General features: G+C 31.2%; 11 protein-coding genes and 3 long non-coding RNA genes across 21 annotated transcripts in view; 6 read left to right on the forward strand and 8 right to left on the reverse strand.

Annotated features, from left to right (window-relative positions):
• The window catches only part of LOC124828244 (zinc finger CCCH domain-containing protein 15), a 3,251-nt gene extending 2,015 nt beyond the window's left edge, over window positions 1–1,236 (forward strand). The window contains exon 3 of one of the 2 annotated variants that reach the window (XM_047301497.2): window positions 494–1,236. In XM_047301497.2, coding sequence (XP_047157453.1) covers window positions 494–823 — 330 coding nt within the window. In that variant the 3' untranslated portion in view covers window positions 824–1,236. The remainder of the gene's footprint in view (window positions 1–493) is intronic. The other variant, XM_047301498.2, reaches the window with a different exon arrangement.
• An 887-nt stretch (window positions 1,237–2,123) lies between these two features.
• Window positions 2,124–6,961, forward strand: LOC148197409 (uncharacterized). The gene is made up of 2 exons (XR_015780492.1): window positions 2,124–2,391; window positions 4,186–6,961. It is a non-coding gene; the product is annotated as an uncharacterized LOC148197409 (long non-coding RNA).
• A 909-nt stretch (window positions 6,962–7,870) lies between these two features.
• Window positions 7,871–8,906, forward strand: LOC148197410 (uncharacterized). The gene is made up of 2 exons (XR_015780515.1): window positions 7,871–8,058; window positions 8,169–8,906. It is a non-coding gene; the product is annotated as an uncharacterized LOC148197410 (long non-coding RNA).
• Window positions 8,907–27,220: 18,314 nt separating this feature from the next.
• LOC148197411 (E3 ubiquitin-protein ligase RHA2A-like) lies at window positions 27,221–28,194 on the reverse strand. The gene has a single exon (XM_088092596.1). It carries the CDS (start codon window positions 28,050–28,052, stop codon window positions 27,567–27,569), a length of 486 nt encoding a protein of 161 aa, XP_087948722.1. The 5' UTR covers window positions 28,053–28,194; the 3' UTR covers window positions 27,221–27,566.
• Window positions 28,195–43,171: 14,977 nt separating this feature from the next.
• On the reverse strand, window positions 43,172–44,382 carry LOC148197412 (uncharacterized). Of its 2 annotated transcripts, XR_015780419.1 has the most exons (5): window positions 44,223–44,382; window positions 44,015–44,051; window positions 43,732–43,910; window positions 43,531–43,654; window positions 43,172–43,422 (listed from the first exon to the last, which is right to left on the reverse strand). It is a non-coding gene; the product is annotated as an uncharacterized LOC148197412 (long non-coding RNA). The 2 variants fall into 2 exon arrangements; XR_015780418.1 differs by lacking the exon at window positions 44,223–44,382 and having other exon boundaries at window positions 44,015–44,173.
• Window positions 44,383–45,946: 1,564 nt separating this feature from the next.
• On the reverse strand, window positions 45,947–55,524 carry LOC124828820 (2-oxoglutarate and iron-dependent oxygenase domain-containing protein CP2-like). The gene is made up of 9 exons (XM_088092281.1): window positions 55,215–55,524; window positions 54,359–54,406; window positions 53,916–54,092; window positions 53,683–53,833; window positions 53,484–53,570; window positions 46,993–47,117; window positions 46,569–46,687; window positions 46,283–46,394; window positions 45,947–46,177 (listed from the first exon to the last, which is right to left on the reverse strand). Exons 1-9 carry the CDS (start codon window positions 55,494–55,496, stop codon window positions 46,154–46,156), a joined length of 1,125 nt encoding a protein of 374 aa, XP_087948407.1. The 5' UTR covers window positions 55,497–55,524; the 3' UTR covers window positions 45,947–46,153.
• Window positions 55,525–57,547: 2,023 nt separating this feature from the next.
• LOC148197413 (2-oxoglutarate and iron-dependent oxygenase domain-containing protein CP2-like) lies at window positions 57,548–62,148 on the reverse strand. Its single transcript, XM_088092285.1, has 9 exons — window positions 61,650–62,148; window positions 60,810–60,857; window positions 60,255–60,431; window positions 60,014–60,164; window positions 59,816–59,902; window positions 58,815–58,939; window positions 58,280–58,398; window positions 57,997–58,108; window positions 57,548–57,901 (listed from the first exon to the last, which is right to left on the reverse strand). The coding sequence occupies exons 1-9, from the start codon at window positions 61,932–61,934 to the stop codon at window positions 57,866–57,868; spliced, it is 1,140 nt and encodes a 379-aa protein (XP_087948411.1). The 5' UTR covers window positions 61,935–62,148; the 3' UTR covers window positions 57,548–57,865.
• A 2,975-nt stretch (window positions 62,149–65,123) lies between these two features.
• On the forward strand, window positions 65,124–68,130 carry LOC148197414 (fructose-bisphosphate aldolase 3, chloroplastic). The gene is made up of 6 exons (XM_088092762.1): window positions 65,124–65,419; window positions 66,207–66,476; window positions 66,570–66,679; window positions 66,759–66,849; window positions 67,183–67,452; window positions 67,570–68,130. The coding sequence occupies exons 1-6, from the start codon at window positions 65,273–65,275 to the stop codon at window positions 67,846–67,848; spliced, it is 1,167 nt and encodes a 388-aa protein (XP_087948888.1). The 5' UTR covers window positions 65,124–65,272; the 3' UTR covers window positions 67,849–68,130.
• Window positions 68,131–69,323: 1,193 nt separating this feature from the next.
• On the reverse strand, window positions 69,324–82,331 carry LOC148197415 (DExH-box ATP-dependent RNA helicase DExH5, mitochondrial-like). Of its 2 annotated transcripts, XM_088092772.1 has the most exons (20): window positions 81,839–82,331; window positions 81,544–81,725; window positions 81,357–81,444; window positions 80,939–81,184; window positions 79,236–79,331; window positions 78,011–78,199; window positions 77,717–77,876; window positions 77,504–77,634; window positions 77,098–77,265; window positions 76,743–77,015; window positions 76,357–76,551; window positions 74,662–74,865; window positions 74,442–74,511; window positions 74,203–74,351; window positions 71,801–72,106; window positions 71,349–71,408; window positions 71,064–71,216; window positions 70,822–70,932; window positions 70,597–70,681; window positions 70,277–70,514 (listed from the first exon to the last, which is right to left on the reverse strand). In XM_088092772.1, exons 1-20 carry the CDS (start codon window positions 82,172–82,174, stop codon window positions 70,414–70,416), a joined length of 3,303 nt encoding a protein of 1,100 aa, XP_087948898.1. In that variant the 5' UTR covers window positions 82,175–82,331; the 3' UTR covers window positions 70,277–70,413. The 2 variants fall into 2 exon arrangements, with proteins under 2 accessions (XP_087948897.1, XP_087948898.1); XM_088092771.1 differs by having other exon boundaries at window positions 69,324–70,681; window positions 81,839–82,324.
• A 25,258-nt stretch (window positions 82,332–107,589) lies between these two features.
• Window positions 107,590–113,393, forward strand: LOC124823035 (CDP-diacylglycerol--serine O-phosphatidyltransferase 1-like). 4 transcript variants are annotated; one of them, XM_088093215.1, is made up of 14 exons: window positions 107,626–107,722; window positions 108,164–108,197; window positions 109,140–109,329; window positions 109,459–109,524; window positions 109,626–109,685; window positions 110,440–110,530; window positions 110,788–110,842; window positions 111,003–111,082; window positions 111,194–111,310; window positions 111,454–111,538; window positions 111,992–112,083; window positions 112,327–112,580; window positions 112,693–112,781; window positions 112,892–113,393. In XM_088093215.1, the coding sequence occupies exons 3-14, from the start codon at window positions 109,172–109,174 to the stop codon at window positions 113,020–113,022; spliced, it is 1,278 nt and encodes a 425-aa protein (XP_087949341.1). In that variant the 5' UTR covers window positions 107,626–107,722; window positions 108,164–108,197; window positions 109,140–109,171; the 3' UTR covers window positions 113,023–113,393. The 4 variants fall into 4 exon arrangements, with proteins under 4 accessions (XP_087949339.1, XP_087949341.1, XP_087949340.1 ...); XM_088093216.1 differs by lacking the exon at window positions 107,626–107,722 and adding an exon at window positions 107,788–107,950; XM_088093213.1 differs by lacking the exon at window positions 108,164–108,197 and having other exon boundaries at window positions 107,590–107,722.
• A 723-nt stretch (window positions 113,394–114,116) lies between these two features.
• On the reverse strand, window positions 114,117–116,629 carry LOC124823036 (palmitoyl-acyl carrier protein thioesterase, chloroplastic-like). The gene is made up of 6 exons (XM_047295161.2): window positions 116,032–116,629; window positions 115,793–115,926; window positions 115,325–115,438; window positions 115,053–115,221; window positions 114,693–114,761; window positions 114,117–114,583 (listed from the first exon to the last, which is right to left on the reverse strand). The coding sequence occupies exons 1-6, from the start codon at window positions 116,410–116,412 to the stop codon at window positions 114,248–114,250; spliced, it is 1,203 nt and encodes a 400-aa protein (XP_047151117.1). The 5' UTR covers window positions 116,413–116,629; the 3' UTR covers window positions 114,117–114,247.
• An 11,444-nt stretch (window positions 116,630–128,073) lies between these two features.
• LOC148197416 (origin of replication complex subunit 4-like) lies at window positions 128,074–132,947 on the reverse strand. Its single transcript, XM_088093166.1, has 16 exons — window positions 132,818–132,947; window positions 132,636–132,726; window positions 132,498–132,554; window positions 132,136–132,183; window positions 130,788–130,838; window positions 130,652–130,695; window positions 130,513–130,576; window positions 130,237–130,323; window positions 129,887–129,978; window positions 129,729–129,810; window positions 129,356–129,441; window positions 129,162–129,271; window positions 128,914–129,006; window positions 128,783–128,847; window positions 128,511–128,654; window positions 128,074–128,263 (listed from the first exon to the last, which is right to left on the reverse strand). Exons 1-16 carry the CDS (start codon window positions 132,919–132,921, stop codon window positions 128,228–128,230), a joined length of 1,254 nt encoding a protein of 417 aa, XP_087949292.1. The 5' UTR covers window positions 132,922–132,947; the 3' UTR covers window positions 128,074–128,227.
• Window positions 132,948–135,523: 2,576 nt separating this feature from the next.
• On the forward strand, window positions 135,524–139,708 carry LOC124824359 (sec-independent protein translocase protein TATC, chloroplastic). Of its 2 annotated transcripts, none has more exons than XM_088093274.1 (4): window positions 135,524–135,873; window positions 136,537–136,844; window positions 138,713–139,003; window positions 139,383–139,708. In XM_088093274.1, exons 1-4 carry the CDS (start codon window positions 135,630–135,632, stop codon window positions 139,590–139,592), a joined length of 1,053 nt encoding a protein of 350 aa, XP_087949400.1. In that variant the 5' UTR covers window positions 135,524–135,629; the 3' UTR covers window positions 139,593–139,708. The 2 variants fall into 2 exon arrangements, with proteins under 2 accessions (XP_087949400.1, XP_047152744.2); XM_047296788.2 differs by having other exon boundaries at window positions 135,528–135,873; window positions 136,528–136,844.
• Window positions 139,709–140,092: 384 nt separating this feature from the next.
• Window positions 140,093–142,779, reverse strand: LOC124824358 (uncharacterized). Its single transcript, XM_047296786.2, has 4 exons — window positions 142,539–142,779; window positions 142,360–142,453; window positions 141,816–142,025; window positions 140,093–140,989 (listed from the first exon to the last, which is right to left on the reverse strand). Exons 1-4 carry the CDS (start codon window positions 142,620–142,622, stop codon window positions 140,271–140,273), a joined length of 1,107 nt encoding a protein of 368 aa, XP_047152742.1. The 5' UTR covers window positions 142,623–142,779; the 3' UTR covers window positions 140,093–140,270.
• Window positions 142,780–144,179: the final 1,400 nt, after the last annotated feature.

Raw genomic sequence — 144,179 nt, forward strand, 5'->3', positions numbered from 1 at the left:
CAAATATATTTTATTTATTATATGGAAATTTTTACTGTCAGCAAAAAACATAAAGAAGTCATTTTAGTAATTAAAGTATTCAGTGTGTGGAAAATATATATCTAGTTTGTGCACCGTGTACATAAATGAATAATTGGACATATGATATACATAACCATATCTAACAAACATTAAATAATTTTTGTATGAATCCACGTTATATCCTTTCCTCTCTTATACACTTATGCTCGTTTAGACGATGACATCTAAATTAAGAGAGAGTATAGTTCATCTTACTTAGAGGATGACACATAAGTTAAAAAGTCAGCTTAATTGGTTGAGCACAGTATGTATGAATTGTTATAAAAGCTTAAATATATTCAATGTTTATGGATGAAAAAATAACGAATCTAACATAAAAAATAGGAAGGAGTTTATTTTTTTATTATTATTGTAATTTATGCTACTTGATTGTTGTTGAAATTTTTGCATATGTTGCCATGGAATGGTACAGCAGAAGGTGTATGTGCGGGGAGGGCAGAAAGAGGAAGAGCCTCTGGAAATGGTAGTGTATAACCAAGGGATGTTCAAAACTGAGCTGTGTAATAAGTGGCAGGAAACTGGTACATGCCCATACGGAGACCACTGCCAATTTGCTCACGGTATTGGGGAGCTTCGCCCAGTCATCCGCCACCCACGCTACAAAACCGAGGTCTGCAGGATGGTCCTTGCGGGGGTTGTGTGCCCATATGGCCATAGATGCCATTTCCGCCATGCACTCACTGAACAAGAGAAAGCTGTCGTATCACAGCCTAAGCCCAGAACAATGAAGCTGGAAAGATAAGAGTCCGTATGCTGGAGTAAACGTAAATGGTACATAATATTCTTCATTGTGTAATTACAAACATGGACAACTACCACCTAAAAAATAATATTGCTTTTCTAATGAATTGGAAAAGTAAGGGTAAAATACAAATACAAAATAGGAGGTTTGCCAATATCTAGAGCAGGATTGTTGGGGAGAATGTGGTTAGTAGTCGTCGTACCTTTCATATTTTTTTTTCTCCCGTCACATTTTGATTTTTGAGAGTTACATTCATAATACGTCAGATGATCCGATCCAACCAACCATTAGAAAGTATTCTTTGTAATGATACTACTTTTCTTTTCTTTTCTTTTTTTGCTTTTTTGGGTACTCTTGCAATGATACCATTTGATACTTTGCAAAGAAAGCAATTTCTCATCGCGGTTGTAATATATTTCTAGTGTAGTCTATTTCTTAGCTGCCTGTACTTTTTTTTTTCTTTTAGTACGAGCATATAATATATTTCACTTCGCTTTCCTCATCAAGTAAATCCCTCTTTCCTTAGGTTACAAAAATCAGGTCTTAAAATAAATTTGGTAGTAATCCGTGTCTTGGCCAAGATTGTCATTTAATTGTTTTAGCCCAAGATTCGTTAGGCCTTGGCCCAAGTGTAGTAATATGCCCACATTCACTCCAGCCTTCTCCCGTGAACAAAATGTGTCTAATTAAGCTAGGACATACTACCACGTTTCTTCGGCCTACCAGTGATCTCACATACCTGGACATTGGTAGCTTAGTTCCTTCAAAAATCCATAAACTATTCAAGGAAATTCATGTCATTCACTTTTCATTAGAGATAAAACTTCAAACATTTTATTTTGCCAACCACTGGTCGGCGTGCGCAGTTTTATATATATACTCTTGTAAGATAAATTCTTTTAAAATGATCCAACTTTGTCCAGAAATCTCTTATTTATTATATATGCCTAATTATAAAAAAAAATTAAGTATCAATTTGATATCATTGGCTTTTAAAACGAAAAATAAACACTCTTAGTGTTCTTTTATTTTGTTACATTAATTTATGTTCTTAAAGCATGGATTGACGGAGCACGTGGTGGTCTGCAGTCGAGTACACGATATGTGGCCGTGCATTCATGATCAAACGGTTAAAATATTTGATTGAGTTTTGATGAGTGGCGTAGAGATAATCCAAAGTTGAACGGGAGAAAAGATTCGTGTAGGTGGTGATAAGATAAAGACAGCGTAGTGTGTGGTGGGGTTGGTGTGAGTAATAATAAAACCCATCTCCCTCTGTTAAGCATCAACGTTCCAAAACTCTTATTCCTATCATCTTCTCCCTACAGACATCAATATATATATTTACACGTGGTTAACCTAACCTAACCCAACAACCTGCGTTTCATATTGCAGAGAGAGAGAAAGGGAAAGGGAGAAGAGGTTGAGGAAGTGATCGGAGATGGGTGGGTTGGTAAAGCATAAGAGAATCAATATTTCTCACTGTTTTTGCCGATTCCACCCATTCCTATTATTTCCTCTGCTTTCTCTCTTTCCACTCTCCTCTTACCTTCTCTTACATATCTATGGTAAGCTCTTTTTTTCCTTTCAGATCTCCTCTTTATACCATAGATCTGTGCTTTTAAGAACCTTGATTTCTCCATCTTCGTACTTTTTCCTTAATCTGCTAGAATTACTATCACAGATTTACCTTCCTTATTTTTTTGTTCTTCATGTTTAAGGTTTAACAGATTATATGAGCTATTTCTAGCATATGCATCTGTTCTTTATGATACATGAGCGATGTACGTTTTTAGATAGAAGCTAATTAATTGGATCTAGTTGAATCTTGGCTTATTTGTAAATCTATTTGTATATTTGAACTGATTTTATCTTAATTGTATTTAAAACGAAATGAATAAAAAAAATTAACAGACACTAACAGCTATAGTTCTTTTGATGTCTGCAAATTTATCGTAAGAATTGAAGAAATAACTGTATGGCCAGTTCTGCTGAGTTTACAAAACAATATATTTATTTTAAAAACTATTTAAAAAAATTGTTAAAGTTCACAAAATAAGCGATTACTTTTCAAAAAAATAAGATTAATTACTTTTCCAAATAATAAGATTAAGTATACCTTAATGATATTTTTTGTTTAATCGATTCCGATATTATAAAATATAAAAACATGTTTAAAATTGACGGAAGGTTAAAAAACGTAAACTTTTGCATAGTTAGAAATGATAATTTCTTGTTAATTAATATTTAAATCATAAATGAGGTGTGAAGATGCTTATTCGGAGTGGCCAAGTAAAACGGTCTTTGAATTCATTTCTTAATTTTTGAATTTATATATACATTTTTAATATAATATTAGAGTTTGTATTGAAGAAAATGCTCTGAACCTGACAAAGGAGTTCAGTAAAAAAAAATTGGAAGATTTAATAAATACGAGGCAAATAAAAAAATGTTCAGAAGATTGACTTGTAAACTTGAAAATACGAAGAATGTAGATATAAGGAAAAAAAAAATACATTTGAATTTTTATAATATGATTGTGGATTGAGGATTATAATGCAAGACAGTTACAGATATACAAGACGTTACGCGGGATGCGGATATTCAATAAGGTTGAATGTCTAAAAATAACATTGAAATATTTTCTATACATAACTTTGAAACAATAAATGCGTAAAGCAGTAACATTATTTTAGATATTAACTTTTCCAAATGTTTCTTCAAATTGTGGACAGTTTTGCTTTCTATGAACAAGTATGCTGTAAAGTTGAAATAACACGAAGTCGATGAACGATATACATCATCATCCATATGTTTTCCACTTTTTTTCAACTAATGTGATATTATGAAACCTTTAAACAACGGGATTCGATTGATACCACCAAGAAATTTGTTGACATGTTCCTCTCCACTACAAATTGTCTGTGATAATTATTACAGTTGCTTCTTAATTATAAAATTCATTAGGTATAAAAAATGGTATAGATAGTAAACATGAGAAATTCTTTTATAATAATTGAATTCAAAATTGGTATAAAAAATTATGTAATATATACATATAATAAATTGCAAAGTTTTTTCATATCGATTTTCATGAAATCGATACAGAAAATGACGTAGTAACATAATTATAATAAAATATAAATATTTTTTATATTGGTTATACTTAAAACTAGTATGAAAAGTTATATTTCAATACTAGTTAAATTTAAAACTAATATAAAAAGTGGAACGGTAGTAAAAATATAATATTTGAAAACACTTTCTATATCGATTAGTTATTATAACCATTTTAGAATGTTTAATATTTATTTTTGTCTTTTTTACACTTCTTCTCATTTATTTCTTCCTCTCACTGCTAGTTCACTGAACTCACTTGTCTCATTCGTCTCTGGTTGTTGTTCTTCGTTGTCATGGACATGTTCCTGTGGTCGGTGGTAGTTCGTTATCAATGAGGCGGGTGAAGCTGTCGTGCATTCTCTCCTTCATCTGTCATTACTAGTGTTGTAGTGCGTCACTAGTGCTTAGGGTTGGAAAGGTGTGTGGTGTGGTGGGTGACGCTCCTTCTGCGCGTTGAAGCTTTCGTTATGTGGTGGGTTGCGCTCCTTCATTTGCTCAAGCTATCTTATTGCTTGTGGTGTTTTGGGTTTTGTTGTCGTGACAAGTAAGTTCCGATCAATACTTGTTTTACTATTGAGACATACATGCAGAAAATCATATCTACTATTGACTCATGAAATTTGGTAATTTCAACATTTTATAACAAACATTTGAGTATTATTAATATAAGTTAACTCAAATTGTTCATAGATTTTCTAACTCGACTCTAATGAAACAAAATGTTTTAAACCAAGTTCGAGAATTGGTATGAAAAGTATACATTCTATATTGATTGAAGCTTTAATCGACATGGAAAACGTCTTTTTTATATCGATAAAACCTTAACCGGTAAAAAATGCAATTTTCTTAATGTTTCAATCAATATAAAATGTCATACATTTGATATCGATTAATTAAAAAATTAATATAAAAATTTGGTTCATATATAAATTATTCTTCATGTAATAAATTTTTTGGACTAGTTTCAAAATCGTATAAAAGTGAATTTTTATACCAATTTTAGATCAGCTATAAAAAAGAGAAATATTTTCTATACCTTCTATTTTTATATTAATTAAAAAATTAGTATACTTTTTTTTACTAACCGATATAAAAATCTTTTATAACACATTATATAAATAATTCAATACTTAATTTATGGATAAAAGTAACATAAGCTTAAATCAAGGTACTTTAATATTATCCACAAAAGCGTAAACACTCTAAATTAGTCGAAACAACAATATTAACAAGTTGAGTTGGAGTATGCGTAATTCAATATAACACAATTTTTATAGAAAAAATATTAATCGACATGATGAGTGGTATTACGTACTTGACAGAGTTTGATTAAAACAAATCAGAAAGATATAGTTTTCAAAATAAAAAATCTCCAAGTATAAAATATTACACATTCCTGGTCTGGTATCTGATTATATGTAATATATATATATGAAACAATTATCATAAGAAGATGTATCAATTCATTAACCATCTTAAATATAGGGTAATATATTGCAGAGCATTTTACATGTTGAATGCACAATATTATTATTTTTAATTTGAAGACCTTGTCAAGAGAATTTACTGGCTGCAAAGACAAAATTATTTATAATATTAGGATAACATATATTTACATCTACTTAATATATTATAAAAATACAAAATCTTAAAAAAAAATAATTTGTATATTTTTAAAAGAAAAAATAATAATAATAAATAATATTAAATAAATACAGTATACGTGTGAAAATATCATTTCCGTTAAAATTAATAAAGTAAAAGGGAGTCATAAAACCTAATTGAAGCATCATGACAGATACAGCTAAAACGTGATACTTTTATTTTATATATATCTATATATATATAAAGAAAGAAAGAAAAAGTTGCGTTGAAGATGGTATCAGATGAGTGAACACGGCAAGGCAAGCATGGCATCGAGATTGATGCGTGTTCTGTCGTATTACCGCGAATTGGGTGAAGTCAAGCTAAAGTGGGCATTTTGCAGACTCTGCCATTCAGTGAGTCACGTGACATTACATCAACGCGTTTTACTTTAATAATATAATGATATTTAAAATTAAGAATATAGTTATAATAAAATTTTACCAGTGGTAAAAAATATCATCCCAAATTAAATAAAAACAGTCCTTTCAGTTTCAAAATAATGGCAGTTGAACGGTTGATTAAGGCGCGGTGAGCGTGGCGAGGGTGGTAAGGGCTTGGTATATATTATTAGGGTGGGAGTGTGTTGAGTGAGTGCAAGAGGTTTCCTCTGGAAAAGATGAGGCAGAAAGGAAAGAGAGCTATGAGCGAGGAAGGGTTCGGTAATGGGTGGTTAGGTAAGAGAAATCAGATTATTCTCTCTGTCTTCTTTTCCTCTTGCCTGAGCCTCCCATTCCTAATACTTCCTAGTTCCTCTCCTTCCTCTTTTATTTGCCTCCCATTTCAATTCACACCAGGTATGTATTCATCAATTTCTCCATCTGTAATTTCATTTTTCACTCTGACCTAATCTTCATCGTTTCTAAAGATCGTCTCCTTCAGGTTCGTGATTTCTATGTTTATGCTCTTTTATTTCTGCAATTCGTATAATATCAAAACCAATTTTGGAAAGAATCACACGAGTTCATGTGCAGCGTCAACTCACCAGTGTGAAGAACAACCGATTCACACGAGTTTCTTACATTTCGTCACAGGATCAGTGACCAAGACTCATTTCCGTAACCACATCACGAGTTTCCGAGTTGTAATCTCAAGTTTTTTTAAATAAAATTCTAGAATATTTTCTATATTGAGATTTATAATGTGATTCGATTTCACCGGTTGTGAGATGTAGTAAGGAGATATTATCATACGAAAAATGTAGAGCAAAATTTCTCCTATGTCTGATCTTCGCACCAGAGTACTCTCTTACCTGAGAAAGAGATACTATCATTAACCATTTGTTTGTTAAAACATTCATTCCTGATCTCAGGTCCATCCGAACTTGGGAAGAAGGGGAGGTGAATAAATCAATGAAATATTTCCATTATAAAATATTCTAGGTATAATTTTTTTTCTATTTTCAATTGTGTATTTAGTTAACATTAATGAAGGTTAAAACTATAACTCAGCAAAAGAAAATGTTCAAATGAAAGTTTATCGTTACATGTACGTATTCTGTATTAAAAAGTTAAAAAGGATTGAAGGACTAAAAATGGATTCTATTTAAAGGTGGAAGTATATGAGAAAATCTTATTAATATTTACTGTTAATATGAGAAAGTCATACAAATCTTCATCATGAGCATTCTTGGAAAACATTTCTTTGAACTTTTTTTTTTAAATCTTCTTCACAGTTAATAGTTTTACAAATGCATATTATTATGAGATGATTAAATAATCTTTTAAATACAATATATATATACACACACTTGTTTGTTTACGCTCATAATTAGTTTAGAAAATAAATTATAAAAGGACTAAATATTGCCTCTATTTACAGTAAAAAAAAAGTTGCAAATGTGGGAAATTCTTGGTGGTAAACATGAACGTAATGATGCTCAAAATGCTTCTATTTACATTAAAAAAAACTATTTTCCGCATGCCTTAAATGCTCACACAAATGATAACAATGCTATATTGATTAACTTATATCACTTATCACTAAATCTTATTTAAAATATAATTTTAATTTATTTATTTTATTCATTCCATAATTTTACTTTTTATTTGAAAATAGACATTTTTTAATTAATTTAAAAATCTAGAATTCTGTTCACATTTATTTCTCATTTTATTAATTAAATTATTTTCCATGACTCAACTGTTTCAAAACAAAAAATAAGTAAATTGAAATTATATATTCTAAATATAACATTTCAGTGTCGAAATAAAATATTTAAATTTTATATTGAAAAAAAGACCAATTTTTTTTAAGAGGATAAAAGAAAAACTATTACAAGATTTATTAGTGGCCACGTTGAAAAAACTATAAATGATAATAAAAAGAAATGGAGGCCCGAGAGGGTCCAATCCATTACGTAAAAATATTCTATTCAATATGGTCTGCCGACAACTTTTGTCCATATTCTATGTCACGAGTTTCATCATGCTCACAGTTTTGATTCCTCTTTTCTTTTTGCGCCTTCATCGGTATGATTAAAAAAGCTGTTTCTGTGTGCCATTCTTCTTATTATGATTATCACTGTAAAGTCTCTTGTAACCTTACACAATATTTCTTTCTTGCATCATTGTTGAAGAAGGTTTGAGAGAGAAAGAGAGGAAAAGGGAGACAAGATTGGAGGAAGCCATGGGTATGGGGGGATTGGGAAGTAAAGCTTATGCTATGCTATTGTTAAATCCATCTCTAACCATAGCAAAGCAAAATATGGTGTTTCTTCCCTACACCTCCCATACCGCTGTTTTCCTCTGTTTCTTCCCCTTCCTCCTCTTTCTGCTGCTTATTCATCTCAGATCTCTCAACTTTTCCCATCTGGTAATCTTATCCCTCTTTTCTCTCCTCTATTTTCTCATCAATTTTTTATCTGCTAATTTTGATCTACTTTCCGATATTAAATGATTCATTAGTTGCAAATTTCGTCAGAACTGAAAAGTTCTTTCCGACTTAAAATTTTTTAGATCTAGACAAGTTTGGTTCAAGTTCTTGTTTAACAAATTATACGAACGCATAAAACAGCCACTTGTCTGGATCTGAGTTCATTAAACAAATTTCACTGAAGCAAGAACCATCTTCATACGACAGCAGTTGGACCCAAGAAAGCAAAATCAAGAACTCTCATCAAAGCCCTTACCTTTAACGCACCTTTCTCCTTTTCCATGAATCTTTCTCTCCCTACGATCACCACCACCCAAAACAAAAAACTTTAAATACTCATGCGGTTAATTCTCGTTTAGCTAATTTGTTGCTATTTTTTCTTAAAAGTTAGATATATTTGTTTGTGTAATTTCATTCTTCCTAAATTTGAAATGTTATTTTTCTACTTTTGCTGTTTCAAAATATATAATTTCCTGCAAAGTAACACAGATGTTCTTTTCAAAGCCAGGGTACATCACGTTATTTATTTTTTACCGAATAGTATAAATTCGTTAATACATGGGCAAATGAAAAAAAAAAGTGAGTAAATCGTATTTAGAAAATCTCGTATTTCAAACTAGTCAATATTCAAAAAGCTGAAATGGTGATTGAAAATATGTTTCGAATTTTTTGGTTACAATCCTGCTTGGAAGCATGAATTCAAATTTTTTACATGTATGAAAACACATTTTATTCATATTTTTCTGTCTGACATTGTGCTTATTTCCATTTCTTTTTTATCTTATTTTTTAAAGTCACGCATGAAAAATTATATATATATATATATATATATATATAATTGGTTTTTGGCTTTTTTTACTGAAATATTGAACGTTTTAGACAAGGTTTCACTGAATTTTTAGTTGGTAAAACTATGTTTTGCTTTTATAAATAAGTTATTGGTTTTTAATTTTCTTTTAAAAAAATTATTCATTGTTATTTTAAAAAAATTTAATTTTACTTATGATTTTTTAATTATAAATAAACTGTTGCGTTTATTTTACTTTACATGTAATTAAATCATAATATTAATTTAATGTTACTTGAAAATATAGCATGATAAGGTGTAATTGAAAACAAATGATAATATTGAAAAATTATGTTAAAAATAAATTAAATGAATTTTTTGTTTTAAAAGTATCTAAAGGATTGATAAACTAACATTTAGATAATATCAACTAGTGAATATAACTGTGAAAACGGGTAATTTGGCTCGATCCGGTTTAGCTCAACATGGATTGGTCACTTAGTGAGTCAATCCAACACGTTTCATTTATCAACGAGTTGAAAAAATTTGAATCTGATATAACCCACCACAGGTTGGTGGGTTAAACGGATTGACTTACTGTTTCACTTAATTATAAATTTATTTAAAATAAAAAAAAATAATTTAAATATAAATAAATTTCTAAAAAAATAAAAAAAAATATATCATATAATCCAAACTTAATCTAAAAACAAACACAAAAGGCGAAAAATAATTTTTTAATATTGATAATTTTTGTATCATTTGTCTATTTATAATATTAAAGTCTTGAATAGATAAATCTATATTATTTTTCTCTCTTTGAAACATTTTTTTAATCTCCATCTACAATATAATAAAAAAATGCTAATTAATAATATTTGAAACACAAAATAATAAATAATCAAATTAAAATAGATAAGTTGGTGAGTCAACCCGGCTCACCACGGGTTCAACTCGGATGAGTCAGGTTCTAAGTGAGCCAAGTTGAAAACTAACCCGCATAAAAAGATTATATTTTTTTCAAACCCAACCCAATTTAAATCCGTGGGAGCCAGATTAGCTCGCGGATTGCAATCCATTTTGACAATACTACTAGTCTATTAATTTGTCAAGAAAACAAGAATAATGAGGATGGTAATGCTAAACCACAAATTTGTATTCAAGTTCAATCTTAGAAAACAAATTATAAAACCAATTGTGGGATGAGTTCTCTCAAAGCAATACTTATTGGTTGCCTTTCCTTAAGTGTTATTTTCCAAAAAAAAAAAATCTTTTTAAAACTTTTTTAATATGGATCTTCAATATGTGAGAATTAACTCTCTCTCTCTCTCTCTCTATATATATATATATATATATATATATATATATTAAAAGTAATAAAAAATTACACTATTTAATAATAATATAATTAAAGTATTGTATAGAAAAATATTATAGTATAATTTTAGGATGTTATATGATTAAAAATATTCAAGGCATGATCACAATTTATGGTATACAGCATAAAATTGGCAAGCTCACCAATTTGAACTTACCAGGTTAATTTATCAAATAAAGTTGGAATTTTTCTTTTCCTTAACTCTATGTATGCATATTTTTATTTATTTATCTATTTCATATTATCTTAAAATTTCAGTATAAAAAAAAGCTAGAATCAAAATTCCAATAACAAACTTTAGTCTAAATTTACATTTTTAAAATACAATATTCTCAAAATTCACATTTTTAAAATACAATATTCTCAAAATTCACATCTTACAAAAATCTCAGCCTACCCCGTTGAATACTTTACTTGCGGAATTTCCACCAAAATCACTAAACTCGATTCATCCACATACAAAGTCTCCACCTAAATTCAAATCAAAATTCAATTCGGAACTTAAGATTTGAAATTTAAATGTTAACTTTCTTTACTGTAATTTCCTCAACTTCTAAGAAAAAATTGGATCTAAAACTCCAATTAAAAACTGCAAGATTCTCTAAAACCCAAATCACTTTCATCTTTCCATTTATTATTATTGAGCAATGGTACCAAACTTGTCGGAAGAACCACTCACATATTATGACTAAAAACAGTATCTGAAATGGAAAAGAAATCCCTTTCACATTTAAAATATGTTAAATTTATATATGAAAATAAAATTTATATTCAAAACTTTAATGCACTCTTATCTTAAATTTTAAAAATAAATATTTTTTTAATCTAATTATGTTAACTTTTTTTAACATATTAAAGAGTTTCATGTTTATAAAGTATTTACACCATTTGATATATTTAATCAAATGTTAATCTATAACATCATTTAGTACATAAAAAAAGATTATATTTTTATTATTTGAAAGATCAAAATTTAAAATACAAAACAAATTTCAATTTCACATATAAATATAAAAACTAAAAACATATTCAACAAAGCACAAAATTAAATCTATAGATTTAAAATTTTATTATTCAATTAAGTCTGGACGTGAGATGCTACTCGAGTATACTTATATTTAAAACTAAATTTGTATTTAAAATATTAATTTAACAAAGTAAATTCAAATTTAGAAAATAATATTTTCGTCATTAAATTCAAAGTAATCTGTTACGTGGATTAATTTGTATATATAAATTCATTTTTTTCTATGATACTGAGTCTTAAAATAAGTGTTTGTGGAATAATTATTTATTTAAAAAGTAAACAAGATTCATTTAAGTTAAAATAAACAGACCAGACAAACATATGAAAAACAGAAATAAATCTACTTACTGATTTTAAAGAAATATAGAAACAAGTTGTTTTTGTGGAAAAAAGAAAAAAAGAGAGGAGATTTTGTAGAAGATTTAGCATTGACTTAGGTTGCAAAATGAGAGATAAAAAGGAACAGAAAATAACGTTGAAAGTGTAACGAAAGCGGAAGTGGTGGTTGAGTTGAGAAAAGAAGAGCTGAATTATGGATTAACGTGAATGCATATGCACGGTCACATGATAATTAATTACTAATAAAACCATTAAGCATTAATTAGAAAAGTAAAAAAAAAATAAAGAATAAAATGGTGTGGTTTTGCGCATGCGGGATCCAATGCGTAAAAAACATTGAAAGGAATGAAAAGGGACCCACCAGTGTTGGGTGAGACACACTCTCGAGGCCTCACGCGCCGCTCTTTGTACACAATTATTCGGACACACCATAAACACGCATCCCTTACTATCTTCCTGCAACTATTTTCACTTTTTTATCTTTTCTTACCCAAATACCACTGTCTGCTTTGTCAAAATCATTCAATAATTTTTCTGACCAGTAATCATTTTTAATATAACATGTTATTCTAAATCAATTTTTACCTAAATATATCTTTTCTTATTAATTTATGTTCATGCTTTGCTCTATTAACATAGTAAATTACTATAATTGTAATTTTTAAAAATTAAATCCATACTTAAACTAAATTAGACTAAAATTTCAAAAAATTTAATTTCAATTTTACTAAAAATTAAAAACATATTTAATCTTAAATTTTATTTTAAGTATTTTTTACTTTGTTAAGATGTTTTCTAAAAGAAAAAAAAGTTCTAAACTACGCTTTAAAAGAAATATCAGATAAATTAGTAGCATAGTAATTCTGTCATTAAAGAGCTTTTAATATTTATACCAATAATTTTTATTGATTAAACAAAAGTCATTTCAACAAAAATATACTCATATGGTAATTAAAATATTAATATGTAATATTTTTATGCAAATAATGTTTCAATTTTCAACACTTTTTAATTTTTATTTTCTTGGTCAGTGCTTTAATAATGTGTTTTTAGTAAATTCAAAATTATTTTTATTTTTAACTATGTATTAAGATATTAGAAAGTCAAATACAGCCATACACAAATAAACATATAAACATGTAAAATAATTTATTTATTTTTCATTGAGAGAGTAACAAACCTCTTTACTTAACTTACAAAAGAAGCTATTCTTATTATAACATTAATTAAGTTATAAGTACATTATAAATGTGTATATTTTTTGAGTAAACTTCTATTTAAAATTATTGATTAGATTAAATATTTAAAATATTTACAATTTTTAATTATTTTATTATTATTTGATTTATTGTCAATTTAGATAATACAGTTGTTATTTTGGATCATTGTCACTTACACGTTTTTATACGAGAAAGTGAAAATAACATAATTAAATTTCAAGTTACTTATATGTTTGAATATTTTTTAATTGAGTTTATATTAAAAATATATCTTATTGAGTATTTAAAATTTTTATATCCTCAATTTAATTTAATTTATTTTAGTGCAAGTAATACGGTTGTTTGATTTTGCCATCTCAATTCTAACAATATGAACTTGATACTGAAAAATAATTTCTAAAATCTTATCATTTAATTTTAAGATTAAATGTTAAAATAAAATAAAGATGAGAAAGTAGAACAGATGAAATACCTAATGCCTAATTTTGAGTAGAGTGATGTCAATCCCTTATATGGTTAGACTCAGATGTCATTAGTGTTTGTATCTCTCCTGTGAACATCCTCCTCGATAGACCCAACAAGACGATCTCACGATAGACCTTAATTATTCTTATAGAGTCGAACAGATTCTAAAAACATTTTAACACTTCAATCCTTTTCAACCTTAAAAGTACTAGCATATTCAAATTAGATGAGAGTTGTATAGATACTTTGACAAATTAACATACATCGTAAAATGTATTATCTATTATCCATGAATCTCGAATGAGTTTGAACCACATAACCTAATTACATTTTAATATCAAATTATCGTAATTAATTGAAAATAATAGAGTTAGCACAGTAATATTTTGATCAAACAAGTAGAAACCCAATACATATCAGTTTAGTAATCCAATATATATTCAGTTAAAAACAATTTTTATCGAATTCGAGAACAATTTATTCATATACATAATAGTAAAATTAAATGGTTATCTATGATAAGATAAAATCAAACGATGAAATTAACTAAAACATGTAGAAACAATTAGATTATTTTTTTTAATAAAAAAGTAATAAAAGTAGTGAAGTTTATTATGAGAATTTTAAAATTTGATTAATTTTTTTATACTGTAACATAATTATATTGGTGTGACATCGTTTATACTGAATTTTATAAGGAAAAAAATCGTATATAAACAGGTGGAGCACACTGAGTTATTAACCGGCAACTAGCGAGTAATGTCAACAATTTAAATTTGATTTGGATTCATGCATAAGTGTGATTAAAAGTGAAGGGCAGACATAGGAATTGAAAGGTAAAAGTGAGACACGAAATCTAGGTAGTGTTGTTGTGTATAAGGTGGTCTGCTATCAAATCCTTTGCTGCACTGCACTACTACGCCTCGTTAAGAGGATCATAAACCAAACCTTAGATAAATCTATATCAAGATTCCTTCTCCAACTTTCTTACATTCAATACAAATATATGCTTCACCCCGACCCAATTTTCATTTATCAGAATCTCTATGAGGTATTTAATATGATCATACGCTTGATATATTCGTTTATTTCATGTAATTTTTTCGAGTGAATACTTTCAAATAAGTTATGAACTGAATTGTAAAAGATACAAAGAGGGTGACAGTCGTAAAAAAGATTTAATGAATTAAGTAGGTTTAAGGTGATTCCTAATAATCAGTTATCCTCTAATGACATACTAATGACGTAAGGCTGAAATAGAAATTGACAAAAATGGCCCTGTCACAGGGAGACTATTAGGTGGGATGGGACGAAACCCATGTGCCCGGTGGGTCCCATTCTATTGATTGAGTCAACTCTGTAGCCATCTGATTGAAGAAACAGCCTTCTTATCCTAATCAAAGACAGATCCACGTGTAACATCCGTTGGATGAAGATCAAAAGGCGGTGGTGCGTGCGTCTATTTCTCAGCCTAATGTACCACAGCACAATACCTTTTGGTTTGGACGTGACATGATCTATTAAGAACCCACGCAAACGGATCAATGGGTTTCTCTGTATAATGATAGAATTATTGGGTTTTAATGAATGTTGAAGGAAAAAAATGAAGAATATTTAGGAAAAAAGAAGAAGGAATCTACACCGCTGACTTGTTATTGTGCTTTTTTCTATTCTGATGGCAAAATCTATAGTAAAGTGATTCAGCTGCACATTTTGTTAGTACAGGTGCGTTCTTTCTCTATCATCTTCAAAAGTATGTTTCCCAGTGTCTCACATTTACTCTTTATCATACCACCAATATGCTAGACAACGACTTTCCTGCCCATTATATTTCTTATAACCCATTTTCTCACCAGCTACGTGACAAACATCATTCCACCTTTTTCAATCCTACCATCGATCATTACACAATAATTGCATAAATCTCTTCACAATATATGCTACTTCTAACAGGGTTTTTTTTTTGGGTGTTTGAAATCGATTGAAATACTGAACTGGGATAAAATTGGAAGATTTGTAACGCAACGTGATGAAGTTCAAAGAGATGATTTATGAGCAGGGAATAAATCGAAATCTTTGACTAAGACAAAGGGTTGCTAATAAAGCAGAGAAAGATTGCATGAGGTAGAATTTTTGAAGCGTCTTTTTCTCCTTGTCTTCCTATTTACTGCAGCGACTCCTAAATTTCAATGCGCATGCAACTGCGATTGTCCGGTTCAAAATGTTGACGTTCCCTGTGCGTGGAGTCCACACTATGCACCACGTTGCCTCGACTTGGAAAATTCCTTCACAACGTTCTCAAATAAGCAAGGAGATGAGCAGACAGGGAAAGGACGCGGAAGAAAGATAAGAACACCACATTTGATACATGAAAATGATGATGATTAATAACTCAAGAGGGGAGTAAACAGTAAATATAAAATGTTATGAAGAGGAAGTGTTTGAGAAAATGTCACAGAGGAAGTAATTGAGAAAATGTGACAGAATTAATAGCATACGTGTTGTTTTGGGGATTTTTGTTTGTATGTGTTGTTTGGGTTGGATGGTGGTGTTGATTACTCAATGATAAATGGGTGTGAAATTGGTGGGGTTAGCTGCACCTTGGGCCAATCATCCGCCTCCATATCCATTCACTCCAATCTAGGTTAATGCCCCACTACTACACACTATACGAACCATCTCTCCCAGTCCAACCCTCAATAATAGGGTAATAAATCCAAAAAGTTGCCCATAAAAGCTTGTGTGTTGAGCTTAGTGAGAAAATAGTTAATCACCAAGCCACGTTCACATACTCAGACAAACAAACCCCATCAAACCCCTACAATTTTTTCTTTCCCTCTTCCTCTTTAACCCACCATAAATCAATATGAAAATTCCAAGAGCTTTGGAAACCGAGTTAGTGGACATTTTGCCATTCCCCACAAACATGCCCTTAACTATATTAGACCAACAATTTCAACTTCCCTTTTCTTTTTTTTTTCTTTCACATGCATATTATAAATCAGAATAATAATAATAATGCAGAACCAAAAGCTAAAATCTCGCCTTTATATACGACCCATCATGTCACCCCTTGTTTGTCCCTATGCTTACACACTCTCACTCTCTATTCCAACTCTCATTTTCTAAGCCTTAGCTTAGCTGTAGTTCCCCCATTTCCATTTTCTTCTGCTCTTCACAGCTTTGTCACTCATCCATTATCGCTCACAACTTTTTTTCTTGACACCCCACCAAAATGGCATCTGGGACTACCATCGTGTCTTCGAGACTTCGAGGTGTGACGGTGAGAGATATTGGCGCCGTCGTGGACGACGGTGGTGTAGGGCAGAAGGGCATGTCCGTAAATATGCATAAAAGTTGATGATGAAGGAAACAACGCAACACAAAAGCTTTGCAATTGCACTCTCCCGAGTTTCTGGCTCATCACAATGTGAAGAATTGGGAGAGTGTCATCGTTGCATCGCGGGGAATTGAGGGGTGCGGTCCGAATTACCTTTAACTTTAGGTTCTTAAATTTTGTATTTTACTTCTTCTTTCTCACGTATTTGCCGCTGATTTTTCTTTATGTTAATGTTATGATGGAAGAATCATGGGATGTAAGAGATGCATACGAGGTTGCTTGTTTGGTTGTGGTGGTTTTGGTCTAATGGGAGTTTTGTCTTGAGTTTGGGTGGTTTTTAGTTTAGGAACTTATGCTTCTGGCATGCATCACTTACACCCATCAATGTATTTTTTTTTTTCCTTTGTTGTGAGTTTTATATAAAGGGAATGAATGACTTTGGGTTTCTTAATTTAATTTCCATTCTATTGCTCTTGAGCTTTTGATTTTTCCTTCCAAAGATAGGAGATGCAAAGCAGACAATGATATGATACCAAACGTCGAAAAGAAAATAAAAAAGAATGAGAGAGACAAAAGCAATGGAAAAAAGCAGTGTGTGCCTTTGGTGAAAGAAAGTTTATGACTTTGGACTTTAATGTCTGTTTGATCGCTCACTCAGAATGAAACCAATTAATGAAAAATGAATATTCCAGCATTGACTGAATACCAAGAAATGAATCAATTTGGATACACGTTACGTCTTTATCATACTACAACCTATTTGTCTTTTAACTAATAATGTACTCCTGCATCACACACACACATATTTAACGAAAATGATTAACCATGGTTCCATCGACTATTATGTATAAAATTAAAATTGTTATTACAATTTTAGTATTTTGACATTTATATTTTGAGAAATTATTTGTTTAGGTGTACAAAACCAGCCTTCCATGTAGCTAACAGAGGTAAAGTGGGTAAATTTGATTTTGCCTGCCCCAAAGCTAAAGAAGAAAAGTGTCTTTGACATTAGCTATGATTAGTATTATTAAGCAAAAGAACTTTTTTTAGTATTAATTAATCATCCTAATCACATGCCCATTGTACTGTACACAGTGCTGCTTTTTAAGAAGAGATGGATAACAGGAAGAATCAGTAGTTATTCTTAACTTTATTATGGCTTATATGTTATAATAAAATGCGAAAGAAAAACATTATAGTTTCAGCATTCATGTTAGTAGTAGTTATGATTATACAAATACAAAGCTGAAAAGTTTTTTTTTTTACTTAATTCTTGATTTGGTTCTCTAATTTTATTCAAATTTTAAAGAAAAATCCTTAATTATTAGTTTTTTTTAATTTAATTCTTTAATTTTTTAAAAACATTAAATTTGATTGTTCGCTGGTTTCTTACTTGACTATAAATTGTGGTTTAAGAATAAATCTAAAATCGTCGTGGATGGAAAAGAGAAATAATTTATGGTTGATTGAAAATTAAAGAACCAACAAATAGTTAAAAAATCAAATTGAATGTTTTAAAAAAAATTAAATGATTAAATTTGATGTTCTTAAAAAAAATTAAAGGATTAAATTGAGAAAATCAATAACTATGTTTTATTTTTAATTCGGATGAATCAAACTTGACTTTAATTTATTTAGCTAATAGATGTTCTTTTTAAGGCTTCAATCAGGGTTATTTAAAACTGTAGTTTGTTTCATTGAAAACCCTATAAATTATCTAATAAATTTCACTAGGTCAACTAGTCTATAAGACCTCATGAGTCTCTTATATCATATAAATTACTTTTTGTTATTTTATATTAATATTCAACACTTTTTTTTATAAAATCAATAACTATATTATTTAGAAACGAATAAACACCATAGGTCCTCGTCTTATTATGCGGTCAAAAAACGATTTTTTTTTTACAAACAAAAACAATTAAACAATAAAAAAAAGGCATAAAAAATAAAAGGCTTAACTATCTTTTAGTTCTTCTGAAACGAGTGATTTTTAATTTAGGACCTTCTATTTTTTTTCCTTTCTTTTTTCATCCTTATGAATTTTGTAATAACTCTTTTTAATTCTTATGAAAACGGTGGATTTTGATTTTATCTTGAGTAAAATATTTTGCTTTGATTTTCATCTTTTAAAGTTTACATTACTCTTCTTATCCGTAACGTGTAGTAGAAAAATCACATTTATTTTACGAATGAATGAGAGTTTGAAGGAATACGTGTGATCTTATACTTTAATATAAATGTGTCATAAAGTTAAAACTCAATCGTTTTAAAGAGTGAAAACATATTAAAGTTAAAGGAACAAATTCAATCGAATCATCATACTCTTATATCCCACACAATCTCAAAATTAACAATTTAATCTTAAAATATTTTAAGTATTCAGTAAAACATTATAATAAATAAATTCATTTAAATAAATTAAATCTGAAAGTGTCTCGTATAATATTAAATTTGAGTTTTATATTTCTTAAAAATTGATTAGAAGCGCTTAACTAATGTAAAATAATAAAATACCTTTTTTGGTTATAAACTATTATATATAATGAATATATTAACTTTTATAATGGCTGTCTTTAAAATACTACTTCTAATAATAGCCATTTATTTAATTAAATAACAAGAAAATTTTAAAAATCATGTTACTTTGACATTTAATTTTTTTTTACACCACCTTATATTTATTGTTTTCCTCTTTATAAATATAAAATTTATTTTTTTAGAAAATTATTTTACTTCAAAAATGGGTTGCCAGGTGACTCGTGTATGTCAAAATAATCACTTTCCAAAATGTAAACCTTTTAATAAACGCAAAGCTTAAGCAAAATTCAACTACCATAAATAGTTTTTACAAATGTTTAAGAGAGACTCATCGTACCCAGCAATAAACCCATAAGGAAAAAAAGAAAAGAAAAAGCATTGAAATTTGAAATCTGTAAAAGCCATCACATTTAATGATGAAGAACTAAAACGTAAATTTGAGACTTCTTGTGGGAAACTTTCATTCAAATTCTTGACTTAAGAAACACAGTCATTATATTTGGGAGAGAAAATGACATCGAAACAAAAAGGTTAAAAAAGAAGATTACACTTACCCTTCTGTTCATTTGATAAGTTAGCATCAATTCTGATTATTTTGCTTGTTAACAAATTGACTTCACATACTTTTTCCCAACACCAAACCCAGAAAGTTTTGGATTTTTACAGTTCACGTGAAGGGAGTATAATACAGTAAAATATTTAATATATCTATCATAAAAAAAATGTTCAACATAACTTAGAATTCATAAAATTTCAAATATCAGAAGGGTTTTCCGATCCTTCTATATCAGAATCTTTATCAATATCAGTAACATCTGTCTTATATCACCCTATCCCAATATTACTCTATCTAGTCAAAGTATACATATGCCATGATGTTGAAGTAAAGTGTTTGAAGAATTTTAGGTTATTTTCTCTTATGATCTAAAATGGTAGCATGAGCCCTACCCTATGGCTGTCACGAAGAAAGTGCATCATATCAGGACCACCGCAATTAATGGTTGGCGGCTTAGACGAAAAGGGTAACTGCTATTTCTATATTCTCTGCATTTTGCAGTACAATCTCTTAAACATGAGATTCAAATATTAAGTCAGAACAACAATGAAGTTACAAGGAAAAGGATGATTTAAGGTTCCATCATTCATAATTTGGAAACTTTGAACTTGGATCAGCTTGCAAGAGAACGAAACATAGTTGTCATCTCATTATTAAATATGACAGGTCCAAAGACAGTAATCTGTGTGTATATTCATTCTCCAATACTAAGGACATTCCTTCAATGTAGTAAGTACTATTGTTAGATAAGGTTTTGGTCCAAGTTAACGTACTAAGATATGATGTTACTGTGTTAAGATGTCTGGGCCACAATATCCAAAATGTTAGAGATGTGATTTTAAATTTAACTTAATTTTATAAAATTAATTTATAAAATAAAATTTGTATTTAGTTATATATTATAAAATCGTTCTATTTTTAGTTAATATGAGATTTATAATACAGAAAATAAATTTTATAATTGACATTGTGTTTATAAAATTGGCATACCTTTTGCCTCCTCTGCAGAAAAAGGATATACCTCAAAATTTAAAATTGAAACGAGAAGATACATTAATTAAACATCCTTAGCTAAAGATTAATTAATTAAACGGATGAAAAAAATTAAGAAAATGGAATTTTGGTAATTTTAATTGAAAAATTATGTTTTAGGTTGGAGTCTCTGTTGGTAGTGGAAGAAGCTGCCGGGTCTATTTGCAGCCCGTATTGATACCATACAGACCAAAAGCAACACATTTTATATGGTGAAATATCTAAGTGGGTGGCGCATAACTCAATTTTTTACACTTTTAGTTCAAGAAAATAAAGATAATTTAATATTCTGTTATTTCTCACGTTAAAAATTTAGTTTATTATATTTAAAAATGTATTAGTTTAGTTTCATTGAGGTTTGCTAACTTACGTAACATCTACTCAATTTTAGTTGACAAAAAAAATCCTTATTACATACTTGGGTAATTTAATAATTTTTACTTTTAATTTTAAAAAATAAATAAATAAACCAGAAATTATTCAAATATCTTTAATCTTAAATATTAGAATTCATAATATATTAGGGTATTTTTGTCAACTAAAATTTAGTACAAATGTTATATAAGTTAGCAAACCCCTTTATTATTTTAATCAAATTTTGTTAGTTTTATTTAATGTTTTAAACGTATTTTTAGTTATCATAAAATAACTCAAATATTTTCATAAAAAATATTTAAAATATTAAATAAATTTAATATTTAAAAAAATAAATTTATACATTTTTAAAATTGATTAACTAAATTTGACCAAAATTTTAAAAGGAGATTAGTTTTAATTTTAACTGTAAATTAAGGAAAAAAACATATTTTATCAAATAATTTGGCAAATTAGAGATACTTAGCTTTAATTCTATCCACATATAGTATGTTCTCCCCCTTCTGTGTCAAAAATGATTAGGTAATTTGGGATTATATCATGACCATGTTTCCAATTTTAAATTAATAACACTTAATTAATTATAATAAAACGGAATCGTCATTATCTCAAACATCAAATAACAGTTTTGTAGGCATGAATGTTGCATCCATTAAGAACCAATCCATGAATATTGGCCTTTACACTATTTGATTCCATAGAAGATAGTATTTTAGTTGGCCTTGTCCAGCCTAATCTTGTACTTTTATTTTATCGATTATTTTCTATCGTTAGCTTAAAAAATAATGAGAAGAAAATTTACGAATAATCATTTTTTATATATTTTTCAAAATACTTACTTATCATGTTGACATTCCCCTGTTTTGTTTTATTTTATATTTTTATAAACTTTATTATAAAATATATTTTCAAAATAATATTACCAAAAGTGAAAGGTCATTGCCTTGCAGCCATTAAAAAAGTTTTTAAAATATTTTCCTGTGTCGCTTCCTTCAATATATGTAGCATAACATTGCTTTACTGAAATTAAGAAATTGCAATATGAGGATAAATACATACAAATGGAATAAGATAAATACATCTAAAGATGAAATATTAAAGATATGATTAAGAAAGAGATTACTAGATAGGGAAGCAAAGAGAAGATAAAAATAAAAATAAAATGGAGGTAAAACTTATTAGAAAGTGAGTTTTAAGGTTAATTCAATCCTACAAAATCGGCTTATAAGGTGAAGTTTGCATCTCACTTATATTATAAATTAACATTTTCTCTAGTCGATGTGATACTTCTAACATGGATCTGATACTATGTTAAGAAAGTTATTTTTAAGCCTAATTCAATCCCACAAAACCGACTTGTAAGATAAGGTTTGCATCCACTTATATATTTTAAATTGGTCTTATGTCTATTCGACGTGAAACTTCCAACAAAACCAATATAAAAATAAAAATTGACGAATGATCCATAACTTAATAATTATATCGAGAAAGTCATTTATTAGATAAGATAAGAAATTAATTACTTATTTTATTTTAGTTTAGTTTAATTGTGATCAAAATGAAAAAGAAGGGAGGAAGGTTTTAAATATAATGTTTATGTAAAAAAAATTGGAAACAAATTATATTTACAAGTAAAACACTCTAAAAATGCCACGAACAGAATAATGGCAAATTCAATAACAATTACTTGAATAACTGTTTTCATAAATTTCATTGATTTGTCTTAGTAATTTAATTTCCTGAAATTTATTTTCATACATTTACCTTCATGGTCTTTAGAACAATTTTCCTTTAATTCATTTTCATTTGTTTTCGTGACATCTAATTAACATTCAATCTTTATATAAAAAAAATAAAAAATGTGAGTGTTGAAAATAAATATATTTATTAATTATTTAGAATTAAATGTTTTTTTTTGTAAAGTTGATCTACATATAAACAAATTGCACATTATAACTCTGTGTTAGTTATCAAATCTAAATTAAAAAATTTAGTTTAAATTGAAAAACATTTACTTGTTAATCTAATTAACAAATAATTTATGTGGAGTTGATCTGGTTAAACTAACAACGAATTAAACAAGTATTCTTGAGAAAAAAATATTTTTTAAAATACAAATACATTTTTTTCTACTTAACAATGACAAATCTTTGTGTTCCGAATTAAAACATTGGAGCACTTCTCTAAAGCTTCAGTAATGTTGAGTATCATGAATATTTTTTTGTGTATAAATATCTTTTACCAGATAATTAATTGTTTGTAATTAATGGAGAAAACTGTAGTTATAAATAATAGGTTTAATGTCTCAATAGGTCCCTATTTTTTGTGTTCAGAATTTGAAATAGGTCCCTTTATTTTTTGGCTTCTCAAGTGTGTCCTTATTTTTGTTAATTTGATGCAAATAAATCCTTTCCGTCAATTTAATCAAACGGCGTTAATGAATGTGTGACGTGGCCTTACACGTGTCAATACTGTCCTCAGGCCACGTCACACATTCATTAACGCCGTTTGATGAAATTGACGGAAAGGATTTATTTGCATCAAATTAACAAAAATAAGGACCCACGTCAAAAAATAAAGAGACCTATTTCAAATTTTGAACAAAAATAGGGAGCTATTAAGACATTAAACTAAATAATATTATTCCACAGAGAAAAAAAATCCAAGCCTTTCACATCTTTTGTTTTTTTCTTTTTAACCTTTTTTTTTATTAGAATTGGAGGTGTTTGTTGTAGTCTGAAATAATGCACGTGACATTATTAATCATTGATGCTATAATCAGAATCTTATCAAAATCCAAACATCTATCTAACCTTCTTCCCACCAAGTTTTTATCTTCATCACTAAAAAAATTCTTATATCATATTACATTTCTTATCTTCCTCCTTTTTTAACCGAAACTATCTTCTATATCTTAGATAATTCTTTTCACGAACGATTATAAAAATGAAAATGTAAAATTAATTTAAATTTATGTAAAAAATAACTCATTGTTTTTATATATATTTGAAAAAAAAAATTATGAAAGAAAAAAATAATTTTCCAAGTGGCACCGTCGAAGCATCTGGGTCCATTCAAAATGTGGCATCGGTTATCTTGTTAGCGAATCAAAATTAATAGGTCACTTTTGATAGCAAGTTGGCTTTATTCATATATTTTTCAAACACTTACTAGCACTTTCCACTTTCTATCTTTAGATATTTTAGTGAAGAAAAGAGGAATGCTTATATCTGATGTGGAAAGCGAAAACTTACTCAGCTAAATGATTTTTTTTTAATAAAAAATATCACAAAAATAATATTCAATTTTCTCACTAACATTTATTGACTACCAAATCATATTATTCAATTAACCAACAGAATTCCCTACCAATGTATAAAAATGTCCTCTTACATAAAAAAGTGGTAAATTCAAATGCATATATATTAAAAATAACCATTTTAAAATTGATAGAAGTAATTACATTTTTTAAAACAAGACTACTTTCTTTTTTGAAGTTTAACCTAATTATTAAAACCAGTGTACTGTGAAATCATACCCAAAGACAATACAAAAAATTTAATAGAGAATCTAAACTTTTGCTAATATTATGAACTATATTTGATTAAGATATATAAACTATTATTTACCTGAAGTGTTATATATTTAAAAGTTTGAAAAACTATGTGATGATTATTTTTTTAGTTACTTTTTTTTTTCCATGGTTCCATTGAAATGTTTATTCCCAAAAGATTTCACTAACTTTAAGGAGTTGAATGAATAATTGTCAAAAAAACATTTTAAACAGTTTAAGGTATGAAATAATCATTTTACAAAGTGAAGAAAATTATTAGAATGATTAAGTGTTCCTATCTGACGATGATGAGGGTAATGATTGATATATAATTGAAGGATGCGAAGAAAGAATTATCTAATAAGAGTTTTTTTATTTTTTATTTTTTTAAATTAGTGAATCGAATAAAGTTTTAAAAGTTATCCGTATAGGCGAGTCTTTCTTTAAAGCATGATTTTTGTTTGAAAGTATCACTATGTACAACTTTGTTTGTTTTTCTCTTTAAATTATATTGAAGTTGTAATTGGTAACACAACTTTAATTGGTTTACTGTGTTTCTTTTCCTAAAATTATGTCTGCAAACATGACTTCAAAGTTTTTAATAAATCAAAATTGCATGCATAATTTTAGTTTTTTTTTGTCATTCCAGTAATAATAGTTCCACATTATCAAAATAAAAGTTAAAAAATAATTTAAATATATATTTTTCATTCAATATTTTAACATTTTGATGTGCTTTTTAAATATAAACAATGAAGGAGTTACAATTATAAGATTAAAAATGTTTTGAATATAATATTTGACTCTGATAATGCATCTTAATGGATTTGAGGTAAGAACATTTACAACACATATATTGTTTTTAATTGATACTGTAAATGAAATAAAGTCAAATAATTATTTTTTTAATAAATTTGCGAGATGTTGAGGGTTAACCATTTTGGTGGCTTCTGTTTGGCATTGAAGATTGAACTCCTTGGCTTGAAAAAAAGAAAAAAAAAATGCATAGAGAGGTGAGCAATGTGAGTTTATGAAGAGCAATAATGATAGAAATTGTTGTACGAAAGCTGTGTAAAGGTTGGATTGGGTCCATTCTAAAACTATTCAAACAACAAAAAATGTGAAAGTGATGCAGCTCATAGGGGTTTTCTGTTCGGACCATAACTATTCATATGTCTCAATCATCTCAATTATTTTCAGACCTTCTCTTTAACCTAAATAAATTCCTAAATACTAGTATTCTCGGAATTCGTATTAATTTTTATGAAAATACTCGGTTTCATCGTATACAGTAAGGAGTAAGAAATAATATAAGAGTTTTCAAAATTAAGTATAAACATGAGTATAGACACATGTGTTTTTTTTTTTTTAAGAATGATGATCATATATGTTTTTGTGTACAAAATAAAAATTTATATCTATAGTGATTTTTTATATTTGGAAGGATATGAAAATCATGCCTCGTCACATGTTATGGTAACGATATATTCTCACTCACATGAATTCAATAAAAAAAAATACACTTTGTTCTTTTCAATGCCAAGAAAAAAAAAGTAATTATAGAGAAGACTTTAGTGTTTAGTGATTTAAAATGAACACAGAACTTATACGTGTATTCTCATCTTCGTCCTTTTACTTGGTTGTAAAATGTTAGATTGGTGATAATAGTGGCATTGACGTGTAACTGTAAAATGAGGGTCAATCATGTTAAATTTAGTAGGGTTTTGAAGTAAAGTTTTGAAATATAAATGAATTAAGAAAATTAGATGTTAATATAAAATAGACAGAGATATATGATTTAGTGATTGAGGTAAAGTTGTTGAAAGAATTAATGTAGGAAAGAAAAAGAAAAGAAAGAGGGAGAAATGGTATTTACAGCGACCCCTCAACAACTGAGTTTTAATGAGAGACCTATAATCTAACACGGCTCCACTTTCACTCACCACTCACTTCTCCACCTCATACACACACAACTCTACCTTCTTCTGTTTCCAACCCAATTTCCAATATCATCATCCTCTCAACACATTTAATTTCCACAATAAATATTCCTTTTCCACATATTTTTTATTTAATTTCCATTCGCTGAATTAGACGATGCATCCAACGTTTACGGGAAGAGAGGGTAAGACAGTGTGCTGTGTTATGGAAATTTGTGCATAAACTTTCTAATATCTCCGATTATTGGAATAGACACACAGGAGTGCAAAATTTACAGCAGATAAAAAAGGATTCTCAGACGCTAGAAAACCCTTCAAAAAATACCTTCACCAGAACTACTGTTAATAAGATAAAAAGAAACAAAAAATCTAGCCTAATAATAGTAATATTAAAACCCTACAAAAAAAATAAAAAGACCAATATTAAAAAAAAAAAGAGGAGGGAAAGTAAAAAACGAAAAAAAGAAAAGAAACCGCGTCCAGGTCTGTAAAAAGTGATCGCGAAAGAGGGGCAAAAGTGGGAGATTGGAAAACGGAAACGGCGCCGCATCAGTGAAGGGAGAACCAAGAGATGAGTTGTCGGCCGAGGCGGCGTTCGGTGAGGGCCACGCGCTCGTCGGAAAGGAGCGGGGAGCGGCAGAGAGGACAGTTGAACTTGTAGTGGTGGAGCCAGCCGTCGAAGCAGGGGCGGTGGAAGACGTGGCGGCAGGGGAGCATGCGGAGCTGGTCGCCGTCCTGGAAGGTGGCCTGGCACACCACGCAGGTGTGGTCGTGGGCGGCTCCTTTGAAGAAGAATAATTGGTTGTTGAGGGCGAGCTGATCGGAGAGCATGATGAGGCCGGCGAGGCCGGATCCGACGGCGGCGAGGAAGCGGTCGTCGACGATCTGGTGCGTGTGGAATCGGGCGAGACCTAGGGATTGCAACAGCGCGAAGAGCATCGAGCGGAGGTAGTTGACGCACATGGCTATCTGCGCCAACACCAGCAGCGGAATCGAACCCGACGACACGTCGTTTAGTTCGCTTTGCAAACCCATGATTCCAATTTCCAATCAACTCCGAATGAATCAATGAATACAGAGAAAGAAGATTTTAAGAGGTCGCGGTGTATCGTATCGTGTCGTGTCGTCTTTGTGTGGATTGCGAGAACACAACACCTTCCACCTCTGTTATAAAAAGCCTCTCTGATGTGATGTCAGGGACTTCTTCACTATTCTAATTTCATTTTATTCCCATTTTTACAAATTCATTTACATAAATTACTCAGCTTAAATCTATCATCTCGGAACGTAATAAATAAGGTTTCTGAAATTAAAACACTCAGACAAACTCCCAAAACGTGATTAAAAAATTGTAATGTGAGGTTTTCCCAAAATTAAAAAATTGTCCCCTTTTTAGGATTGGGTGCCCCAAAGTAATTATGTGGATTGGTTTTTGCAACGTATGTAATTTGTGTAGTTTTGATATGGATCTGGAAGATTAGAGTCAATGCAAGGTGATGATTTATTTAAAAGGAAGTAAATTAAGAGCAAATGGGCATGTGATCTTTATCTCATACATTGAACTAGTTTCGCTTTTCAAACATGAAAAGCTGGACAGGATCTTTCACAAATATGCAATACCTTCTTCTTCCTCTTTTTTCCACATTTCTTAACTCTCTTCTCTCTTTAAGTTCAATTAATCACACCTCCAACACTAACGTACCAAAATAATAAATCTTCTAAAACCTATTACCCAAAGCAACACGTTTCTCAATACTCTCATCCGTCTTCTTTCGGTTATTCTTATGTGAATTTCGGTCAAAGAAGTAAATCAGGCTGAATAGAATCTTTGTTTTCCATTTTATCCCTAAAAAAATAGTTTCTTCTTTTACTCGATTACTTTAAGATTCTCTGTCCCGATTCTTTTACACTCTGCCCCTTCTTATTTCTGAACTTTTCTGTCTCTTACTCTAACGTTAACTCACTCAACACATCATTTTTATTCTTTTGTTGTTTGCCCTAATGGATAAACAAGAGAAGTATTGATAATCATTATTATTATTATTTTGTATGATGTAGAAAAAAGTATTATTTTTTATACAAAAAAAATCTAGACTCACAACTTTACCCTACACTCTCATAAATGGAATTCTGTGTTCTTTATGTTTCCTATCTAATTGTTACCATTTTGTTTTTGTATTCTTCTCTTAAAGAAAGTAAAACGGTGCTGCCTCTTGGTATTCGAAAGGAGTTCCACCGCTAAAGTGAATATTTTAATATTCAATTGATTACAATGCAACAATTAATTTATATACGTATATGAAGAGTGTAGGAACTGGGAAGATTCTGTCTACAACAGTTTTGATATTGTTTTTGTTAAAAGATTGTAGCTACCTACGATTTGATAGTTAGGTTGTCAACTTTAATCCTTTGTATTATTATAAGTGTTTCGATTACAGATAATAATATTTCGGTTATGCGTCAAGGTTATTTTCGGTAAGTCTAGGATGTTTCAATCTTTGTTATTATTCGTCATTCAATTCTGTTTAATCGAATCCGAAAATTATCTGTAATAAGTATTTGAATGATAAAGTTAGTAAAATATTCATCATTTTAGTAATTAATGTATGATAAATATCATTATTTATTTCTTTATTTCAAATTTGTATTTAATTGTAACTCCATTAGTATTAATTGTGTTTTGTTGTAAATTAATCAAAATTATATATAATTGTCTTAAAGAATGACTATACTACTTATAAATTATAACTGTCTAATCTCGAGATAGTTACTAAGATTATGTTTACATGATAATATGACCATTCAATCTTATGTTGACTAGATAATCACAAGGAAATTAGAAGCCATTAAAACCCAAAATGTGAGATGATTAACTAGTAAGTAGAGTTTATTCTGCTTTGATGGCTGGTAAATGAAGTCTGCAATGTGTAACATAAAATAGAGAGATGAGGAGATGCTAGGAATCTTCCCTTCCTCCTTGGACTCCTTTTTGGTAGATATTCTCATATTCTGATATTCACAGCATTATCTAATTAATTTTGTAGGGTGCTCATCGTACGAATGAATCCAATATAAAGAAATTTTTAATTGTTAAGATTGAAAAAAAAAATACAAACTTAATTAATTTGATTCAGATTTTGAATTTTAGTTTTAATGATTAAACAATATTTATCCTTTACAAGTTAACCCGTAATACATTTATCTAATTTTTTACTTTTCACTTACCATTAATTATTGTGCTTTTATTATTAAGTGTTTATATTAGCTTTATGTTTGTGATACTAAATTTAATATATAAATGTGTGTAAATAAGTTGATTTTATAGATTAAGTTAAGTTGAAACTTTATTTTTAAGATAATACAAAAGTGCTTTAAAAGTCTATTATAGTAAAAGAATAAAATATTTGTTAGATATATTTTGTCATTTATTATTTATCCGTTATCAGATTATTTATAAATATACATGGATTGACTTAAAAGACATCTTGTAAATTTATAATTAAAGATAAAGTAAAATTATAATATAAATATAAACTTTATTTTATAGATTTTATAATATTAAGTTAAATTTAAAGTGTATTTTATAAGAGTTATAATTAATCATAATTGATTTGAGTATGGTAAGTTTATATTATTCTTTGCATTTGAGTTGGAAAATATAATAGACTACGCGACTTTAAACTTATTTTATTTTATTTAATAACAAATCTAATCACCTAATTTGAATATAGTCATATTAGCTTAAAATATATCTCTTATCATCTTCTCAGTTAAATTAATATTTGTTGAAAGTATCATATATATATATATATATATATATATATATATATAAAATAGAAATTGTATATAAATGTATTTGGTATATAAATGTTTAAAATATTTTTTAAATGTTATTATATTTGAATTCGCCTCCGTAAAAAACTTCAATTTCAACCCATCTTGTAAGATAGTTCGGGGAAATTTCTATTTACAAAAAAAAACTAAAAAGAAAATCATGTGAATATATTTTAATGTCCTATAATTATTATAACAATTAATTATTCTAAAAATTACTTCAATACAATATTGCAAATTAATTATTCTAAAAATTCAAATATAATGTTAAAACATAATTATTCTAAATCACCAATAATAGGACAAAATTTTATGAATAGTTTATATATTAGGAAATACTAAGGTGAGATATTTAACTTATTAGAGAATAAGGATACGGAAAACCTAGTAATGTTCTTGTGAAAAATAAATATATTTTCATACAAACCATCAATTTATATTTTTTTGTTGACTTCTATGATGTTTACTCTTGCAATGCTGGTCGTAGCTGTTGTCAATTTTTCCTTAACATAATAGGCCAAGTAGAAACAATTCCTAATTACTAATGATAGCCTTTAATCTAATAGTTATCGCCTAATCTAACCATTGCTACCAAATTCAAGATAACGAATTTGATTCTCAATTAAAACAATAATTGAAGGGAAGTTGTACTTATGTTAGGTGCATTGTATAACGAAGTATACTCAATTCCATTTAAATTGGATTTAGACAAATTTATCACTCAACCCAATAAAAAAACTTTGGAAAATATATCTATTAGATTGTATATGAAGGGCAAATAAATTATATATATTATTTATGAGTATATATATATATATATATATATATATATATATATATATATATATATATATATAAATTTCACATATATAAATGATGTAAGATCACTCTCTTTTGTACCATAGTTTATCAATTGTGATATTGAAATTATTAAATAATGCAAGATTAGAGTATAGCTGCAAAACAAATCAATATTTAAAAAATTAAATAGGATGATGGTTGGATAAACAATTTTAGTTGAAATCGGGGTAAGAATTTAATGAATTTGGTGTTCACATCTATAATAGTAGTTCTAATTCGTTGTTATTTTTCTTTGAGATATAACCACGATTATGTTCATAACTACATTAGAAGTCACTTGTGATTAATCGATATTTTTTTATTTTAGCTTCATCTGCAATAATAACGATTTTTTAGTGTTATTAAAGAGAAATTTTAATAATTGTTAAACCCATTCTACAATAGGTCTACAAAATAAAGTCTAAAGTATATGATTTTCCAGTGATTATATTATCAAACCAAACTATCGCAATTGGGAAGTGATTTAAGTGAAATTATGAGATCAATCCAAGTATTGAATACCGAGAAAATCATTACTAAAATAATTAATCTATTGTATATATTTTTATGCACCAAAAAAAACATTAAGTTTTCTATATGGAGAAAGGCATTGCGAAAAAACTATTAATCTCATCTTATTGTAGATATTTTCACAATCCACCCAATGAAAGAAAAGCATTACTATAAATATATATATAATATCAGTTTTTTTAGAAAAATGTAAAATATGAGGGGATTAGACATTGTAGTTAATTAAGAATATGAAAATGATTTAACCATTACTTATTTAAAATAATATCACGTCTCTTGTAATTTGACTAAAAAAAATTCAATTTATTTTTTATACAAATGATGGGAGATATATAGTAACATTTAGAAGAAGAAAAAAATCCAGTGCTAGTTTTGGAAAATAAATGAAGATACTGTCGACCAAGTTGTGATATGTTGTCTGCAAAGACCTATTAACGTTATTAAAAACCAAGTTGAGAGACATGCTGCACTGTGGGTGGTAACGAATATGAATGTAAGGAGAACCATATGCGCGGGTTATGCTGTGCTATTTCAAGTTGTGTAGTAACAAATTAACACCAAAGAATTAGATCATGCTATTTACGAGAAAACCTCTGATTAATTATGACTTGTCAGGGACTAATTAATAGCGTTTGTCTATTAATTGTGTGCAATTTGCAATGGTATGAGGACGTGTTGGGGTGGTTGTGATAGAAAAATGAAAAGAATCTCTTTGCCAACTTTAAGCTTGTGGCGTGAATTAATGTATCTAAGTCCATTAATGAAGCGGATTATTAAAAAAATGTGTATTAATTAAGGTAAAGCAAGGAATTGATAGATAAAGAAGAGAGGGCCAAAGGAAGATGTCACCAAGATTTGCAACACAGAGATTGTGCGTAATCTGCGGTGGGTCGGTGACTTGTGTTCAGACTATAAACACAATCATAGTTGTGTTAAAAAAGGGTTAACTCATTAAGGTTTTTGGAGCTTATAATAAACTGACAAAACAATGTAATTAAAAATTCTAGCCAAACACCATCTTAAAAGTACTAATTAAGTAATGTGGTGATAGCTGGTAAAAATGAATTCGGCATGGATTTGGAGATTATACCTCCTAAAATTAGATGCCCCTCATTTTTCAATAATTAATCAAATCTTTATTAAAAATTTAATGAAATAATGAACCTAGACTCCATACAAAACTTGTTACATACGACTACTCAGCGTAATTATAAAGGAATTAATCTTTTAATAAATACCTATATATAAGATATTATAAATTAAATATATTATTAAGAGTTTTCTATTACAATATCAATACTCTAATTATAAAGAAGATAAACTTTTACTACAAGTTTGAAATAGGAATAATAGCATGTCGGGTTAGATACAAATAGTGATTAATCACTATTTATTTTATCTAAAAGAATCTATCTTGTATCCACCTCATTGCCGGTTGAATATCCGAAAAAAAGTATTCACAAATTTTTTATATACATAATACCCATTGAAACTGCCAATTTTTTATGATAACTATTGATATCTGTTTATATATATATATATATATATATATATATATATATATATATATATATATATATATATATAATTTTCTTTTAATTTTGAATAAAATTATTTAAAATTAAATTTTTGAAATATAAAATTAAGCAGAAAATTAGTTTTAAAATAAAATTCAAATGAAGTTACTCATTAAAATATTTATACAATACAAATTTAAATGAATTTGAACAAAATATAAATTTAAAATAATTAAATACTTATATTCATTATCTGATATTATTCATTAAAGATATTTTCACATATTTTTATCTCTACCATCATGAATACAATTTTTTTTGTCAACCTTAATCTAGATTGTAGGAGAAGAAACTGACGAAATTGTAAATTATCCTGGCAGAAGAATAAGAAACGATTTGCGTATAACCATTTCAAATTTTTTTAAACAAATTGCGGCATCACCTCAAATTCCTCAAATGAAAATATGTTTTATGGGGTATTTTACTCAATTATTATCTCCAGTTTGAGATGCTCCTGTAAAACACTTTCACATTATTTTGTATTGTTAAATTGTTAAAGGTTTTCTTAAGATTATCTTGTTATTTGCGAAAATTAAATTAAATTAATAAAACCATATGGAAGAGAGTTCTCATTGACCAGAATCCAATCCACGCCGTCCAATGAGATCCGCGTATCTACCGACCACACTTTTAGTGGCTTCAAACAAGTGTGGGCAGCAGACACGAAACAACCACATGTTTTGGAGCAATGAGAATGAATGATCATTATGTTTTAATTTTTATTTTTTAAATGTAGTATTAATTACTTCTTGTACAAATATTTTATAGCAAGTGAAAATTCAACTTTTAAGTTTAACATTAGTAATATAATTACTTTTTTGTGAAATTACTATAGTCATTCCTGTATTTATGGATTTTTATTACTTCATATAAAAAAAATTAGGAAGATATTAGTGTGTCCTAAAGTACTACTATTGTCGTGTTTCTTACGCTTGGTAAAAGGAGGTGTTCATGTTAAAAGCATTGCAATGTCAAAGTAAGTAATTATTTGATAAGTAGTAATAGTAAATGTTACTTCGAAGCTGTAACTTTGTTTCTACATTTCTAAAAGGATTTGGTTGGTCAACTTTAAGGATTGTTAAAGCTCAAAATTATTCCATTCTTTATTAAATATGTTTTCAATTTTTAAATTTTAATATAAAATTTAAATTTATTTTTATCCCAAAAATATAGTTTGGTCTTTAAACTTAAAAGATAAATATATATCATTAGTACAAAATTGGATTTTATGTTAACTTATTATAATGGTTATAATTCACCATTCTGAATAAGTAAAGTGATAACAAAATTACAAATATGATTTGAAATTTTTTATGTCTATTATTAGAACCAATATAAAATGTAGAAGTGGTTACAATTTTGTAATAAAATGCAAGATTTTTTTATGTTTGATGTACCTAAAACCATCATAGAACATGAGAACATACATCATTTTAAATTTGAATACAAATACTACATCAATTCTTCCCTATAATCAACATAATATCTTTAATTTCTTCCGTTGCACTTCACATGCTCCTAGCTTTCCTCCTCCCTGCGCCCTCTCGTTCTCTCTCTTGTTTGGTAAGTGGGTGATTTATCTAATTTAAGGTTTCCTTCATTCCTATTGCACAAACTATTAGAATCTTTCCCTTTGACTTTTCAGTATCTATATTTGGTTTCATGTTGTTGATATATTTGGGTATTTCCTATCTTCTTGTCCATGCACAAGGGCTTCCCTTCCTCCCTCCACTCCTGTTTTTCCTACCTCTGCATATGACTTCACACCTTGTTGCCACCACCACAACCTTTTGCACTAGAATTGTTAATGGTGTTGTCCGCTTCCTTCTTTGTGTGAGGTCTACCTTTCAGATCCACGACGACATTATTCACTGGTGAAGCACGCGACCCCATGTTGTGTACAGGGCATGAAGGTGCTAGTGTAAGTTTGAGAAGGGCAAAGAAAAATGGTTGGGTGAAGACAAAGATTGATGAGGTTTTGAGCATCACTAGTGTAAAAAACACTTTTTTATAGATTATACTAGTTATAATCCATCAGGAATAAATAGTGGCGCGGTGGTATAATTGTAAATATGGTAACACTTTTTATATTAACTATAGTTATAACAGACATAGAAAGTGGGTACAATATCATTTTTGTAATAAAGAAGAAAACCTTATATTAGTTATAGTTATAATCGATATAAAAAATGGATACTGTGACATTTTTGTAATAAATAATAAAAAATTTTATACCAGTTCTAATTAAAACTTATATAGAATATAACTTCTTATTTTTTTTCAAGGAAAAGAAAATGTCCATTCTCCACTTCCTCACAAAACCCTAGCAACCACAAATCCTCTAAACTGCCTTCTCTATCCATAGCCTTATGCTCGTGCCATTTCTCTTCTCGCCTTGCATTCTAGAGTACACCATTCATCCACCACCATCACTTATCTCTGGCACCAAAACCCTAGACATTGTTCATCCATCTTCACTTTAGTCATCACGTCCTCCAGCATCCACCGTTAACAAGAACCATCGCGCGTTAGCCACTTTTCATCATTCTCTGCACTTGTAGTTTTGAGCATGTCCCGGGTCTTCTTTGCTCACACGTCAGCACCCTTCAATAAGAAACAAATTAATTTATTCTCTCCCCTTCTCTATTTCATTTTTCATTCCTGTTGAGGTGTTAACATATTTATCAGAACATATTTTGTTTATGTTCATCACCTATTTGGAAGTTTATGTTTTCATTGTGATTTAGATTTTGCTGCTATATGCATTGAGAAAATTTGTTCTTCACGAATTTTTATTGCTATTGTTTGAGTGCGTTTAATTGATATAAAAAAATAGTACTTTTTACATCGATACTTTCTATACCCTTGCTTCTATACAAGTTCTAAAATCGGTATAAAAAATATTTTCTGCACAATTGTGAATGATGTTAAAATGAAAAATCGTTGATCTTGTGAATTTCTATGCCTATTGTGACAATAACCAACTTTCTATGTCGATTGTATATACGCCAATTTCAAAACTAGCATAAAAAACTTTTTCTGATCAACATAAAATATCTTTGCTACACTGATGTATGCATGATATTTTTATATTTTTTTACATGTCAATTAATATTTTATACTTACGTTTGAGGAGAGGAGAGGAGATAAAGAAAGGAATAAGTGTGTTATGGAGAAGGATATGTGTGAAGGGATTATCCAATATGTACATTTTCATGTGTGGAAACCGTATAAGATATAGGACAAAATGAGTTTCTAAAAGGTAAAAATTTTAAAGATGTATTTTAATTTTTATTTTGTAAAACAATGCAAGTATATGCACATAGATATATTATCTAGGAGTTGGGAAATGTGTTAATTTGTCTCTAAAAGTTGCATACAATTTTCTGTTGGTTCTGGTTCTCTTTTGTTTTGTTGCTTTCATATATATGCTCTTTGGTATCATTTTATAAATTGATGTTCTAAACATAATATAATATAACTAGGATTCTTGTGTGAGTTGTCACGAGTTCTATTATAACATATCTTATTTTTTGTTTTCTATCATTAAAACAGCTATTAAATTATTCTGCTGTAACCATTTTTAATCAACTATACACTTGATTAAACTACTGTAATGACGTTGATCAGTATATAAGAACTAGAGATTATGTTTGTTACCATCTCTTACCAATATGTTCAATTTTAACTAAGACCAGTATTCTTTCAATATATTTCTTTTGCATATGGATTACAAAACAAATCATTATTAAACGCATCATTAATATTTTAATAGATATTTTAACATTATTATAATTAAAATGAATTAATTTACTCATTTGGACTAATCTGTAGTTTTTTAGTCTAAAAGTGGGTTATTAAAGTTGATTGAAAAACATATTTTTACTTAATATTAGGTAGCTGAGAACTTGAGATGTAAATGCTATATAAAATATTACATGCACATGCTATATAAAATGTAATGTATATTTCTTCATATATATTAATTGATGATTAGTATTCACGTAATAATCTGATAATGCATTAAAAATGTGCATCTTTTTAGAATTTTTCTAGCATGGTTGAAGGAAAAGGTTTATGGGATGATAAAAATGTTAAACCACATACGTACCTCCCAAAATATCATGATTGAGGTCATGTTACTGTATCAATTTTGAAATACAAAATCTAATTTAGGTACAACCACCATACCTATCATGTTTTCTTTATTATTTTTTGTGCTTGACCTTGACATGCTCTTTGGATATATATGGTTGGTTCTGCAGAAAAAGTGTTTTCAAGAAACTGTAAGTAAAAAATTGAAGATCACACTCTACTCTTTAATGGCAAACACAGCCAAATGGAGGAAGGTAAGAATGTTAAAAAACAAATGCTCCTGTAAGTAATTAGGTAAATTAGTCTTTTTAAATTAAAATAAACAAGTCTTATATAATATTGAATAATTTTGTAAACTAAATTAATTATGTATAGTATGACCATGTGATCAATTAAATATGAACGATTAACATTTAGTACTAGACCCAATGGTTAGTACGTATGACCATACACTTCTTCGAAACACTTTGGTTTTTTTATCATGTTAGTGTTATATTTCTGATGTAATTCTACGTGATCTCAATCAAAACTACATAATGCATCAAAGTTTGATTAAGAAATTTAAGGTGACATGGTCCATAGGTAAAAAGAAGAGAAAGCAATTAGCAATGACAAGGACATGAGAAATGGTGCTTTCAAGGTGAGTTGGCATTAAATTGGATGATATTAAATGAAAAACCTATAAAGTTTAGAAGAATATGATGGTAAAAGAGTTTCAAGGAAGGTTCAGGAAGTGTAATGATGGAAATTCATCCGTGGGAAGCAGGAGAGTCCAGAAGATTCTTAAAATATTAAGAGTGTTTTAAAGGATGGTGTACATATTCATTGAATCATTAACAATACCTAAAAATCATAACAAATGTTAACATCAGTGTGTCCAAGTGTATTATCACTCAGAGAGCCAATACTCTACAGGTGTAATGAATCATTCAATGTCTTTCTCAGAGAGTTCTGTTTTCGTTAGTATTCCTAATTTTTTTAACATCATTGTTATATATCTTTTTCATCTTTATTTTTTGAGAAAATTTTAACATTTCTAAAATATTTGTTCAAGATCTTTTGAGACCTGGTGTATTTCAAAAGCCAAAAAATAGATGTTTCAAATATGTAATTACAAATATAACCTAAATAAAACTGTCAAGAAAAAAACATTATAATAATAATAAAATTTTTAACATAATTTACACTAATTATAATTTATTTTAAATTACTTTTATAATCAAAGATAAAATAATAATAATTTAATTTTTTTACTAAAATATTTTTTATTTTAATAACTATATCCCTGACTCGGTAATTTTCTTAAATTTTATTTTAAATTGCTTTATTTCTTATTACTTTTCTTAAATCCAAATAATCTCATTTTCAATTTTATTTTCTCACCCTTTTAATTTTTCAAATTCATCTTAAAAACAAATACACCCTAAATGTAAGCTTCTATTTCGGATACCGAACACAACAACAAAAGAAAGAAGCTAAAATGATATATGTTTCCTTTAGGTTTAATATGGTTTTTTTTTTTCTAGGTTTCGTACTTTTTCCTTTTATATAAGTTTTTATTTTGGAAAAATTAAAACAATTAGGTTATTGCGTTAGTTATATACTAGCACCATTAAAGATAGTATCACGTGGTACTTCGTAGTTTTTTAAATTTGTAAATAATTTTTTAATTTTTAGTTATAATTTTGATTTTAAAAAATAAAATAACTTGTCATGTGTCAAACTGATATGTTGTCAAATGACAATGATAGTGTAAACAGAATCGAACCAAACCAAACCAAATCAAATCGAATCGAACCAAACCAAACCTTAGCGAACCGAACAAAATCGAACCGAACAAAATCGAACCGAACCAAACTCAACCCAATCCAACTAACCTGAACCAAACCGAAACGAACCCAACCAAACCGAACAGAACCCAATGCAACTGAACCGAACCCAACCCCACCCAACCCAACCGCACTGAACAGAACCAAACCGAACCAAACCCAACCAAACCTAACCGACCGAATCGAACCCAACACGACTAAACCCAACCCAACCCAACCCAAAACCCTAAACCCTAAACCCTAAACCTAACACCCAAAACCAAAACCCAAAACCAAAACCCAAAACCAAAAACCAAAAACCATAACCATAAACCTTAAACCCTTAATAGTTAACCATAAATAGTAAACACTAAACCCTAAACTCTAAATCCTAAACCCAAAACCTTAAACCCCTAAACTGTAACCCCTAACCCCTAAATCATAAACCATAAAACCTAAACCCCAAACCCTAAACCCTAAATCGTAAATCCTAAACCCTAAACCCTAAACCATAAATCATAAACCATAAACCATAAACCCTAAACCGTAAATCCTAAACCATAAACCCTAAACCCTAAAACCTAAACGCTAAACCCTAAACGCTAAACACTAAACCATTAACCATAAACACTAAACCCTAAACCTTAAACCCTTAACCATAAAACCTTAACCATAAACCCTAAACCCAAAACAATAAACCCTAGACCCTAAACCATACACATTAAACCCTAGACCATAAACCCAAGACCCAAAACCAAAAATCTTAAACCCTAAATCTTCAACCCTTAACCGTAAACCCTAAATCCTAAACCCTAAACCCAAAACCGTAATCCCTAAACCGTAAATCCCAAACCCTAAACCCCAAAACCTTAAACCCCAAAACGTTAAACCCCAAATCCTAAACCCTAATCCCTAAATCATAAACCCTAATCCATAAACCCTAAACCCTAAAACATATTCCCTAAACCCTAAACCATAAACCATAAACCCAAAACTCCAAACCCTAAGCCCTAAACAATAATTCCTAAACTTTAAACCCTTAACCCAATACCCTGAACCGTAACCCCTAAACCACAAATCTTAACCCCAAAACCTTAATCCTAAACCCCAAACCCTAGACCCAAAACCCAAAACCGCAAACACTAAATCCTAAACCATAAATCCTAAATTCTAAACCATAAACCGTAAATCGTAAACCATAAACCCTAAACTGTAAACCCTAAACCATAAATCCTAAAACCTAAACCATAAACCCTAAACGCTAAACCCTAATCCCTAAACACTAAACCCTTAACCATAAACCATAAATCATAAACCCTAAACCCTACACCATAAACCCTAACCCCTAAACCCTATACCATAAACCCTAGACCATACACCATCAACACTAAACCCTAGACCCAAAACTCAAAATCCTAAACCCTAAACCATAAACCTTAAACCCTAAACCCTAAACCGTAATCCCTAAACCGTAAACCCTAAACCATAAACCCTTCACCGTAAATCCTAAACCCTAACCCCTAAACCGTAAACCGTAAATCGTAACCCCTAAACCCTTAACCCTAGACCCTAAACCCTAAAACCTATTCCCTAAACCATAAACCATAAACCCTAAACACTAAACCATAAACCCTAAACCCTAAATCCTAAACTCTAAATCATAAACACTAAACCCTAAACCCCAAACCCTAAACCCTACACCATAAACCCAAAACCATAAACCTAAACCCTAAACTATAACCCTAAACTCTAAATTCTAAACCCTAAACCCTAAACCTTAAACCATAAACTCTAAACCATAAACCCTAAACCCAAAATCCAAAACCCAAAACTCAAAACCCAACCCAACTCAACAAACTTAATCGAGCCGAGCCAATCTAAACCAAGCCGAGCCAACTCGAGACGAACGGGCCAAGCCTAGCCAAGTCAAGGCGAAAGAGTCGAGCCGAACCAAATTGAATTGAATTGAATGAAACCGAAGTAAACCGAACCAAACCAAATCAACTCAACCCAACCCAATAAGCTTAACGTGGCGAGTCGAACTTAATGTGGCAAGTCGAGCTTAATCAAGTCAAACCAATCTAAACTGAGTCGAGCCAACTCGAGGCAGAGGGGCCGAGCCAAGCCAAGTCAAGGCGAATAAGCCAAGCCTAACCGATCTAAATTGAACCAAACTGAAGTAAACCGAACCAAACCAAACCAATCCAAGCCAATCTAAGCCAAACCAAACTGAAATGAACTGAACCAAGTCGAGCCAAACCAAACTGAAATGAACTGAACCAAGTCGAGCCAAACTAAACCAAACTGAACCAAACCGAACCATTCCAAGCCAAATTGAACCAAACCAAACTGAGTCGAGATGACCGAACGAGCCGAGCCAAGTTGAACCATCTGAGTCGAGTTGAATCAAACTAAATCCAGCCGAGCCGAATCGAACCTAATTGAACCAAGTTGAGTCGAATCAAACCAAACCAAACCAAACTGAGTTAAGATGATCCGAAGTAAGCGAATTGAGCCAAACGAGTCTAGCCAAGCCGAACAAACCTCTCCGCACTAAGTCAATAGTAATCAAACCGAACCGAGCCGAACCTGACAGAGTTAAGCCAAACCTAACAGAGCAGAGCCGAACCGAGCCAAACGAGACGAGCTGAACCAAGCCAAATAAAACCAAATAAAACCAAACTAAACCAAACCAAATCAAATTGAGTCAAACCAAATCCAAACCAAACTTAACCTTGCCGTGCCGAACCAAGGAAAGCAAAAAATGTAATTCTTATCATCTTTTCACAAAATGGTGGATTAAGCATATCAAATGTATTCCTGGACAAGATTTGTCTATTATATTTCTAAAACCCTCCTGTATATATTATATCTTGAATATTTTGGTTAAAACCATTCATAAACCTATTGGATTCTAATATTTCTTCTAACATTTAAGGAGTATACTTCCACCTCCTTATAGTATTTTTCCATTCTTTGCGAAAACTTTGCAGTAGAAGTATTGAGAGAAGCTTAATGAAAGAAGCAGAAAAAACAATGTTGTCTTGATACAGTACCTGTACTGATTGTGCAGCAGAATCAAATAATGATATTTAGATAATGATAAGCACGTAAAACTAACTCACTTAACCAGCATTAATGTGTCTCTGATTTGCTCTTACTTGCTTTTATTGCGAACCAGCTTATGGCCAGCAACTTGTCCACATTAGATAAATCACAAAATAGTTCCAACAATGCCAAATGTAATACGAATTCATAATTTTCCTCGTTAACACAATCTATTATTAGCATTCTTTTGTCATTGACGACATAAATATAAAGCAGAGCTTAAATCCTAACTTTGAATTGAACAAGTGTGCTTATCTCGGAATTTATGTTGGCTGCAAAAGTCTTGAATTATTGAACTGATAAAGTCATAAAACCCAACTAACCATAGTTTGTCAGTACTCAGTCAAGTTGTCAAGTAGGCTGGCAAGTGTAAAGAGTGAACTTTTTCATGGCAGGCATATTAAATGCCTTTTTCTAGTTGTAGAGTTACTTTCAGATAAAGATGATAACACTACATACAGAGCTCAATGAGGAATGCACCAAATCAACTGTGCAGTACAAGAACGATTAGCATCTGCATGCTCAGAGGCCTCTTCATTCTTCTTGCGTTTGCATTCTCCACACCAGCCACTACAATCATTCTGGAAACGCCTCCACTTTCCAAGACGCGAACTGCAAGACAACATGCAAGTGTCAAAGATTTTCCTTCTCAAGTAGTAAGAAATATAAGTTATTCTGCATAAATATAAGTCTCTCATAACAGTAAGGTAGTAAACATACCTCTAGTTCACACCCAGTAGTTAAATGTTCATCACATCGAACACCCCGGAAGAACAGTTGTCCGCAGAAAATTGATAGCCCAAGCAAATATTCAAGCCTATATGTGCGTCATCCACATGCAAGTCTGCAACAATATTGCTCATTATATTTTAACAAAAGCATGCAGAGCTGATTTGTTCGGAACTTGGACTAATTGCATACCTTAAAGAGAATGATTAAAGTAGATCAACAAAAATACTTGCTACAAGAAGTGGCAAATCGACAAAGCAGTGACCTATGTTTGAGAAACTAACCAACTTCTCCATCCCTAGTGAGTCCATAATCAACAACAAAAGCATAGTGAGAGTCCAGCGTTGATCCACCAGATTCACCGTAGGAAACTACAAATATAATTCAAATTGCCAAAGTGAGTCCACACCATTATATTAGTTCTTCATCTCAGTCATAATTTTCTAATTCATTCTGATTAAGAGAAAAAATTTACCTCGAGTTATGTAGGCTCTATGTATTCTTCCCTAAATCTGTGAAGCATGGGTTCCAGGCCAAGATCATGAAGAACAACGCCATGTTCATGCAATATATTTGGTCGCGTGGTTTTGAATTTGACCAAAGCAATCAGATATTAATTAGAGCATAATATAGAACGGAAGAATTGAATATATGATTGAGAAGGAAAGCAAAATATGTAATACCTCACGTATCATCTTTTCACAAAATTGTGGATTAAGCATATCAAATGTAATCCTGGAAACGGTTCGTCTATTATATTTCTGAAACCCTCTTCTGTATTTTGTTCAATTGCAACCGAGAAATGGTGTTCTGAAAAAGTTCTTAGGATCTATAATATATATATATATATATATATATATATATATATATCCCAATTGAGACGCTGCAAATAAAAGTGAACAACTAGTATAAGATCTAGCAGAGTTGGAAGATTCTAAGTTCAGAAAATTCTAATGTTAACATGTGCATTCATAGATAAGTACCAAATAACATATGCCCTGTTAACAAGTTCAAGAAATTATCCCATCAATTCATCTCTCACAATTTTGAGAAGAACCTTAACATAAAACCTTCAAGAAAATGTGCGATTTACAAATGAATAAAAGTGATGTTTTCAGAGTGTTAAAAACTTACTGGATAATTCACAATGTAGTGTGTCCGCCTTCGAAACTGTTGTAGCCAGCGCAGAATAAAAAAAACTTAAAAGATTGAATCACAAAACCAAGCCAAAGGCAAAATAAAAATTTTAAAAAAATAGAAGAAACACATATCACTGTCATACATAATAACTCACTGTTAACAAAACAAGAAATGAAGTGCTCACTTGTCATCGCCTTTTTAGGTTTACATGTAATTCTTTAATTTCAGTAAGCAAATACACATGTTATTATGACACAAAGTGAAAAATCTTGGATGCAAGCGACGAATTGAAATTATAGAAGAAAGTGAAAAACCTTGTAAGAGATGCAAGATATTCACTGAACGTATATTGTCTACTGGTTCATCAGTTTCTACATACGCTTTGAGGTAGGTTCTTGGAGTCCTTCCATTGGAGAACTCTTCCAAGTAAGGAAAGGTATGTTTCTTAGACAAGAAGGGGAAGGTACAGACGTCAACGTTCTCGTTAGCCTTCAATGGAAAGAAGGGAGAGTTAATACAGAAAAAGAGATGATAAAGAAAGAGAGGATTGAAATGCAATTTTTCCTGAAATCGAAGGAGCAAAAAGCAGTGCAGAATTGTTTTGAGTGCGTTATAGTGGTGAGTTGGAGGATCTAACTGTATATAAAGGAGTGAATGAAGACGCTTATTGCCATAAACATGATCGTAATAATAATAATAACTAACTCTAACAGAAATAACGAATCAATTATTGCATTCAGTCCGTTACTACTGCTTCTTGAATATAAAGAAGTGTAATTAAACCTTATTCATAGTTTAAATTACCAAAAAAAAAAAAAGAAATGGCGATTGTTAAACCACAATAATTTGTTGTCCAATAGAAACGTTTTTAACATTCTTTTACAATATGAACTTTGAACAGTTAAATCTAAAAGGGAAGAAAAGTTACCATGAAATAATCAAGAACATAAAAAAATCAAAATTTTAAAAAATCATTTTCCTTGTATTAACTGTAAAAATATACTTCTTTTAAAAAAAGTTTTGGTTACTAACTTAAAAAAAATAAAATTTTTAGCAAATACTTGCTTTTTATGAACGGATATTTTTGCCAAGTTTTTCAAAAACAGAAGTGAGAGGTAAAAATTTAATTTCCTAGTAAAATACAATTTTTTATCAAAACGTATCATTATTTTTGTTAAATAAGTTTTTTTTTTCCTTTTGTTTTATGTATGAAATGCCAGATAGGAGTTGTTCGAAATAATAAAACGTTAAATTTGTTCATTGATGCTTGTTAGAAATGGCTTCCTTGAAACTTCAAAGTTAAGAGGTAAGATCCCAAACGAGAAACCAAAAGGAAAGAAAATAAAAAACATCCATTTACATTATGAAACGAATGCCTATAACTTTCAACTAAAATAATGTTTCATTTCGTACAAAAATCTAGAATCTACAAACTATACACGCACGATTTGCATGTGCAAGTGCACGAGACCGATTATATTTCCCTTTTCAGTAATTCCTGCAATGTGAAGACAAAGAATTTGTTTCATGGAAGATGAAAGCATTAACATTAATCTTTGTTGATCCTTTCATCTCAAAGAGCGCTATTGTTAGATAGTGTTACCTGTTGGGAGACCATAAGCGATAACCGGGCTCTCTCCTTCTTCTTGCGTTTGCATTCTCCACACCAGCTAGGAAAATCTCTCTGATATTTCTTCAACTCTCTGAAAGCCGAACTGTGACAGCAACACGAAGATTCATGCATAATGTAAATTGACAAGAACTATACTTATGATTTGCAAATTGCAATCCAAAGTTTCAAGGGGAGCAGTGTGAGAATTTTGCTGCTTCAGTGAAACAAGGGGCCATGCTATGTCAATATTTTGTAGTAAGAAAAAGTGATTACACACCTTCTACACCAGATGATTAAATTCATCCTGTTCCCAGATGTTGTAGGTCTTGCACCATGCCGTTGACGGCCAGGATGAAGAATTGCGTGTCCTGGAACATGGGAATAATTGAAGATCTCCTACAAAGATACGTTGGTGTTATTTATTTAACGAAGTAAACGTATGCATGAAATTTCTATACTTATCACCAATGTAATAATACTATTTTGTCAATATCATGTTTCTAATATTTTCCTGATGCTATTGAATTTCGGTATGAATGACATGAAATGTATAACTAGGAAAGTTATAACAAATTTGTCCATTAATGCACTTAAGAATTAAACAGTACGTTAGGATTTAAGTGCAAGGTGTGAAACTAGAGACAAATTGTTCAGCATAAATATAATTTCCCATCATGACAGTAATAAGGTAGTAAACAAACCCCTGGCTGGGCTATTGATAGTACATGTTCTTCACATCGAACACCCTGGAAGAACACTTCTCCGCCAGAAAATTCTTTTCCCAAGCAAACATTCAAGGAGACTTCTGCATCATCCACATGTAAACCTGCAAAAAGGTTGCTCTTTAGATTTCAACAAAAAATCTGGTGTCAGAAAACTCCTTACCATGCAAAGTATATGGGATGGTCGTATTCAAAGAGACTATTTCCAAATTTGAACCCTTGACCAACCCACGGGTTACTGTTTAATTTTAAAGTACACAAGTTGATACGTTTAAATTTACTAAAGATAAGCCAAGATTAACCAAAGTATCATTGACAGTTAGAGTGAAAAACATACTGAGTATTTTCTGTCCTTAAACAGCAAAAAAATTCACGCCGGTTTAAACAACCTACTACCAGATATATACTCTTTATACATAACTACTGACAATTATTTTCTACACATAACTGCCATAACTGTCCTTGATGATTAGTTCCTATTATTACTGCTTGCTGGAAAAATCAGCCTTGTTCCCAAGCTTGAAAGTTGGAAACTGGTTTTTCCACATTATCTATATCCACTTCAATAACAATTAATTCTCCATCTGCATTTAGGGCTTCACTATCTCCCAAGTTAATCAATTTTAATTGTTTCTCTGCAAATTGATGTAAGGGATGAAACTTTTATCCGTGCATAAAGTGTAAAACACTTGTTTTTTTTTCTTTTCCATCAATAATTGGTATTTTAAGTGTCACACACCTCTATTGATCTCTGCTGAATTTTATGGTTCGCACTTTGTTCTTCTACCCAAGAATGCTACAGATGATAAGTTCCTTTTGTTTTGGTCAGATTGATTGATATTTGAGTTTGACCATGGACTGAAACAATTCTGGCTTCCAATCACCGTTGCAGTCACCTCAACATTAGTAACAACAATAATTATTCTTATATCACTTTAAGGATCATACAACCATTTTTTGTACTAGAAGATCCCATTTTCGCATACCAACTTGCACTCCCTGGTCCAAATACAAGTGCAGTTGTTTCTACCTCTATACTTTGTGCATACTGCATTTACTTAAACTTTTGTTTGGGTTGAGAAGTTTGCACCCGGTATTTAATTTCAGGATGCAAACCACCCTAAAAGATAACCCAAATATTGTTCTTCAAGTAAATGATTAACTTGTCTAAAAATTTATATTTTAACCTAACTTAACTCTATAAAACCAACTTTTAAGGTGAGCTTGCCACCTCATCTATATATTTTACTTTTAGTCATACCACTAGTTGATGTAAATCTAATCCTTTGACGTTGCAATTAAGGTAACCTCCAAAGAGGTGGCAAATAAGGTGGGCTAGGACTGATCCCGGTGAAGGCAACTTGCCAAAAACTTTTGATGAGAGAAATTCAAATGCTTCTCATCCATCAATCTCTCCTATTACAACAGCTAGGTCAGGGTTTTCATACGGTTGGCCCCCAGATTCTTGTCACCATTTGCTGCTTCAACTTTGCCCACATAAGTCCATCATCTATTTCTCTCAATAGATTAAACCAATGGATAATAGAACCCTTCATGCTTAAGTTTTAATCTTCACTAAGATTCTAAACTTAAGATTCTAAACTTAAGTTCTATGCCTGATGATCTGACTTTTTTCTCCTCATGCTTGTCCATCAACTTTCTCATACAAAACAAAATTTCTCAAAATTTGCCAATTTCTTGTTCAAACTGAACCCGGGCATGCAGCCCTTTCAATTTCTCTTTCAAATCAAAAGTTCTATATATCACACATGTCATGATATTTCTTTCTGCTGCTCACAAGATTCAACCAGCAATTATTTTCTACACAAAATTGCCATAAATAATTGTCCCTATATCATTTCCTATAACTAAACTTCAGTCATTTAGATAGCTTGTTTAAGAAGGATAGGATTTTAAAATATTTATTAAAACGAAAAGTATGAATGGAATTTTATATATACTATCATTTTATTTGTTCCACTTTAAAAGGCTCACAAATTATTAGAGAATATATAGTTGTAACAAAAATTTTACCCTCCCACTCCACCTCCAACCCCAAAAAAGATAAGGTATCTTCACACCATAGAAATTATTAGACAAAACAAGAACATAAGGCATTGAGGCTAAACTTGAGATTGAAAAGAAATAATTCTTCAGGGCTTAATTGATCCCTCTCATAATCTTCTATTTATAAAAATAAATTGATACAAGAGTACATGATAATTAGGGTAACCTTATTAGACACAATATAATCATGATAAATAAGGTAACTCTAGACACACTATAATCATGATAAATAAGGTAACTCTAGACACAATGTGTACCATAGGATACCTAATCCTCCAATGGTCGACCGGTAACTCGGGCGACCTGGTGACAGTTAAACCAATACGAGGCCTTCTTAAAGATCGTAATACTGTGCGATCGCGTATTGTCGTCAACCAATTGGTCCTCGACAACCAAATAGTGATGTCGCGACATAACGTTCGCACAACGCACGACAAGTCGCCTATTCATGTCGACGCACAGGATGGTCGACAAACAGAGCGCTATATCGTAGCATGCGGTTACAGAAGTCGCCTATTCATGTCGACGCACAGGATGGTCGACATACAGAGCGCGATATCGTAGCATGCGGTTACAGATAAGCAGTTACGCATAATCAGCTAACCAACGCCGCGAATCACGGAAGTAATTGACTCAGTATCAGCACACGATCTAGCAGTTACAACTTCTACACAGTCAAACTTCAATAACTGACCGGATTGTCAGGTAACGGTTTATTTTACTGTTTTAAATACACAGAGCACACCAGAAAAAAGGTACGTTTTTTCCCCTTTAGAGAAATTAAGAGAGAGAAATTACTCTTCTTCTTGATCACTTTGAACCAAAAGATTCAGGTGACCCCTTTTCTGACTTGAGCGTCGGAGTGCCTTTGCAGGTACCCAGCCCACCTTTTCCCAAGGAACAGAACATAAAGAGAGGAAGGAAGCATTGTGACAGACAACGTAAAGAGAAGCAGTTCAGTTTTGTTAGGTTTGTATCTCGGCCTCCACATCCCTACTGAAACATTTTGGCGCCCACCGTGGGGTCCGAGATTTAACATCCCAACTACGACCACCGGAGCTATGGAAGACTTCAACACTCGTGATTTAATCCAGCAACTACAAACTCAGATCGAGGCACAAGCACAAACTATACGGGAGCAGCAGGAACTCCAGCGCAAGCAGGCGGAGGAGCTGGCGGCACTGAGGGCGCAACGCCCACTGCCAGAAGAGTCTGCCTCTAATCGGCAGGGTAATAATGGATCGAGTCACCATGGAGGACCATCTCACCCTTCTGGTGGGGGGAGGAAAGGGCCTACTTCCATGCGCCTCACCAATCTACTTCCGTTCACAGAGGCCATCATGCAAGCGCACATGCCGTACACTTGGAAGGATTAAGGCGCATGCTGTACCGTCGGAGTTGGCCAAAAACTTCTTTCAAATCCTGCAGGTGTTGTTCCACAGAATTGCTGCGAATAACCATGTCGTCGACATACACATCCATGCATCGTCCTATCTGATGATGGAAGACTTTATCCATGAGGCGTTGATAAGTGGCCCCGACATTCTTCAATCCAAACGGCATTACTTCATAACAGTAATTAGCGCGTTCGGTGATGAAGGCGGTCTTGCTTTGATCGGGCTCGTACATGGGGATCTGGTTGTATCCCGAATAAGCGTCGAGAAAGCTCAGTATCACATGACCCGAAGCGCCATCTACCAAGCGATCAATGCTAGGTAGGGGATACGAATCTTTGGGACATGCCTTGTTGAGATCTGTGAAGTCAACACACATTCTCCACTGGTCGTTTGACTTCTTAACCATGACCACGTTCGACAGCCACGTAGTGTAGGTTAACTCCCGGATGAACTGGGCGTTCATCAACTTCTCGACCTCAACTTGAATGGCCCTGCGTTTCTCCTCCCCGAATCGTCGCTTCTTCTGGGCGACAGGTCGTGCCTCCCGGAAGATGGACAATTTGTGGGCCATGACCCCGGGATGAATTCCTGGCATGTCGACGGCCGTCCATGCGAATAAATCTGCGTTGTTTCGCAGTATGTGCCCCAGATCGTGCTCTTCGCTAGAGGTGAGGTTTCCGCCAATGCTGGTGGTTTTAGACGCGTCGTTCGTCAAGGAAAGGAGTTTGACCTCGCCTTGCGGATGCAGACGCTCGTCGACATTGGTTCGGGGGTCCAAGTCGACTACCGCTGCCTCGGCTCCCTTCGCCCTTCTAGTTGGAACAAAGGGGGTGACTTTTAGCCCGGCCATATAACACTGTCGGGCTGTTCGTTGATCTGCTCTCACGGTACAAATGGTACCATGCTCTGTCGGGAACTTCATGGCGAGGTGGGGAGTAGAGACGATTGCCCCAAACGCATTCAGACAAGGTCGTCCTAGCAGGGCGTTGTACGACGTATTTGCCTCGACCAACAGGAATCGAACTCTAAGTTCCGGTGCCTCCCAGCTTGTTCCGAGCCGAGTTCGCAGGTCGAGGTATCCCCTGGTATCTACTCTTTCTCCTGAGAATCCTACAATTTGTTCGTTAAATGGGGCGATGAGATCCTCAGACATGTCCCAAAGATTCGTATCCCCTACCTAGCATTGATCGCTAGGTAGATGGCGCTTCGGGTCATGTGATACTGAGCTTTCTCGACGCTTATTCGGGATACAACCAGATCCCCATGTACGAGCCCGATCAAAGCAAGACCGCCTTCATCACCGAACGCGCTAATTACTGTTATGAAGTAATGCCGTTTGGATTGAAGAATGTCGGGGCCACTTATCAACGCCTCATGGATAAAGTCTTCCATCATCAGATAGGACGATGCATGGATGTGTATGTCGACGACATGGTTATTCGCAGCAATTCTGTGGAACAACACCTGCAGGATTTGAAGGAAGTTTTTGGCCAACTCCGACGGTACAGCATGCGCCTTAATCCTTCCAAGTGTACGGCATGTGCGCTTGCATGATGGCCTCTGTGAACGGAAGTAGATTGGTGAGGCGCATGGAAGTAGGCCCTTTCCTCCCCCCACCAGAAGGGTGAGATGGTCCTCCATGGTGACTCGATCCATTATTACCCTGCCGATTAGAGGCAGACTCTTCTGGCGGTGGGCGTTGCGCCCTCAGTGCCGCCAGCTCCTCCGCCTGCTTGCGCTGGAGTTCCTGCTGCTCCCGTATAGTTTGTGCTTGTGCCTCGATCTGAGTTTGTAGTTGCTGGATTAAATCACGAGTGTTGAAGTCTTCCATAGCTCCGGTGGTCATAGTTGGGATGTTAAATCTCGGACCCCACGGTGGGCGCCAAAATGTTTCACTAGGGATGTGGAGGCCGAGATACAAACCTAACAAAACTGAACTGCTTCTCTTTACGTTGTCTGTCACAATGCTTCCTTCCTCTCTTCATGTTCTGTTCCTTGGGAAAAGGTGGGCTGGGTACCTGCAAAGGCACTCCGACGCTCAAGTCAGAAAAGGGGTCACCTGAATCTTTTGGTTCAAAGTGATCAAGAAGAAGAGTAATTTCTCTCTCTTAATTTCTCTAAAGGGGAAAAAACGTACCTTTTTTCTGGTGTGCTCTGTGTATTTAAAACAGTAAAATAAACCGTTACCTGACAATCCGGTCAGTTATTGAAGTTTGACTGTGTAGAAGTTGTAACTGCTAGATCGTGTGCTGATACTGAGTCAATTACTTCCGTGATTCGCGGCGTTGGTTAGCTGATTATGCGTAACTGCTTATCTGTAACCGCATGCTACGATATCGCGCTCTGTATGTCGACCATCCTGTGCGTCGACATGAATAGGCAACTTCTGTAACCGCATGCTACGATATAGCGCTCTGTATGTCGACCATCCTGTGCGTCGACATGAATAGGCGACTTGTCGTGCGTTGTGCGAACGTTATGTCGCGACATCACTATTTGGTTGTCGAGGACCAATTGGTTGACGACAATACGCGATCGCACAGTATTACGATCTTTAAGAAGGCCTCGTATTGGTTTAACTGTCACCAGGTCGCCCGAGTTACCGGTCGACCATTGGAGGATTAGGTATCCTATTGTACACAATGTAATCATGGGTAACCTTAAACACACTATAATCAAATCCTAGACACAATATAATCATGATAAATAGGGTAAATATTCTAACAGCTAACAAGGTAACAAAACTAAATATCTCAGTATTTGAGACAATCTGAAAAATCTAATGCACTTTTTCTTCATATCCTTTAGTTATAGTCATACAAGAATCAAAATCTATAAGATTCCAGGTAAATAAACGCATATTCCATCATGTGTATGATTAGAGAAGAATAGCATAAAAACATATATAGACATGCTTGAAACATTAAACTCCGATTAGGTTCAAAAAAATATTACAGATTGCATCTACAAAGCAGCGACCAAATTCAACAAGTTGGAGAAACCTACCAAGTTCAAGGTCTTTACTGATTCCGTATTCAACAACAAAACCGTGGTGAGAGTCCAGCGAGGATCCACCAAATTCACTGTAGAAAACTACAAAAAAAACGTTCAAATTGCAAAAGTGAATCCACGTCATTATATCAGTTTCCTCATCTCAGTCGTCATTTTCTAATTTATTCTCGTTAAGAAAAATAAACAAAAAAACCTCGTGATATGGGATGTATGATATCACTCATAAATCTGTCAAGCATGGTTTCCAGCCCAAAATCTTCTAGAACAACACCATGTTTATTCATAGTACTAGGGCGCATGATTCTGAGTTTGGTACCACGAACCCATCTTTCAAAACTATCCACCTAATTAATCAGAACTTGATAAGAACATGAAATAGTAACATGGATAAAATTATATAGCATGAAAAGGAAAGAAATGTGATACCTCAGACATCAGTTTTTTACAAAATTGGGGTTGAAGCATTTCAAATGTATAAATTCCTGCACTAGGTTCAGCCATTATACTTCTAAAACTTGCTTCGGTGTTTTCTTTAATTGCTCTGAGAAATGATGGCGTGAAAAAGTTCTCAGCATCCATAGTATATATCTCCCTATGTAATGGCTATAAGAAAGTCAATAACCAGTAAGATCGAGCAATATTGAAAATTCATGCTACATACAGAAACGAGAAAGTATAACTGTTTTCGTGGAGAAATTTCTAATGACATGCTCATTCAAAATTCTCACAGACAAGTACCAAATAAAATATCTCACCTGTTCAAAGTGTAGTATAAATTGCTCCCACAATTTTAGAAAGAATCACAAAAAGAAACCATAAAAATATTCAATTCACCAATGATGTCATTTCCATATCCATTGAAAACTTACTGGATAATTTAATATGATCTTCAGCCTGTACTCCCTCAGCTTTTGAATCTGTTCAATCCAACATAAAATAACAAAAAATCAAAGAGTGAACGATAAAACCAAGCCAGAGAAAAAAATAACACTAAAGAACAAAAGAAACACCTCTCCTCTGCCATCCCAAGAATAACTCGATATAAACAAAACAAACAAATACCATGTTCACCTATCATCACCTTTTTAGGCTAACTAGTAAATTTGTAATGCCAGAAACCAAATAGCACATGTCATGATATCTTCTAACACAACTGCGGACAGAAATCCATATTATTTAGACTTCCAGACTAGAGAAAGTTAAGCTTCTGTAAAACCAGTTACCATGCATAGCAGATGTATCATTTTCAGAACAGGCACAAGGGAGTACTGCCAGTTCCAACAAGCAAGACAGCTCGCCAATAAAATATAAGAATGGCATTATTCCAAGAACTATCGATTCAAGACTAATACAAGAATGATTTGGAACCATAAATTGAAAGAAAGACCAACTTGTTAATCAAACAGACATAGCCATCTTCAAATCATGTATCGCAGCAGTCTAAAGTACAGAATCATCTAAATTGTTTGCCAACAATCAAGCGAAGCAAAATTAAACAAGGCTTTCTGAAACAACCTAAATTCCTATTCTCCCGATTTCCAAATAGGAAAAAAAAAACAAGGCTTTCTGAAACAAAACATCAAAGAAGGCCAGGCACCAACAAGGCAACACAAACAAACGAGACCTTCGATCGAGGGTAAAATAAAAATGAAATTTTGATTGAAAAAACATAAAGGGCACCGTATGTGGGGGCACTATAATTGTTATGGTGACAGTGACACCCACCCGATTGCGGTCATTCTCGGGGAAATAGCGAAGCAGAATGTTCCTCATATACCGAACCTTAACCTCACGTGACAGGTTGAGGACGTGAGGAGGCAAATACTGCTCCAGTGAGCCGAAGACGTGAGGATTGAAATCCAGTTGAAGGTCCTCATAGTTTTCAGACTTGTGATCTCGCTTGGGGCTTACGCAGAGCCTATCGGAATTCAAATTTACCACTCTCGCTGTCACATGTCCACCGGAGGGTCGAGGTTGCTGTGGGACACTGTGCTGGTTCTGCGACATCACGCTGTTTTCAGTGAGAAAATCATGGAAACGGGTGATGCATATATATATATATATATATATATATATAATTATAAATATAACATTAGATAAAATAAATTTTAGTTATTGAAATAAAAGATATTATAAATAATATTGTGTAAATAATATTATGAATAGTTATTCAAATTTGACAAAATACTTACTAAAATAATAAAAGAGTAAATTATTTTTTTATAATGAGTAATTATTTGAATTTAAAAAGTAGTTACTAAAATGATAAAACTAAAAATATTTTTTTTATTATGAATAATTATTTAAATTTAGAAAATAGTCATTAAAAGCGTAAAATTAAAAAAAGAAAACAAAAAACATTAAGTAGGTGTATTTTCTTTATATATGGTCACATCTTACGTGTAATTGTGTCTACTTTTTTTTATTTTATGATAATCAAAATAATAAAATTATTGTTAATGTTATTATTATATCTATAAAATTTAATATTAATATTATTTATAATTTTATTATAAATAGTTTTTATTTATTTTGTAGGTAATTTTTCAATTAAAAAATGTTAAGTTTAAAAAGTATCAAATAAAAAAAATTAAAATTCCAAGAAACCAAAGCTTAAATAGTAAAGTTGGTAAAATAATTATTTAAATTTATAAAAAATTATTAAATAAAATAATTAAAAAATAAGTATGGTCACCAAAAAGGGAAATTTCCTATATAAATATAGAAAGATAGATATAGATATTGATACATACTAGTGAAAACATATCGTTGAAGATAGTAAAAAATAATAAATTTATTATTATTATTATCATAATTATAAATTTAATATATAAATAATCTTTATAATTTTATTATAGTGTTTTTATTTTATAAGTAGTTTAAAATGTTTAAATTTTAAAAAATTGTCATTTAAAAGATAAATTTGGTAAAATATTTATTTTACTGTAAAAAATTTATTGAAAGAATAAAATTGGAAAATAAAATGTGAAAAACGAAAAAGTGAAATTTTTATATATACTATCGAATAGACACTATTTGTCCGTGTTTGCAATTTTTTAAATATTTATTATGAACAAAGCATAATATTTATTTGTATGCATATATTTTAAAAAATATATATTAATTTTCTTAAAAAGTATATTATATCTTTCAATGATTTTTTTTAATTCCTATGAACCACATCATACATAATTTTTTCAATTTTAAAAAACTAAAAACAAAAATTAATGTAATGTATGACACATTAATAATATATAATGCAATATAAAGGATTAAATAAATAATCAAAATTTTGCAAATGTGTGACAATAAAATATTTGCTTCTTAAACAATTTTATTTTATTATTTTATTTATTTTTATGGTGACAAATATCATTTTTTACTAATATTAAAATTGTGTTGTATTCTTATATTTTTACTATGTTTTACATTTTCTTAATATTAAATCTTTATTTTATAGAATTGTCTAATGATTTTATCATATTAAGATAAATTATATTTAAAATTTTCATTAATAAATTTTTATTATGGTTTTGTTACGCTCTTTTAAGGAATTCTAAAAGTGGATTCCAAAACTTTGATTCTTTCATAATTTTTTTTTGGAGTTTATTCATCTATTCTTTAACATTATAATAAACTTTTAAAATTTAGTGAAAACATATATTATTATTATCATTATTTATTATTATCATTATTTATTATTATTATTATTATTAGGTTTAAATATTAATTGAAAGTGTAATTGAATAGTAAGATTATATAATTTTATATTAAATATCTATTCTTAGTATTTATTATATGTTTTCTCAATATTAAAAGTAACAAATATTTCACTCTACTTGATGTATAATAATATTTATTATTAAAATAGTAAAATTATTAAATAAAATTACATACGAAATCATAATAAAATAATTTATTATGGTGACCAATATATTTAAAATTACCATCATGTTCATTATTTAAATTAGAAAAGTAATGTAACTCTAATGGCTTGAAATCATTGTCAAGCCTTCACAACCTTACGAAACCTTTGCAAGTAACACAATGACATAAGCAAAAGCAAAGGTTGTAAACCTTCGAGAAGTCTTTGTAAAATCTGATAAAAGAATTCAATTGGAAAAAGTTTCACTCTCGGAAATTTCATTGTATAAATTGGGCTCCTTTTATAAGAAACAGTGAGCTCTTGAAATGAACCTCTCTCCTATTAAACTATAACTATTTTCCTCTTTGGTTCATGTAACCCTATGAAATGGATGCCTATTACTTTCAACATGAAGTACATTTCATTTCGTTACAGATAATCCATAACTTAGAGACAGTAAAGAAGCTCAGAGGTGAGAATCAACTATACAATATGATTTGCATGTGCAACTTCACGAGGCCGATTGCATTTCCCTCTTCATTAATTCCTGCAACGTGAAGAAACAGAATTGCAACATCAACAATAACATTAATCTTATATGACCCTTCAATCTCAAAGGTGGTTATTGTCAATCAGTGTTACCTGTTGGGTGGCCATAACTAGCAAGCGCTCTTTCTCCTTCTTCTTTCGTTTGCATTCTTCACACCAGCTAGAGAAATCTCTCCGATATTTCTTCAACTCTCTAAAAGCCGAACTGCATGATAGCATGAAGGTTCATGCATATGAAGTTGACCAGAACTATGCTTAAAAAATTTCCAATCTAAAGTCACATGGGGAAGTGTGTGAAAAATTTGCTGCCTCAGTGAAACAAGGGGTGTGCTGTGTTAATTTCCATCTACACCAGAGAATGAAAAGATGCAAATACCTTCTACACCAGAGAATTAAGTTTATCCGATTCCCAGATGTTGTAGGTCTAGCACCATGCCGATGACGACCTGGATGAAGAATTGCATGTCCTGGAACATGGTAGTAATCGAAGTTCTCCTACATACATATGTTTGGTGTTATATATTTAACAAAGTAAAGATGTTCATAGGAAATTTGTATACTTGTAACTAATGTCACAACTTTTGGTCAATATCATGTTCTAATATTGCCATAATGTTATTCAATTTCAGGATGAACGATATGAAACGTACAACTCAGAAATTTAGTGTTTTTCAATTAATGCACTGTGGAAATAAATTGCTGGGTATGAGACTGGAGTCTCACATTAGAAGTATGTTGTTATATCAAGGAACCAGGGATACGGAACCATCCAGAATAGTGGAAGGGTATGAATAATGAACTGGTGGGTAATACCTCTTTAAAGTTTAAAACAGAAATCAGATGCATGCTGGAGATCAATGAAGTTAAATATAAATTATTCAGCTTAAATAAGAGTAAGGTAGTAAGCATACCACTGGTTGGATATCTGAATTTACATGTTCATCACATCGAACACCCCGGAAGAACAGTTCTCCACCAGAAAATTTGTCCCCCAAGCAAATATTTAAGGAGACTTCTGAATCGTCGACATGGAAGCCTGGAAAACAATTTTCACTTTAGATTTCATCAAAATCACATAAAGCTAATTTGTTGGGAACAGGCAACACAAAGCATGCAAGATACACTTGTATACTATACAAAACATGGAAGCATCTAAAGTAGGCAATATAAGAGGAGAAAGATCTAGCATAGAATTGAATTCATGAGAGAAAGTATCTAATAGTCATGGTTTGGGATGGTACATTTAAATTTAACACGAGATAAGCCTCAATGACAAAGGTATCAATCATAGTTAGAGTGAACTTGAATTAACTGCATCTCCATAATAAACTATAGCAAACTTCAGTTATTTTAGAAGGAAGATTTGGGAGGGAAATAAGGAGGGAGGGGGGTTGAAGTTTTCATTTTGAATTGACAGTCACAACGTATTTATTGAAATGGACAAGGGTTGACTGGAATCTCATGATAAACTATCATTTTACCTTCCATTCTGAAAAACTGTTGAATTAGCGAATCTATACACGTAATGAAAAGTTTACCCTCCAAAATCATTCATCCCAAATATCTTTAGGGGAAAGATAAGGCACCCTACTACACAGAAAAAGAATACAAAACGGGCATATATGGCATTGCGGCTGAAAAATATAAAACCTGAATATCTCGGTATTTCAAACAATCTGAAATCTAATCCATGTTTTTCTTTCTTATCCTTTTTGTATGGCCAAATAAAAGAATAAAAATCAGCAAGATGAAAGGTAATGTGTATACCATAAAGAAAATTTTCAAGTATATTAACATAAAACTATAAATAGATTTGCTTGAAACATTAAACTCCATTTAGGTTCAAAACATCTATTACAGATCCCAGACAATACCATATGGACAAAGCAGCGACCTAAATTTGACAACCTACCAAGTTCCACATCCCTATTGATTCCATATTCAACAACAAACCCATGATGAGAGTCCAGTGAGGATCCACCAATTTCAGAGTAGAAAACTACAAAAGAAAAATATCAAATTGCAAAGTTAGTCAACATTAGTTATAATAGTTCCTTCATCTCAGTCATACTTGAGTAATCCATTCTCATTAAGAAAAATAAAAAATAACCTCGGGACATAGGACGTATGAAATCACTCATCAATCTGTCAAGCATGGCTTCCAAGCCAAAATCATCAAGTACGGCACCATATTGATTCATTATATTAGGTCGCATGATTCTGAACTTGGTAGCATGGACCCATCTCTCAAAATGATCCACCTAAATAATCAGAACTTGATAAGAACATACATTGATAGAGAACGGATAAAATTATATATGCATGAAAAGCAAAGCAAAAAATTGTAATACCTCAGATACTAGCATTTCACAGAATCGTGGTTGAAGCATTTCAAAAGTATAAATTCCTTTACAGGGTTCTGCCATTATACTTCTAAAACTCTCTTCTGTATTTTCTTTAATTGCTCTGAGAAATGATGGTGTGAAAAATTTCTCAGCATCCATACTATATATCTCCCTGTGCAGAGGCTACAATCAAAAGTGAATAACCAGTGAGATTGAGCATGATCAGAACATACAAAAAGGAGACAGGATGACTGTTCTTGTTTCACAAAATTCAAATGTTAACAAGTGCTTTTTTACTGGCATTTCAGGTCTCTCTGGCTCTGATTGAAATTCACGTCCACAAGGGTCCAAGTTCAAATGTCGTTAACAGCAAGAACACATGCAGATTCCAAATTCTCTCAGATAATAGGTACCAACTAAAGTGTCACCCTAAGTCTAAGAAAAATGATCCCATCAACAGCATCTCCCACAATTTCCAAGAGAATCATAAAATGAAACCATCTAAATTTTCAATTCGCAAACGAACAAAACCACCATTTTGACATTGAATAGAAAACTTACTGGATAGTTCAACATGATCTTTTGCCTGTATTCCTTGTGCTTTTGAATCTGTTCAATCCAAGAAAGAATACCAAACTCAAAAACTCAAGAGTGAACAACAAAACCAAGCCAAAAACAAAATATACCAGGAAAAAATAAAATAAAACAAAAACATCTTCATTATCATACTAAGAATTGGTCTCATTTATCTCACCTATTTAGGTTAACAAGTATTTTAACAGAAATGGTAAGTCAATAAATTTTCTAAGACAAGTGCAGACAGAAATCCCTATCATGTAGAATTCTACACTTGAGAATGATAAGCTTACAGAGAAAACCCGCTAATTACACAGCAGATGTATCATTTTTCAAAATAGGCACAGGCAAGTACTTCCGACGGACAAAAGAGAATGCCAATGAAAGAAAATATTGGCATTTTTCCTAAGAACTAAGAAGACAAGACTATAAACATAAATGATTAGGAACCACGTCTTTGATGAAAGACCAACTTGTTAAACAAACATCGTCATCTTCACAACATGCACCCGCATTGAGCAATCAAAATATAGAATCATCCAAATTGTGTGCTGCCAATCAGGAAAGGCAATATGAAACACAATTCAAATATCTATTTTTCCCAATTCCCATCAAAATTTTCCCAAACCAATCGAGAATGCAAAAAAGACCCTATTGACCAAGGGCAACATCGAAATGAAATTTTAATTCAAGAAACGAAAAAAATTCAGCGCTTCCAAACTCCAACGCCCATCTGGGCCCTTCAGCCCACCATCATTTTTCAAACACAGTGAAGTCAACAAAAAAATTGAAAGCACAAAAGTCCAAAATTGTAGTGGCACCCACCCGAATGCGCTCACTCTCGGGCAAATATCGAAGCAAAATGTTCCTCATGTACTGAACCTTAACCTCGCGTGTGAGGTTGAGCATGTGGGGAGGCAAATACTGCTCCAAAGAGCTAAACACAAGAGGGTTGAACTCTAATTGAAGGTCCTCATAGTTTTCAGACTTGTGATCTCGCTTGGGGCTTATGCAGAGGCTGTCTGAACCTCCAACTCCCACGTATACATTGGAAGGACGAGGTTGTTGTGGGGCACTTCGCTCCAAAGAAACATTCTTGTTCTGAGACATGACGGTGTTTAGCAGAGAGGGAGAGAATGAAAGAAGAAAACTGAAAAGGGTAATTTGTTGTGTGACTTGAGAGAAGGCGTTGAAGGGGGTTGAGTGTGAGAGTGAGAGTGAGGGTGGTGATGTGCTCACTGCCCTTCAATTCATCGTGTCTCTCTGGTTTTGGTGGGTTTCTGAGCTCTAGTGGTTTTTCTGTGACGTTATAAGAAAACATCCGATGTCTCTTAGCAAAATAATCTTTGCATTTATAGGATTTACTATTTTTTTTTCTTTTACCTGTTTTTGTACTTTAGTCCCTATTCAGTTTTCTTTTATTTGTTATACTTTTAAAAAATTTATTCCTAACATTTTTTATCACATCCGTCAAAACACACACTAAAGTATCCTTAACAAAATCTTTTTACATTCATTAAAGTTATGAAAACTTTGTTTAATCAACGGTATTGCTGCAGCAGATGACATAGTTGTGTGTATAAACAATATTGTTTGAGAAAAATAATTATGTTTTAAATTGTACAAAATACTTTAAATATTTATAAAAAAAATAGGGTAAATACTAAACGTAGCAACATTACATATAACACCAAAAACGTCATAAACATTAACATTTGAGTGAACTTTTTGTATGAAGTATGAATACTTAACATTACTGTTATTATTTGTGATAGAAATAGATGTGTTTTCCTACTGACAATTTTATCACGTTAAAATGTATATAATATTATGTTTTTTATACTTTCTTTATTTGTATGAATAATATTATATATATATATATATATTAAGATCCGAGAAAAATATAGAATTTATAAATAAGATTTGAGAATGTTTAATTAAAATCTACTTGAGTTCATAAGTGTATCTAAGTTGGTGTGCAAGTCAGTAAAACATAAAATTCTATGTTATTTATATATTTTGTTGATATAAGTGTACACATGTTATTGTATGATTATAAATTTGTTATGTGTTATATTTTTAATGTTATGTGTTAGTTTGTTGGTAGAGATGATTGTTTAAAATTGAATTACTTTGAGTTCAAATCCTAAAGAAAGGTTTATGTGAAACCTTTGTTTGATTTTATTTATATTTTTTTAAGGGCAAGAATGTCCTTTCCATTTCTGTAATTGGGGTGCAAATATTAAAAATAGGGGTATAGGAAGTAAAGGCTTGCAATTGAAATTAAATAAAATGAAAAATAAAAGTTTAGAATATAGGTTTAGATGTTTAGGGAAGCACTGTGTAGGATGTTACCGAACAATAGAATTTAATTAAAAGTAAAATAAAATAAAAAGAGATTTATTAAAGGATAAATGAAACGAGAGAACTTTCATATAAAAGTTTCAGAGAAATACGAAAACATCGTATTGTTAATTTTAAATGCTTTGAAAGATGGTGTGATGTTTGGGCTATAGGATGATTCGTTATGTTTCCTTTTTCTTTCTAATTTTTTTTGGAGTAGAGAACATTTTAAGAAGGCATATCAGTAAAATTTAAGATTTAAGATTGACATTTAATTAAGCAAATTAGGGTTATGATTTCTCTCTAATGGTAATGAGACATAAATTAAGAATTTAGGTTTTTATTTCATTATAATTAAGAATTGGAATTTCCTCCTTATTATAATTAGGGAATTAGGGTTCTTAATTGTCATTTTTTAAACCGTGATTAAAATTCACCATATGTACAACAATCAATTAAAACTCGTTCCAACATCAATCAAAATTCTCTATATACCTAAGTTTTAACATCAATCAAAATTTCCTATATACAACAATCAATTAAAATTGAGCATGTGTGTCTGTGTGTGTGTGGGTCTGTGTGTGTCTATGTGTAATGTTAGCTTATTAGTATTATTATTAATTCGTTGATTTAATATTTTGATTGGATTGTTGATTAATCTATTTTTACAGTACTCTTCATAAAGGATAATTTTATCAATTTTCAAACAACTTTTTCACGAATTTAGTTTAATCTACATCTAAAAACAAGTGCTAATTCTGTTTAAATAAAATAATAAGTAATTAATTTTAAGAAATAAGTTATTTCTAAACCTACATTAGCTTGACCAGCTTTAAGAAGATTCATACAGTAAATTTGAAAGTTGGGAGTTCGATTGCACTTAAAAAATGGTAAAAATATATACCTTTAAATAAATGTTATATAAATTGGATCTTAGGTATGATTTTTTATAATTATAAAACGTATGACGTTTGCAGTTTATATCTTTAATTTTCCTTAAAATACCTGTTATGCTTCCTAGGAAAATATCCAACAAATTTCAAAATCTGATTGAGTTTTTATTAGATTTCAAAATTTGACTCAATCTGAATTAGAATTCGAAATCTAACTAAATTTTCATCAAATTTTAAAATTTGATAAAAAATTATTAAATTAAATTTTGAAATTTGATAAAAAAAAATTATTAAATTTCGAAATTTGTTAATATATGTTAACGAATTTTAAATAAAACTTTGTTTTTTAATTTAAAATTTAATAATTATTTAATTTAATTTAAAATATAATAATTATTTAATATTTTAATCTAAATACATTTATTTTCATGAATTGAAAATATGTATCTATTATATAATATTTCAATCTTAATATTTTTTTATCTCTTTTAATTCCATAATCTTTATCCTTATATATTAAATTATGCATCTATTAAACTATTTCAATCTTTATCTGTTTTAATTCCAACATCTTTATCTTCATAAATTAAAAATATGCATGTGCTATAATATTCAATATTTATAATATTTTTTTTTAAATTTCTTTCAAAAGGCGATATCTTTATCTTTATAAATTAAAATACGTATACAATTGTATAAACAGAGGATTTTTCTTTTTGTATCTACTTTTTTTTTAATTTTATCCTTTAATTTTGCGTTTTTCTTTCTTTCTAAATTTTCCTTTCAAATAACAGTTTTCTTAAATTTAACTGTTTTTTATTTAATTTGTTTTAAAAAAATTAAATTTTTTAAAATTAAATAAATTTTAAATATAATAAATGTTTTCCGCATATGAATCAATAAAAATAGTTTTAATACATGCTTCCATAATTAAATAAAATATTTTGATATTCAAACAAAGCATGGAAAAGGACTTTTGTGTTTGAAAAATATAAATCGAAAAAGAAATTAAAAAAGTGGGTTGTTGATATTGCCGCTTGAGAAGTGTCTCACATCACCTACCGCGGAGTGACCAAGAAAACCAAACCGAATCAAACCAAACACTTCATTTCTTTTTCACGGTTTTCTCTTTCCCTATAAAACCTTCAGATCACATCACAGCACAATCTTCACTGGACTTTGCAACAATCCATTTTTTCACTCTTAACTTCCATGGCTATGGCTTCTGCAAAGCTCAATACTTTGTCTTCACAGTGGATCGCCCACAGCACCTTTTCTCCACGCCGGGGATCTTCTCCTCGCCGGGTCTCTCTCCCGATCCGCGCCTCTTCTTACCAACACGAACTCGTCCAAACTGCTGTTAGTACCAATACTTTATGATATCTTCTTCTTTCTTGCCCTTTATCAATTCTTTTGATTTCCAAAGTTTTTCTGTTCTGAAGGTTTTAACTTTGCTGTTTTTCGGTACACCCTTTGTGCATGCGTATTTTCCGTCTTTGGTCGTCTTTGTTTGTAGATTTATATTAATTCGATTCAATTTAAATGTTCTAAAAGTTTTAAAGGGTTAATCTCCAGACAATTTTGATTCAAAATTGCATATATCAGTTTTGAAGAAATGTACCTACTGGCTTTTGGAAATGTATCTGACAATATAAGAAATAAATAAAAAAATAGCAATACCCTATCTAACATTAAGCGAACCAATCTAAATGGTAAGATCTTTTAAAATGGAATACCGTCTATTTATGATTTATTGACTTTGCCGCATATTCTTCAAGCACATTCTTCAAATCGCGGTTAGTATCTTCTTCTTTCTTGCACTTTATCAATTCTTTTGATTTCTAATGTTTTTCTGCTCTAAAGATTTTAACTTTGTTGTTTTTTGGTACACTCTTTATGCATGTATATTTTCCATCTTTGGTCGTGTTTGTTGATTTACATTAATTTGATTCATAACTTACTCTGTAATGAAATCTCTCCTTGGATTTGGTTTTTTAGTATTTTTTTACTTCTTGGAAGATTTTCAGGATGCTGTTTTTCTATGTTGATTTGGATTGTCTTTTAGATACGTTTTATCACTCTATCACTTTGGATCTTAACCCTTCAGTAACGATGAGACTGGCTTTCTTGTTTGTTGGTTGTATAGAAATCTATTGCAACTCCTGGGCGTGGGATTCTTGCAATTGATGAATCAAATGCAACATGCGGGAAGCGTTTAGCATCCATTGGTTTAGACAATACTGAGGTGAATCGCCAGGCTTACAGGCAACTTCTGCTTACCACACCTGGCCTTGGAGAGTATATTTCTGGTGCCATTCTTTTTGAAGAAACCCTTTACCAGTCAACCACTGATGGAAAGAAATTTGTGGATTGCCTTCGTGATCAGAACATTGTTCCTGGCATCAAAGTTGATAAGGTTTGTTATTTGAGTTTGTCAATGGTGTCATGTGTTACTGATTAGATTTAGAAGTTGGCTTGGTGTTTACATTTATAGTTTTCCTATTTTTAGGGTCTGGTCCCCCTGCCGGGTTCAAACAATGAATCATGGTGCCAAGGGTTGGATGGATTGGCTTCTAGGTCTGCTGAATACTACAAGCAAGGTGCTCGATTTGCCAAGTGGTAAGTCATTGTTTCTTTGTGAAATGTTCGTCTTAATTAGATGCATTGAGAGCGACTTTAAAATTGTTTTGATCCACAGGAGGACAGTTGTTAGCATTCCATGTGGTCCTTCTGCATTAGCTGTTAAGGAAGCAGCATGGGGACTTGCACGTTATGCCGCTATCTCTCAGGTATTCTTGCTCCCATAAATCTTTGTTTGCTGAAATTACCCAATTCTTAGAGTAACACACATCTATTTGTAGTTTATCCTTTGGTATCGATCACTGGACCCATGTGATGATAGTGGTTCTTTTCATTTGAAGGGAGTGAACTTGGGTTGTGGGTTTAGTTTGGTCTATGACAAAGGGAACAGATATTTTATGCAAATTTGAATGAATGAGAACCTGTAATTGTTTTTTCATTCTTTGAACTTTTGTTACTTGATGTTGTTGTAGATTTATCTCAAGAAAGGTTTTTCTTTTACAGTGCACTAATCCCCTTGCTTTACTCGTTCTTCATTGCAGGACAATGGCCTTGTGCCAATTGTGGAGCCTGAAATTCTTCTGGACGGAGACCACTCAATTGAAAGGACGTTGGAAGTTGCCGAGAAAGTCTGGTCTGAAGTCTTCTTCTACTTGGCTGAAAACAATGTCATGTTTGAGGGAATTTTGCTCAAACCTAGCATGGTTACACCTGGGGCTGGACATAAGGAAAAGGCTTCTCCGGAAACCGTTGCCAAATATACTCTAACCTTGCTTAGAAGAAGAGTTCCTCCAGCAGTACCCGGAATCATGGTAAAGTAACAGGTCTTTTGTATTCTCTATTCAGATAATTGGCCATGCTGATTTTACTTATTATTGCACTTAATATAAAACTAGTAAATTAAAGAGTGAAAATGTTTATTTTGTCAGTTTTTGTCGGGTGGACAATCTGAAGTGGAAGCGACACTTAATCTAAATGCAATGAACCAAAGCCCCAACCCATGGCATGTTTCTTTCTCGTATGCTCGAGCTCTTCAGAACACCGTGCTAAAGACGTGGAAAGGACACCCTGAGAATGTGGAAGCTGCTCAAAAGTCTCTTTTGGTGCGCGCAAAAGCAAACTCCTTGGCTCAACTTGGAAGATATTCTGCGGAGGGTGAGAGTGAAGAGGCAAAGAAGGGAATGTTTGTCAAGGGCTATGTCTACTAATTTCTTTAGCTTTTTATCATTCCTTCTTTGCAGTGATCGTGAAGGGACTTAGATGTGTTTTAGTTTTTTTTTTCTACGTCTAGCATGAGTCTGAATAAATTGAAGCTAGAAAGAAAGGTTTTCTTGGTAAAATGAATGGGTATTAGTAAAAAACCTAAAAAACCCAGACGAGGGAAAAAGAACAGTTTATTACTTGGTTATTGTTTATTTGGCTGTTCACAGATTTTGTTCTGGTAGTGTGCAGTATGTGATTGGGAATATCATTCGCATATTTAATCCGCATTTGTGTGTGCCATATTTATGAAGTATTGAAAAAATGATATAATCAGAATAAGCCTTTTATAGTAAGTCTTTCCTGATGAGCGATATGATGTTGATATTCTGCATTTGCCCATGGTATTGACTAGTTTTTGTCCTGTGCTAGTGTTTAAGTTTTCTAACCATAAATCATTGGCTGGGTATACGTTATGCATATATACTTTTGATTAATTTTAGTAGGAAAACTGCATTTTTTGGTCCAAATAAAATTTTAATTGTAAGTTGGTCGTAGTTAATGATAAAGTACTCTAAATAAAATTTTGTGAAGAAGTTTATATTTTTAGGATTAACTATTTTTTTAGTTTTTAAATTTTATCATTAAATTTGAATTTATTGTAGTTCAAATATATTTTAATTTTTAAAGTTTATAAATGAATGTGTTTTAATTTTACATTCAAATATAATACAGAGATTAAAAATATATTTAATTTTTTTTATTATTTATTTGCTTTTTTTTTATCTAGACCTGATTCTGGGGAAGTTTATTGAAGCAAGCTTTTTTCCCTTTTTTTTCTCGGTAAACAAAACTATCAAGAAATATAACAAAAGCCGAAACTTATAATTACTGAACAAACAGAGGAATTAATGAAAGGAAATAAGAAAAACACGTTTTCTTTTCATTTTACAGGAGAAAATTTTAATAAAAGGAAAGAAAAAAGTATGCGTAATAGGATGGGAGGAAAAGCAATGACTAGCACATTCTCACGGATGCTAATAAAAGAAAAGGAAAATAAAATTTCAACAAAACTTAGTGCGAACATTCTAAATGTTACAAAGAAATTCTCATTCAAATCCAATCAATAGAAAATAAATAAAACGAAAGGAATTTTTGGCTCTTGTTTTTGTTCTCTTTACTTTTAAATTTCTGCACTAAATAATAAACAATTTTGTACCTCAATCTCATTTTATTTATTTTTTGTTGAAGTACTAAAAAAATAAAAACTCTTTATACAATTTTACTAAAATAATCTCACTAAATACATTAAATAGAGAGGTAAATGGGGTTGTTGAAGAATTAACATTTTATTTACTTGAGAACAAATTAGAAAAAAAAGTTAATGTATTAAATAAGAGCATCACTTAAGATTTAGGAATAAATTAGATAAATGAAAACATATAATTTGATATAGGATGAAATAATCTTTGTAACTCCCTTGCATGTATTTTGATCGGATCAAACACAACACTTGGTTGTTTGGTTTACCGCCAATACACATTCCAATGAACATTCAAATGAATCCACGAGTGTGGTGTCTTTACATTGATAGTCCATTCATGCTATGGAAATGGAAATCCAAACAAATGTTGAGCTGGCAACACGACCGCGTTAGGTACATTCCTTTCGGGGCTTGTCCTCTCAAAACAACTTAGAATATGATCAATTTCAACTTATATGTCACCAACCAAAATTTATTGATGCTGAACAATCGTTTCAGTTTCCCATTTATTTGACCTACAATCTGTCCAAAACCGGTTACTTTAATTTTTCACATGGTTTTAATCGGACCAAGAACAAAAGGCCAGAAAAAGGTTTATTTGGTCTCACCATTGGAATAGAATTATATTGGGATGGAATGTGGTTCGACATATATTCAAGATTTCAATACCGTCAAAAATGATAATCACTGTACAAAATCAATGGGTGAATAACTGGGATTCGAGTGTGGCATCATTTCCTGCTGAATATGTGCACAACCGCCCGCACCGCCAACCCAACCCATTTAATGAATGCTATGTACTAATCCCTCCTGTCGCGTATGACCCTGCCACTAACCGTCAATTTTCTCACTGATGTAAAAGCACAAAACTGGAAAAGTGACAGTTATTTGCTTCATGCTCGCGGATGATCTTTTATCTTGCTTCGATCAAAGAATGAGTATCTTTCAACTTCAAATTCAATCTGGCTGATGGTGATATGGGGTTGGCTGCTTTCATGAACAGGTTGACCCAATGATCCAGGACTTTATAGTAACAATGCCCCATGAAACCGCATACATCCTTCGCCTCCAGCTCCATTTTACCTTTGCATTGAACATATTACTTTGACCGCTTAATTGTGATCCTTCTTACTTTTCTTAAGCAACATTGACAAGTGATTGATATACTCCCTGCCTGCTTGCTTTCCACCCATCAGCCACTGCAATGCCTCAGCTGCAGCATCTTTTTCTGCACTCTTTTTATTGTTACAAGGTTGACCCATTATCTGCATTCCATTGAATTCAACTGCAGCCTGAAACTGATTGTTCTTCAATTGTTTAGTCTTGTAGACGGGCGCTGCACATCCTGCTCTCGTAAGCAATGTTTGGAGCTGACTTTTAGAATTATCTCCCCCAGGTCCACTCTCAGTCCTTGAAACCAAGGTTGGGTGTGAGGCCAACATAATAGATTTTTTAGATGGTTTATGGACCTGGCGACCAAATACAAATCTACCTTCACATTGGTCATTGGAAATCAGCAGCCGTACTGTAGATAGGAGATCATGATACCACTGTATGCCCATTCTTGGAAAAAGTAGCTGCCAAATACAAAGTTTAAATTAAAAGTTAAACTGTCATGTCAATTCATACTGGCCACAGAAAAAGCACTAAAACAGAAATAGAATGGTAGTTCTGTTTGCATCGAGAAGGTAGGAGAATGATATTAATTTGCACCTACTTTGCTCTGAATGAAGGCATCAAGTTCTCTCCTTATACTCTGGTACATTTCAACAACACTCGGATCCATAAAAAACTCAAGATATCCTCCCAACATTTTTAAATGGTTATCCTGATAGAAAAGGTTGGATTCCAGTAAAACATCAGACAACTAAAACTAAGACACCAATATCATAATGCAAACATTGCATATAATATTATAATAAACACAATATAAACAATAGAAAATCACATCAAACTTACAGCATCTCCTTTCAATAAGCTTCCTCCAAACAGAAGCACCACTGAATCAGACACAGCTGTTGAGTCGCGGAGAAAAACCGAGTTCACTTTTATCTTCTCGTTAAAAACAAGCCATGGATATGGAATTTTAGTTTCCCGAGCATTCACTGAGTTCTAGGCAAATGAAATGAATATTCGATTAAAAAGGAAAGCCCCAAATATAATGGAAAGGTGACAAAACCTTAATAGAATTATTTAAAATGCTTTACAGCTAGCAGCAAATTATAAAGGTCTGAATGAACTTACCGAATATAGGAGCACTTGCCCATCCTCCATTGTTTTCAAAGAGAATGATTTCTCATTATTCTGCAAATGAAATTACATCTTATTTACATTTTCAAAACATAACATATACTAATATAAAAACGTTCAGGATGGACCTCTATCCATCAATACGAGAATCTGACGGGCAAATGTTCGATTTTAAAATATAACTGAGTTAAATAAAAGAATTTGTCATTATGTATTGCGACTGACTAAACAGAACATGATCTAATTTTAATTTAAATTGAACTTAATTATTTATTTTCATATATAATTAAGAAAGAAGATTTAGAACAAGGAGTACAAGAAAATATACTTTTATACACAAACTATTCTGTAGTGCTGGAATCAACTATTAACACAAAAAAAAAGAAGACAAAATTAGGCTAATGAAGTCATTAATATATCATGTTTGTCTTGAAAATAGGACATACCACAACAGAACCAATTCCAGGATATAGGCCATAGCAAATAACTGCTCGGATAAGATTTAGATCAGAGCTCCATGCATTGCAGCTGGCTGCGTTGCTATCAACTAATCCGGTATCCTTGAGCAGGCATATGAACTCTCTCCGAAGAGCATCAATAGCTTTCATGGATTGTAAGGAAAGAAAATTTTTCCAACAGTATTCGTATCCACCCATGTCCATTTCAGCATCTTTCCAACCTTCATATGCCCTTACAAGGGCAAGGTGGTCACTATATGCACCACAGAATTGAGATTTTGCAGCCTCTGCAAGCTACAATGAAGAACTTTGAGCTGTCAAATAATGAAATTCATTTCAACACAAGACATCGCCCACCCAACAAGTTGGAAAATAAATTGGCCATATTACATATATCCATTACATACTTCAAATAAGTCTAATTAACTGAAATAGTGATCATCTCGACTAGCTCTTACATTCAGAAAAAAAATTTCAAAAACATCACATGATACAACTTTGGTAACAAAACCGAACGTAGAAGTTTTTTTATAAATTTTTTTAAATAGTGCACGGTTAAAAGTCTCTTTCAAGCAGTATACAATAGGTAAACTGCAATTCCTTTTTGGAGAAATAATAGGAATACAATTCTTTCAACACTATTATCAGATGAATTTCATGTTTGGTACCACTCATTAGGAAGTGTATCTGGGTTCTTGAAGCAAATTTAATTGCAATTAGCGTCCAAGCAACACGTATAAAAATAGAAAATAAAATGTTATTGTCATGCAATATGTTCATGCTAAGAGGGAACACAAGTACAGAAGAGAGTAATACAATAGGGCATTAAGTAATGGTTTAAACCCTTTAAGTGTCCCTATTTATGTGGGTTTTTCCCAGTTTGATCCCCTTCTTATTAGAATCTCCAATTGATTCCTTAAAAGTGCTAATTTGAATCGATTGAGTCCATGCCATTAAATTTATTTAACGGGGTTAAGTTTGTGCATAGGTGGAGGTCGATGTGTCTAATTTTTTAAGACGTGGCATGGTGAGAGTTGAAAAGTGGCATGGTTTAGGCCGGAATTTGGTAAAATATAATAATATAATATTAGGGATTTCAGAAATGGGATTTAGGGTTCAATCAAATTGAATGGGATTAAAAATCTGAGAGGTGGTTGTAGACCAGACGAGGGATGGAGATTAAGAAGTGAATTTCCGAATGGGGTCTGGGAGCAGCAGTCAAGGTTGTTGTGGAAGGAAGGCTTGGGGACTGTGGGGTCATCCAGAACCAGATGGCGGGCTTGAAGGAGACGACGGCGTCAGTGGCGACGAGATCAGGGTTGTTGATCAAATCCACACCAATTGCATTTCTGCACTGACCGTAGTTGTAGTTTCAGGATATCTGGATGGGACCCTGCCATAGTATTGTTGTCCAGAAGCACAGGGGAACTGGGGAGCAGTAATCGCTTGGGTTCCGCTCTCTCACGAAGCAGTAACACCATGCCTATGGTCCGTCCGGTGCACTGGGCCATCCCCCGGTTGTTTCGTGAGACGTTTCCCCTGCATTAAATTGTTCATGAAAAAGGGAATCTTTTTGAAGGTCCTAAGCTGAAACTTTCATGCCTCCGAAAAAAGGGAATCTTTTTGATGAAACACCGTAAACTCTTGTTGAAAATCGTCCCCCTTAAGATCTGGTTTCTCTTCATTTGAGTCATAGGGAATATCAAAAGGGTTTCGTCTAGGTTGTAGAATAGAAGGAGCAGATCCAGGAATGGGTGGTAATCCCATGGCAGCAAAGGAGTCATCAGGGAAATCAAATGGATTATGCCTGGTTGTAGCAATAGGTGCAACATTACTGGGAATATCAACAAAAAGTCTAAGTCTATTAGATTCTTCTCAGATATCAATCTCCTTTGTCTTCTTCTGGCAATAAGATTCTCCAATCACGTGTTCCTTTCCAGCTCTAAATTTCCCAGATCCATGAGGTTCTTTTGGTCATCCTCTGTCCATTTAATGACAGATTTACTTTCATCTTCTTTGCCACCTGTAGCTTCTTCTTCCTCTTCTTTGAACCCTAAATCCCATTTCAGAAATCCATATTATTAAAATTTAAAAAGTTGTTAAATTCCACGTATTCAACTCTCAGTATGCCACGTTTTAAAAAATTGACACATCCATCTTCCACCTGTGCAAAAACTTAACCCCGTTAACTAAATTTAACGGCAGAGGCTCAATTGATTCAAATTAGCACTTATAAGGACTCAATTGGAGATTCTAATAAGAAGGGGATCAAACTGGAAAAACCCAACAAAAATAGGGACAACTAAAGGGGTTTAACCTTAAGTAATCTATAATAAAAACAAATTAGCATTTCAATCATTAACCAATCATCTTAAACAGAAACAACTTACATCTTTCTTATCCAGCGGTGTTAGAAAAGGATCTCTCACACTAAGACCAGCAACAACAGTTAATATGGGATCCAGGCAATTGAAAATAGCACCTAATATTAGCATCTTGCCAAGTTTGGGTTCCATAGGAAGCATTGTCAAATAGCGCCCTGTCAAGTGAAGAACCAAGTACAAGTCTTCATCATTTTAGGGAGAGAACACAAGCTAAATTTTCTAGTAACAGCAAGGGAACAACCAACCTAGAATAGTGAGATTCTCATTCTCATCCAAAGCTCCAATTATTTTTAAATATTCAATTGCATTTTGTACCTATGAATAAAACGATCACAAAAATTACCGGTACAAATTTACATACAAGTAACCAACACAAAAAAAAGAAAGAAAATAATATATGAACTTATTAAATAAGAGAAAAGTACATGAATTGATGGAATTCTGAAGAATAAACCAAATATATACCGCAAGTATCTCAGGAGACTGCAAAGCCCTGGACAAGAACTCAGATATGCTTTCAAGTCTCAAACTTTTAATTTGTAAACAGAGGGACTGCAGAGGTGTTCTCAAAATTTCTGGCAATTGATACTCCGAAAATGCATCATACACACATCTAGGATAGAGATGGTAACACTCTCCTGGTTGTACCCGACCAGCTCTTCCTCTTCTCTACAAAAATATGATTCAGGGGAAAACTCAGCAATTAAGGTCCAATATTTTCGTTCATGGTTAATAATTAAGGTCGAACTCACTGGTAGTTAACTATATGCAGACTTTAGGGGTATACTGCATTTTACCATTATAATCCTGTGGTCTAATCGATTTTCATCCTTAAACTATAGAAAATGGCACATGACCAGGCCTTACAACACAACAGCAATTTCCAGACAAGGGAATTATTATTTTAAGCAGCAAATGCATTCATTCACTTAAATGAGATGTGTAGTCTTGCCTAAAGTTTGTAGGAAATATCTTGCATAGTCTCATCAGACATTATCCTTGATATCCTTCAGATAGGCAGTGGGGAAACTCCCATAAGTTGGTAACTAAATAATGGCCAAGGTACCAAATCCAAGAGAATAAAATGCCAATTTTCAATTGCATAACTTTATTTATATTTTATACATACCAATAAAATCACGCCCCAACCCCACACCAAAAAATTTAATCAGAATTGTCCATAGCCTCTTTTTCATGTAAATGATTCTATAGTTTCTTTTATGCCACAGATGCAACACACTGGAGGATAGATTATAATTATATTTCAGATTTTGATTACTTTGACGTTATTTTCACATGAATTATGAATTATTAGGTATTTTAGTTATGTGAAGTAATTTCAAGGTAAAAATAGAGTTGGGTAAATTATATCAAGTGTCACGATTTATTATTTTATATTATTAGAGATATCTCTAGTTCTTAATTGTAGGGGCAGCCAATGACGTTGTTCTAACTCATTTAAAAAGTCAACTGACATGACCTTTTCGTGACCATTTAAGCCATATGCAACAGGTGGTAAGGATGTCAGTTACTTAGATTAATTAAAACTAATCTACAAAAGCCCTTAGAACTATTAAAATTAAGACATCAGATCAGAAGTTCTCCGTAGGGCTTTGGCCAAGAATATTAGAATTATTTAGTCCACCTTAGATTTATATCTTTTCATGACCACCCACATAAAGTTCTTCCTGTATTACAACTTCCAATTTGTCATTAAAGCTCTTGGTGCAAATGATGACCAGTGAGTAAATACAACATCTATCAAGCTTCATAAAACATGTCCAGTGTACGTATTTTTCTTCCCAAAATCATGATTATTACAAAACTATGAAGAACACACTCACTCTCCTGTTGATGATAAACACAAGGTAAAGAGCTAAGCCTTAATCTACAGGAAAAAAATGCAGAGTTGTTATCATAGAATAATTCAGATTCCAATCCAGATTACTGCTAGCAAGCAACATTTATAGTTTCAATAGCCCAGTGTCCATAACATTCAGCCAACTAATCATGATAAACTATTCAGAAAGCTTTGAAAAAAACCAGTATGTATACGTTAAGGATGAAGATGACATAATAAAAAGTGATGTCTGGTAATTACAATCATGTTATTAAAGTGAATATTAAAAACACATGCAATCAACTAAAGTATAAACTTACTTGTTGAGAAGAAACCTTAGAAATCCATGTAGGAAGCAGACAAGGTGTGTTGTTCAGAGCATCATACGATGTTTCTTTCGCTTTTCCACAGTCAAGAACAAAAACAACATCATTTATCGTGATACTGGTTTCAGCGATATTTGTTGTTAGCACTATTTTTCTCACTCCAGCTTCAGGCTCTTCAAATATTAATCTCTGCATATTGCCTATCCGTTATGTATATCTAAATATTAATCATAAGTGCCAAGGAGATAAAGCACATACAACCTTTCTTTGGCAAACCATGCACAAATATATTGTTAAAACTGTTTTCAGACAACAAATCATTATACATACAGATTGTATGAAAGCAACTGCAGATTTGTCATCAACGGACAGAACAATACCTGCTCTGAGCTAGCCATTGAGCCATGACATGTAAGCAACAGAACACGGTTTGGATCCCCCAAGACAGTGTGCGTCAGGAGTTTCTCTTTGAGACAGCTTATATCATCCCATCCAGTCATGAAAACCAAAACAGCACCAGGTCTTTCATTCTCACATATATTGCACAAAATATATTCTATGAGACTAAAACCAATGCAGTCAGGATTCCAACATGACAAAGACTCCTGTGTATGTGGGCTGTAATCTTTGAAATCAGCAGCTCTAATTGCATCCTGGTCATACATTTTCCGAAATAAACTAAAATTAAGAAATACTAAACAGGTAAGCAATTACAGTTTTGAATTTCTAAAATACCTCAACGGCAGAAGCAATTTGACTTTTCCTCTTTCTTGGGACCTGTCTGTTCATTTTCCACATCTTTTCTTGACCATAATCATCAATTTGATTACAAGGAGTTAATCTGTAGCCCGTCATTTCAAGAATGTTCTCCAGAAAATGGGTTCTGACGTGGTATGTGTAGCCCTGTATTAATAAGCATACCCATCCAAAAATAAGAAAAGGGGAAGTCCTTAGTTTTCTAGGCCCCAAAATATTATTATTTAATAAAAAAATAGAACATTTATTTACTGCCTTGATACTCTGAAATTATTTCATTTTATATCTATGTACTCAGGTTCATGATCCATTTATCATAAGAAATTGCCAGACACATCTATCTCCCATCAACAAAAAGGAATAACACTGTGTTTTAGCAACGCACAGGAATAAACATAGTCGGAGCCCCATTAAAGTATGAAGAAAAGAGCTTCGCATCTAGGGTAGCACTCATCAAAATCAGTTTCAGTTCTGGCCGACGGGGAAGGAGTTCTTTAAGGATAATAAGCAGAAAATCTGTCACAAAAAAAAAATGAAAGTATATGAATATTTAGAAACGTTCTAAAAGAAAAAGATTGAATGAAGCTCAAAACTCTACCTTCATTCATCCCTCGCTCATGAATTTCATCCACAATAACATGAGTTACGCCTTTTAACTTTCTATCAGCCAGTAATCTTCTTAATAAAATGCCTGTGGTGCAAAAGAGAAGATGGGTATCTCTCCCTTTCATACCCTCAAGTCGAACTTTATATCCAACCTTTCAAGGAGAGAGAAAGAGCGAGTGAGTGAGCAACCAATAAATAGGGAGAAATATTGATATTTTAAGAAAACAGAAAAGTAATAGATTGGGATAGTATATTAAAAATAACCATGTTTCGCAGATAAACTTACAGATTCGCCCAATTTCTCTCCCCTCTCAAAGGCCACTCTTTCAGAAACTGACATGGCTGAAATGCGTCTTGGCTCTGTGCATATGATATTACAAGCAGCTCCTCGAACTGATTCTATCTCAGATTCTAAAATGAATTGTGGAATTTGCGTTGTCTTGCCACAACCTGTTTCGCCTGAAATTATAACTACCTAAAAAATATGTCATTTAATAACAAACAATCAAATTATAGAAATAAAAATTTAGAAGATTAAAATTACGACTACAATCTGTGTTTAAATCATATTTGAATAAAAGTAAAGGGAAACAGAACTTAACCAAGATGCATACTACATTTTATATTGATTATTATAAATGCTTTACAGTCACAATAACATCAGTGGTTCTGCCAAACGACTGTTTCTGGTGACACTAACTATGGGCATATAAAAGCTGAAAAGTTGTGTTTCACTTGAAGAGTCTTAAGGACCACAGGGACTGCTGAGGAAGTATATCTTATCACTCCCAACCCAAGTCCCCACTCATACATCAAACTACTATAGTAATTGTATAAATCAAAGCAGGTCAAATACTGAGCTTTTTCCGATTATTGATTTGGGCATGGCATTCTAGCTACCACAAACCCAAATACTTCACATTAGTCAATAACTCTGCTAAACCAACCAACCATGTGATACAACAGTCTAATATATACCTGATAAATATTAACGTGATAATAGTCGAATATCAGTTGTCTAACTTTTGTACAAAATTATAAAGCCTGTACATTAAATTTTTTATCATGAAATATTTTCATACAAATGCCAAGAGACAACCTCCACCAGACAACCCACCTTTTAAGGGATGATCACTGCTACTGTTTGCATTGAAATTCAACCAAATCACCACCATAACCTTTATACTTGATATTCATGGTTTAAAAAATTTTACAACAAAAAATTCAACAAAGTATTTGCAGCGGGTTCTGAATTCCACAATAAAAATTTCAGTTTACATAGTAAATACTGTTTGATTTTCTGAACCAACTCAAAATCCTCAGTGCATCAGCCAGTCAAACTAGCTAACAGCAATTGACTTGCAACATTGTTTTTAGACAAGTCCAACATTCAACATACAAACGGTATAAAGTTAATTTAAAAGGATGTTCAACACAACTTGTAATACAATTAATAGGTCAATAAGTTTAACCAATAACAATATTGTTAATAATACAACTATTCAACACACCTGATTCCTAGATATGACTGATAATATTTCTTCTTTCTTTTTATAAGCTGGGAGACTTCTGCGAAATTCTAGCATTCTATTTCCTTCAGCAGATTCCTGAAAAGAGAAGGTAAGATGTGAAGAACATTCAAGCCAACTTTGTTTTTCCTCGATGGTCTAAAGCTCATTGGATATTCAAAATACTGAAAAGATATTCAGGGAAAACAATCAACACACAAAAATAATAACAAGTATCTGTAACAGGTAATATGGACAGACTGTAATGACCACAAAGAAGAACCACTGGACTTTTTTTCTTTTCAACTTATTACAAAACAAGTTAGTGTGAATATCAACTAACAATAAGCATTAGATTGATCTATGATCATTGTCAATGGAGGGAAGATATCACCCCAAAACTGTGACTAAGAAAAACCTATGTTCCACGGATATGGGTATATATGGTACTTTGGTAGTGTTAAAGGTATAGATACTCGCAATTGGGCCTTCAATATAGGCCTATGAGAGTATACTTTTGAGACCTTCCTAGATTCATAGATCTATCACATACTTGTAGTCCTGCACCATGTACGTACCAAATGTGTACACCATGAAAATGGAATAATCATGGTCCAAATATGAAAACTGACAAAAAATGTTCTGCTTGTTGTCTTTCACATGTATCCAGCAGAAATGTACCATTACGGATAAGCATATTAAGTTATTAGGATTCTATTTACAATAAGATTTGCATTGTGTTATGGTTTTCTGTCCACATTACAGAGTATTTAGGGTAATGTTAAGCCAAATTGAAGCTGAAGCTACAGTATGTTGCTGTGAGGTGGACAGGTGTTTAATCCAGAGGGAATGAAATTCCAAACACATACTTAGGGCATGATTGGGAAAGACTATTAGGATACATTTCAGCTGTTTTTGAGATTTATAAAAAAAAAATAAGCTATTTACAATTTTAGCTATATGTTTGGGACAAGGATAATAGTTTAAATTTGTAAACAACTTTTCTTCTGAAAAATAAACTGTTTTTATTAATCTAAAGAATTATAATATATAATTATTTTCTGACAGTTTTTATTTCCTTTCATGATTTTTTCTCAGGTAAATATTGTTTTTTAAACATAATTAATTGTCTTAAAACTACATTCAGAAAACTTACCTAAACCAAATTGGTCATGATCAATTATAACAATCATTGATTATCAAAATAATTTAATTTTTGCAGTTTTCCCAAACAGACCCTTAGTGTTTTTGACTAATATTATATTCTGTAAGTGTCAGGTTTCCCCTACTCTCACCATCTCCCTTACCTCCCTTCTGCTAGATTTTCTTTACTTTGGGCCTAATGCTTCCTACAGTTTCTTAACCTCCTCAAGTTTGCGGGGGTGAGTGTAACTCTCACTTTGTCATCAATTAGTTAGTTATAGTTTGTCTGCATAAGTTTGTTAGTTACAGTTTGTCGCTATCTCTATTTAGGCTCTTCCTTGTTTGTGCCAGTTAGTGCTATTGGTTTAGTTAGACAATTACAATTGACTTGTAGCAGAACCGTATTATAAATACAGATCTCAGTAAGCAGTTTGTGGGTTCAATATTTATTCAATTCAGAATAAACAACCAAATGTAGATAAAGGAATGAACTAAAAAATGCACATAAGTTTTATCACAGAACAGGAAAACAGGCCACTATTTTCTATTTGAGAGAAGGTAACCTGCCAAGCTTGCTGCTGAGCACGCATTTTTAAGCTCCTCTGCCGAACAATTTTCTCTATAACAGCCTTACTTGATGCTAGTGGCTCAGGTTGCTCAAAAAGCCCCTCATCCATACCAATACTGCAATTACTGCTAGATCTTGCAGATGACAAATCCAAACAGCTTTTGTTCATCCTGGATTTTTGGCTAAGATATTCCTCAAAATGCGCCTTAACACGGGTAAATGTGGTGAAAGACAAGCTCACCTGTCAATTCCTGAAAGCTTCACTAAGGTGTATCTATTGACAAGTAAATTTTCTATAGATAACAGTATTCAAACACAGTCTATAGACACAAACAAATAAAAAGGAAAGGCATTTGAACTTAGCAAAGGCCAAAGGGAAAAGTAAAGAGCAAATGATTGAACAGGATGCATACCTCCCTCTGAGGCTTCCGATCGTCCAAATCATATCTGTAATTTGGAAGTGGGACCTTACTGAAGACAACAACCTTAGCATACATATGGCTGCCAAAAACTAACGCAAATAAAAATCCCCAAAATAAAGAACTACTCCTCACTAAAAACAATAGCACTCAGGTAGTGAAAAAAGAATTGAAGAATCACCTATACAACCCCATTCCGCTTGCAATAACTGCTATTTCCTCAAAATCACGCCTATCCTTTTTATCCCTCGAGATTAATTCGTGCTTACTCTTGTCATTTAAGAGCACGGTAAATTTCCGCTTCCATTCGTCAGTGTTATCATCAAGCGAAGCATTCGGCAAACAAGCAAATTTGGAAGCATGCTAGCAAACCAAAAGAGCAAAAATTAAACTCAAATACCACGTTCACAGACATGTCCACCTACACTTCAAATGATAAGAGAAATGCAACACGTTAAAAAAACAAAACGACTCACCACTAGCGAGGGAAGTTCGAATTCACGATCGGAGCCTTCCTCGGAAACGGTATCGTCATAAGCAGAAACGAAGAGCGAGCGTGCCTTATCGGTAACTCGCTCCGTGAACGGCGGTTGCAGAGTAGAAATGGTGTGTGTAGGGTTTTCGTGGGGTTTGGCGCGAAGCGGAGAGGGTGAGTTGTTGAAATTGGCGACGGAGCGCAAGCGGAGGTGCGGCGGAATGTAAACGGAGCCATAGGAGGACAGCGTGCGGCGGTCCTTCATGGCCAGAGACGGAAGGGGAATGAAGGGTTTTAGGGCTTTGGGAATGCACGAAGGTTGCGTGACCGAGAGCATGCAAACTTCTACCACGTCCTTTCCTATGTGTCAAGTGTTTCTTTCTTTGGTTGTTCTCCACTGCCTTTCTTCAGGTTTACCTCTATTTTGTTATCTGTTGGTGATAAAAATGACTCACTGAAAGCAGATTATGACGGTGAGATCTATCTTCCACGCTTCCAACCGCGCGTGCATGCTGAGATTAAAAATTTAAGTTAAAGTGATATCAGTTGACTCCTTAACTCTCGGTTTTGTAGACCAGCATGTTTAATGTGTTTAAATGATATACTATTATTAAAATAGCAACTATTTATTTACTAAAAATTAAAAGATATTTTTTGGTGTATGAGAGATTGAACAAACTCTTCAGAACAACAATTAACGTGATACGTAGGATCCATGGAAAACTTAATACTCTATCTAATTTTTCATTTTTTATGTACAAAAAACCTTTGAACAAAGAGCGTTAGTCCCAAGAAAAAAAATAAACTATTCATTTGCAATATCCCAAAATAATTGGGCAAGGTTAAAAATTTTGTAACTTAAATTGAATAGTTATTTTTACTGTTTTTTCGTTTTGGTTTTCAATTTAAATGTAGCTTAGTTAGTTCAGTTAAGCTATAAACTTAAGACAAGTTTATTTTATAAGATATTAATTATATTTTAAAAATATTTATTAAAATATAATATAGTTAACGTAAACACATACGTTACTTATGTGTATATGCACTTTTAAATATTATGTTATTGTTATTTTCCAAATTCAGTTAATTTAATTTATAAATGCTTCAATGAGATGCTAGAAATATTCAAAAATAATGAACATTCATAAAATTGTTAAAGAAATACAAATATTTTGACCTACAAAATTACCAGAAATAAAATAAAAAATGTATCTTAAAAGTTTTAAATTAGTAAGAGTGACTAAATTATAGAGTTGAAAAATGTGAATTATGAAAGTATTACTAAATAAAATATAAATAATTTTTAGTAAAAGTTTTAATTCAAATTTGAAAGTACAATAAATAGTAAGTATTACTAAATAAAATATAAATAATTATTGGGAAAAAATTTAATCTAGATTTAAAAGTTAAACCAATCGCAATTGTTCACTCTTTTTTTTTCATAATTCCATTATGATTATTAATTTTAATAACAATATTTATATTAGTAAAAGTGTCATAGATTAATAAAATAAAAATATTATTCTTTTATTTGATTAACGAGTTATCTTCCCACTAACTTGTTGATCTAACGAAATATTATACAAAATTCAAATAAAATTAAACTAAAAAATATTTAAAATAGTTTATATATGGACTATATACAAAATCCAAATAAAATTAAACTAAAAAATATTTAAAATAGTTTATATATGGACTATTTAAAAAAATTATATGGTTCAATTAAAACAAATAATAATTAATCGTACACTCACAAATTCAGCTAAACATACACTCACCAAGCATAAATAAACTCATAATTAATCCTTTGCATGACATAGAAAAACCTTGACATAAGCAGAGTTACATTTACAAGTGTAATTCTCAAAAAATATTTATTTAAGTTATTTTCAGTTACGTATATTTATTTGTATGAAAGACATTTAATAGTGAACTTATAAAAACAATCTATATAAATGAAATTGTTGTTTTGAGACTCTACTCACCTCAAGTAAAATTATGTTTAGTAACTATTTGTTTTTATTGGTAACCATCATATTATTTAAAGAAATAAAAAAAAGTTTATTATAAATAATATTTAAATGCAATAGATAGTTTCTATATATCACTAATTAAAAGTTTAGTGGTGATTTTACATTAAATTATCATGATTTTTAAAAGTTTACTATTATAATTTTGGCTTAATAACTTATTTAGTATATGTGTTAAATGTTTTTTTCCAGTTTACTATCCGGTTTTAAAAATACATATAATTGGTCCAAAAGTTATCAAAATTGTATAAATCAAGTTTCATCCATTAAATTGGCAGAAGCGGAGTTAATTTCCAGCTGACTGTGGCAAGATCATTGGCACCCTTAAATATTCACTCACACCGTTCGGTCACTGGCTTACACCATTCTCAACAACACTAATAAAATATTGGAACCCTCAAATATTCACTCACACCGTTCGGTCATTGGCTTACACCATTCAGTCACTCACACCATCCGGTCACTCACACCATCCGGTCACTCACATCGTTCGGTCACTCACACTATTCGGTTACTCGCTCACACCATTCGGTCACTCATACTGTTCGGTCACTAACACCGTTCATTCAATTTCTCTGCTCTACCTTTCTAATAATCCTAGAGGTAGAGGTTGTGGAGGAAGGAGAGAGAACAAAATTAATAAAGATATAAAAGAAGAGAAAAAGTTGGAGCATTGCCGGAAAAGTAGAGAAAATAGAAGAAAATGTGCAAATTCTTTCGTCACATCAGGTAGGGGTTAACTCCGTTTCTGTCAATTAAACGAAAGGAACTTGATTTATAAAATTTTGACAACTTTAAAACTCAATGTATACAATTTTAAAAACCACTTGACAGGAACCAAGTAAGCTATTAAGCCTATAATTTTTTTTCCCACACATCTTATTAATATGTTAACTCTATAACAACTAAACTGTTTTTAAAAACAACCTCCCTTTATCGGTCATGTTTTTGGAAAACAAGATGGTGTTGTTTCGTTACCAGTATGGTAGTAAAAATTGAAAACGATATCATTAATAAAATGTGGAACAAAATTTCCAGTGATAAGATGTGAACAACTAAAAAACAATAGTAAAATATGCAAAAAAAAAATGTAGATAAGATCACAAAATAATAATAGTTTTGTAAAATTATAAGCAATTAAACAAAAAATGATAAATTATTTTAAATGTGATTTTTTATAATATTTTAAAGAGTTAAATATACTTTTAATCTCTCGTAATTTTGAATAAAAATTAAAATTAACCTGTTTTTGAAATTTGACTAATTTAATCTTTTATTTTTAGAATTTGATTAAAAAAATTAAAATACATACATTTTAAAAATTAAATAACTAAATTAGATTAAAATTAAAAAAAAATCAATTTTCACAATAAAAAGTTATCTTTTTATAGAAATATAATTGAATGATAATGTATTTTATCATTCAATATAAGAATATATTTAAATTATTCTTTTTTAAAATATTCTACTAGTGTAAAAAACTGTTGCATTTAATCATAAACTACTACATAATTAACAATATAAACTTTTAGATACTACTTCAAGAGTTGTTTTTAAATATTAAAAAAAACCCAATTTAAATATTATGAATGTACCCAGATAACATTAACATTGTCAAAATGGGTTGTAACAGTCAATCCAATTTATCACGGGTTTGAGTCGGATTGAGTTTGAAAAAAATGTAATCTTTTTTATGCGGATTAGTTTTCAACCTAGCTCACTTGGAATCCGGCTCATCCGGGTTGAATATGTGGTGAGTCGAGTTGGCTCACTAATCTACCTAATTTAATTAAATTATTTTTTTTGTTTTAATATTATTAGTTAATATTTGTTTTATTATATTGTAGATGGTGATAAAGAAAATGTTTCAAGAGAAAAAAATATTATAGAATTATCTATTCAAGATTCTAATATTATAAATGGACAAGTGATACAAAAATGATCAATATTAAAAACTTATTTGTTCAACTTTTGTACATGATTTTGGATTAAGCTTGGATTGTATTATACTTAATTTTTTAATTGTTTTTTTAGTTTAACATCATTTTAATCTGAAATTTATTTAAATTTGAATTTAAAAAATTGTAATTTTTCTATTTTAAGAAAAAATTATAATTATATGATGAGTCGGACTAGGTTCAAATTTTTTTAGCTCGTTGATAAGTGAGTCAAATTAGATTGACGTGACCAACCTGTAATAAATCGAACCGGGTCGAATCAGATCTATTACAGGTTGATTACGTTATTTTTAATTATTGATTTCTTAATAATTAAATATATGTTTAGATCTATTAACAGCTATAAACATATATATACTCCTCAGTGTTTTATTATTAACTATTGATTTCTTAATAAATTCTTTAAAGTGTTCCATGATGCCAATTAAACATAGACACGGAAGATTTTTAAGGTGCGTACATAAACTGTTAAGGTGAGTGTTACTCTTCTATACACTATCTCTTTGGTCTGTTCGCTTGAGATGAATTCACTATTTACGAGTAAAGGAAAGCGCGGATTTAGAAAATTTTTATGTTCGTTTTAAAAGAATTGCGAGCGATTGAAAGGAAGGATTTGCGGGATCAGCTATTTTTCCAATCGTCGGTGTTATGTGAAGATTTAAGATGATTTATAATCAAATGTCTTTTTAGTCCCTTGCACTTACCATTATGTGAATGTATTTTATTATCACTGTGTGAATGTATTACATCTTCAACCAAGAAACAAAAATAATAACTAATAATAATAATAATTAATAATAGTAATGATAATAATTAATAATAATGATAATAATTAATAATATTAATAATAATATTCATAATAATTATTTCTCTCTCTCTTTATAATAAAAATAATAATGTTATTAATAATAATAGTTATTATTATTATTATTTCAATTTACTAAATTATCATTTTTTTACATTTTAAAATTTAATTTTTATTTTTTCTCTTATAAACATTTTTATAATTAAATATAACATTAATAAATAACATTTTATATTACTTTAATAACTAGAGACATTTTGATAATCTTCAATTTTTACCAATTAAACTAATTTTGTAAATTTGTTACATCAATCAAATCCTACACTAATTCTCACAAACTTTACTTCCAAATTCACTCTCAATTACCCACAAATCCACTAAAAAAAACAACAAAAAAAATTACCCTCAAATCCACTCAAATTCATTCAAATCATTTCCCCCAAATTCCTACAAAAGAACAAAGCCTTATTGATTAAAATGTATTCAGAGATACATGATTACAAGAGAAATTGATAAATATCTAAAACTCATAGTAAGAGTATTACTAACTTTTAAATAATAGAAAAAAAAGTGTTGAAAAACATATTTCTAGTATTTGCACATTTAGATAAAAGAATCAGTATTTCAAATTATATTTTTATTTACCATAAAAACGAGAGTTCATTTATTTTTCTCATGCAAGTCATTTTTAGGATTAAATATATTTTCAGTTTTTAAATACTAAAAAAATGTTTAAAATATAATAGATTTTGATTCTTAAATTTTAAATATAAATAAATATAATTTTTTAATTCAATAATACTTTTTTAATATGTTAAATGGTATTTTATATAATTTGTCACTTATTAATTTAAATTTCAACTTAAAATACTAACACATAAAAATAAAATAAACGTGAATAAATTAGAAATGATTATATCTATTTATTTTTAAAATTTAAAAATTAAAATATATTAATGTTTGAAATATAAATAAATTTTAATTTTGTATATAAGTTTAGGGACGAAAAATACATTTTATCTTTTTATTTTTGTTAAAGTACCCTCCTGAAAATTTGCTAAAACAAGTTTAAAAAAGCTTGAAATAATAAACTATTGGTTGAATTGTAAATTTGTTTTACTCAATTATACACACCCCTATTGTAACGGGGCTCATATAGAAATCCAGTTTTAAATTTAACAAGACGAAGGGATAATATGATTTAGACCACCTTTGTTTCAAGAAAAAAAAAATGGAGGTGCAGAAAATTAGGGTTTCACTTTTTTCTATTTACTCAGGGGTAGAATGAGAATTTTAAAAGTTAGGGGCTGCAGAAGAAAAACCGGAGTGCAGGAAGCAGCAACCCACGGGCCTTTTATTCAACTCGTACGGATTGGGCTTAGTTGATATCCATTTTTTATTTATGCTCCTTGACCAAGGATAAAAAAAAGTAAGCTCTTATTTTTTTCATTTAGTCTTCAAATATATATATATATATGATTATCTTGAATATTGAAATAGATGTTATTTTATAAAAAAATTAAAATATGTATTCTTTAGTTAAAACTGCTTCGCACTATAAATCAATATGATTGATTGGTTTATAAAAAAATCATTAATTATTCTTTAATTATATTATTAATATGAAGTATTTTCTCAAATTTGTTAATAACTAATATTGTGTGGACTCTATGGGATATGTTATACAATAAATAAGTGAATATATTATAAGGAGAATAACTTAAAAATTGCATCAAATAAATTATGTGAAGTCATTCAGTTTAGGTATATGTTCGTATAACTTGACCGCAGATTATAAACCAGAATATAGGTTTTAATGTATAAATGAAAAAGTGCTTTTAATTTAAGTGTCAAAGGTACCATTCGACTTTAAGAGAATTTTATCATGATACAACTTGTTATAGAGTTGTAAAGTTACAAGGGCCAGCTATTTTTTTTATATATATTTTTGTTTTTTTAATTACTATTTTAAATAACTTTTTTTCAAAATAAAGTAAGCAAAAAGAAAGTGTTTAGTACGGAATAATTTGAAAAAATAGACACGGGAAAGATAAAATAATATTTAATGAAATATATTTTCAAGCAGAATACGAAAGAAAACTAATTAATTTCGTGTGTGTGTGTTTTTTTTAAAAAGTAAAACGAAAAGGAAAACTAGTTCGTAACCGTGTCCATTTTTCAGCTTTAAAAATAATATAAATAATTAAATAAGAACCAAATAAGATTTTTTTTTACATGTTGTGCCATAATATATATAACTCAACATAACAAGGATGTAAATTTTACGTTAGATGCCTGTGCATTTAAAAAAAAAAAACAGAATACGAAATTAATATGTTGGATAGAACATTGAAATAACAGAAATCGTAGGGAAGATAATAAAAACATTGACTTAAATGATTTGAATATATGTGAAATCAGAAGAAGCTTTATAAAATTCTTAGTAAAAAGAATAAACCAATAGAAGTGTAAAAATATTTTTAAAGGTAGATTAAACCATAGAAAAACAATCAATGATTCATCCATATAGTTGAATCAAGGCATAAACCATTTTATGCAGTAAATAAAAATATTTCAATAAATATAACAATATATACTAAAACTGATAAAGAAACCTATAATAAAAAATTTATATCTGATCATCACAAATCATTTTTCTATTTTTTTCTTTTTTTTCTTTAATTATTCTTTAAAATCCTGTACGATTTAAAAATGAACCTTCTATCATACATTTCACTCTCTCAATCATATGCAATAAAGAAAATCATAGAATGATATAATAACATCAAAATCTGTGACGAGAACCACTCGATTTTAAGAAAAATTGCACATTATAAGTTATTTAAGAAATTACATAAGAAGAAAATTATATTTGAAGTTACTAAAATAAGATAAGATGATAGAAAAAGGAAACAAGTGAGAACAAATGTGTTTCCCTCTACTTCTTATAAAGCCATAACAGAAACATAGTTTATGAAAGACATACGATGTCCAGAAAGAAAAAGAGAGACATCCGAGAAAAGAACAATGAAGTTGAGATGAAACAGTAGGTGGCTAGCATCAGCGAAACGTGACAGCCTCTAAAATGGGGTTGTTGGGTTAAAAAATGAACAAGTTTCAGAAGGAACTGAATATAGAAGACAGGGATAATAACAGTAGGGACTTGTTGCATGTGACTGTGACAATTATATATATATAGTGAAACGTCAAGGTTCATTGACCCTGAGTGGATTTCTTTCCCTAGGCTAGATAGCCACTTCAAAATGACGTTAAAATAATCTTACCATATTTTTAAATAACTTCCCAGATCAACTTCATTTTGATGTCTACTACCTCCAAAACAAGACTCTTCAAAATTTAAAAATAAGCTGCCACCTCATGGATGTAAACAAACAACACTTCTATACCTTAACCATGATTAGAGATGTCGGATCAGTGCATGTAATAATTTTTTAATATTAATTTTTAGAAAATAAACGGACCAATATTGAAACGAGACATTGATTTAGTTGTCGGGGCGCGCTTTTGGGATTAGGTAAATAATTTGGGAAAATAATGGAATCTGACCCAGTTGAGTCTGCGACAGGCTGGGCAGGGTCTCTCTGCCCCCTTTGAGCGACCCTAATTCTCCATAACAAAACATCTGTTGATTTTTGTGATAAATATCTTAAAAGTTGGAAAATTTAAGTGGAAAACGTGTGATTGTGGAATTGGGGGAGAAAGTAACGTAGATTGAGATGAATGGTTTGTTTTGGTGTTATTGTTTGAAGGAGTAAAAGGGCCACAGTGGTGGTGGCGAGGGAACACTTTGGGCACATTCACACAAGTTAGCAATTAGCGTGATGCGTTTGAGGAACTGAAAAAGTGACACCCTTGTGTTTGAGGTAGTGAGTGACTTCTTGTCTTCCACCTGTCTCTTGTGTTCCTTCTTTGTAATGTGAGTGAATCAGAATGTTGTTTTCAACTCATTTATTATTCTTATTATCATTTCGATCGCAGAGGACAAACACTGAAGACAAATCTCCCTAATCAAGATTACAATAATACACAACAAAAACAAAACCACTGCAGTTATTCAGTAAAAAATCAGATCAAGATATCAGAAATGGTGTTGAAGGAGTTTATTGTCGAAAGAGATTACGTGAAGATATGATTAATTAGATGCATGAAATTGACATGTGGAGCCCTTTGTGGTGATGCTTGATTAGTTATTTATGTTGAACAACTAGTAATGATATTCCCACAGCTACATTCTTCTAACATAACATTCATTTCTATCAACATAGGAGCTGTGTATTTGTTTCTGTCTGCTGCTCCCTTCCAACAATTAATACCAACATATATTATCATTTTCCCTACAAATAATTTACTTTCCACCCTTCGTGGAAAAATAAACTGCCTATCTCACATTTTACAAATATGCTACCAAAATGTTGGGTATACGAGTTTGAATCCAAAAGGATGAACATTACTAAATTTATTGTTTTTTTAAATTTTCGGTAATTTCGATTTATTATGTATTTAATGTTAATTTTTCTCGCAAGGATCGATATAAATTAATTAGCAATTATGCAGGTCGGCGTTTTTCTAAAACTTACATGATATAATTTTAAAATGTTGCTTTCGGGAATCCAATTCACATTTTGGCTGTCTTTGTAAACTGATCCATTTGCAAGTGTTTATACATATGCATGCCATATGGATAAATTTATCAAATTGGTGTGCTTTGTTTTGAAATTTATTGAAATTATTAATTTTAAAAAATTATAAAAATAGACGAACCGTGTTTGTTTGTATGATATATGACACACTTCATTTTTTTTAAATTGTCAATTTGGACAAACTTGAAAACAATCAATTTAGTAAATTTGTCGCCATATGCCATTAATGTGTTTGCTGGAAATTAGAAAACATGCTTTAATTGTCTGCGTGAAAATTCTTTTAGATTATTTTATTAGTATTACCAAAATTATTATTTACAAATTTTTAAATAATATAGGTATTACTATTGTAAAATTTTAATTAATTAATTGAATGAAAAAATAATGTACATAAAACCTAATACATGTATCCTGTTTCACTATTCTCCATGTAATATATATCAACTTATTCAAGTATATATTTTTCCCTTTAAAAATATTTCACAATAAGATTTCTTTCGAACAAGTATTGTTTTTATATAAAAAAATGAAAAAAAGAAATAAACACTAAACCACCCTCCCTAAAAAAAATACATGATTTTATATTCTTTCAATTTAAGTTTAATTTGTTGTGTCCACATGATTCTGTCTCAATAATTGTTTCATAAATTTTCATGGAAAAAATTACATTTAGTCTTTGAATAATTTATTTTCAAAGTTCTATATATTTTAAAATTATTTTGGTAGAACCGTTTCTAAAACAAAATAATGGAAGATACCATAAATATCACTAACTATTACATCATTAATATTTTTTTATGAAATGTATTACGGTTAAAGTATAATTTATATTGTTGAAAGTCCTACATTAACTAGAAACTAATTATAATATAAGTGGATACAACCTTATCATACAAGCTAGTTTTGTGGGATTGAATTAGACTTAAAATTCATTTATTAACATGTTAGGGCCGATCCTATGTATTAAATGATTTATATTAATTTTTTTTTATTTAATATACATTATGAAAATTTTGTATATATACAAATTGTTCGGATGAGATTCATATCAACGATCTAAGTGTAATGTTCAACTTCAAACTATTCATAAATTTCGGGTGAATTTTGATTAATAACAACTTAATTATAACTCAATAGATAGTAATCATACTTTGTTTTAAATTGATCAAATTTAATTATAATCTCTACTTTGACCGATTATTCGATTATGTTTTTGCAAATTGTTCTCAAGGGAGAAACTCGTGTCAAAAAAATAGACTTTTTATCTATGATATGAACCAAATGGTCATACAATAACAATAATATAAACTTTTTCTTTTAAGTAAGTGAGAAAAAAAAATTAAGCTAATTAAAACTTGAATATAAATTAAAGTTATTAAATGGTACATTAATTAATATAGATAGTCTTATTTGAATACATATCTTAAAATTATTTTTTATGAATTAAATATTAACCCCACTCCATCTGCAAAAAAGGATACACATGTTTACACTGGTCTCTCGTGAAACTTTTTTTAAATCAAGTTTAACTTGCATCCACATGACATCTAACTCTGAGTGTGTTTTTTTTTAATGGTGGAAACAACTTGGAATACAGTTGTTAAAATTTAGGTTTAGTGTTTGTTTGAATAAAAACAAATTTAGATGTCATGATATTTGGAACTGTTATTATAGTTTTTAAATAGTAATTATTTTGTAAAAAGAATCTTTTTCTTGTGCGTAGCTATCTGAATTTTGAAAACATATTAATTTGATTTGAACTTTAACCGGAGGAGTCAAAGTTTATACGAAAGAAAGCAATGTGAACAAACATTTATCCATAAAATATTGTGATTTAGATGCTTCACTAGATTCAATAATTATTGTATAACTTCTTTAGTCTTATTCCTTGCCCAAAACATGGAAGATGACAAACCTAACCCATGCATTCGGTAAAAGAGAAAAACTCTTTTGCTTTTCCTTATATTTCTACCTTTATGCTCTTTATATTCACATCGAATCACATTTTTCCATATACAACTAAGTTTGAACAGAGGGATCGAGACGTTTCCATCTTTTATTTTAAAGAAAATATTGATAGTTTTATAATATCTATGTTTTTTATTATTAATGAATAGTAAAAAAAAAAGTTAGAAGTCACCATTACTATATTTGAGAATATTTTTCTAAAATTTGATCGATATATACGATCATATATATTTTAACCATAGGAGAAATGATAGTTTAATATTATACTAGCATGAAAGTGGTAGACGATAAATTAAATGTCTTTGATATGACACCATATTATACATTGGTACTTTCTTTATCGCATTTTCATTCCTCTCGATTATAACCAAAGTTTTCTTAGGATCGATCAATGCAAGTCAAAATGTGATGAGTGTGGTTATTATGACTTGTTATTATTTTAAGAACAAAACGTATGTCGTTTTCGCGTCCAACTTTTAAGCATCTAACTAATTCACCTTTCAACTAATAAAGGACACTGCTATGTTTTTTTTTCTCGTTTATCTTCACACAATAAATTCATTTGTAAATTATTCAAAAACTAAAACATATAAAGATATCATTGATAAAAAAAAAGTAATTAATACAATTTTACATAAATAAAAACAAAATTATCCAAAAACATAGCTTTAAAAAAAATGAGGTATTTTATTTAAATGGATTTCCCACTTTCCTATGTTAGAAATCTAATTGCATGATGGCGGAAATCTCATGGAGATTATTCTTCATACTTTTCAATGTTTTGACTAAGTTAACCACACCTTAATATGTGTGTTTAGTTCATAAATTGCGGAGAATTTGCCTTCCTCCTTCCTCGTATAAGGTATATATATTCAAATTACACGTTTAAATATTTAATCATAATAGACGATTAGGATAATTAAAAAAATATGTTCAAACAAAAGTCGCATAATAGTTCAAATTTTTATATTTTACTGTAATATTTCTCACTTTATATATAAACTCACAACAACCATTGTCTACTTTCCCTTTACATCTTCGACTATATTAACACCTTTAATTAGTGCATTGTTATTTTAATCGTATATGAAAAAAAAACTCGCCCAGTATACATGTATAAACTTTAAAAACTACATATCTTAATTTTCTTGTTTAAATCTCTCTTTCTTTATTGATGATTTACTATTAAAAGCATAAAAGGACGTGGAATTCTTTTTAAAATAATGACATGTAATTTTGTATCAAAAATTTTACATTACCAATATTGTAAACTTTATTTTATAAGTTAATTTATAAAATTAAGTTAAATTTATATAAAATCTTTTAAGATAATATCACATCTAATCAAATCATATTTAAAAAATTATGATTTATTAACTTTATCATATCATTTCTTTAAACTACTATTAATATTTAGTCTCATATTTAAAATATATATATTTACGATTGAAAATTTATATTGATTAAAAAATAAAACAAAATTACAGGATATAAAAAGCAGCTACAAACTTTATGCATAGCGGCTACAAACTTATGTGTAGAGTAACATCATTGGTTTTAATTTTAAGAGATTAATAAATAAGAGTAATACCATTATTTTATGTGATTTTTAATGTTTTAAAATTTTATATCAATAATTTTTGTCCTAATTCTTAAAACTTCGATTCTAATTTTAAAGCAACTGTATCTCTAAACAATAATATTAATAAAATTATGATTTAATAAAAATATTAGTATAAAATTTATATAAAAATTTAATTTAATTTCAATTTTAAATAACAAAACTATTTAATTTAAAAAAATTAATATTAAATTGAACAAAAATAACAAATATAAAAATCAAATTTAATACGAAACATTCACCAAACTTTATTAATTTTGTTCATATTATTAAATCGCAATACTGACCGTTATTATTGAAATTTATAACTGTAAATTAAATACATTTTCTCTTCTACTTAAATATTTTTAATTATTAATATTTATTAATTTAAATCTTTATTATTTGAAATAAAGTATCAAAATAAGTTGATGTCTAACTAAAAAAACTTTTAGAAGTGATCAAGTTATACAAAAATAAAGGAGCAACAACCCGTGAAAAGTTTACTACTGTAAGACTCCTTAAGCAACCGCACTATCTTAATATTTAACAATATTTTTCATTTTAATACTTATAAATATACATACATACATATACCTTTTTGTATTTAGTTAATATGAGAATGAATATGATTATTAAGTTGATGTTGAGATTACCATTAAGGCAAAAAATTAGCATAAGAAGAAGAAGAAGATAGACATTAAAACGAAAGCAGGCTAATGATTACGGGACCAGGGTATAATACATAATCGAATGTTTTGCTGAAAAGAGAAATAATCATTATGGGACCAAAATTTTAACTCAGCCCTTTAAGTATATTTTCTGAAGTTGGTTGGTTTCCTTGAAGATGCCACTGTTTTGACATGGTCAAATGGTAATTGATAGTTCTATGATTGCTGCTCACTTTTCATCACACAACTGGAAGAGAAGAAAAAGGAAAAGAAGGACCGATTAACTAGCAAGATAAGTCATCTATCACGTTCTTTAATGCAAAAGTTCTTTCTCTTTTCCCAAATCCTATCATCCAAACATAGAAAAAAAAGTTATATTATATGTATATTTAGAAACCAAAATTAAACAATGATTTACGTGTTGTTTTACTTTGATGCTTCAAAAAAATATTATGCGATAAAATTTATTCTCTTTTTTGACAATATATGGAATTAATCCTTGTAGTTAATATTTGTACACATTACTTGATGCGATGGATGGTGGTTAATTAAAATAATTATTAAAGGGTGGAAGGTTAAGCAAAATTGATTTGCTTTAAACCGAGAAAGATCGTGTACAAAAAAGAGTATAAGATATGAGGACGAAATATTGCACCGAAAGTCAAATGCTTTATAGGAACACTGTATGTGTATGCTACTAATGCTCCAATAATCATATTCTCCACTAATAATCTTTTATAGGACTTATTAGATCTCAACCATCGGGTTAGCTAGGGTAACAATAATATTAATCCCTACGGATTTTCAGTAACTATTACTTTTTTAAAATAATTAAATTTAATTTTAATTTTACTTTAAACATAATAAAAGTAAAGTGTACTATATCAATATACCAATTGCAGTTAATGGTCATTTATAAGGTAATTAACAAATATATTAGTAGGTATTATTGAGTTTGATTGCCTAAAAATATACTGCGTTAATGTTAATCAATGTATTTGGTTGCCACGAGCCCTATAGATATACGATTGATGTCAGGCAAAAAATATTACTCTATGTAATAAAATAAAGACCTTTTTGAAAAATATCTGACTTAGACGTCAGAGTGTTCTCTGCATATCAATAACTCATATCACAATGGATTGCTTTTTCAGAAAGATTGAAGAGAACAAAACAAAGAAGGACGACCAACTTCGAACACTTAACTGAAAGATAAAGAGGAAGAAATGAATTTGAAGTTGAATGTGCAAGCTGGAAGTGCGTGTTTTTTTTTAATTCCACTGTTACGCGTGTAAATGTAGACAACAAGAAAGCATCGTTTGATGTGTCGTGAGATGTAGCGTTGTGTGATACAATGTGTGATGGTTTGAGTGGTAAATATGGATTGAGAAATTGAGTGTGATTAGCGTGAAGCAAACGGTGTTTTGATGTTGCGACTAGAAAGAAAGTGTGTGACGTATTTTTAGTATCTATCTCTTTTTTATTTTTCCTTAATGTTTGCAACGCACGTTAAAAGCGCTGATATTGGTTTGTGTTGCTTCTTTTTAACGATCTTTCCCTGAACCATGCAAAGCACTCGCACATGATATGATCGACAAGCTCAGACACACAAACCCTATTTACGTGCCGTTTCTTACTTCTTTCCAACCCAACTTACATGCATTTCTTTCCACTCTGCAACTTCCATGCTATATATAATTCTTCATGTCTCGTTTTTTCTTCTTCTTAAAGTGATTGAAATTTTGTTATTTCCACTACTTTTTTAATGTTTTGTTCTCGTAATCAGTATCCCTCTTTCTACAAATGAATTACCTTATAAAAGAGACATTTAAATTAGCATGCCATGTGTGATTCTTAATGTACCATTGTATTTATATAACTAAATTAGATTATAAATTGTTATCTTATAGCATTTCTTTTGATGTAATAATAGTAGTTAGTTGAGAATTAACCCCATTATTATTATGTTCTTCAAATATCTTATATTATCGAAACATTGCTTCAAGTTCAACTTTCTCCTGAATGATTCTTTTCTTGATAAATGAGAACCATTTTTAATATTGGATCATTGAATGCTAGTTATATGTTTTTTTTTAGAATGTTAAATAATTAGATTTTTTTATCAACGACTTACTGCACAATGTAGAGTTTCATTTCAACATAATGGGAATATATCTTTACTTATATACTATAATTTAACATTATTTTTAATACACGTGGGATTTCCAATAACTTTACATGTTATAAAATGAAAGTCACATAAATAAAGTAATAAGCCAAATTGATCTTTTGAAAAAAAAATCATGGTAAAAAGATTTATCTATATATTCGTTGGCTTTATTTTTTCGTAATATGTCATCTATATTTATACAAAATACCTCATCTATACCAACCTCTAATTCTCATTTTGCAGTTCAGATTTTAATATATTTAAAATTTGATTAAAATAAATATTTTTTATAATATTATGCTGAATCATATGTTATGATATACACTGCAATATTATAACCAATCACTTTTATTTAATTTTCTTTATTGGTTAGATTTTCAACTTTATACAAATTGTTCCAATGGATTAATTCTGATAATAACAATACTACATTAAACAAACTTAAACGTTTTTAACTACTAAAGAATTAATTTAATCGATTTAAAAGTATACAAACTAATGACAAAATTACCTTAATCTACAAGAATAAAAAATGCATTTCCCTTTTTAAAAAATTACACTGAACTACATAAAAATAAGGCTCATATTTTTAATGCCCAACATGATTTATTTAATTATTATTTATTCTTTTTAGTTAAGTTCACAAACAGAATTGTTTTAATTTAATAACATTTTTTGTGAAGCTTTTTAAGTAAAAAAAATCCATAAAGTTAAGATTTATCGAAAAAATAATTAAAAGGTAGCGCGATGAATTTTAGTTTTTAATGTTATAAATTTAATGTGGTGTAGATATATTTGATTTATTGTATTAAAGTCCTACAGCTTTTGGAACATATGCATGAAGATGACAGGATGAAAGATGGAAAAAGGTATTGTATACGGCATTAAACCGGCAAATGCCACCATAGCGATTCATTATGTCACACTAATCAAATCAAACCGTCACAACAGAGATAGAACTGTAGCTACAGCTAAAATCCATCACAATGGGTCTACTCCAATGGAATGGATTAGGTTTATTTGTGGTAAATAAATGTCCGTTTTACAATTTTTTTTAAAATTTAGTGCATACCTTTTTTGGTGTCAAACTTGTAATCTGCGTTTCACTTTTATAAGGGATATAAAAATAAATAAAAAATAACATGTTAGAAGATTAAGTATTAGAGATTGAATTTTTTGATAATGCATATATTGGTATTCGTATAAAAGTGTTTTCAAAATATGAATGAAGATAATCAATTTTTCTTTTTCCAAGAATATTCTCCTCGAGTACTATTATAATAATAATAATAATAATTTACATTTCATTTTAACATAATTAATATTAATTATATTTTATTTTAAATTACTTCTATGATTAAAAAATAATAATAATATTTTATTCTTATTAATAAAAATATAATTTTAATTTATCAAAATTATCATATTAATCACTACCATGAATAGATTTAACGGATAATAAAGGATAAAGTGTTCTTATTTCTTTTAAGCGTTTAGAAGATGAAATCATAAAGATTTAAAAATAAAATTTATAAAAACTTATGAATTATTTGAAGGATGTGACAATTTTTTTTAATAAATTAAGTGGTAAGATTATATATCTGTACTCATGGTTAAAACTAATAGAAAATTTGAAAGAAGTGACATATTGTGAGTTGGTCACCTAGTGAGTCGGTCACCTAGTGAGTTAATCCAACTCGGCTTATTTATTAGCGAGTTAAAAAAATCCGAATCTGACTCGACCCACCACAGAATGGTGGGTTAAACGGGTTGACTCACTATCTGATTTAATTATAAGTTTTTTTTAACTCAAATCTAAATAAACGTCAATCTAAAATGATGTTAAACTACAAAGACAATTTAAAATAAAAAGTATCATATAATCCAAGCGTAATCCAAAAATATATACAAAAGACGAACAAATATATTTTTAATATTGATAATTTTTGTATTACTTGTTAATTTATAATATTAGAGCATTGAATAAATAAATCTATAATATTTTTCTCTCTTGAAACATCTTCTTCTTTGTCACCGTCTATAAAAAAATGTTAACTAATAATATTGAAACACAAAATAAAAAACAATGAAATAATAAAATTAAGTGGATTGATTCAACTCGGTGAGTCGGGTTCTAAATAAGTCGGATTAAAAATTAATCTACATAAATTAAGTGGATTGGCTCAAGGATTTAAACTTATTTTTGAGAGGGCCAGTCATACTCACTTTCTCACAAATAATTCAAACAACCACCCTTACATTCTCTTTCCTCTCAAATGCATAAAATTGACTCTCCCAAATTCTTTTAAAAAACAAATACATTTCTAAAGTTGGTCGGAGCGAAAAAGTGATTGAACTGATTATCCTTTTTATGAAGTTATTATTTCTCAAGTGAACTTAATTTACTTAAGCAAGTGACATACATTAGATGGTCATAAGCGGCTCGATGATATACGTTTATTTGTATGTATTGATAATTGTTAGTTATTGCATACACCAGTGGACATCAACTTTTAATGATATTAAGAAATAAAACTACAATTCAAAATTATATATTATAATAATTATTAAAATAAAATTTATTATTATATAATTTGCATTAATAAGAAGTAAACATGAGTATTGATTGGTCTTACTCTTTTTCAATGTGTTTTTATAATCTACATTCATTATTTGTCTCTCTTTTAAAATTTTGCATATAAAAATCTGCAAAATAGAATGATTGAAGTGTAATAATAGTATATTTAATGATAAAGATAAGCTTCTGAAACAAGCTAATAAAGCAGAAGCGAAAGCAAACGAAATAATTGAGATAAAACAAAAGAAAGAAAACGCTAACCAGTGGCGCATTACGTGCCATAACAAAACTAAACCACAAATCTCCGAGAAACAAACACAACACAAGGCTTTTGGAAAATGAGGAATCAACACATTGTGAATTCTGATGGTATCCATAAACACTTTGTAAGTCACATTCACATGAATGTTAGCAACAGTTGTACTAGTAGTAGGGTTGCATCATCATGATCATGATCGTGATGATCACACCCACATAACACACAGAAACACACAAACCTGGCCTCCAAGTGTGAGTGGTGACATAGTGACACACGCACAGAAGGGTCCAAAGCGAAGGAAAAAGGTGTAGAAGTAGTAGTAGCAGTAGGTGTCTCTGGTTGATAATAATAATAATGGCTTGGTGGCATACAAAGGACACACACACCCATTTGAAATGACATCAACATCTTTCCCTCAAAGCCTTCTTTCTGACAGCTGAGTCAATATTCTCCTCTCCATCAATTCCTATCCATCTATCTATCTGTTAATTATTTGGGTTAAACAGTGAAAAACTGTGTTTGGAATTGGAGGCTAATAAAAAAGGAGAGGGTGACGGTGGTTGGTGCAGTGCTTAATAAATAGCATTAGCCATTAGGTGTTTGTGTGAATGTGTGTGTGAGTGTCACGATCATGTGCGAGGGTGTTGAAATGAGTAATTAAGAGCCCACACATCGTACATGTATTATGAAGAACTGCAAAATCGGACACACACAGACACCAAAAGCATGTCTGTGTCACATGCCTCAGGCAGCCCTATGCCTTCCTTACCTCAGTCCTGCACGTGAACAAACCCATTCCAAGGGTGGGAGCGACCCAAACCAAACCCATCAAAGTCAAAACTTCTGATGTATTCAGAATATTCTTCCTACATCTTTCTAATCATGCATCTAATCCTCTCTGATCTCAATTAATTTATCTCATTCATCGCTCTTTTGATGTAACTCTCTACCTTATATACTTCCCCACCATTTATGTATTTCAAATCTAAACTACAACATCTTCTTCCTCTTTGTAAAACCATTTTTATTTTCTTCATTAGATTTTGGTGGGGCACTTTTTTCGACAAAACCTAATTATCCTATTTACGCCCTTCTCCTGATTTTTGGGATAAATAATTATTGATGGTGTGTTCTAGAAGAACTGGATGGCGGCTCGTTGAAGGAAGACCCGTTCAAGAAGCAGCTTTTCAAATCTGCATATGCCCTGTATATTCGGATCGTGGTATTTTTCTGTTCAATTTTTTAAAACATTTCTAACTGGATACAATACTTTTTACCTTTTTTAATTCAAAATATGTTTTAATTTACAGAGAATAATACAATAAAATTTCCAAAAAAATAAAATTATAAATTTAACAAAAGAATACACACAGTATTGCTATAAAAAATATTTCCCCGTTGTTGTTATAATTAATTTTTAAAACAATATAATGTTTCGAAATATCATAATAAATCTATAAAACTGATAAAGGATTCTCTTTTTTGGGTTTATACAAAATTTTATCATTTTATACTTTGAGCAATGTTTTTTCAGATTAAAATAATCACTTACAATAAAAAAATACTGATAAAATAAATAAAAACCGCTCACAACAAATTATAATAATTATTTCTTTTGAATTTATTTTTATTTAAATTCTTAAAAAGGTTAGTTAGGTTGGTAATTTCAACTTATTGTAATATTTCTATAAATAGCACTGAATTCTTCAAACACTTAATCACGTTTTTATATAATCCAATAAGGTTTTCTTTCTTCTTCTTTGTTTTCAATATTATAATTCCTCATAATACCAATTCAATGATATAATTATTGAAGATTCGAGGAGACTTATTCTTTGCTGGATTTATTCTTTTAATAATATTTTTCTTTTCATCTTATAAGTAATGTGCTCAAGTAATTTGTTATACGTGTTTTAAGGATTTAAAAAGTATAATATAAATCGTGTGTGTGATATTTAATTTAAATTAGTTCACAATTATAGTAATATATACATACTACTCAGTACTGTATAAAACATTGCAAAGTATCATTAAAAAAACATAAACACACGTAAGAAAGGATCACTATTTACATAATAAATATTAATAACTAATTTTAAAATACTTTATTATAATCAATTAACTTATGTTTCAAGTTAAATTAATTTATTAAATAAAATGAATAGATTTATTATTTGCTTGACTGTTTCGATAACATTTTTGTCAATATTATTTTCCAATAACATATAGAAAAAATTATATAATTATGTTAATTTGGATGAAGTTATAAGCATATTTTATTCAGGTTACATAGATAATTAGTTTTATAATAAATTATTAAAGGTAAAAAATATTTGAAAAAGTTAACAAAAAATAATGAAAAAAAATGTCTGGATGTGTTTGTTCTGGAACATAATTCCTCCGAGACAGTATTTTTATTTGTGTTTTTCTTTTGCGTATATTAAAGCAAAATTAAGTCCACGCACAAAAAGTAAAACTGTTAGGGAATAATTCTTTTTAGACATGTATTTAATGAGCTTAGTATACATTAAATGAAAATTCTGTACATCAATTCGCTATTTACAAAACTATATTTTTTTTTCGGTTTAAAAATAAGTTGAAGCGATTAATTTAAAAGGAAAAGTTAAATAGTCTAAATAAAGATAATTGAAATAGAAAAGGAGAAAAAGAAAAACTAACACTTTGTTTATATGAAAAGATTTGGAGAAGAGTGATTGAATGAAATATAACTTTTTTATTGTTTATTTGAGTGGATTTGGACGTAAGTGAAAGTAGATTTGGAAGAAAATTTTTTTAATCTGTCACATCAACCAAATCCTACACTAATTATCACAAATTTTACTTCTAAATCTATTTTCACTTACTTCCAAATTCACTTAAATAAATAACAAAAATTTAGTTTTAAATTTTATCAAATTCATTCAATCTCTTTCCCAAATTTATTCAAATGAATAAAGCATAAGGTATGATTTTTTGTGTTATTTATGTTAATGAGTAGAAGAGGATTGAGGTGGAAAGGTGGATGATAAGAATGAGTAAATTCCAGTTAAGAGGTGAGAAAGGTATGATGATAAAGAGAAAGGAAAATGATGGAGACACCCACTTTTGTTCAATATAAGATAAGATAAAATCATAACCAGCCATCCATGCTTCTCTCTCTGCTTTCCACCCTTACTTTGCCAAACCAACTTTCAACCTCAACTTTCTAAAATATCACTTCTGCTCAATAACCCCTCCTTCACAACACACTTTAATTATTGCCCTACTTAACAAACAATAATTTAACATTCATATTTTATATTTATTCGATTCAAAGTTTAGTAACATGATTAGGATTAATTACCATTTATTTAAGATATTATATGTTTTCATATTTTGTTACGATTTTGTTCTTCAACTCTAACTATATAAAAAATGTATAAAAAAAAATTGAAAAAATGTATAAAAAATAAGAGTATTTAAATTGTCTTTAATTCTGATTCCTAAACAATGAAGATTATTCAACGTGGCATGAACATATATGCTAATCATTTACCCATCTTTGAAAAATAAAAAGAAAAAAATCAAATATAAATTAAAATTATTTTATATAACAATTAATTTATAGATTTTTTTATTGTAATCATAAAATTTTGAATTTTAATTCATACTTAAACTTTTAACTTGTAGAAAATATAATAGAACACTGCACTGCCACAGTACCAACTATTAGATCAAACACTTATAATTAATAGTCAAAATGTAATTTATTTTACTTAATAATATAGTAACCTAAAGTGTCATGATTCGAGTGACTTAACGCATCTGATATCTATCATGAAATAATTGATGCATTTTACAATAATTTAATTATTACATGATAATATATGAAACTTTGAAGTTAAATTACTCAATTTAAAAAATTTGGTTTAAACTATCCACGCTTTAATAATTGATACTTATAACTATCAACATTTTTTAACACATTATTTAAAATAAATAGACAACGTTTTTTATATACACTCTGGGTTAAATGAAAATAAAACTCAATATATAACCAATTATAAAAAACACTGACTCATTCTTATTCAGGCAATACTTCTCGAGTCAATGCCATTAAGTGTTGACTAATCTATTAAGAAGATTCATAGTATAAAGGACAATTTAGAAGGATAGCACAAAACCACAATTTTATTGTTTAGCCCACATTTTCTTATCTTGAGACTTAAAAAAATAATCAACGGTTTATAAAATGTGATCTTTAGTTTTTAAGCCACACCTAAATAATTGGCCCTTTCTATGTATCTAGTACTTAATACATATAATTTGTAGCGTCGATTTTTTTTCACATCATACATATAATATAGAGGATTTTCCAAAGTTAATATTAGTTTAAAATATTACTCATTTATGAGAATCTTTGTTTTAGTTTTGAATGATATTTTTTTAAGTGTATTAACCCCTAAGCTTTTTCATCCTTTTACAAAGAAAGGAAGGTTAAACAAAGTATTAAAAGATTTTGGATTGAAAAAGAAAAGTTATACGATAAAAATATGCAGATAATAATTATCTTCTCATGTACCAAGTACAATAATAACATATTCCAAACACGACAAGAAAAAGGATAAATTAAATATTAATTTTTATAAATAATCCATTATACTTTAATATGTTTCAACCCATATATCAACATCAATTAAATCAAATTAATATCGTTTCTATGTCCATAGATTTACAACGCGTCTAAAGACGTCATATTATATACTAAAACATGAACAAATCTAACTTTGATCCAAAAATAAATAAAAAAATACAATGTCAATGATCAAGGTAAATTTATTGCAACCTTATCTTCAAATGCCCTAATAAGCAAGAACTTTCATTTAGCGTCTCATAATTTAATGTATTAATTTAAACCATCAGTGACACAGTGAGATTTTTATTAAATATAAAAGTTTATAATCAATATATACAATCACAAATTATTTTACTACATATAAAACATCAAACAAAAAATATATCATAAATCCATGACATTTATAATCCCTCAAATCGATAAAACATAACATCATTTTATTATTACGTTTAAAATTTGAACTAGCAATATCTTGAACATCGAAAAATATATAACTCTCAAGTGTTAGATTGGAGAACACGAAAGTATGTTATTGAGCCTCCACATCAAAATAAAAAAGCTCATTAAAAAATATTGCAACTGCATTGCTTGAACGATAAACTATTATTCGAACAAACAATTTCAAGAAAAGAGTGAATATTTTTTTAACTACAGTAACTAATATTGATCTTAAATATTAGCGAAAAAGAGTCGAGACATTTTAACACATTTTTTTTTGTAAAGTAAAATTTATTCAATTGAAATGATCTTAAACTCATCAATTAACGCACAACAAAAATTATTTTTGAGAATTAGGATGAGAAGAGTGAAAAGGACAAGAGAAGAAAAAAAGTTAGATAAAGAAAATCATTATTTAAAAAGAATAAAAATAGAAAAAAGAATTACGAACGGACTTGACTCGTAGATATAGATATTACATAGAAACTAAACATTAATAATAATAAAAATAAAAATATTTGTTAATCGATTAATAAGTAAAGAGTAACTATTATTGTTGTATGTGTATAGGAAGATGTGTAATGAAAATAGAAGTGTGGCAGTCCCCCCAAATAATAGCATTACTTTTTGACGGTGTTATTTGGCTGTTAACAGTAAGAGTATAATAAATAACAGTGATAAGTTGAAAAACGAAAAAGCGATTGAGACGAACCTGAGAAGCAGTTGAAGGAAAGGGAAAGAGGAAAGAGGAAAGAGGAAAGAGGAAAAAGAAAAATGTAAAACGAAGAAAGATGACAGAAAGTGTTTAAGGTGTGTACGATTAGTTGCCAGATTGTGATAGATGTCATTATTTTGTATCTTATTAAAGACGAGTCCAGTCACTAAATTGTTGCATGCTTTTTCCACTAAAAAACAATTTCTTTTCCAATCTATACCTCACTCGAGATATAATTTGCTGCCTACATTTTCGTAAAAACATCAATACAATTAAACACCATGTTTCTTTCTTGTATTTTTGTGTTTTATAGCTACTCTTCATTCATCCCATCAACATTAAGAAGGGAATCTCTACAACACACTTGAAAATGAAATTATGTTGCTCACCAAAACGTCACCACAACATAAATAAAATAACAAAATAAATGCACAATTTCTCTCTTAATTCTTTACCCCTTCGTTGCCTCTTCTACTACAACAAATACCAACTACTATTTCTCCTCACTCCAATTTCACCACCCTTAAGAGACATCTCCTTTGTAATGTTTTTTTAAATACTTATTCATTTCACAATTATATATTAATTATGTACTTATCCATGACCTCGAATCGACCACGTAAATTAATTGCTATATAATTTAGAGAAAAATAAGTAATTATTTTGAATTTCATTAATGACAGATAGAGCCTCTTTAATAGAATAAGTAAATCCGCATACAATGGTCCTTGTACTTTCTCACAGAAAGGTGTTTCATGTTATGATTTGTTAGTTTGTTATTAATTATAGAGATGACCGAAGCTTGAATTTATTTTATTATGTGTTTATAAAGCATGGAATAAATTAAATTAGAAAAATAAAAAAAGAGGACAAAAATAAGAAAAGGGAAATAAGGAGAAAGGAGAGGGGCAAAGTTGTGAGAGAAAAAAATAAAAGAACTTTTGGTCCATGATTCATGATCATCGTCATCGTGCGTATCTAAAACATCTTCAAATCTATCTTTGACCGTCGTACTCTCTCTCTCTCTCTCTCTCTCTAATTTTCTCTCATCATCAGCCTTCGCCTTTTCGCCGCTGTTGCAGACTCTGCTCAAAACGCATACACAACACAGCCACCACACAGAAACACGAACACACTTTCACTTCTTCACCCACCACACCCGAAAGAGAGAAAATAATACGATATCTCCATTTTGCCCCTCTTCCCCAAACACATCTCTATAAATATTATAATTTCTCCATTCATTACCATAGCAGCGGAAAGAGAAACAACAACTCTCACACTTATCTTCTTCTTCCTCTCATTCCATTCATCATTCATTACTCTGATCCCACGGCTGCGATCTTCTCGTTTCTCCAATCGTACGGCCAGGGGTCCTTTGTCTGCCCAACTCACCTTCTCAGCTTTCTCTCTCTACGTAAGTCTCTCTCTCTCTCTCTCTGTATGCAACAACACAATAAAGCCTTTATTATAACCTGCTTTTTCGCTCTCTGTATGCATAACCTCTTTTTCGTTACGAATCATATCATATCCGCATAATATCTATCATCACTCGCACGCACACACGCACACACTCACACGCGCACTCCGCTATGCATTCTTTCTCGATTGTGCTTCGAATCTACTACCTCTCCTGACATTCACTGTACCGTTTTTCCTTCTTTTTTCTTTTTATTCCTCCTTTTCCGTTTTCGCTCCCTTCAATTTTTCGATTTTTTTTTAAAAGTTGTTTTTTTTTTCGGCCCACCCCACTTCGCCCTTGTTCAACTGGATTCCGGGTTCGATTGCTTTCGCTGTTACATGCATCGATACTTGTTGAATTACGCGTTGTCGTTATGGGTTTTGCTTCTTCTGCCAGATTTAGATCCATCGTGGTGATGTAACCGCCTTTGGTAATTTGCCTGTATTTAGAAATTGAATGTTTTTCTAAGGTTTATGACGCAATGCGTTTGAAATTAATGAGTGTTTTATATATTTTTTATGATAAAAATAATATGCTTTGGGCTGCAACGGTTTGTGCAGTTCGCTATTGATGGGGATCCGTTAATTACTCAGTTTGATTCTTTGCGATGCGTGTGCATGTGGTGTCATATATGTGTTAAGATGCTGATGGGCAGTACTGTGGTCAAGATATTAGCGAGTTTTGTTATATACTGTAGAATTTGTGATGGACTGTTGGGCTGTCAATCAATGATTTTTCTCAGACATAAAAAAAGCACATTGAATTCTGTACCAGATACTACTTTGGGTTTCAAATTTGGGGCTTGTTGTAAATTCAGTGGATTTGCGTGAGTGTGTTTAGTTTAGCCTCTAATTTTGAACCCTAAGATGGTTTTGTCATACGTAAGTTACTTTTGTTTTACTTGTTGGTTATGTATTTAGTACTCGAAGGATAACTGATATTAACCTGCGGTTCGTTGCAGTACAGAAATTCTAGTTTTTTTAAGAGACTTCAGGTTGCATGTTTTCATATAACTGTCTTATTTGATCCTGAATCAGTTAGTGATTCGTATGCATGTGTGCAATTTTTAATGAGATACAATGACATACGGGGACTCTTTTTATCTCTAGTTATTTTGCTTAACATGTATATGTATGTATGTATCATAACACTGAAATGCAATTACTCACGGATATTTAGCACTAATCTAGTTAATACTCCGTGTGTTTTTCAGTTGTGAATAATGAAATATTTGGTGTGCTTTTATATATGATGCTGTCTTTTGTTGCTTCCATCTTCTGGATTTTTAACGAATTTACCGGATGTCATAGAAAACGGGGGCTATTTGTCATGGCATCTGTAAATGATCTTATTTCTTTGATTCTGATTGTAGGTAGAGAGTATAGCTTCTTTGGAACACTGAATATGGAGTCCAATGGTCATGCAAGAGTAAGGAGAAATGATATTATTAAAGAAAATGGTAATTCTCATTTGTCAAATGTAGATGAACATGATCCATGGACAGCATGGGCATACAAGCCTCGAACCATCACATTGTTACTTATTGGTGCTTGCTTTCTCATGTGAGTGTCTAGCTGGATGAATTAATGTTAACGAGTGGTGTATTTTTATCTACTAGGAAATTTTGTTCATCAATAAAATCAAATTTCTTCCCCCCACTTATTTTTTTGTGTCACTGTTGTATATGTCAGTTGGGCAAGTGGAGCACTTGATCCTGAAAGAGATGCATCTGGTGATCTTGTCACTTCTGTTAAAAGGTTTGGTAATTTTAGTTTAATTACTTCTCATTTCACTGTGCTTATATAATTTTTGCTGAGAATAACATATGCTAAATGCCCGCACAACTGTTTTTCTGCAGGGGTGTATGGGCAATGATTGCTGTTTTTCTTGCTTATTGCCTGCTGCAAGCTCCTTCTACGTGAGTAATAAGAATGAATTTATTTTGTTTAGTTTGGTATTTTCCATTTACATGTTGTTTTGGGACGTGTATATTAGTCTTCTTGCCTTTTTCCTTTTATTATATTAAATTTAATTGTGAGTTTAGATTTAGATCCCAAACGTGTCAGAAGACATTCCTTATTTTCGGTGACTTCCTACATGATTGGATTATTTTCTTGCCTGTATCTGGAAGGATACTGAGTATCTAAACTTTTAGTCTCAGGTTTGGGAGGTGGTGTTTGAAGAATTTAATTCCAGGTTCATCGGTTAATTTATTTCACATTTAAAGTCAAGAGAATAAGGCAACAGCTTCATACTCACAGATCACTGTTTTAGAACATTATTAATGGACTAAGTTATTTGAGATAATCAAGATATCATTCAAGATTGGATGGTTGCCGCTACTCTACTTGCTTGGTAGAAAAGTTTGTGGAAGATGCTTCTTTTCAAAATTGGGTTAGAGAGTGTGTGGATGGGATATGGAAACTGTATGAAGATAACTGGGAATCCAAAGTGTTTATTTTTGTTTGGTGGACGTTCTTTCTATACAAAGTTTTAATATAGTTCCGCTTAAAATGGTTTTGCTATGTTATCAATATAACATGGACGATAATATAAACAAGAGTTTTGTCACTGCCTACCGATATTGTATGACGGTGGAAGTTTTGTTCAGCTGAAGTTGTAAACTTTCTGGCGACTATTACCTTAATAGATATTTCCCCACTTTCTTTCAGGGTTCTTATTCGGCCACATCCTGCAATTTGGCGCTTGGTTCATGGGATGGCCGTTGTTTATCTTGTTGCCCTCACATTTTTACTTTTTCAGGTTGGTTTTCATATCTCCAATTTGACAATTCTTGTTTAAAGTTTAAGCAATTTTGTCAAGCTTAGATTTACGGCTTTCAAAAAAAAAAAAAACTTTACTCTAGATTCTGGCTTACTTTTTATTTATTTGCATCTGTTAGCTTCCTCTAATTTCATTTGTGCCTTGTGTGGCATAGTAATATTTGTCATTTGTTGCCCTGTTTCCATCAAGTGAATGAAAGTGGACTAACTTGTATCCTCAACTTTTTTTCCCTACAGAAGCGTGATGATGCTCGACAGTTTATGAAATTTCTTCATCCTGATCTTGGTGTTGGTAAGTCAATCCGATTCTTTTTTTTTCTTAGCTATGAACTGGTTGAAATTAATTCGATATCTATTTGTATTTGGGATTTTAAAACATTTTTGGGTTAGTCATGGATCAGCCTGTTTGCTTCAGTTTAAAAGTTTTTAATTACTGTATGTGATATTGGCAGAACTTCCAGAAAGGTCTTATGGTGCCGACTGCCGTATATATCTGCCTGAAAACCCTGCAAGCAGGTTTAAGAATGTTTATGTATGATTTCTTTCACAACCTTTGATTTTGTATATCCTCTAAAGTTACTTTATACCTTTCTTTATCATATTTGGACCTAACACGGGTCTTATATTATGTTTCACTTTCCAGGAGACACTTTTTGATGAGTTTGTTCTAGCTCATGTTATTGGGTGGTGGGGGAAGGCAATATTGATTCGTAATCAGCCCCTTCTTTGGGTGTTATCAATTGGTTTTGAGTTGGTGGAGGTAAGCCCAGATACTTATACACGATTAATACACTCTTTTTTTATATTTTGAGGTAGGTCTTCATAAAGCTTTGACTTTTTTGTTGCGTTGGTATAACTATACTTTCGGATTGCTTACAAAGTATTCGATGCTGGCCTTTTCAGTTTACTTTTCGTCATATGTTACCAAATTTCAACGAGTGCTGGTGGGACAGTATTATTCTTGACATCTTGATCTGCAATTGGTTCGGTGAGAGTTTTGGACCCATTTTTGTTTTGTTTTAGGCAAGTTACAAAGATTACATGTGGTTTATTAGTCGAAGAATAAGCTTATTTATTGTACCACCATAATTACAGATTGCATCTATAGACATTCATTTAATCTGAAATAGTTTGTCAACAAAATAAAAATAAATATTTTAGATCTTCATTCTACAATGAAGCTTCGAGGAATTAACTGTATTGACATTTTTTTAAGTCTGTCCTGGAATCTATTCAATGCCTATATACTCACTACAATTTTACTACAAGTTTAGTTGTTTTATTTCTAAACAATTTGTTCATCCCAAAAAAATTCAGTACATCATTTGAATTTTGGTGATTCTTTAAGTATCGTAATTCATGATTCTGGTGGTGTTGAGTAAACTATTGCATCGAATTGTTTCGGCCGATTGTAACATCTGTCGGATTAATTAATCTGCAGGAATTTGGGCAGGAATGCATACTGTTAGATACTTTGATGGGAAAACCTACAAATGGGTCGGTCTAAGCCAGCAGCCTAATATAATAGGAAAAGTATGTTTGTCTGTCATCAGTTATTCCATATTATGCTTGAGTCTTTGATTCCTATTGAAATTGAAGTTACAAACTTGAAATGTCTTTTTCTTTGCCTACTGGAGCAATAGCCAATTGCCTGTGCTCTGACAGATGTTTTTACTAAAATTGTCTTTCTTTAATCTTGTAATAATAATCCGGTACAGTCTCTTCATCTCACCATCTGAGACTTGATTGGTATATCTTACTTGATATTGGCATTAGGTGAAACGAACATTGGGTCAATTCACACCAGCTCAGTGGGACAAAGACGAGTGGCATCCACTGCTTGGTCCTTGGCGTTTCATTCAAGTGCTTAGTCTTTGCATTGTATTTTTGACAGTAGAGCTCAACACATTCTTTTTGAAATTTTGTCTCTGGATACCTCCTCGAAATTCAGTTGTTATATATAGGTTGATTTTGTGGTGGTTACTTGCAATTCCAACAATTCGTGAGTACAATTCATACCTTCAAGACAGGTGCATTCCCATGTTTTCTATTTACATATTGTCTATTGAGTGTTGATGAATGCCATGGCCACATCCGAACAAGCTCTTGACATTTTATGTCCATATACTGTGATTTTTACAGAAAGCCAGTGAAGAAGGTTGGAGCATATTGTTGGCTCTCTCTTGCCATTTGCATTGTAGAACTTCTGATTTGCATTAAGTTTGGACACGGTACGCTGGTCTCTTATATATAAATCCTTGGGCTGTGCGTCATATTTAGAGGTTAGTATCGATTATTATTTAATTCACTGATTACCTTCATGGTGGTTGTTTTTCGACAGGCTTGTATCCTAAACCAATGCCCATATGGCTGGTAATATTCTGGTCGAGTGTTGGAGTGGCCATTGTTACATTTTTGCTTTTGTGGTCTTGGCAAATCCATCGCAGTCTAGGGAACAAGAAGAGGCGATAATTTTACAACTACTGCAGTTGCAGCAGTCGCAATGCATTATTCTTTGATTGATTCCTTCCTCATTTTTATGGATACCAATCCATAGCCATACACACATGGTGTAAATACTATCATCAACCTCATAATTAAATTGTAAATGAATATTAATTCTCCTAGCTTAGTGTAGTGGATCACAGTTTCTTTGGGCGGCAAATATTAGTTCCAGCAGCTGGTAGAGAGGTGTACTTGTTATTTATGAGGCTTGCTTTTTGAATAGGTTTCCACCATTGGTAAATTGGCCAATTTCTTCCCTTCCATCGGAATTAGTCATGCTGAAGCGTGTGTATCCAGTCATTTTAATGAAATTTTGAGTGAAGAATGTTTTTGCTTCACCAATTGTGTTTGAATGTTAGCATAATGTTGGAGATTTACAACACCATTATGTTTAGGAATGTTATTATGCTAACATCTGCAGCATCTGTAATATTTTCAGATTTAATATTTTATTGTATGATATAAAAATGACTACACTACAAAACTGAACATTTGCTTACTAATATTTCACTTAATCCTTATTCTTTTTTGTATGCATGTATGTAACTTAAAACTATTTTCTCAGAAAATAGACACGATAAAATCGTCTTACTTTAATCGTGCAGAGATTAAAATGAATCACGGGTATAAAGAATTGCTTGAATGGTTACGTAATATTGCATGCACCGAAGCATGTTGGTGTTCAAGTAATAATGCGTAGTAGTTAAGAATTTCATTGGAGGAGGTTATTAAAAAATAAGAGGAAAAAAATGTTGTAAGGGTGCTTTTGACATGTTTATGTGGGGTTATCCTCCATTGTTTCATATTTACTGATGAAGTCGCTCTAATGTTGCCTTTTCAATATGGAGATGCCTTTCGTTACTTTAGAAGATCCACTTTTACTTCCATTTGTTTGAAACCATTTTTTTTATTTATTTTAGTTCAAAATCATAATTTATGGCTTATGAACTCCTATCACATAAAGCTATAATTTACAACTAACTAATCACATTTTATATTGATTTCATAAATCAAATTAGATCACAACTAACACTTAATTAGAATTGTTACATGTATTTTTTTTTCTCCAAGCACTTCCTGGTTGTCCTTTTCCCATCATATCCCGTTTTCGTTTAGACCAAGAATTTCTTGGTGAGTACACAAGAGTATATGCCAACATTTGTCCCTTACTAGTCCACATATCTTACTAAGTCTAAGTGGAAAATGGCATTGTAACAATCTTCCTCTTCCATGTTGTCCTTCCTCTGACAATTTCGTCGTTTTGTTTGTCCCCTTTGATTTGTAGAAGGTGTGTATACCTTAATGGCCTCTGCTCAAGGTAAGTCAGCACTCCACTACCATTTATAATATCTGATGATAACCCATTGAGAAGATTTGTGCAGTAATCTGGCTCTACCACACCATGAAGTATTTCATCATCTTCTGGTTCACATAATGATTGAACAATATCTGAGCTTCCACACTCCCTTCTGTACTCCAGTGTGATACTAGATAATTGGTGCCCCTCCAGAATTTGGTCTGGGATGGTCTGTAGAAGCAATCGACAATAGAATTTTGAGACTTAACTATGAGATTCATAATGCTCTATAAGGACTAATGAGTATTGACCATTGAGCTCATAAACCTTTGGAATTTACCTCTAGCATCCATCTTACATACTTCACATTATTAACATGTTGGTTCATGTCCAAATCACTTCTCTTGGGCTGAAAAGTGGGGAGGTGCACAAAAGTCAATAATTGTGTACATTCTTTGTGCTGTGGCAGAGCCAGCAGTAATTTAACTGTAATGCACAGCGTAAATAGCAAACAGTATATGTCTCACAATGCAAAGATTTTGTATGCTATTATCCAATTACAAATTGTTAATTATGGTGGTAAAAATTTGTTGATTTCTTTAATGACTACTCTAAAATTTATTTAATGATTTCTGATTGATTGACATTTTTAAATTGACAGTAAGTACTAAACTCAAATGTCATATGCATATATATATACCTTCAAATCAGAATTCATGTATTTTGCCTCTTTATCCAATTTGACTATTTTTTCTTGAGCATCTTCCTTTATTGCTTGCTTCTCTATAAACCAGGGTGCAACCTCTGCTCTCACCTCTTCTGGCATCTTGGAGAGACGTCTTGTTTTGCGGTTCATCATCACCCACGTGCTGTTTATGGCTTATCTCAATCAGCACACAGGTATAAAACGTGGAAAATTTGAAAATTGTTAGAATCACTGTGCAAGACATGCATACAGGGGAGAGTGCATACCTTGTCGCACGTGCAAAAATGTGGCCTGTGGCTTGGCTTCTTATCAGCCAGTCCCGCCGCATTCCATTCTTGCCTGATGCTCCAACCCATGTGTCAATTTCAACTACCTCTCCCCTGACACGTGTCAAATTAATCTCTTGTTAATGGTTTAGTCAATCAACTATGTGCTGCTAACACTAAATTTTCATTTCATCAAAATTGGTACAACTCTTCGGCAAATATGATGAGCTTAGGGCCAGCCACTAAGTAAATGACTTGAAGACAAGACAAGAGTTATTGAATACGGAGAAGATTTCAAGGAAAACCTTCAACAAAGTAGTACAACGACTGTGACAAGACTTGTCTCAAGCGAGTTGAAAGTTCTCAAATTTGATTAGTATATTCCAACAACAGAAAAATTATTTGAAGGGCACAAGTGTACATATTCATTTGTGTCCTTGTAATAAACATGATGGAAAGGAATTTTACCAGATGGGATAGTAATCAATCACAACTTGCATTCTTGAGACAACCCAAATGAGGTCGTTCCTCACCATTCCGTGTGTCGCCCCAAACCCATCACCCAGCAGCCCAGACATCCAAACATGGTTTAATGCTGTTTCCTGCACGTAAAATTGCACTTAGCAACAAAACAAGGAAGCCCTAGTGCTTTTGGAGCAGTGAAAACTCTGGTTACATGATAATAACATGTGTATTTAATTAATCACCTGAAGAAGATTGAGGATGCTCTCAAGCGTGGCGGTTTTATCAGCTCCAACTTCATAGGACCTAATGACAATGGTCTGTCTATAACCAACTCCACCTTCAGTGATGAGCCCTTGACGATGAGGATCAACCATTTTCTTCTTTGTTGGGATGTTTTGGCGCAGACAATTTTCATCAATTGTAACAGCTTGACCGAGAGTGGTGGAAGTGGTTGCAGGTATTTGGCCTAATGTCTCAACTTTAATTGGCGACCTAAAACTCCCATTAGTTCTGATGCCGGTGTTCACTGGCTGCTTAAGTTGGTCATGGTTTTCTCTCATGGAACAAGACCTAACAAAGTAGGTAGAAGCTGGATATGAGAAAGTGGCAACCATTGTTCTCATTTTGTTCCTAACAAAGTGGAACAGTACCTTAGAAGGAGAAAGGTTGGAAGAGAAAAATGGGTACCAAAACTTTTTTATAGTTTAACGTTAGACGGGGTTAACAAAGCAGGGCTTGCAACTCTGAGAGACAAATAAGTGAACCTTGTGAATCAGCTGACATATCAAAGAGATTTTGGTGTTTGCTGCAGAAGTAACTTTTAGTTGTCCCCATCTGAGAAACGAAACGCCCTAGTTCTGATCGATCAGGTAGTAGACAAAAGCTTGTTTAGTTTGTGTCAGACAATTTTGTGAGTTTATGAAAAAAGCAATGCAGTTAATACTCTACTAAAATACCGTTGCTAGTATTTCATAGTGTGAATCTGAACATGTAATATAAAACTATGAAAAACTGAACATAGAAAATATTTAAGTATTTACCAGTCAGTGCGTAAGAAGAATAATAGAATGATAACAAGGAAAAGAAGATTAACAGAAAGTATCATTGGAGGTTTTTAACTTCTATCTGTGTCACGATTTAACTACGAGTTACTAGCCTGACATCATTCATAAACATTCTGTTCTTCATTATTACTGGGTCTAGGACTTAAAGAATTGGTGAGTTATAGATATAGTGCTTAGTATTATTGTATCACATAGGTAGAAGTATAAAAGAGGAAAAAAGAACGCCACCTCTAGAAATTTACATCAGCTAATACAAGAACTTTGTTAAAAAGCACACTGTTGTCAAGGTTTTCCACTTTAATATTCTATAAATATGAGATAAAACAAATTTATAATATATAAACAAATATAAATCTTATCTTACATTATTTATTTTAAAATTATTATATAATAACTCATTCATTAATATATAATCTCCCGTTCAATAGGCATATATTTCAATGTGCGTAAGAGTTTGTAGTATTATGTTTTAGTAAAGAGCATAAGAGAAATAAATGGTACTTTCGAGGAGAAAAGATAAGGGAAGTTTCGAATTGAAAAATGTGAATTCCTTATAATGTTGCGTGGAAGAAACCGAACTTTCTTTTGGAATTACTATGTCTTCTGTTGTTCGTTAGGAATAGTGAAGATTGTGACAAAAACTAGGAGAAAATAACTGAGAATTTGGTGAGGCTTTCCAGTGATGCCAAGTTAGTAGGTGTGTGTATACAAGTCATTTATTGTTGTTTGCTCTGTTACAATAGATGCATTACTATTGCTTTTCATAAGGTGGAGGCTCAAGGAAATAATTCCAATTCAGTTTAATTAATTTGCATGCTTCAAACTTTTTCGGCATGAACCAATAAAAATGACATTATATCATATGTCATAAATGGAGGCTAAATATTGGACAACAATAATACTATTGCAGCACAGTAGATAGGCCAAAAAAGTTATTCTACTCAACTATAAACCTACTCCAAGTTTGAATTTTAATAATGTTTCTTTCACTTTAACTGTTTGCAAGGGTGCTTCACACATTAAGAATAATGGAAATTTTAAATAATGTGTATTTACTATAGATTAGATTAGACTTTAATTTTGACGAACGAAAGGATATGTACACAGATAAAGCCGTAAACTTGAACGTTGAGACAATTCATTGTTAAAGATAAGTAAAATAAAATTTAAAGTTAATTTATATAGAAAATGAGATCAAAACTAAATATGTGATATTTTGTGGTTGTAAAAGTTTATTTGAATAATAAGGAATTGAAAAATATTTGTTTTATGAATCTCATTCATATATATATTGCTAACGCGTATGCCTGTTTTTCAGTTGGTACATTTTAGTAATGTGTACCGGGTTTTAGTACTCTTATATAACATGAATTCTAAGTTTTAAGGTTAAGGATATTTTAATAATTTTCATTCTCAAAACTAAAAAAGAAAAAAAGAAACTCAAACCCTTGTTCACCTTCCCCATTCCTCTCAACCATTTCTCTTTCATCTCTCTCACTCCAACATTTTCTCTGTCATCCTATGGTAGCCCTTGTTGTTGGAAAAGCTGACATAATCACGAACAAAATTTCCTGAGGCGTGTGGATTCACTGTCCTTAAGGACTTATCCGCGGTGTATTGCGCAAGTCCCCCAGGATACAACAGGAACTTCTCAGAATATCTCTGAGGATCTCAGAACTAGCAAGGATCTCTAAAAAGAGTATAAAATAAACCCAGAATAATCTCAGAACTAGCAAGGATCTCTAAAAAGAGTATAAAATAAACCCAGAATAATTTTAGAAGAGGAAAAGAAGAAAGGGGAAGGAGAGAAGAGTGCTTTTGGTGTGTTTTGGAATGGGGAAAAAGTTCTCTATTTATAGAGTTAGGAAAGAATAAAATCAATAAAACACAATAAAAGTCATTAAATATTTTACCGTTGGAGCACTTAATAAAATCAATTTAAACGTTATTGGCAATTAAAGTTTTGACCGTTGCAATCCAACGTTTTCTTTTGCAATAATCTAACATTATTACAACAATCCCCCACTTATTGCAAAAGAAAAAAAAAATAAGAAACTTTTATTCTGGGTCTCATAGGATGTAATGCATCAGACCTGGTATAGCAAACTATATGAACCAGTCTTAGATTGAAATACTTAACACACAATATAGTTGGTATAACAAGCTATATGAACCAAAGACACTTGACGTGTGTTAGAGGTTTATCAATCACAATACACCCCCACAATCCTTGCTGTTATCGCTGTGTTGCGCTTACTAGGCCATGCGCATGCCCGGTATTCATGAGTGCTTTAGAGATCATGCCAAGATCTCATGCAAGCGGCCCCACTCGACACTCATATAGGTGATTTCATCAAGTGTATGCTGCAAATCATACACCACCCATAAGGGATATGAAAATCATTAAAACTTTGTTTAAGACAAAATTCTATCACCGTATAGAATTTTAATGACAAAGTTTAACCTCTCAATATGCAGTCTCTAGCACTTTCACACACCATAGGAATGAACATAATTGATTAAAATCAATTTAGTGCTATCAGAACTAACAAGTGACTTGTTTTTACCCATATGAACCTTATTCATGGGATCTCCAATCACAAAGGTTGGGTTACCATCACTTGTTTGTTTGCAAGCGGCTTAAGTCTCATTCCCCTCGATGTTTCTAATATCATTTGTCTTCCCATGGGTTTTGTCAGAGGATCTGCTAGATTCCGTTCTGACTTCACATAATGAATGGAAATAGTTCCACTCTTTAGCAACTGTTTTACCAAATTGTGTCTCAATTGGATATGTCTATTATTTCCATTGTAATTCTTGTTTTTAGCTATAGCTATTGTCGATTGGCAATCACAATGTATAGATACCGATGGCGTTGGTTTCATTCATAATGGAATGTTCGCTAAGAAGTTTGTCAACCACACAGTCTCACTACCAGCCATCTCAAGAGCGACAAACTCATATTTTATTGTTGATCTTGCAATAATATTTTGTCTGGTTGATCTTCATGTAATCGTACCACCTCCAAGTGTGAATACATAACCACTAGTGGATTTTGTCTCATCTGAATCAGAGATCCAGTTAGCATCGCTCTCCCTTCTAGTACAGCGGCAAAATCCAATATATTTAATGACATAATTCATTGAACCTGATTTGGACATTGAGTGTACCTACTCAGTCTACCTACTGCATAACAAAAGTTCATCAAGTGCAGTAAGCTCCCAATTATCTGGGCATACTAAGGCTGAGATAATAATTCTCCTCTATTTTTCATTAATTTAGAATTAGCATAATAAGGGGTACTCACTGGTGAGGTCATAAAACCTAAACTTCTTAAGAAGTTTCTCAATATATTGTTCTTGGGATAGTAATATACTATCTCCCTTCCTTATGATTCTAATACCTAAAATCACATTCGCTTCACTTATGTCTTTCATGTCAAAGTTTGATCCTAGAAACAATTTAGTTCTAGCAACAATCTCATTGCATGTACCCAAAATTTAGCACGTCATCCACATACAAACAATGACACAATTACCATTTTCAAATTTAGAATACTATCAATATCATTAAGTGAAAAACCAAAATTTATTTTTCTGAGTAATTATGTAAAATTACCTCATCTTCTTCGTCCTCATCCGCGATCCTTACAAATTCGATCAAAAGGCATCATTGCTGCGAGAACCTTGGCAGCCTCCGGAAGTTATGGGTTTCGCAAACATTGTCTAAGTTCTGAAAACAAAGTTTTGATCCTCTGGGATTGAGTTGTTGATGTCAGTCATAAGTCCTTAAGATTGTTGTTGGAAAAGCTGACATAATCACGAACAAAATTTCCTGAGGCGTGTGGATTCACTGTCCTTAAGGACTTATCCGCGGTGTATTGCGCAAGTCCCCCAGGATACAACAGGAACTTCTCAGAATATCTATGAGGATCTCAGAACTAGCAAAGATCTTTAAAAAGAGTATAAAATAAACCCAGAATAATTTTAGAAGAGGAAAAGAAGAAAGGGGAAGGAGAGAAGAGTGCTTTTGGTGTGTTTTGGAATGGGGAAAAAGTTCTCTATTTATAGAGCTAGGAAAGAATAAAATCAATAAAACACAATAAAAGCCATTAAATATTTTACCGTTGGAGCACTTAATAAAATCAATTTAAACGTTATTGGCAATTAAAGTTTTGACCGTTGCAATTCAACGTTTTCTTTTGCAATAATCTAACATTATTACAACAGCTCTAACTGAAAAAATTCAGAAACACTGGCGGTTAAACAATCTTACAAAAAATGATGTTATAATGAGTTTTTCATTTTATAATTTGTCTTTTCTAATTTTATCCAATTTTCACCAGAATAAAGGAATTGGTAATTGACTTAGGAAAAATCAGAAATACTCGCTCTTAAACAATTTCTTACAAAAAATGATTTTATAATTTTTGTCTTATCTAATTTTCACAAGCATAATGACATCAAAGGAATTGATAATTGGACTGGAAAAAAAAATCAGAAACGCTCGTCGTTAAATAATTTTTTACAAAAAATTATTTTATAATGAGTTTTCATTTTATAATTTTTGTTGCATATAATTTTATCTAATTTTCACAAGCATAATGACATCCGAAGGAATTAGTAATTGGCCTGGAGGGTTTTTTTTAGAGATGATGATTCAACGTATGCAAATGATTGAAATTAGAGAGGTTAGTGAAGATGGTGAAATTGAAGAGATCTTGAATGAACCTTTACCTGAAGGTGAATATGACAATGACTCAACTTTTTACAAAAGCAAATTGTTTAACTACAAGTGTTTTTTATTTTTTTCAATTGGGACTACAGTAAGGATTACAGAGAAAAGGTTGGAGTGTGAGATATGAAAGAGAAAGGGTTGAGAGAAACGAGAGAGATGAGAAAAGTTTGGGATTTCTTTCTTTGTTTAGTTTTAAGAATAAAAATTATTAAAATACCCTTAACCTTAAAACTTAGAAAAACAAGCATACACGTGTTAGCAAACCCATATATATATATATATATATATATATATATATATATATATATATATATATATATATATATATATATATATATATATATATATATATATATATATATATATATATATATATATATATATTATCTTCATAAGTTAAGATTAAATTAAACAATAGTTTGTATTATAAGTTAGCTAATCAAATATTTGTATCTGAACACTTCTCATAAAGTTCGTAAATGTATGTCATTTACCAGCCACTTGCCTAAGAATATCTTTATCAAGTTTTTTAATGATCATTTCTCTAAAATTAACTTCTGCATTCAATGTAGTTACAAGTTTCTGCTACTTCTCTATACGGCGAAATTACCTCTGAAGCCATTGTAATTTCATTTAACTAATTATTAAGACAAAACGAATACTTTTCTCCCAAATTATTGAATATTAAAATTTGTATTTTAATATGGCTTTAAGCAAAAATAAAAAATATAACAAGACATCTTCACGAATTGAATTATATTAACTATTTTTTTAATTGCAACTTTTAAACACTGTTATTTATTTTATATCCAATTATAATAAATTCTAATAAATTTTATCTAATTTTATGGCAAATACAATAATACTATGTTGTATAAGGACTCAAAATAATTCTTCATCTTTTTGTTGTTATAACTATATTTGAAAACAGAAAATGATACACGAAAACTAAGATGGTTATAGAAATTTAGTCTATTACATTTTCTAATAATTTTTTAATAAAAATTCTAGATTTGTAAACTTGTTGAGTAATTATAACTTGATTTGATATGTAAAAATTTAACCTTAATTTATTATTTTTCTTTGTGAGATATTCTACCAAACTATCTTTAATAAAATATTTAAAATATGTAGGAAAAAAGTATTTTGACTGTAAGGATTTAGAAAAGAAGTCAGCTTTGGGGAGTACACACTTGACATCAGTGGATAGGATGAAACATTTTTAATAGCTTATGTATAGAAAGGTGAAATTCAAAGTTCCTTCCTATTTCCTGAGCAACCAAACCTCTTACTCTTCAGAACTTTCTTCTTCTCTTGCCTCTGCATTCTCTCTTCAATCTATTCTCACTGAGTCATCGGATTGTTGATCAGGTGGTGTTCGAGCATTCCCAGCATAGAGGGTTCCGTTTTGAATCGATCACTTTCTTCTTTCTCACCGGTAAGTAGTTCTTCCTTTCTCCTCCGTTGCTTTGGAACCTAGGGCATGTGACTCTACTGGTTGCTTGTAACTAGAAACATTTTTCTTCAAATCCTTGTCAAATTCTAGCTCTAAGTGCTGTTTTCTACCATCAATGTGGTGGTTTGTAGGGTTTGGTTGGGCCCTTGTTGTGTGAGGTACCGTAGAGAAACTTTTTTGTGAGCTGGGCAGTTCAACTCTAAGGTAAGAGGAGCTAGTTGTTTGTTTGAATCTGTTTTATAAATGTGTATGCATGTTGAATGTTGAACTGGTGTGCTGTTTGGGCTGCATTTTGGTTTTAAGTATATTGGATGTTATGGACTGAAACGTGTAGTTGATGAAACTGTAATGGCTTGCTTGTGAATTGAAGTGGATGAACTCAGTTATTGTAAATTGAACATGTGGGAAGTGTTTGGGGGTAAAATTTCTGTTGTAGTATTAATTAGATGGACAATTTAGCAATCAGGAAGTATTTTAGGTCATTTGAGAGAAAGTGGGATGATGATTCTGAGCATTTGAGGTCTAGAGTGTTTTTGGAGGATTAGGAGAGTTTAAATAGGTCCATGTGGCTTGCTAGGGACATAAAACTGGTTTAGAACATGCTAAAAATGATAGAATTGGATTTGAGCCCCTAAGTTGAGGAAATTAGTGTTTTAAGAAGGAATTTGGATCTTAATCACTTAATAATCACTATAGGAATGTGTCAAATCAATTAGATAAGTTTAATTAGGTTTATATCATCAATTGGAGGTCTTAGAAGTTGGGGAAGATTATTGGAAATGGTAAGAGGGTGTGAGTGTGCATAATTCTGCAGAACTGACGTTCTGCAGATTATGCAGACTCGCTATGCGAATGGTTTCGCATACTGAGTCCCTGCAAGGGGTGCTCTCTGCTAGGATCATTCGTTGTGCGAGCTGGTGCGCCTCGCGAATGATCAGAGAGTGTTGCTCTCTGCCTGGTGGATTCGCCTAGCGAATCTTGTCGCTATGCGACTGGTGGTGGCCTGGAGCCACTGCCATTTTAATTAGAAAAGCGAATGGGGCGCAAGGCGAGAAGGTTTGGGGGGTTGGTCTCTGTCTAGACTCTCGCTATACGACTTGGTAGCGCTATGTGAGAAACCTAATGTCTGTCACATATGCGAAGTAATTCGCAAGGCGAGTGTGGTGCGTTATGCGAGCCACTTTGGTTTCACCATGCGAGCAGTGTGCTGTGCGAGAAGCCCTGAGTTTACTTGTTTCATTCCCTTTGGTTTTATGATTGATTAAGTAGTTTGTTACACTATTTGTGAATCATGTTTTAATGTCTATGGTCTTATCTATAGGAGCTTAAACCTGTATGTTGATTCTAATTAAAAGTATATGAGTTGAAAAGGAAAGTGGTATGATCTCAAGGTTGCAAGTATAAGTTTCAAAGTTTAGAATCTCTTGGTGAGATTCTTAGTTGTTTAGAATGAGAGTAAGAGCTCAGTATTGGGGGTCATCCTGAAACTCCAATGGGCAATCATTCTCAAATAGAGAGGATTGAACCATGTCGTGAGGAGTAGCAAGAGGTCTTAGTCTTGGGGGCTTCCAGTATGTCTCAAGGCCCGAAACAGGCTAACCTCGTGAGTGTGGTAAGGTGAAACCCATTGGCAATGATTTTGCAAAGCAGTAGAGACCACCACGAGTGCACGACCCGCCATAGCTCGACTATCATTCTAAGTCCGGACAAGTCAAGTCTAGTACTCAACATGTTAAGATGTATGATTTAGCTTGCTTTGATTGAAATTGAATATGGTATGTTACACACTGTTATATTATATGTTTTGTTTACTAGCTCACCCTTCTGCTTGTTGTTGTGTCTACTTGTGTGTAGTGTTTTCTTTTGCAATGATCATCCATTCTGATGTGAACAGAGTTAGATGAGGTGCCTCTGGAATAGGCCTTGGAGGGAGAGGACAGTGTTGGTTAGTGTAGTTAGGATGCTTATCTATTTTCGTATATTTTGAAATACTCTTTGTACTTAAATATTTAAATTTATAACCATTTTGGATTACTCTAAGTTAAATACTTTATTTTACATGTTATTAAGTGTTTTATAATATTATATCTGATGACGTCTATATTATATATTTGCCATATAATGGAGATGTTACATTGACAACACTATTCCTGAATAACAACTATAAAACATTAATTTTTCTAATAGAATATTATTATAATAAAAAATAATTTATAATGTTGTAGAGTAAGTGTATAATAAGAAAAGATATTGTACAAGGAATGAGTGTTAAAAAATGTATATCAAAAAGTCCAGAGACTTACTACCCTGATACTTTTCCTTGCACATCCGTTTATTTATCATGAGATAAATGTCAAAAATATTCTTTCAAATGAGTTGTTATTACAAATTATATAATTTAAAAATTAAAAAAATAAATCCTAATAAAATTAGCTTTTTCACTATTGAATCTATTCTCGAAAAATACTCAAATTACATAAAAAAAATCAATTCTGTTTACTTTTGAATTGTATAATAAAATATTTTAAGTTACAAAATTTAATTTTTTTTCTAGATTATACTCTTAAAATATATTCTATATTTCCTAATTTTTGTCTATATTTATTAATCCAAAATTAATGCCACTACAATAAAATTTATAGAAGATGGTTTAGTAATGTAATAAAGTTAAAAGAAAAGGTTATGGATTTAACTCTCATGTCCTAATAATTTTGGAAGTTATAAGGTTAATATGAAGAGTTTAAAAAAGAGGTAAAAGATGATTGTGGGCTCAACTTCTATTGACAAAATACTAACAAGTATATCATTAATTCTTTAAATAAAAAAGATCAGAATTTCTAACCCATTCAATTACATTTAATTATGAATTGATATCTATTTTTTAAATATTTAATTTAGATAAAATAATTCATATTTAGTGAATTTCAACTTTCTTGTTTAAATAAAATATTTCAATTTAATAAAATTGAGTCTAAATTATAGTCAAATCAAGTTGATTTAACTCTAAATCAAGTCAGTTTGGTTTGGACTTTGGTTGAATCAAGTCAGTTTGACCTTAACTGAGCTACATTAATTAGGCTCTAATCAATTAAGTTGGTTCAAACATAGGTTGAGTTGATTCGATCTAGACTCGAGTTAAACTAAGTTAGTTCGGACCAAGATCAAGTCATGTTAATACTAGCATAGATCAATCTAAGTTGATCCAAACCAAGTCAATTCAGTCCAAAATGAGCCATGTTAATTTGAGCCCACGTTGAGTCATGTCAAGGTAAGTCCACATTCAGTCAAGTCGAGATATGTTCATGTTCATCTAAATTAGGACCAACCCACGTTCAACCAAGTTAGGTTAGGTCCAAATCAATACTAGTTTGATCAATATTAGTCAAACTTTGCCCAATTACAACCAAGTCAAGCTAGGTTGAGACATGTCTACTCGAGCCAAGTCAAGTTAGGTTAAGACATGTCTACTCGAACCAAGTCAAGTTAGGTTGAGACATGTCTACTCGAGCTAAGTCAAATATGCTCAAGTCAATTCAAGGCAAATTATGTTTACTTGAATGGGTTTCAGACCCTAAGTCAAGCCAAGCCAATTTGATGAATTCACATTCATTTGAGTCGAAGACTACTGTTTAACCAAGTTAGGTAGACCTCAATAGATCCTAATTCAATCAAAACTAAGTGGAGCCTAACCCAATAAAGATCATGTCAAGTTAAGGTTAGGTCAAGCAAAATTAGTCTTGGCCCAATTCAAGTCAAGTTAGACTAAGTTAATTGACATGAGACTATCTAATTTGATCAAACTAAATTAATTTGAGTCAATCAAGCTAAAGACTTAAGTTCAAGTCAAATTGTTTAGTTGAAGTGGGACGATCACATTTAATTGGACTAAGTTTATGTCAAGTTTAGTTGGGTTTTAGTCAAATTAGGTTGGACTGAAGAAAAATCAAAACAAATTTGACCAAATTAAGTTAGACTTATTTTGGATGACACTAAATTAAAACTATGTCAAACTAAATTAAATCAATCTCATATCAAGTCAAATCAAATTTGACTAACTCAGATAAACTCATACCTAGATTCATCATAAAGACAATAGTATGAATTCAAGAATATGAATAATTTCAAATTCTTATTTTAATGATAAAATTTAAAGTTATTTAATTTTAAATAATTCAATCACTCTAATAAAATTATAGAATTTTAACTTTTTCAAAATTCTTTCTCCAAACAGCATATTTTATCATAAAGCATTTTAAATTCTCTAAAAATAAATAAATTACCCTCTTAACACTATTAGGCTTATTCCAGCACAACTCCATTCTTTTTCAACAAACTTCTGGGCTATAAGAATTTTTTAAGTGCAATAAAATATAATTTTGATATTTGCTCGTTTTTCTTGTATTTGTTAATTATACAAAACAAAATTATTATTTTAAAAGAAATTGAGAACGATAAAACTATAGAATTGTAGAAAGTAATTGGCCAGAATCTAAAGCCGAACTTGTACAGAGACTTAGAATAAAAAGTTGTATTGATGTCTTATTTCCCTCTCCGTAATTATTCATAAACAGTCGAGAAAATAAACCTTAACTTGGGGTTGTCTGTATCAAGCCAAACTTGTATGCGTTATTCAAGCAATAAAATAATGATTTTAAATTTAATAATTGAGACATTATTAAATAATAGTGTAAAACTTGTTTACAAATTAAAGTAATAATTAAAAAAAACCTTAATATACTTTAAAGATATTGTTTAAAGTATTTGCTATTTACAAAATTGACACTCATTTAAAGAGCTGTTAATGCAATCCTAAAAAAATGAGGTGTCAATACAAGAATAGATGATGATATGCAACAACTTTACAATACATCATTATGAATGCATGTAGAAGCCACTGTATTGTGACAAGCACAAGACGGTTTACGGGGGTGTTTTCATGATTTTTAATTTATTGTTTTATGTAATGACGCAAGTCCGGATTTTAACCTATAGCAAATTGAGATCTGTTTGATCAGAAGAGATGAACCAAAAAAAAAAAGATTCATTTCTGTGTACATATATGATCACAACAAAGTGTCTAAACAAGAGAGACGATTTAGTAGACAGGCTGAATTACACAGAATTTGGAATCGTACCGCACAATGTAACATGAAGCACGAACAGACATGTCCCTCAAGGGTTTTAGCCTTCACGATCCATTAACTTTATAAGGTAAGCCTGCCAAAAATATGCAATTTGATAAGTATTTTGGTTTCTCAAAATTTTATTTTATCCTGTATGTAAGAGACTATTCTCTCATAGATGAAGCCCAAAAGTGGAGACTCCTGCCAACTGTTATTTTGCCCATCATACACATTTTGAGAGATGCAAGCCCCTTTACTTCCAAGGAAATCTTCGCAAATCTTATTTTTCAATCTGGCACATAATTAATATACAGCTGAGCAAATTGTGTCAGTTAACTTACAGGGCATGAATTATACGCTCTCAGTCCCTGATGTAGTTCAGCAGATGAAATTAAAAGCTTTACAGGACGGAATTCAACAGACAAATTCTGTCCTCTATTGTCTGTGAAACATATCATCTCAAGATGTAGAAGGTGTTCAAATGCCTGCGTACAAAAGGAGAAAAATACCCAAAGTTTGGGGTTACGGACAAATGGTAGGAAACATACCATAACCATTATTTGCTACGATAACATGTCAGGCTTAAAAAATTCATAAAAGCAGATTAACACACCCGTAAGCAGACACTTCTCGAATAATATTCAGAAGTTCGGAAGGAATCATGCATAGTTTTATACTCTGCAAAGTATGGCAGTCACGTTAAGGAATAACACAAAAAATTGAAAGAAAAACAACAAATATTACCTTTCATTACAGAATTGAAATTGCATAAACTTTTCTCTTTAACTTCCAATCTCTTCATGCAAACCAGAATATGAAGTTCTAAATTGGAGCAATCTGCTTGCATGTTGAAATAATAACCAAAAAGCCATTAGTTCAACACCCATTAAATGGGAACAGTTTATAGATGAATATAACATCAATGCGATGACATCTCTATACAGAAAGGATAGCATCCATCATAATTTATAAATTATCTAAAATTAACATACTTCTTAAACACTCTAGTTTCGGTTGTCTTTGGATGCTTAAAAAAGCGATTTCAAAGCTCTCCTGAGACAAGAACCCAGTCTGCAAATCTATATGAGAGACTGCACAGAATCTGGAAGATAATTAAATTCACAAAAGTGTGGAGAATATCTATATGATATTCAACAGCTAACAGAAGTGCTAAAAAAAGACTTACAGGAACCTCAGCAAATGTTTGACAGAGGAATCAACATTTAAATACTTTTGTAGGGTTTCTTTGAACTTTCTATCTCCTATAATATTCTGTAATCTGTCAAGGATTTCTTAATGAGGTAGACAAGTGTGAATTTTCATTGATCAAGAAAATACATAAATAAATTTTCCACACATAACAGTTTCTTTAGATGCGAACTAGCTGTTTTCAATGAAATAAGTTTACTTGCAGGGTTAGCAACAATATTTTGTTCTGCAAAGCTCATTAACTTAAGTATGAGAATAGTAACATATGGACAAACATGTCAACATGTGTGGATTATGAACTAATCAACTAGAAGCAACTTAGGAAAGCATTCGCAATAAAAAAAGGATACTTGGACCTTCGTGTTAAACTCAGTAGCATAATCATGCGGAAAGCTTGAATCGATTGGTAATGTCAGCATGTGCATTAGTAACCTACATGGCAAGTCAATCATTGCATTTAACATCGTCTTTAGCATATCTCAGTCTAAGGAAATTACAATCCACCTACTTCTGTGAATCTTCCATTGAAGGTGGTAAGAACAACAGCTTTCTATGGGAAAACCGAGATCGTACTCTTTTCTCCAATAGTTGATCTGCATCCTGCAAGGTGAACTATCTTGATTTGTAAAAGTTATCTTATGTTCTACAACAAACACATGCTATGATAAATTGTTTTCTAAAAAATACATATAAAAGCAAAACAAAGTGGAAAATACTTAATCCAATGACAATAATTTATAAGTTACAGAAATAACATCAATTTAATTTTTCTCACCAATCACAATAAGAAATTAAAATATTATTATTCACAAGTAAAATGTTTATAAAAGAAAAACGAAATAACTGCAAAGCACATACCAAACGGCAACTAATGCCAAGTACAACAGCCTGTGATGTAATTGATTGCATTGCATCTAACAAACTATAAAGTAACCGCTGTTTACCCTGCAAATAATCAGGATGCAAACATAGCAAATATATGTTTAAAAAGTCACACCAAAATATTTCAATGACCACAAATAGGATTACTTAATAGAGAGTAAGAGGTCGAAAATAACTACACTTATAACCAATAATTTAAACTACAAACTTTCGAGAAACGTTCAAAGCGCAAAAAGCAAGAGAAAGCCTTACCTGAGCAAACAAGTCAAACTCTTCCAGAACAAATATCACTGTTTTATGTGCTAATCCACATTCCCTAGAAAACAAAGATAGTAAAAGCTCCAGAACTTTAAATTATTTTACTTTTTCAACAAATGAAACTTTCACTCACTTTAGAATGGCAACCATAAACTGGGAGTTGTCATCAAATGATGCCTGCAGAATGTTCATATCAAGATAAAAAAAAATATCAAAGTACGGTAATTGTAAATGAATAGTGGGGATTTTGTATAGGTAGGTTATGTTACCGCTTTTGAGAATAGCAATTGATGCTCCATGCACAACTGCCTAGCTATTTCCTGTTTCATCGTGGTTTGCAACAAGAAATAAGACACCAAACAGGAACAGATACAGTGCAACCTAAATCTACCTGTTCAAACAATCTTTACTTGTATTGATATTTTTGACAGAGAAGAAAGAAATAAAAGGAATATGATGTGGAAAAGGAAAGAAGAGAAACTTATGAGAAATAAAATAGAAATAGAGGTAGTCTCACTGAAAAAATAGAATGAAATTAATTTTTTGAGATTATTAAATTTAAAAAGGAAATAAAAACATTATTTTATTATTATTACTATTTTTGCTATAATCTATGAAAACATAAATGGGGATTATCCTATTTTATGTACACATTATATTTTTATTTTACCCTTATCTATAAGAATATAAAATACAGATTACTCTATTTGGTGCATGTAGTGATGTAAAAAAATTAGGTTTGACAAAGTGGGAGTGCAACTGTGGCGGATGAGACCAAATGCCATATTAATATGTAGTGTGTTCTTTTGATTTTTTAAATTTGATAGGCAAATCAATTAATTTAAAATATATATAAAATATATAAAATTAAAATTAATATAAATGTTAAATTTAACTCATTAAAATAATAGTGTAATAGAAATTACAGACATAGGCACAACAACTCTTGTGTTTCTGCTAGTAATTATAATAAAATATTGGGATTAACAAAAAGAAGCAAAACTTAAGAGACATCCTTCCATCTGGTCGTCCTTCCACCCATTTCTGTACTATCCTACACCTAAGATGAAATGAAAAGTGATTGAATTTTGCTCCATTTCTCCGCAGGTTTTCACAGCCAAATGATGCACAAATCCAATAATCAACTATCTCCCTCGCTATTCCACTATTTTCTCATTTACCTCTGTGCCTGTGCAATCGAACTGACCGTGTGACAATAATTGAAAATTCTATGACATGCCTACAGTTCCAGAATTAAAATCTACAAGCTTCCTAGCTAAATCAAAGTGGAAGATTATCTTCCAATTAGTTGTCCCCTTCTGCAGTAAGACTAACCAGTCAATCACCCAAATAGACTTCATACCAACCTATGCGCCTATATTATTAAGTGTAAGAAGCTGACTGGGGCGGCAAACTAGCCATGTAAGAAACCATTGACTATATAAACAAATCACAGCTAACAAACGTCACCAAAGTTGTGGTCAGTAGTAAGTCAACATAAACAATCAGGAAAAACAATTCAAGAAAATATTAACACAAACAGAAAAACAAAGGGCAGAAACAACGTCATAGCCATTTAAATTAGTAACATTATACGCGGGTCTTATGAATGCTAACCTTGAATGCAGAGATGTCGTCGCTATGTAAAAGGCCATTCAACCGTATCTGCAACGAAAAATTTAAACTAAGATGACAGACATACTTCCATTCCCATAAATTATTAATAACATTATGTTTAATCGCTCATTCAGTAATATTTGAACATTTCTTTTTGAATTTTAGTCTGTCCACATACACGTTTTAATCACTCTGCCATGGACTAAAATGGATTAAAAATGTATTTTAGTGGCTAAAACGGATTTAAAAGCTAATGCGTAAGCCTGAAGAAAGTAATTTCTAAATGTAGGAATGAAGCAGTAATGATCGTGCAGACAAGACTAATTAAACCATATCATTATTTGGAGACAATGATTAATTACCACCGAAATCGAGTCTGGATACTCTTGCAGCAAATCTTGAATGACAACTTCCAAAACCTAACAAGAGAAAACATGTTGAAAAGACAATGGAAGAAACCCTTAAACCGATGTTGAGGTTGAGGAGAGAGATGAACACACCGCGTTCTTTCCGGAGCCGCGCGGACCGAGTAGCAGAATAGAATTGTTGCACGCTTCCGTCACCGAACTCGATATCATGAATTTCAGTTTGCTGGTATGATAAATCGGTAAAGTGAGGCAACCACCGATTCGGATTTGATTAAATAACAAGGAGAAAAGTTAACTGCAGGATAATTTCAGACCTGTAGTTGCTGTCTGGATAATCGTTGTTGAATATGAATTTGGGGTCGCAGATTCTGCTTCGAAGCACGTTCACTGCCTTCGTTTTGTGATTCTCTGGCTCCATTGCGCCGAAGATACAACACAGTTGGCGGGAACAACAAACGCGCCTGTTTGTTTATAAATAGTGAAGATCTTGTGTTTTCTATTAAATGCGGCCCAAATTCTATGATGGGCTTCGTTCTTCCGTTATGGGCTTTATGTCTTTCATGATTACACATAATAAAGACCTGCTCTGTAAATAGTAGTAAAAATTACTTTTTTGCTATTAATGTTACCATAATGAATTCCTCGCACGTGATTTGTGATTTAATAGTAATTTCAAACGGAATTACATTGTCATTATGTATTTCTTAAATAAAAATTTTATGTTGTCACTCTATTGTATGAGATCAACCTTACTCACAAATCGTGTATCTCGTAATTTATATCAACTTTGCATTTAAAAACCAAATCAACAAACAAAAACCATAACAGGTCTTCGAGGTATAATATAATTTTAAGTTAATTAGGTAGATTAATTGTATTATTTTGGTTTTTACTTAAACAAATTTAAGACTTTTATAATTTTGAAGTATTTTTAATAGAATTTTTATTAAACTTTTTTTTTATCTATTTGGTATTCAAAGTTTATATATTTTTTAATTGATCGTTTAATTTTTTTTCATTAAATAGTATGATTATAATATTTTTTTTCTTTGTTTTCTTATTTGTCTTTAAATATATTGAAAATGTGGGATTTATGGTTAATATAGAAAATACATATTGTTTCGTATTAATAGTAATAATATCCTTTAAATAAATTAAAAAAATATTGTATTTCTTGATTTGTTAAGACATACAGGTAAGTTTAAGTTTGTATAATGATAATATTTATAGAGATATTAATACTGATAAATATTAATGTAAACAAATTCTAACATATGTAATCATTTATACTAAACTTAACCATCTAAATACATGTATTGACATGAAACGACGCCTCTACTACTCTCTAGAGTAATTTTAGTGGATTTCACTTTATCACATACAGAGTTTGTATGTTAATGCCTTTGACTAAGGTAAATCCCTTACACTATGATTTCTTACTCCTTTCACTACATGCCCCACATTTATTTACTTGAGATTAAATGACTATTAGAGCGTCATAATGACTCCTAATATGTAATTCATACATCAATACATACACTATTGAAACCACAACAAGAAATTTTTTCTTGAAATTTCTTTCACAATATTCACCATACATTTTCACAACCATGTTCTTATCCCACAATACATATTAAAAATACATCATATCCATAGTAATTAATTTTGCACAAATCAAAGCATAAGAAAATCACAACATACACACTAACGCTCATGAGTGGAGTTCAACGTAAGACCTCTCGCAAAAGAGAGCGTTTAACAATAGTTTTGGTGTTTAACGCCAAACCTTTCGCAAAAGGTGGCCTTTAGCAGCAGTCTTAACAATTAGTGTTATTCTTATTACAAAACGCCTCACTCTGTGATTATAAAAATCAATAAGGTAAATATGGAGAACTTGCCTTACTGCTTATTTTGACGGCTTCGATCTTTAAATAAATAAAAAAAATGGTTACAAAGTTTATAAAAATATGTAAAACAAAAATCAAAGTTTAGTGAGATGAAGCTCTTTATAAAAACTCTATTTATATTATAAATTTTGATTGTTAAAATAATAAAATTTTATTATTCTATACATACTACATTCGTTATTATTCCTACTAAAGTAATGCATTTTTTTATCAAAACTTTTAATTATTTTAATATCATAATTGTAGAGAGGTTCCACACACACATAAATATCTACACTTGTAAAATATTGTCTATTTTAGATAAGCTCTCAAAAATTTGCTTTTAGTTTTACTTCAAAAAACCTCTTACGAATGAAGGTATCTTATCTATATATAAACTCATGTCCATTTATTCTTTTATATGATGTGAGACTTTATTTGTACCTAACAATAATTTTGTAATTAAATTACATCAATATATATATATATATATACATATATATATATATATGTATATATATATACACACATATATATACATATATATACATATATATACATATATATATATATACACACACGTATATATATACACACGTATATATATACACACGTATATATATACACACGTATATATATATATACACGTGTATATATATATATATATATATATATATATACACACGTGTATATATATATATAAACATTCTTATCTTTAAATTAAATTTTAAAACAATACAACATTATCAAGAACTCATTTATTTATTCAAGAATAATTACAAAAAATAAATTAATATTTAAATTTGTATTGATTATACTAAAGTTATTTGTATTCTATTATAATTTTAAAATTTTATATTTTCCATTCATTAAAGATGTACATCACGAAACAGTTGTGTTAAAGTTTTATTTTCTTGCATAATATCTTTAGGAGCAAGCAAAAATCCACGAAAAATTACAAGGTATTAAAATAGAAATTCCTGTTACCAATATTTTCCGACCGACATGAATCCAGAAATTGTGTTCTGCAAATTTATTTCATCAATTAATCTGTGTTTATAAAAAACTGAAACAGTAATTTAAAGAAAATATCTAACGATAATTTAATTTTCGAAAATTAATTTTAGCAGTTTTTCTTTTGTGTGCAGAAACATGCGAGTTAAAATATCAGGCGGCGAGGCCACACAACGTTAGCGAGCAAGCCAGAATCAAAGCAAATCGTATCCAACAAAATCAAAAGATGTTACGTCTCACCATGGGATTGGTAACCACCACTGTTCCCGCGAACGTCGTTCCTCAATTCGGGTCAGTCCGAACATCTATTCGGGTCGGAAACCCATCCGGGTTGAACTTCCCTCTCTCGCTGTCACAGAAGAGGAATCGAAGCTATGTTTGCTTGGCTGTGGATGACGACCTCAGACAGGAGCAGCAGGACTCGAGTACAACCGGTATTGGGTTGGGCTCCGCCCTTGAAGAAAGGCCCGGTAAGTATCACTGATACCCTCTTCATCGAATTCAGTTATTTCAATTTAATGTTATGGTTTATTCCTTAAAAGTTTTTATAAACATTTAACTCTGCTGACTTCAATTCGTACTGTTATTTTCCTTCTTATTTGTGGCATATATTAACCTTGTTCATCAACCTGCGTATTGTTATATAAGTTCATGGTGATTGATCTGGACGACATACAAAAATGTGGGATGCCTTAGTTGTATTAAGGTCGTTTTGAATAAACTTATCCACAAACTTATATTAGAAGAATGTGAGAAAAAAATCAATCTTATAAGAAATAAAGTTAATTTGGACAAATACAGAGTTACAGATTTAATTTTCTCTTCTGAAAGAAACTTATTTCATTTATCCTAGTTATGGAGAATTTTATACAAACATGACCTATGTCTAATATCGTGTAAGGATGCTACGAGGATAATTTCCAACAAAGATTAGTGTATATCGTTTTTTGTTCATATTATACTATTTAGCTGAACTTATCCTAGAGTGGTTTCTTGAGAACAATGTTAATACCGGTATATTTGAACTTGTGCTAATTTTTTCCCAAGTTAATTAATGATTATGGTGATATGATTTCTCAAGTGTAGTAGATATGGTCAAGATTCTAAGATCATTCTTATGTCAGAAAACACAGATCTTTTTGAGAGTACATCAGAAGAAATGCAGGGAAATTTTGAACAAGATGGTGAACGAAGTGCTATCTATGATTTTCTTTATCCTAATAAAGATCTTCTTCCTGATGATAAAGAAATGAGTGTATTTGATCATCTTGAAGAGCTGCGGCAGAGAATCTTTGTATCAGTTTTAGCTGTTGGAGCTAGCATTTTGGGATGCTTTACATTTTCAAAAGAATTGATAATGATTCTTGAAGCTCCTGTTAAATCACAGGGTGTAAGATTTCTTCAGCTGGCTCCTGGTGAATTTTTCTTTACAACTTTAAAGGTAAGATATCTTACGTTACATAAATCTCCGAGATGGTTGTTGCTTTCTTCCATATCAAATGAGCTCCGATATTTTATTTCCTGGTAGACATTTCATTAAATTAAACAAGTGTTTTATGTTGTTGATCTTGCTTTATCAGGAATGTACAAAGCAGCCTTAGTTCTTATGTCTGCCTCATAACTAGTTGCCAAATAAGATTAATGGGCATACTATATTTGAAATATCTATATTCTCGTGCTAATTGTTTTAACTAAAATCTTAAACTAAATTCAATCCAAATAAACTGTGATTTAGAAGATCGAGAAGAATGGAAACAGTGTGTTCATTTATACTTCGTCACATCATTTGGTAAGATCTCATAGCCACATGGTGCATAGTATTCATGAATGAGTGTGATGAGCCGATAGCTCAACCCCTCAAGAAGCCCAAGCAGGTGATAATTAAACCGTACTGGGCTAAGGATTACTATGCCCTTTTTATGATGCAGTCCCTCTAAGAGATGACATGAAATGAAATATCCATTCTCTTTTATATTTCCTTTATCTTTTGTCTTGTAGGGTAACCCCTTTTCCATCTCCCGTGTTACTGGTAGTGGAAGAGTAACTTAAGGATGTCAAACCTAAACCCTTTAAATCCCAATACTCTACCTCACAACCACCTTACACCCAAAACTATCTCCTCAACTTCACAAAACTCTCTTCCTATCAAAAAGTTAAACACTGCTCCGATGCAAGAAAGAAGGGCCCAAGGCCTCTGCTACTATTGTAGTGAAAACTTTTACTAGATGACAAACGTGCTTCAAAAAATTTCCATCTCCTCACGAAGAGGGTCCCATTACCTCATACATATTTAAAAAAAAAAGAAAAATCCAACCTAACCATGCTCAAACCCAAGGTGAGTTGGGTTGGCTCATGAGTTTAAACCCATTTTGACACCTCAACCAACTTTTCCACCCCAAGCATCACTTTTACCCATAATCACACACTCATCACTTTGTTGGGCCAACCACCATCTCCACCTTCCGCCACCATCTTCCACCAACTATCCTACCTTCTTTATTCTGGCTCCATTTCATCACTTCATTTCCTTATGTTTTCTATCGTTGTTGTCAAGCTCCGAAATTGTAAAAGAATAAAAAAGGAGATAAAAGATTATAACTCAACTTGTACGAGTTATGCATATATGAAAAACTATATTAATAGATAATATGGACAAGAAAAACAACTCATAATACCTTGGTAGAAACTAGTTTGCCCAACAATTTGTTCATTGCAGGGATGGGCATCTCTTTAACGTGACTACGTTCAAAGTGCTATAGTCTGCATGAAAACACTGTGAACCATCTTTCTTTATCACAAGAAGGTTGCACCTTAAGATCAGGGTAATGATGGGTTGATAGTCCGACCCCTGGAGAAGCCGAGTGAGTGATAATTAAACCCTATTGGACCAAGGATTACAATGGGCTGAAGTAAGTGTTGAAGCAAATTCAATAGTTGGTATAGAATCTTCGAATTTGCTTGTAAGATCTCATAGGCACGTCATATTCGTGACTGAATGGACAAAACTACTTTGTGTATTACCACTTAGAATTTGAATTAGGATCTACTTCAACTCCTCAACACTTATAATGTGAAGACTGTCGAAACTTATTAGAACTAGTCTATTATCTGTACTAGGTTTAGTAGTCTATTATCTCATTAGAACCAGTCAAAATCTTATTATCTTTATGCAGTGTTGTGTTATGTTGTGCATTTAACCTGTTTTTTCATACCCATATAAGTTGGGATCAAACCCTGAATAAAGATATAAAATAAAAGAAGGCAGGAGCTACCTTGATAGTATTAATTTTTTGTCACTCTGAACTGCAGGTGTCTGGGTACTGTGGCCTTCTTTTGGGAAGCCCCGTCATCCTCTATGAAATCATAGCCTTTATACTTCCAGGACTTACAAAAGCCGAAAGAAGATTTTTAGGGCCAATTGTTTTAGGCTCATCAGTTCTTTTCTATGCCGGAATAACTTTCTCCTACTTAGTTCTGACACCTGCCGCTTTAAATTTCTTTGTTAACTACGCTGAAGGCGCTGTTGAATCAATTTGGTCCATTGATCAGTACTTTGAATTTGTTCTTGTGCTTATGTTCAGTACAGGCTTATCTTTCCAGGTAATTTTTTTCTTCCTGGTTTCTCTTTCTTTTTTGATACACTAGCTATAACACCAACTCTTGACAGTGGTTATTGTTATGATTACATTTTTAAAATTGTCATGCATGGGTCTATTTGGAATTATGAACAATGTGGACATTCCAACAACATGATTCTGTTATGTATTCGAAAGAAAGGCATGCTATGGTTACTAAAATGAAAAATGCTCATAAGATAGTTTTTGCTTGGACTCCATTTGTAATCAATCACTCCTTTGGATTTTAGTTTTGCATAAAATAGTTGTGCCTTTAACCAATGCTTAATGAAGCAAGAACTTTTGAAGACACATGTACCTCCAAACTTTATTAGTTATGGAATCTAAAGGAATTCATATTGCAGGTACCTGTCATACAATTTCTACTGGGACAACTTGGACTGGTATCCGGAGACCAGATGCTATCAATTTGGAGGTATGTTGTGGTTGGTGCAGTAGTGGCAGCCGCTATAGTTACGCCATCTACCGATCCTCTCACTCAAGTTCTTCTAGCAGCACCTTTATTGGGTCTTTACCTTGGTGGGGCATGGATGGTCAAGCTGACTGGACGATGACCTTAGTCCCTTCTTAATTACGTGCCAGAATTTTCAGTCTGAGTAGATGTTAATGTACATTCACACAGCAATGTAGTGTATATTTTTATTCGTACCAGAGCATTACTTTTCCTGTATTCCAATTGATTTAAACGTATAAGTCTGTCGGGTCATTTTTAAATGAAAAAATTGTTTTTTATTTTCAAATTACAAACAAAAGAAAAAAGTATAATACAAACTAAATATAGCTTTTCAAGTTGAATCTCCTCGCCCGTATGTTTAGAGCAATAAAGCTTAATTGTCCAAAGAACGTGCCTTTAAGAAGTAAAAGTTAGAAGCTATCCGTACATGATTTTTAGGTTAAACATGAAAAAATGTGATTTTGAAACGAATATGACGTAAATCCATATACCAGATACCATGAATTCCAGTTATTGAAATTATAACAGAATTGGAACTGAACCAGTTAGATTTCGATTAATACCGAAATTATAATTATTTTCAAATGCAGGAGATGGAGATAGTATTCAGCAATCTTATTGATATCTGAGGTCGACCAGTGGCTTAAGCACACTGATATATATATATAATTGTCAATCCAAATGATCATTTTCAGAACTTCAAGAACGTCATATTCATTGAACACATTCCCAACACCCAAATAATAACTAATTTAGTGCACCCTGGCTAATGTCAGAGCTACTTATCGGTTAATGTTATATTTTCCAGTCTGGCTGCTTCATCAGCAATACTAGAATTACTTAGTTCAGATGCAAGCTGTCTCAGTGAACTCCTCAAGCCATTGCATGGCTCCATAAACACATCTGAGGAGCCTAAAAGTTCTTCTACCTCCACTTGCACAGTATCAATAATGCTGAGGATTTTCTCCGAACCTGCCTTTATGGCAGGAATCTCTTGCGGGGGATAAAGGCATGCCCCAATCTCATCAATCTGTCGACCAAGTTCCTGACACAATTGCAACAATTTCTCCAACGAATTTACAAAACTGCTGTTGTCACTTGGTTTTTCCACCTTAAGCAAGCCAATGATGGAGTGAATGAGTACTTTTACAAATGAAAGTGTATCAGAGACCACCTCAATTGCTCTTTCAGCCACTTTCATCTCTTCAGGCGACAAGTCGTTCCCTATATCATCTTCACTTGAATTACCATCATGGGGCTCTGACGCTGCTTCTAGACAACTCTCACCGGAAGTTTTGTCAACTTGATCATTGGATGAAGCAGGCTTCAATTCTTTCATCTCACGAAGAACATCCTTCACTGAAACAGCAACCTGCGTCATTCCTCGCCCAATTGCTGTAACATTTGTCGAAGGAGTCTTTTTAAGGGCAGAACATGCTTCCCATACAGGACCAACCAATTGTGGTACTGCTAGTTTCTGGTCTTTAGAATGGGTCCCTGTTGGTGTCCATTAAAAGAGAAAAGTTGTCAACAATCAAAAGAGATTACAAAAGAACATGATAATTAGAGACTATTCATTAGAGCATGCTGCGTGCATTCTAAAACTAAAAGGATCCTTAACCAATGCGTATTAAACCAGAAGTATCCTGGGATTTTATTAAATCAAATTTTAATTTTAAACTAGATTGATTAGATAATAAATTAAGTAACTGAAATGCATTCTCTAACACCATACTTGCGAAGGGAGAAAACTCCAAATCACAACAGAAAACCATACCTCATATATGGTTGGTCCCATACCTTATTTAATGAATCTCTCCCCCGACTTTTGTTGTATAGTATCGAATAAATTTTAATCAATAAAAGAGAGTACTAGGGAGATTGTGTTTCTTGCACAATTCATATATCAACTCCATGGCTACCAATCAACTAATGACAGGACTCAACATCACAAAAAGAAAAAACGGCATAAAAACCTTCTGTGAGGAAAACATAGCGTGATAGGACGAACTTAAAAAACATCTCTACCACCAACTAAGTATCTTAGCTAGGGTCCATCTCTTTCACTATCACCTAAATCATGAAATGGAATCATCATCAGGTTGCGTGTTTTCTCCAGAACTCAAGCACAGTATCCCATTCTACATGTCTGGCAGAGTGTATAAAAGGCATGGTTTAGGAGAAGCATGTTCTCATTTATATTGTTCACATCTAGCTTTTAGATTCATTCGACAGTCCAGAATCACAGAGAAAAAAGTGTTATTATTACTGACCAGCACGTCACTAATCATCATAGAATAGCATAAATTAATAATCATCATACCATATAAAGAGATTGTTTCCTTCATCAACCTGAAGCTGGAATCAACAACTTGCTTCACGGATGCATGAACAGCAGAAGACAGAGTAGGCCCTGCACCAACTGTACTACCATGGGAAAGCAAAAGGAAACCTTGCAGAGTGTTGAAGTATGATGCCATATTTTCCTCAATTGCTTTGAATTCTGGCTGCTCCCCGGTCCAAAGCATTCCCACTGCAGAAAAGCAAGACATAATTAATAAGACAATTGAAAAACTAAAAAGAAAATTTATGATATCCGAATAGTGCAATTCTTAATAAACAGAAGGCAAAAAAAAAACATTGAAAATCTTTCCCCTTTCATTAATTTAAGAATAGCAACAATGTTCAACACAAATCAATTCATGCAATCCCTTTTACCCTGTTTAGAAAACCCTCGTGAATGATCACAACACTGAAAACTAAATAATGACGGGGAAAGATCTAATTTTGGGAGTGCTAGAGAGCAAGATTGAAAAAAGGCATTAGAAAGAAACAAAATTTAGTGAGTGAAACTAAGAATGGCTGACCTGTGGTTGCTTGTTTAGAAACTTGATCACCCATCTTCATGACATCGTCCCAGGTAACTTTGGTCGCAAAAGACGGCGGTGTTTTATCCAAAACCTAGAAGGGGTGTGAAGAAAAATATGTTGACGGATGGTGATAGATAGCAGAGTAGACAGAAACAGAGAAAGGAACGGTGTCTTACCTGGAGGGTTTCGTGGATAGTGGCGAGGTGGGAACCAAGTACTAGATTGAGATGTTCTTTCTCTTTCTTGGATCTTGCAGCCATCTTCTACCCTTGTACTCTCCACAACTGCGCGCAGCGTTTCAATCTCCAACCAAAGCTTTCTGACAAGTGACAATGGCGGTGACGGCGTCGGGAAACAGTGCACTCGCAATTGAAGCTCGGGATTATAGGGGTTTATGCCTGCGTGGCACTTCTTTATCAACAATAAAATTGAAACAAAAATGCATATATATTAAAATAGTATTGTCATATAGATTATATTTATTTATAAGAACGAGTGTTTGTCTTTATATAACTAAAATTTAATATATTAAAATAGTATTGTAAACCGATTTGATTCATGGTTTAAAAATATTGAAATACAATTTAGATATATAAATTAAAATGGGTAAAATTGAAAAGAAAAAGTGACGAAATTAAATATATAGATAAAGAAAACTTTAAGATTGTTGAAATTAAATTTTTATTTTTTGATAAAAATAATTTCTGAAATATTTTCTTTTAAGAACAAAGGAGAAAAATATATTTAAAATATTCAATTAAGAAAGTGCTAAATTACATCTTGGTTTTATTTGTTTAGAACTTTGTGTGAATAAACACTTCGAATTTTATTGTACTTTATTTTATGAGAAAAGTTAATAATATGCCTTATTACTGAATGAAAATTATAAAATTAAGAAAAATATTTAATAAGTGTAAAAGGGATATGCTTTCCGAATGTAAGAGGTGTATTTAGCAATAGGCCGAATCAAAATAGAAGTCTAATGGGCTATTACTTCTTTAGTATATTCCTAGAGACAGTTGTTTCTTTCACCACTACCACCGACTCTCTACACCACTTTATACCTATTTTGTTCTTGTTCTAAAATGGATGTCAACATTCATTTCACCTTCAACGGATGTTGACATACGTGAACAGATTTGATATATGTAAACGAATGTTGACATACCTGAACGGATGTTGACATTCATTTACATATTTTATATTTTAGTTTATTACTTTTATTTAAAAAAAATCTTCAACAGATGTGGTCACATTCGTTAACGGATGTGGCACATCCGTTTTAATAAATTTTTTAAAAATATTTTGATTATTATTTAAATAATAATACATAAATTAAATTAATAATAATTATTTTATTAAATAAAATAAAATTAATTTATAAATAATTAAGTAATAGTTTTAAAAAAAATAAATAATATTTATATATTAATTTAAAACATAATAAATTAAAAAACAAAAAACTTAAAAAGAAAACTATAATGGATGTCGCGATATCCATTAATGGATAACGGATGTGGCACATCTGTTTTAATAAATGTTTTAAAAATATTTTGATTATTATTTAAATAATAATATATAAATTAAATTAATAATTATTATTTTATTAAATAAAATAAAATTAATTTATAAATAATTAAGTAATAATTTAAAAAAAATAAATAATATTTATATATTAATTTAAAATATAATAAATTAGAAAACAAAAAACTAAAAAAAAAACTGCAACAGATGCCACATCCGTTACGGATGTGACACATCCGTTTTAATAAAAAAATTAAAAATATTTTAATTATTATTTAAATAAAAATACATAA

The sequence above is a fragment of the Vigna umbellata genome, chromosome 6, assembly GCF_029865625.1.
Source record: "Vigna umbellata cultivar VRB3 chromosome 6, Vumbellata_1.0, whole genome shotgun sequence".
In the NCBI taxonomy this organism is placed as follows: domain Eukaryota; kingdom Viridiplantae; phylum Streptophyta; class Magnoliopsida; order Fabales; family Fabaceae; genus Vigna; species Vigna umbellata.

Coding starts and splice junctions, on each gene's coding strand:
- LOC148197411 (XM_088092596.1), bottom strand. CDS start 28,052: ATGGGTTTGCAAAGCGAACTAAACGACGTGTCGTCGGGTTCGATTCCG.
- LOC124828820 (XM_088092281.1), bottom strand. CDS start 55,496: ATGTCGCAGAACCAGCACAGTGTCCCACAGCAACCTCGACCCTCCGGT. Junction 53,834..53,915: donor GTAAAAAACTGATGTCTGAG/GTATCACATTTC, acceptor CTGATTAATTAG/GTGGATAGTTTTGAAAGATG. Junction 46,688..46,992: donor TATCAATAGCCCAGCCAGGG/GTTTGTTTACTA, acceptor GTATCTTTGTAG/GAGATCTTCAATTATTCCCA.
- LOC148197413 (XM_088092285.1), bottom strand. CDS start 61,934: ATGTCTCAGAACAAGAATGTTTCTTTGGAGCGAAGTGCCCCACAACAA. Junction 60,858..61,649: donor CCGAGAGTGAGCGCATTCGG/GTGGGTGCCACT, acceptor TGGATTGAACAG/ATTCAAAAGCACAAGGAATA. Junction 60,432..60,809: donor AGATCATGTTGAACTATCCA/GTAAGTTTTCTA, acceptor TTTTGATTGTAG/CCTCTGCACAGGGAGATATA.
- LOC148197414 (XM_088092762.1), top strand. CDS start 65,273: ATGGCTATGGCTTCTGCAAAGCTCAATACTTTGTCTTCACAGTGGATC. Junction 66,680..66,758: donor GGTGCTCGATTTGCCAAGTG/GTAAGTCATTGT, acceptor TTTGATCCACAG/GAGGACAGTTGTTAGCATTC. Junction 66,850..67,182: donor GTTATGCCGCTATCTCTCAG/GTATTCTTGCTC, acceptor TCTTCATTGCAG/GACAATGGCCTTGTGCCAAT.
- LOC148197415 (XM_088092771.1), bottom strand. CDS start 82,174: ATGCTCTCGGTCACGCAACCTTCGTGCATTCCCAAAGCCCTAAAACCC. Junction 77,016..77,097: donor AAATTGCTTCTGCCGTTGAG/GTATTTTAGAAA, acceptor ATGTATGACCAG/GATGCAATTAGAGCTGCTGA. Junction 72,107..74,202: donor CACCGCTGGATAAGAAAGAT/GTAAGTTGTTTC, acceptor TCTTCATTGTAG/CTTGCAGAGGCTGCAAAATC.
- LOC124823035 (XM_088093213.1), top strand. CDS start 109,172: ATGGAGTCCAATGGTCATGCAAGAGTAAGGAGAAATGATATTATTAAA. Junction 109,686..110,439: donor CTGCTGCAAGCTCCTTCTAC/GTGAGTAATAAG, acceptor ACTTTCTTTCAG/GGTTCTTATTCGGCCACATC. Junction 112,782..112,891: donor TTGCATTAAGTTTGGACACG/GTACGCTGGTCT, acceptor GTTTTTCGACAG/GCTTGTATCCTAAACCAATG.
- LOC124823036 (XM_047295161.2), bottom strand. CDS start 116,412: ATGAGAACAATGGTTGCCACTTTCTCATATCCAGCTTCTACCTACTTT. Junction 115,222..115,324: donor ATTTTTGCACGTGCGACAAG/GTATGCACTCTC, acceptor AGCCATAAACAG/CACGTGGGTGATGATGAACC. Junction 114,584..114,692: donor ATGTAAGATGGATGCTAGAG/GTAAATTCCAAA, acceptor TTGCTTCTACAG/ACCATCCCAGACCAAATTCT.
- LOC148197416 (XM_088093166.1), bottom strand. CDS start 132,921: ATGGAGCCAGAGAATCACAAAACGAAGGCAGTGAACGTGCTTCGAAGC. Junction 130,839..132,135: donor ACGACATCTCTGCATTCAAG/GTTAGCATTCAT, acceptor ACGATGAAACAG/GAAATAGCTAGGCAGTTGTG. Junction 128,264..128,510: donor GAGCGTATAATTCATGCCCT/GTAAGTTAACTG, acceptor TATTTTTGGCAG/GCTTACCTTATAAAGTTAAT.
- LOC124824359 (XM_047296788.2), top strand. CDS start 135,630: ATGTTACGTCTCACCATGGGATTGGTAACCACCACTGTTCCCGCGAAC. Junction 136,845..138,712: donor TTTTCTTTACAACTTTAAAG/GTAAGATATCTT, acceptor TCTGAACTGCAG/GTGTCTGGGTACTGTGGCCT. Junction 139,004..139,382: donor GTACAGGCTTATCTTTCCAG/GTAATTTTTTTC, acceptor TTCATATTGCAG/GTACCTGTCATACAATTTCT.
- LOC124824358 (XM_047296786.2), bottom strand. CDS start 142,622: ATGGCTGCAAGATCCAAGAAAGAGAAAGAACATCTCAATCTAGTACTT. Junction 142,026..142,359: donor TTCTAAACAAGCAACCACAG/GTCAGCCATTCT, acceptor GCTTTTCTGCAG/TGGGAATGCTTTGGACCGGG. Junction 140,990..141,815: donor GGAAACAATCTCTTTATATG/GTATGATGATTA, acceptor GGACACCAACAG/GGACCCATTCTAAAGACCAG.